The 144,179-nt window shown below is 31.7% G+C and overlaps 1 pseudogene; it reads left to right on the forward strand.

Annotated features, from left to right (window-relative positions):
* The first annotated feature begins 13,203 nt into the window (after nt 1-13,203).
* Nucleotides 13,204-111,512, forward strand: LOC123658675 (annotated as a pseudogene).
* The last annotated feature ends 32,667 nt before the right edge of the window (nt 111,513-144,179 follow it).

A 144,179-nucleotide genomic window follows, 5' to 3' on the forward strand; every position in this document is an offset into this window, starting at 1 on the left:
GACTATGGGCAAAACACATGAGTTCACGTTATTTTTGGCGTAAACTTGTGGGGACTATGTCCAGCAGTGGACTGTATAGGCTGTAATGATGATGAAGGCTTTGAGTTAATTTTGAGCCATATGAATTTGCTTATTCAAAGTTATAAAGTGCCTCTTTAATTATCAGAGGTCCAGCTGTGTCATGGAATCATTGGTTTACTCCCACTGGACAGGCTGTTACAAGTACACAATAGATTATAGTGAGAAAATAACTTTATTTATTCAAAATGTAGACGTTTGAAAAGTCAAATAGTTCTTACCATTTCATTATTTCTTATATTTTAAGAAAAGAATTTGAATTATCACTCATACAAAAATATAATGTATGAAAAGTCCATTAAAATTGATGCATTAGAACGAAGCAACGATATTTTTTTGCTTAAGCAATGTCTGAATATCATTGATAAAAAATATTACAATAGAAGTGTCATACAAAACGTGCTTTCTGTGTCTTTGAGTGTAAATTATAGTAATCTTTGCTAATGCAAGGGCAATCGGAGCGTGGTGTACCGTATTAATAATAGACTGTGTTGTCCGTGATCAACGGTCTTAATGTGTCCACCCAGAAAGACGCAATTATGCAAGTACAACTGAGAACGGAATTCATTGTTCAATATCTATTAGTCCTTCTAATATTATGAATAAAAATCTTAGAACTTTAAGTCCATTTGTATAAGAATTAATTAAAAAAAAAATAAAAATCTATACTCATATTAAAAAGCTGATGAGGCTATATAATATTTTAGTACGTTTTCTCCTCAAGTTGACGCGGTCAAAACCGCGCTGTACAGCTAGTATCGTATCTAACTATTAGGTAAACTTGTTAAACTTTTTGATTATTTATAAACGTATAATTTGTCTAGAAATTGGTGACATATTTGTCAGAAGAAACTTCTGTTTTCGTTTATCAATTCGCTCAGAAACTTCTAGCCTGATTTTTTAAATACATTATAGAAAGCTCAGAAACTTATAGCCTGATTTTTTAAGTACATTTTTTGTGACCCTATAATTATAGGGTCACAAAAAATGTACGATCCGCATTGTGGTACTCGTATGCTTTTACCATCGCTCATCATTGCAAGCGTATTGCTGAAATAACCCCACTGTCAACACACACGACGCATCCCTAGAAGCCCTTCTTATCTTAATTGCTGTAATTTTATAATGTGGACAGCCGCAAAACCATAATACAGGTGAAAGTGTAAGCAACTTCTAGTGATAAACAATGTAATACTATCACCAGTTCACACAATAAAATTCATTTAAAAAAAAATTAAAATATATACCTTGTCTTCTAGGTCAAAAGTTGGACTATTTAATAAATCACAACTAGCATAAATAATGTTGACCATTTACAATAGAATCGAAAGTCAACGCGATACAAAGAAAGCAGACGTCTTGTTTTTTGAACCGTGTAATAGCTTAATTATAAGTTTTAATAATAACAACATAGCGTTTCTTCCAATCGCAACAATGCAAATAAATCAACATATTATTTATCTAACACATTTCTGTCTGACAGTACAACAGTCATTAGCATACAAACTACAATAGATATACGATTAATTGTTGCGATAAGGCTATGGTGAAAGAAGTAGGGAATGTTCTAATTACATGTTGCTTATGTGTGAAAGACTATGCGAATCGTCACTTCCATTAAAAGTGCAACGTCATTCGGTTATTATAAGGCACTGTCTTAGGTATGTGATGCGACGTTTTGCGATGCGATGCGACTCGATGCGATTTAATTTCGTCATTTAGGAAGGACCAAGTGAACGAATGAAAGATCGTGATGTCAGAACACAGGTCAGCATCATGTCTATATATGTAACTATTAGCACCTGATCCCCATATTCAAAAAACGAATCGTTTTTTAATATAGAAACCGAGTTTTAGTAACCGTTCATCAGTAGTGGCCGTAACGGGTCCACAAATATTATGCTGTAAGTTACACAGTGTGATTGTAGTATGAACTAAAACACAGGGTGGTGGATATCGTTAGAACATACGTGATCTATTTTCTCAGTACATCTGATTTACATTGACGAATCAGTCACGTAAAAATCGTTATTTTTGTATCGTGGTTTTATCCATTTCATCCCTTTGGAATATTATTATAACTCTTCTATAAAAGTAAAAGCACCTATGTGCTGCATCACTTAGATTGTAATATATTGTTATCATTATTTACATTATTTATTCTTTTATTAATACTTCTTATGTCTTATTCTTTTATAAATACTTTTATCAGGCGTGCTAACTTTTTCAATAATTTCGAAAGATTCCAGAAGACCAACTTCTTTCAACAAAAAGAACACCTATTGCAAAAGTGTAATTGTAATATAAAATGTTTAAAATACAAATAAATAAAATTAGAGTGTTTGTTTGTAATATTAAAATAACCACTTTTTACTAAATGCCTATGATGTACAAGTATACATGGTACCAAAATAACATTTTTCACAATTTTTGTTTGTGTCTTTCTGTTTGTTCCGGCTAATCTCTGAAACACCTGGACCGATATTGATGGGACTTTTACTGGCAGATAGCTGATAAGGAGTAACTTGGGCTTCTTTTAATTTAGTTTTTTTATTTTTATTTTATAACTGCAAACTGAACAATAACTTTTTTGTTAAATTCCACGCGGACGAAGTCGCGGGCACAGCTAGTTTACAATATTAAAAACGCAATTATTTTCAGTACCGATCATTTAAAAAAAATTCTTCAGCCCATTAATTACTTATTAAGCTTAAAAATTCCATTTTCATAATTATTAAAAGCATAACTTGAATACCTTCTGATTGGTATAAGGTATTTGAAAAATTTAATTTAAAAGTGAAACCATAAAACTTTCGTTCAACAATATGTAATACTTAATTAACGAGCTATTTATATATTTGTTTGGAGACGCTATAAAAACTGTTTGAAAAAATGTAGCTATCTCGTATTTGTATATTTATGAAATTTTCTTACGTAACGTTACGTTTACGTCCTGTTATTTTTAGCATTTGCAAAAAGTTCATCTTTTCAAGTTGTAAGGCCAGCTGGTAAATGATTAATAGCTTCAAGTCCACTATGTAGATAATATATTTTGTATAGTTATTTATACATGCAGTTTATATATCTTTTTTTTTATTATTTTTTTAATTATATTATATTTTTACTAATATTATTCGTTGACTTTTTTTATCACAGTTAATAATATATGGGTTCATGTCAATTAAAAGGGAGTTAGTTCGTGGTGTTTGGACTTATCTTGAGCAGTGAAGTATCTGATGCAGATTTTGTGATTCGATTTCATAAGTATACGGTTCGATTCGAATAAGCCATAAATATCGAAAGATATATTTTCGAAGTAAACTTCTTTATGGACGCTTGACTTGGGGAGTAAGCTGGTGAATGCATGACGAGAGCATTACGAAAAATGTGACAGGGCGAGGCAAACGGAGAAAGAGAGAGGTCCAAGAATACATTTTATTTCTCTCTTTCTCTCATAGCTAGTTACGTTTCGTATGTCTAAGACAATAATAAAAAATATAAATAATGTTCTTTTTCTATTTTATATCATATGAGAAGGTATCTTACTTCCAAAAAGAGGAAATATGGTAACCGAATAAATCTGGTAGTATATTACTTAGTTTCTACTTTACATCCAAATTCAACAGTTTTCATTCATAACATCAATTCTGTAACATGATACTCCTAGTCTATTTTTCTCTATCACGATTCACACTCACTTCTACCTATCATAGTCCACTGCTGGACATAGGCCTCCGCAAACTCGCGGCAAAAATAGTGCGAACTAATATGTTTTGCTCATAGTCGTCACGCTGGACAAGCGGGTATGTGACCGCAGAGCTGGCTTTGTCGCACTGAAGATGCTACTGCTGCTACTGGCTTCAGCCTGTGTATTTGAGAGCCACCGGTTGGGTTGTTATCCCGCCATCGGGTGGTTCTTTCGCCAAATCCGTACAGTAATTTTTTTATTTTTCAGTCATATCGAAACACTTATCACCATTATACTACACTAGTCGCTGAAGATGTTGTTAAGAGTAGAGGTTTACAAAATCTGCATTTGTTATTTTCTTGATGTAACAACGAAGTTGTACATAGCTTAGCTTTCACAGTTGAGAGCCAGCTCATACCTCAAGATACAGATTTTGATATCCTGATACCGTTAAAGGATTATCTCGAGTGATGCGGAACTCAATTAACTGGTGATACGTTTAACGTACAGAACCAATCACCGTCGATCCATATATGTTATCAGCCGTTGTAAGATAAGATTTATGTTTAAATACGTGAATATTACATTTAGAATAATGTTGCTGAATTTTTGGAACGAAAATATGCTGCTTAGTGCTAATCAATCAACTGATAAAATTATTGATAGTTAAACACATTTTAAATATGTAAGTAATACTTTTTGTTATGCTATGATAACATCTATGTAGATTATCGAGGAAGGCTGGACTAGGAATGCGGAAAGCCAGGATGTCTGGCGCGAACTCAAGGACGCATATGTACTGAAGTGATCTGTGATAGGCTGAAGTGAATGAATGAGTATGAGTTACGCTACAGCAGATATAATTTTATATATATGCTTAGAATCTTAAATCATGTGCAATAAATTAATTTACTAGAAGTTGACAAAAATGTGCCGCGTTGGCGCAACGGTCACAGCAATGGATTGTACCTGTTGCACTGGCGGTTTCGGGTTCGATCCCCGCACATGACAAACATTTATATTGACCATACAGATGTTCGCCGTGGTCTGGGTGTTTGTGCATTCCTTGTGGCTCTCCCTACCGTGCCTCGGAGAGCACGTTAAGCCGTCGGTCCCGGTTGTTATCATATACACCTGATGGCGATCGTTGCTCATAGTAGGGAATATATCGCCAACCCATTGGATCAACTTGGTGGATTAGCTCTGATCCTTCTCCTACATGGGAAAGGAGGCCTTTGCCTAGTACTGGGATGTCAGTATGGGATGACTATGGATATTACAGATTGAAGCGACACAAATGTACTAGTGCATGAAAGTTATGATTTTTATCAGACTTCCAAAAAGGAGGCGGTTCCCAATTCGATTGTATTTTTTTATGTATGTTACTTCAAGAACTTTTGACAAGGTGGACCGATTTCAATAAAAAAAAAATTCAATCGAATACGTTGTATTACTTGTCGATATAATTGAAGTCGGTTTTTTATTTTCGTTTCCAAGTAAATACAATTATTATACCAATCAAAATATTTTTTTTTTAAAGTGAGAACAATAGCTTCGCTGATAATATCGATAATCTAGAGAAACAATTATAGATAACATGACTATATAGGCTGTTTGGTTACTGCATTAAGAATATAGCCACCCCTCTCTTCCTGTGGGTGTCGTAAGAGGCGACTAAGGTATAACACAATTCCACTACCACGTTGAAACTTATAAAGCCGACTGATGGCGGGATAACAATCCAACTGCTGGCTTTGAAACACATAGACCCAAACGGGCAACAACATTTTCGGTGCAAAAAAGCCAGCCCTGCGGTCACCGACCCAGCCGGGTTGACTGAGCGTGGTGACTATGGGCAAAACATATGATAACACGCCATTTTTGGTGCAAACTTATGGAGGCCTAAGTCCAGCAGTGGATAAGCTGATGTGTCTGTGTGTGTGACTAAATATGAAAATTGAAGTTTTCAGAAAGAACAAAGTTATACCTAATCTTTAAATCATAGTTCCACGTAAAGCTAGTCTTGGTTATGACACTAAATATCCATCATTACAGCCTATACAGTCCACTGCTGGACATAGGCCTCCACAAGTTTACGCCAAAAATAACGTGAACTCATGTGTTTTGCCCATAGTCACCACGCTGGGCAGGCGGGTTGGTGACCGCAGTACTGGCTTTGTCGCACCGAAGACGCTGCTGCCCGTCTTCGGCCTGTGTATTTCAAAGCCAGCAGCTGGATGGTTATCCCGCCACCGGTCGGCTTTTTAAGTTCCAAGGTGGTAGTGGAACTGTGTTATCCCTTAGTCGCCTCTTACGACACCCACGGGAAGAGAGGGGGTGGCTAAATTCTTTAGTGCCGTAGCCACACACTAAATAATAATTCCCATCATTTATTACAGGCGTACCCCGGTAAAATCTGTTATATTCTTAATTTAGATATAAAGGGATAATATTAAGTAATAAGTTAAGGGTATAAATTCGAAGCTTTGTTGCGGATTAGTCGTCATAAAGTTCTGTTGGTTAAGTTAGCTCGTATGATGGAGATATGAAAGTTATCTTGGAAGTTGTGTATGTTAACAAATTACGCTAAGACGTCGGTCCTTGTCGAAGCAATATGACTGTCGTTAGGCCACTTAGCGATCGACCCTTGTATATTGAAAATTTGCTTAAATCTATGTTTTGAATACTTAATGAGTTTTATTTAATTAATATATAAACTGCTGTTGAGATTATTATTAATTTTTGTTATAAGAAAAAGAAAAGGTGGAAATGGTGTGCCTATTTATGTTTTATTAACCATTAATAATTGTAAGCTTTTATATCAAAAATGTTGTTTAAGACAAAAAAAAACGCAAAATAACATAAATAGCTTATTTACATACATATATTTATATTTTTATTATCAGATTTTTTATTTTTTGAAAAAAACTTTTTTTTTTCTTTGATACGTTTGTGCGTGTTGTAATGTCGTAACGTCAACGTATTTATATTTACTAAGCCTTAAGTTTTAGACGTTTTGCTTGAATTTGCATCCTATATCATGGTATATAAAGCATAAGTAAATTATAATATGATGTCTTAACATTGCGAATTAATATTATATAGAAATTTACTACGTGTTGTGTTCAGCGTTTAATGATAAAATCAGTTTTTAACACCTTATTGTAAATGCGTATGACACAGACTGGTGTTGATATATGATACAATAATATATATGATAACAAAGATACAATATTATAAATAGGTATAATATTGTGTATAAATAAAATAAGATATTATGATAATTTTACTTTAAATCAAACTCGACAAATAATGTAACACGTTAAGCATTTCTTGTCACGTACTAATGTCCAATAAATTTTAGCTTTTAAAAATGTAACCTTCCATCTTTTGCCTAGAAGCTGCCAAGAACACTGGAATGTAACCATTTTTTGCCTTATTTCAGGTTAAGTTTAAATATTGTATTTGTATTTAAGTAAGTAAAAGAAATGATAAATCGGTAAATAAATACAACTTTGAAAGGTCACAGTAAGAATATTAAAATAGACTGAGGACGACATTTTTCACTTTCTTCGTGGCAAGGTCGCTGTCTGTGGTGGAGATAGGATTAGCCCGCAACCATAAATATTGTAAGAAAACCGCTCTACGGGTTTAGTCACAAGGTTTATGTAATTCCTTCACGTCAAGAGTAAGGCATGATTAATATCTTTCCTTAAGACATAACTTTAACACTAATTTATAAACTATATGTGAGGACACCATGTTTCTTTTGTCAGCTGATTATTAATTTTGAGGACGACTTTTATTTTAAGTTAGTGATTTTACTTTAAAGTTATTTTAATACGATCTTCAACGCGTCTCAGTTATTATATTACAGTACATCTTATTATAAAGGTGTGTATATAAAACAATAATAAAATAAATAGTACCTAAATGTTACAAAAAATCTTTATAAAACTATTTCCTACTATTATTACTTATATAATTATATTTTTGGTTATTACCATTTATAAACAATACTTTAGACGATAAGGACACTAGCTGTTAAATTAAAAAAAAATGTATTTAAAACTGGAACATTCCACATACATTTATTTAAAGATAATAAATACATGCCAAGTCTCCAAACTGTTACGTTAACAACTATTTTGGCGAGATGCCTATCTTTAAAACAAACCGGCTAAAAACTTAATGTCCCTCTAGAAGTCTGAATTCTTTGAATATAAGGCCAAAATAAATTGTTTACAATTCTTGATATAACGAGATAATACATGGAAGTTCTTCTAGTGTTTTTAAACATTAAGGTAAGCGTATGCTGATGCCTACGATGCAGTTATGATCGGCTTATGTTTCATAAATTCTTCAGAGGAATGAAGTGAAACAGATAGAGCTTAAATTTAAAATTTAAAAGTTATATATAATTTATAAGTTTATAAATAAGATTAATATCGATTAAACATGGCCTATGGAACTTAGGAATAATAAACAAATTCCTAATACTTTCGTAAATGACCATTAGTATCTAAACTCACAGTCTAACAAACTAAATATTTACGATATTACTAGCTTTTGATACCTCTAAGGATATGTGTACAAAGTTTCATGATGATCGGTTTAGTAATTTTCACGTGAAACCGTCACAAACAAACTTATATTAACATTTATTATATTATAAGTAGGAATTTTAGCCATTCATTGTCAATTTGTTATTACAGTATTTATAAATTGGTTTATTTCGATGATGTCGAAATAGCGTAGATTATTTTGCTAACGTCACGTAGAATGAAGAAAATCTTTACAAAGTACCTTTATTAAGCTGCGTTTCGGCATACGCTCAATGTTACGACGTACCTATATTCGTAGAAAAGTAGAACATTTCAAGGCAAAATCTAACTTGAAAGCAGCACTTTAGCAAAACAACATGAATTTTTACTGCTATAATAATCTCAAACAGTAGCTGTATCTAAATGTTAGTTTGTAGTAGTACATTTTTAAGGAGTAGGTATAAACATTTTATTTCTAACGTTTGTTGCTTTTTAAAAATAAATGTTTTTGAATATGAATGTTCGGAAGTACCTGCTGTATAAAAATAATCAAGATTTAAAGAAATGATTAGATTTACAAAAAAAAATTCCTTGATTTGTTTATTTTGTATAATTATATTTATCGATAATTTATAATTAGCTAAAAATCCTCAATTTAAACGATGAAAAGATCATTAATTTTTTATTTTATTTCTTCGTACCTATCATTTGCGTTGTAACTAATTATGTTTTATATTACTGAAAGTATAATAATTAACAAACAAATAATCCCAAAAATATTATTTCACTGCAATAATACTGTAAACATTTCGCACAATCCGCCGTTTAATTAAAAACAAAACAAACATGTACAATCGAAGCCAAAATTAATGAAAAGTATCAGTATCAAGCACTGAATTGAAATAAATATTGTCAGCTGTGGGTTTTAATATTAGCTTTAATTATAACATAAAGTATTGTAAAAACTCGAAATCTGGAGCAGCCTGACTGGGGGAGTACCTCAAGCTTGCAGAAGATAACAGCTAAATAATACTTCTTGTCGGTAGTTTTGTATTTCTGGGATGATTAAGATACTCAAAGTTCCAGCGGAGCTTTCTTGCGATGCTTCTGGTGTTGTAGGCGTCTACAGACTAAGGTTACTGCTTACCATCAGGTGGATCGTAGCTTGTTTGCCGACGTAGTCTAAAAAAAGATATTTACATTTGCCTAAAATTAAGAAAACAAGATAAAAGTTAATGTATCGTTACAAAATTCGTATACTAATATCCACTTCAGACAATACACAGTACTATACAATTATAATATATAATATATTCACTTACGTTGCAATGTTGAGTCAAGCGTTAATGCAACAGTAATATAATTTGACGCATGATTTTATCGGTTCACTGGTAGCCGTTGAAACGTGTGAAAACGTTTTTGAAATTACGTTCCGTAGGAATTGATTCGATTTAATTATAAACTGGTTAAATCCAGTTTCAACTGGTTTCGAATATGTGTGGTATATAATTAAAAGTATTATTACTACATAACGATTTTAGGATTTCGTTGAATGTGGCAGGTTGGTCGTATTAATTAATTCGATGATTTTTTGTCCTATATCGTGTAACCAATTAAAATAATTAATATTAAAATGACAATTAATTAATTATTTTATAGATACATTTAATATTTTTAATTAAAAGTTTTGATCGCGCCTTAATTTATTTATTCTCATTTGATTAAACAAACAATTCTCATCAGATATTGGAAAAAAAAGTATGTTTGTGTTAAAAGTAGCTATCTCCGACCACAAAATCGATAAATTGGTGTGACTAATATGCATCATTGCTTATAGAACAACGCCTTCAGATACCGTATTGTAATGTAACACCATTTGAAATTCGACGCTAGATGTCACCAAAACTTTGATTACTTGGTAACTGGGTTGTGTGTCAAAATGTTACTGACATATTACCGTTAGGTGTGAAAGTCGTTCGATATCAAATGTTTGGAATTATTGGAACGTTTAATTTGGTACATTTTATCGTGGACTAAACGTTTCTCCTAATATCACCCGTGATGACACCTGTCAGGTTAGTTGAGATTTAAGGTTATTAGTTTTGAAAAGTTATGAGTTTTAAAAATATTATAAGAAGTGTTTAAATTTTTTAAAGTTCCGAGGCACGGCAAAAATCTATGTGGCCGATACAAATGTTTGTCATGTGCGGGGATCGAAACCGTCACCGCCAGCACAACAGCCACAAACCAGTGCTGTGACCGTTGCACAAACGCGTCGTCGTATTCTCTTTTCATACTGAACATATTAAAAATAGTAAATTAAAAATTTATTTTTAAAACGGAATGATAATAAATAATAATATGTAGGAAACCTTATTATTAATTAATACTCACTCTCTCACTCACTTCAGCCTATTGCAGTCCACTACTGAACGTAGGCCTCCACAAGTTCGCGACAAAAATAGCGTGAACTCATATGTTTTGCCATAGTCACCACGCTGGGCAGGCGGGTTGGTGACCGCAGGGCTGGCTTTGTCGCACCGAAAACGCTGCTGCCCGTCTTCGGCCTGTATATTTCAAAGCCAGCAGTAAGATGGTTACCAACATCGGTCGGCTTTTTAAGTTCCAAGGTGGTAGTGGAACTGTGTTATCCCTTAGTCGCCTCTTACGACACCCACGGCACGAGAGAGGGTGGCTATATTCTTTAATGCCGTAGCCACACAGCAATTAATACTATAAACATACAAATTAAACGTAAAATATTCATACAAACCATGATAATAATAAACTTGGCTTAACACATATTGTCATTGATGCCGATACACTTCCCTACCAGTGTTTACATCGAATATTTGTGTAAAACACGAGTCGTACATTCTGACAAGTGTTGTGACTCTGGAATCAGTGTCGCAGCGTGCTTCCGTCAAAGTGTAAACATACACGAGTGTAAGTTTCAAAGGCTTATGTATATTTTGATATTTTATAACGACACTTTAAATCCATAAAAAATTATTTATACAAAAATTAATGTGTAACTTTTGATTCAGTGTGGAATAATGCCTCTTAATTATTATTAATATGACAAAAGGTTTACTCTAAATTACTTATCATAATATGCTTAACATCACACACACGCTATATTCTTCATACATTTTATTAGTATTAAATCTGCTGATTCTTCTATATAAATAAAACTGATTGTTACTAAGCGCATAACTCGAGAATGGCTCGACCAATTCGGCTAATTTTTTTTTGTATGTTCTTTAAGCCCACAGAAGGTTTTTATACAAAAAAAAAAATATTTTTACTATTAACTTTTGACAGAACGAAGTCTGGCCGGGCAGGTAGTAAATTATATTTTATAACTATGTCAATAAAATTACTAAAGCGATGACATGATAAATGTTTGAAATATGTATTTAAACTATTAAAAATTCAAAGTTATATTTTTATGTAGTTAATCATTACAGTACAAATTGCTAAAAACATAGTATAATTTATTTAGCACAAAATAATTATTGTGCTTATTTTTGTATATATTTATATTTATTATTATATTTATTACATATTATGTTTTATATATATTTGTGTTATAAAATAAAATAAAAATAAATAAAATAAAATAGCCTTTATTGCTGCTTCTTTCCTTAACATTAATTCATAAAATAATACATGCCCACTTTCTAAAAACAAATCGATTTAATTAAATTTAACTAGTATTTGAATGATCGGCAACTGGGTGTTTGTGTGGAACAGCTTGTCTGTCGACAAAGGCCTCCTCTAAAGACCTCCACGTATTCCTATCTTTTGCTAAGCGAGTCCATACCGGACCAGCTATTTTCTTGAAGTCATCTTCCCATCTTTTCGCTTGTTTTCCTCTATTTCTTTTACTATCTCTTGGATAATATTCTGTTACTAACTTGGTCCATGTCTCTTTACTTTCTCTTAACATTTGTCCCGTCCAACGCCATTTAAGCTGTCTGTAGACTGTATTTGCATTTTTAAATTTTGTTTTCTTTTTGATTTCTTGTAATTTCACTCTATCTCCTCTTTTTGTGCCTAAAATACTTCTTTCCATTGCATTTTGGCAGACTTTTAATTTACTTTCTTGTAGTTCCGTTAACGCCCATGTCTGACACCCATATAGTAAGCATGGCATAATGCATATTTCATATACTTTCTTTTTTCCTTTCATTGGCATATCTTTATCCTTCATTATTTCCTTTAGAGACCAAAACCGTTTCCAAGCATTAATTATTCTTCGTTCTATTTCACTATTCATGCAATCATCTGTAGATATAAGTTGGCCTAGATATATATATTCATTTACATATTCTATTTTTTCGTTATTTACTGTTATTTGTTCATTGTTTACTGTTTGTTGGGCGTTTGACATAATTTTGGTTTTGGTTAGATTCATTGTCAGGCCAGCTTTAGCACTTTCATCGGATAATTGCTGCAACATTAGACCTAGAGTTTCTGCATCCTCTGAGAACAAAATCAAATCATCAGCGAAGCGTAGATGGTTGAGATTTTCGCCATTTATATGAGCCCCTTTTTTGTCCAGTTCTAAGTTCCTGAAGATCATCTCCAGTACTGCTGAAAATAATTTAGGTGATATAGGATCTCCACGAGTACAACTCTTTTAATAGGAAATTTTTTGCCCTTAGATTCAAGTTTAATTTGTGCGGTGCTCGCTGTGTATACGTTTTTAATTATTCGTATGTACTTTGTTTTTACCCCTTGTCTTTTTAGAGCATCAGCAAAGAGCAGATTTTTGATAACAAACAAATTCTTGCATTTCTCCGACAGTGAAGCTGCTGCCGGATCCACTGATAAGATGTTCAAAGTACGACCAACGACAAATTAGACAAGCTCCAATTTTGTCGAAGTATGGCTCGCCGATATTTGAAGAATGTAGGTATTGAAAGATCCGACGGAAGGCCCCGTAAACCTTCTTCACTAGTGCCAGGTATGAGTCAAGATGGTGTTGGACACTTCCCTCAGAGACTGCCAAGCCAAATACGATGCGTCGTTTGCCATATAAAAGCACGTGGGCAATAAAAAAATATATAAAAACATTGTGCATCGAGAAAGGATATTTCGAAAAGTACCACTCATAAACCCATTGGCCCTATTTGAGGACGGTGTTTTTTTAAATATATAGGATTTTTTTTAAGGTTTTTTGTAATAAAATATTTTGTCAGTCATCAATAAATATATAAATAAAGATTTTCTCAAAATATTGCTAGTACTTTGTATTTGGGTCCAAATGGGTTAATGTTGCTAATCTTTTTGCTTTCCGTTCCTTTCTAAGTTGTTCGCTAATCTTTTTTGCTTATTTCTGCTATCTTTTGGCGATTATTATTCTTATTTTTCCTTGCTTATATTTGTGTTATATTATTATACAAATACGTTTCTTAACTAATACTATAACCAATTTATTACGATTTGGATACAAATTGATATAAACCAACATAAATGGAACTTTTTTCACCTTTATTTAAACATGCGAACCCTTTGAAACAACGCAACGATAACTTAACAATTTGGTTTTACGAAAGAGATAAAACTGCACACGACATCTAGTTCCATCTTCAAAATTAGAAACTCTCGTTGTGTTCGATGTCGTAAATTTAAACTTTACATGGCTTACAAAAGTGTTGGTAAAATCGTATACGACTTGACAGTCCAAATAACTGACGCATTTTCGTTCCGTTACGTTTCCCCGTTTAGCTCCTAATCGGATTATATGACAAGTATGGACCGGCCGATTTACTGATTCAGTTTATCACGGCAAGTATCACCTGTCGGTGCGCATCAGTGTCCAACGTAAAAGTATAAATTTAATAACAACGTTAATCCGATTTATGGAATGTATTTTTAATATAAGACCACGCCGCTTCGATAAGAACGTGATTCGACAAATTTCATTGAAGACAAAAAGCTCTTATGTAACGACTCTAATGGTAATCTTGGGACAATAAAATCTTTGTATCTATATGGTCGTACGTGGGTGGGTATCGAAGAATGTAATGCATAGCTTATTGCTTACATAGTTCATCTAATAATTGGAGCAACTTTAACAACCTTAAAACAAACCTTATTTATAATCTTAGCCTACGGAAGAACTCCCCATCAGCCCAGTTGTGATCAGTCTATTCAGCGTGTAGTTTTTACTTGGACATACTGTTTATGGATAGCTAACAGTGATAAAGGATATTCGTGCTTGGCTGCCTTGTTTCATATCCTAAGCCAATTTAGGTAATGGCAAGGACAATGTATTTTCATAATAATTGTATCAGTAGATTATTTGGGAGATATTTCTGCAATAAGTACTATATTACCTCAACAGAATTTCTCTGTATTTCGAAAATGAGCAAAAGTAAAATTAAATTAGTAATAACATTATTCACTTCACACTTCAACATTATTACTACTGTAAAATACTCTTTATTGCGAAGTTCAGAAATTATTTCTTAAGAAAGAATATAAATCAGAATAAGATTAATGGATAATCGAAATAAAATGTATTTATTTATACATAAAATCGGTTTTTTTTATTAAGAAATACATAATTTCTTAATAAAAAAAAAACCGAATTCGTCTATTTCCCCAATTCAAGTTATTTACAAAGCCATGTTAACAGTGTTATATAAATAACAAATAAAAAACCATTTATTACGCCAACACCTACACCTTCCAGCTCAAATAAGGGGTTAAGTAAACATCCTAAAATAATCTTGACGCAGTGATATATTATTAAAACTTATCAAGTCAGAACGACGTCTCGACGTCCCTTCGTTACGCAAACGTGGCCTATAAAATATTTCCGAAATTACAGGAAATACCCACGTTAAAACAACAAACTATTTTAGACGATTTATTGGTAAGTAGCAAGCTTTTGTTTGATGTATAATACATATAATACATAAAGTAAAAATTTTGTTTTATATTTTTTACAACTACTTGACTACTAAACTATTTTGGTGTATTGGTGCAAAGTGAATTATGGTTTACTATAAATGTATATTTCTGGTATTAGTCTTTTGTGTTCTTGTGAACACACCCCGCTGAGTCTCGGAGAGCACGAAAAACTGTCGAGCTCATTTTCTTATCATAAGCTCCTGATAACGGTGATTTTCCTTATCACATTGTAGCATGGTGGTCGGTTGAGCTCTGAGTCTTCTTCTCTGCTCAGCAGGTTCAATTCAGTATTGTTTTAGATAGGAATCTTAAATCAAAAGGATATTAAAATAATAATAATAATAATAATAAAACCTAAGTAAGCTTCTTAAAGTAAGCAACTTAATGCTTGTGTTATAGGTAACAGCCGACTGGTATAGCTACATTTTTTTTTGATAAACGTACTTATAAATAATACATATATAAATAAATATATACATTATACCCAGACTCAGGGTCGGAATCGAACCCACAACCCCCAGAGCAAAAAGCAGGGTCACTACAAACTGCGCCAACGGGCTAGTCAAATTAAAATGATTTTTAAGGGTATGATGTGAGTTTCGCTCGAGTATATTTAAGCCATTTTAAAATTTGAGCGTATACAACATCGCATTATGTCATATAATCATCGCATAATATGAACTTTAAAATTAATTACGTTAGTTGAAAATCTTTTTTTTTTTAATGCAACTAGGTCGGCAAACATGCGTACGGCCCTAATAGTGTACTGTACCTGACTCCCTACTGTACCTGACTCCCTACTGTACCTGACTCCCTACTGTACCTGATAGTAAGCAAAAACTGTAGCCTATTGACGTCTGCAACACCAGAAGCAACGCAAGCGCGTTGCCGAACCTATCCCCAACTCTCCCTAGGAGCTCTGGTCACCTTACTCACCAACAAGAACACAACACTGTTTGAAAACAATATTATTTAGCTGTGATTTTCTGTAAGGTCGAGGTACTATCTCGGTCGGGCTGCTCCATATTTTAAGCAGGAAATTTCCTGCTGTGCCCGACCTCAGTTAAATCTGAAAATAAACCGGTAATGTTTAGTAAATTGTATTTACATGCATAAAAACTTTATATAACTGTTTTTAAAGTATGAAGTATGGCCATAATAATAATAATAATAATATATTCTTTGTTGCACACCAAAATATGAACAAACAGTAGTAACTAAAAAAAAAAGATGTACAAGGGCGATCTTATCGCTGAAGAGCGATTTCTTCTAGATAACCTTTGAGCACAGAACACGATATAGTAGTGGCGGATAGGAAGTGTACAATATTCTTATGGATGAATAAAAAATAGTGTATGATTAGTGTGTGATGATGTTCTAACCAAATCGAAATTCAATGAATTGACCAATGATGCAAATGACGAATTGATAAATATGAATTCTATATTTATATGATAATAAGTTAAAGAGTATGTCTGTTGATAACATTGTAATTGAAATTATATTACTAACTGTGCGCCGCGGTTTCACCCACGTTAATCTTGGGATAAATAGCCTGTTGCGATTTTCGACAAAACACCAAGAGGATTTTTCATTTCAAACAACTATTTCCTGAGATTAGCGCGTTTAAACAAACGCATAAACAAAATTTTTAGTTTTATAATATTGATGTAGATAAAATAACGCCGTATTACAATATTGACATGTAAAACCATAGTGAGCGTAAACCAAATAATTACTTTCGGAGATGACTTTATAACCCTAAAATCATTTTCTTCTTCGAATGTTATTCAATTAGAATTCGTTGGCTTCGTTAAAATGTTAATGGAAAAATTTATTTTAAATTACACGCCTGTCGGCCGTAATAACTACTGGTATTAGTTTCTATTTGTCTGGATTCTTCTGACAAGATTTCACAGTCTACCGATCAGACTCGACTTAATTAAAGAACCCCCTTAGTAGAAAATAATTAGAATCAAAGAAAACTTTCACATGAACGACCTTCTCTGATTAAAAACACTAACTTTTGTAGAAATTCATCTCGGACTGAATTCGAAAACTATGCGAATATTTTACTCAGATAACGATTTTTTTCTCACATATAATCTTATAATAACATGTTTATTTGTTTTTAATAGTTTTCAAGAAAAAAAAAATATTTTAATAACTAGCTGCCCGGACAGGTCTCGTTTTGTCAAAAGTTAATAGATTTTTATTTATATAGATTTTGTTTTTATATATTTTTCTTTTTTTTTTTGTACTAAAACCTTTCGTGGGCCTTAACAAACATGCAAAAAATAAATTAGCCAAATTGGTCGAGCCAATCTCGAGTTATGCGCTTTGCAACATTAATTTTTATTTATATAGATAAAACAATAAAGTGTCCTTAAATATTAGTTCAACTTTATTAAACTAAAGAGCATTCATAAATTATATATCAAGGATTGAATATAAACAATTAATACAAAAAAAAATAGACACCGGAAATTTACGAAACTAATTTATTTTATTACAAACAAACATTACATTCAAATATTTAAGAAGAACGACTGGTCAGTACAATCGTAACTGTTGGAGAAATATGAAATATGGATTACGCGGGATTCATTTGAAAGATTTTTTTAATTTACTTTATACTTGCTTACCTATTGTATATAAATAAAATAATATCAAGTTTCGTGATATGTACTGATCATGTTACTGATAATAAGATACTTTACTATAATATTACATCCAGTGTTTTCAAAACGATTTATTAGTACTTAATTAAATAACAGCTAGGACAATCGTTTTAGTAATATAAGCTCCCTGGTCGTCTCGTAGGCTCACAGGCTGACCCATTAATTATTGAACCCAGTCGTATGTCTAGCCAAAGAACTTAATAACTAAATTAAGGGCCAAGAAAAGGTTTAATTGCCCGAAATAATGCTTCGGCTTGCTTGATATGTTAGTACAATTAAGTTCTTGTATATATTCTTTAGAGTTGATTTTTTATTTACATAAAATAAAATACAATAGTAGGTATGCCTATGCGTATATTTCTGTAATACCATTAGTTGAATTAAGTGACTTTGTGATTTATATCTTATAGTATATAAAAATAACTATTTATTCGAAATATTAAATACTCGTATTCGTAAAAATTATTTCCATTTTGCAGGCTATATTCATTAAAATACAACAATTCTAATACATACATCAACCCAGTTCTTTCTATTAAGATCTCCGATCTACGAGTCCGGTTAAGAGCAATGTCAGCTCAAAAAAAAAAATATATACAGAAATGTAATTAAGAAATAGTCCAACAAGCATACATCAATCGCATTAACCCAATTACGTGTCGATAATTCGATTTCATTAAACATTTAATTAAGATCGAATCTCGTTTGCACGACGGTCCGTGCAACCGATCCGCGGCTCACGATTTGTTTTATCGAATGCATCGATGCAGTCATTCACTCGTTTAATGTTTATACGGTAATCCTACACTGGTACCGCTAATACGCTTAACTTGCGCCTTAAAGTTGAGTTCCGTTAATGCGATTCAGGGTTTTTATAAGAATGAGTCTTATTATTTGATACACGAGGGTTTATTCGTAGTAAGATTTATTGATACCTTCTACAATTCCTAGCACGATGTGATGTCATAACTTTGCTTACAATTTAGATAGGTTTGAGACCATTCTATTTATGGCGTATTATTGTAAGCCCAGACAGACACACCCAACACAACAAACGCACACACGCGCAAGCACGCACCCATACATATAAGTGACCCAGTAAATACGATTCTAAGACATGTCCAATATTTCACTATTCAATAATAACAATTTTCCTAACATTATATTAATTACATATCGCTACAATGAAACTCAACAAATGATTGTTCACGTATGAGAATCCACTGTAAAACGCTGATAGAAAGATTTCGTGACTATAGAATCACAAAACGGGAGTCGAAGTCGGAAATCAAATCCAATTTACTTCATTTGCTCGCCAGTAAAGTTCACATCTAACTCTTGAATTGAACGGATTATTCTGAAATGAAGTTCCTACTGCGAACGTTTCCGTACGATGCATACATGGTTCTGTGTGTTATTACTTACTTTCTTGATGAAAATTTGATTTTGTGTGTGTGTGTTACTGTTATGTTTGATTAGGTAATTTAATATTACCGCCAACATCTACGGGTCATCGTTGATTTGTCTAAGAAGATGAAGTTAAAGTATTTTCGATTACGCAAATGAGACATTTAAATAAATATTACAAGCGTAACGGATTTGTTACAATTTTATTTAATTACCAATAAATCTATTTATCTAATATTTTACTCGGAAAAAAATATTACATATTTTATATTTAGAATTTATCGTAATGAATACAAAGTTCTTTAAACCGAACATTCCTACATTTAATTAAAACAAAATTAACATTACTTACTCGATATCTAATTAAGGCTCAAATACATTATCACCATAATAAATTTTAATAATTAGCTAACATGAAATATGTTCTAAAAATTATCGTTGTTAATAATAATCTATAGTTGCGAAAAAAAAAAAACTAGAATTACTAGATGTATGTTGGCGCCAATGAAAATAGTTCATCGTAAAATTACTCGCTGACGTAACTTCCTCTATACACATGTTTTAAAACATGTTTTTAGTAACCTATAAATATACATACAGTTTCCAACGCATACAATGCATATTGCCTTAAACTTTAGTATAATATTTTTGCAACATGATTGTAATAATCATCAATGTCATGTCTCAACATGTTGAGTAGACCATGGTGTAGTATTGTGCTAGACTTTTACAACCTGTAATTATCTCTATCTCATTAAAGGGAAAAATGATTGCAGTCTAAGTAATCTGTCACACTATAACGAATGACAGATTGACAAATAATCAAGTTCATTGAAACATTTAGAAAATATGACAATGATTTTCTCGATGTAAATAATCAGCAAAAAAATTCACAGCTTATCGCAGTTCTCTGCTTGTACCAGGTCTCCCTAAGTTCGTGCCAAATATTCCAGTTTTCCGCAATTCTCATCTAGCCACCACCGGAAATCTTACGTAGATCGTCGGCCCAGTGGGTCGGAGGGCTTCCCACACAGATAAATATTGGGTTGTCTGGAAGAAATGGCTAAATAGCCATAAGTCCGCCCATTGTACTTCACAGTCTGTAAATATTTATTTTAAATGTGTTTATTGTTTAAAATGTAGTTGTGGTGTACAATAAAGTATAAATAAATAATAAATAGATAAAATAATAAACACATTAAATTAGATTAAATTATTTAATAGGCCATGTTATAACATTATATCACCTCGAAGTATCTCTGTAAAAATTAGTTAGCTATGTTGTTTTACTGTAGCTTAGCGACTGCTTAGCTTATTAATAGACACAGTCACCCTTCCTGTACGTCAGTGACGGCTATTGCGTTAGCAGCCGACCGCAGACCGCGGGATTTCGCGCTCTAGAAATAACATGTGCTTTTCATAATTATATATATATATATATATATATATATATATATATATATATATTATTGTCCATATTTAGTTTATTGTTTTTAAAGTGTGCTTATCATCGTTGTTAACGAGTGATGACGGGTGTACAAACTACGTATTATTTTATTTTATAGCCAATCTCTCTCTCTCTCTTGATTTCCTGCTTTCACACGGATAACAATTACGTTAACAAAAATCATCTAAATAAGTCAGTAACAAAACAAATAGCACAAAACAATATTTTATTTAAAATGACTAATCAATGGTCCAAATAAAATGACATCAACGACAAAATTTCTGAACCTAAAATTGCGTTCATGCCAAAGGATTTTTTTTTTGTGAGAAATAAAACAGCGATTAAAATAATGATATTTTTTGTATTTTTTTTTCAGTAAAATCTGCAATAATTTGCATTGCCTTATAAGGAATAGCTAAGAGTTTCCATTATATTTTTTTTTAGATTATTATAACAAACCAAAAGGTAACATACGTATCTTACATATAAAATTCTCTTGTCACAATGTTAATGACTATACGCCTCCGAAATGACTGGGCCGATTTTTCTGAAATTTTGTGTGCATATCGGGTAGATCTGAGAATTAGTCAACATCTATTTTTTATACCCCTAAGTTACCAGTGGGAGGGATTAAAGGGGTTAATGATATATAGCAAAATTGCGTTTGCTGGGTCACCTAGTATTTATATAATATTTGTATGCACATAGCTTAACACTTATATCGAAAGAAAACTTTAGTATATATAAATTTGATATCATTTTAAATATATTTGAAGTAAACAGTTTACATTGTGTTAAATTGGCAAGTGCAATTTTAATGCATGTAAGAGACTTCTGTCTTTTATGAAAACAAACGTTCATTACAAATTTTATTTTCACAATAAGTCTTTTCATACCACTTTATTGTTTCACTTTGTACCTATTCAGTTCTTTTCAATATAAATAATAAATCTGCTAACTGTTCATAAAAGCATTGCTACAAAGTACAATTTGAATGAGCAACTACAAAATAAAAATATAAATAAATTTTCCTCAGCAATTCTTTAAAAATAACATCCTGAAAGCTATGAACTAAACGAGTTTTTGTCGTAAGAAGTTAGGGGCGAATGAAATACCAAGCCGTTTTTGCTGAACGCTAACGCCAGTCCTATGGGAGATTCGATATAGCCTTGCTATCCACTGAATTCGTGTATTATTATTATACTTGCAAACATACGTAATGTCGCAACCTTCATTTTAATATTTAATGTTGTAATAATAATTAAATTTCTAAATTATTTTTCGATAGAAAATATTTAAAAAAGCTATGAAGAGCATAAAAATATAACGAATTGAAAACAATAAATAGTTTAAACTGCACTAAACCAGTTATACATCAAACAAATGAAGATTTTCTCTCGTACGTCAAATCCTATATATTATGTACTGGAAGATAGTCCTTAAAGACGCAAAGTAGCGAAGTCTATAATGAAAAACTTTATTTGCACAGTAGACAGCATGGAACGTTCGGTACGTTCTCTTTGATCGCGACAAATGGAAGGATGTCTCCCGGGCATAGTTCTATATTGATTGCCTTTAAAATAAACTTGCAGTGTTCATTATTTAAGAAATCTCTGCGAGATTGGGTGTGAAATTGGTTTCTTTTAAATTATATAGAATCTATTAAATTAGCTATGTGTATCTTCAGTTAGCACATAGTGTATATGTTTGTTAACTTTAAACATAATCAATAATATATTAAATTAAATTCAGTAGACCTGTGTAAGAAGTTTATAATTAGGTATAAAAATTATAAATACATAATACAAGGTATTGTAGCTTTTCGGTCGAACAAAGAGATTTAATTTAATAATGAGAATTAATTAATATTTCTTATTTAACACAATATACTACGTTTTATTATACAAAAAACATATTTAATAAAGCAAACGTTTATACGACACAGTCATGACATAAAACCTCAGACGTGACAAATAATGTCATGGCTCTGACACACGTTAATGCGCGCTCTCGTCTACGATATAATCTTAGCTGGCGAATGGGAATAATTTAATATGCTTCTGACATTTTCCGTCCGTGTTTTGTTTAAATAAAAAGCCAAGCCATATTATGACTATTAAAAAAATATAAAAGTTGAGAATTAATTATATCTGTGATGTTTATTACATAAGTTAGTACTACTATATAATTGCTTTACATGTTTTTTACTTTATAAACAATTTGTGCCCACAAGGCAGAAGCTTTTTTATAGTCACGTTACTCACAAAATGTAAATTATATTGTATTGTCTGAAAGCCTGACTCCATGATAAAAATAAATCTATGAGTATAGTTTCTGTACTTTGTTTATCTTACATAACTCACATGTATAAATAATGGCACAGGTTTTGTTAGAAGTTACTTAACTATGAGGAAACTAAATGTATAATAATAAAAAATTAAAAAAACAATATTCTCTATAATTTAGAACTTGTCTACAATTTCTTTTTATGGTTATATTACACTACTAAATGATTAACCAAATATTTAAATAAAATTAATGAAATAACTTAAGGCATTTATGATATTTTTGTTTAAATAAATCTGATAGGGGTTAAATTAGTTCTACAGACATCATCCTAGAATATAATTTACAGTGTTGTCAGCGTATTATTCATTTCATCAATGGTGACCGTTGAAGTACCCTTTTTATGGTTTGTTTAGCTTTTATCTCAAGGCTCTCTAAATACGGTATAGGTATAATACTTGGTTCTTTCACTTTTTTAAGTTCATAATATTTTTAATATATTTAAGTCAAATGTAATAACTATATGTTTTTTAATATCAACAACACGGACAGCTTGTGGACGCCAGCAACAACAAGAGTATCATAAGCGCATTTCCGATCATCTCCCAGTTGTCAACACAGCGCGTCTTCAAGAGGTCTGGCTACCTTATTCGCCACAGGATGAATGGAACGCTACTTGGGAGTGTGGCGACATCTATCGCGCAACATACTAACTACGTAATTAGAGAAAAACTGACGTATGCTACATCGCGCTATCAGAGCTTTTAAAGTGATTGAATATATACAAGAACCCGACAACAACCGTTCGGGGCGTTAGCCCGCCAGACACAACACCCGTCTGGTTGGAGGATCCTCCCTTTTTGATGGCCAAATTTCCTTCTAAGCTCTAGTTAATCTAATACAAAAGATATACTTCTAATATAAAAATAATTACAATCAGTCACTTTCATTCTTATATTTAAAAATGTGTATAAAAACTACATAATTTTCTTTTTCATTATTTGCGATTCTTTTTATCTTTGAACAGCATAAAAACGAAATGGTCGCACCACAAAACCAAAATTAACTTTATACACTTACATTTTGTGTCTTCTAAATATTGTCGACGCTTTATCTCGGCTATAAATTCCTGTGCACTCATTTTAAGAGACTATAAAGGAAGAAACTACGACAGTAAAACTACAATATTACCGAAGCAAAAACATTAGTGTTGCCCATTGTAACGTTTTGTAAATATGACGAGTGTTTACATTTTATTACCCACTGGAGTATTTTAATTGATGAAAAGTAAAATAAGTTTTAGTTTTATTATTTAAAATTGTTTACTATCTCGACATACAATATAATGTGTCTAAATTTCTAGTCTCATCATCATCATCATCATCATTTCAGCGTATTACGGTCCACTGCTGGATACGGCATCCACAAGTTTGCGCCATAAATGGAGTGAACTCGTGTTTTGCCCATAGTCACCTTACTGGGCAGGCGGGATGATCGCAGGGCTGGCTTTGTCGCACCGAAGACGCTGCTGCCCGTCTTCGACCTGTGTATTTCAAAGCCATCAGTCGGATGATTATCCCACCATCGGTCGGCTTTTTAAGTTCCAAGGTGGTAGTGGAACTGTGTTATCCCTTAGTCATCTCTTACAACACACACAGGCAGAGAGGGAGTAGCTATATTCTTAATGTCGTAACTACACAGCAAATCTGCTTTTGTCTAAATATTTTTTTAAACATTTTTTACTTATTTTGTCTTTAAATGTAAAATATGAAATACAATATATATAGTAAAATTTGTAATCGTTTAACGTATTAGTTATGAAATAAAAATATTTTTAAAATAACCACTTCATTAAATAATTTATACTACCAAATTATAATATGCACAATATCGAACTCAGTAATAACATTTGCTTCATATATAAAAAAAGAGTAAAATATGTATTAAATATGCGTGTTATGCTTTTCTTAAGAAAATCTATGTCGAAAAGTACTAATAAAATTAACAGAACAATCAAATAAAATTATATATGTAAATGTTATCAATGTTAATCTTTAAATCCTTGTGCCTAAGGTCAGTATACCATTTCAATTAAGTATAAAAATTGTTTTTACTAACATAAAGCGACCCATATCAAGCAAGCGATAGAGACGCAAGCTTTCAAATTTATAACCAAAACAAACATACAAATTGTGCTCACATTAAAGAAATCATATTGTGAAGTTCAAAAGGAAATCGTTAAGAGTATTAATAACGAAGGAGACAGATTCGTTTATAAATTTGTTGACACTCGAGTCACGTCTTGAGGATTTTGTGAACGGTTAAAAACACTATTAGCTCGATCGTTAAACTTCGAATGAGTGACATCTTTAAACAACGATTTTTTTAAAGATATTTTGGTACCATTCACGGATTTGGTCTTAACGAAGAGATAATTGTAAAAATTAAAAACAGATTTATTTATTTATGTGTCTATTAATCTAGAATTATTATAATTTTATAAAAATTAAGAATAAATAACATTTAAAGTGTTTTCCCAATCATAAGCAATAATAGCTAAACATATTATTGTTACTTCGCTTGCTTCAGCTTGTAATATCCCACTGCTGGGCATCTCTCTTCCCCAATGTAGTAGAAGGATTAGAACTTAATCCACCACGCTGCTCCAATGCGGGTTGGCGGATATATTCCCTACTCCGGCACGGTGGGGAGCCCACAAACACAAAGACTGAACAAACAGCCAGACCACTACGAATATCTGTATGGTGAATACAAATGTTTGTCATTTGTGACGATCGAACCCGCAACTGCCGGTGCAACAGCCACAAAACAGTGCTGTGACCATTACGCCAACGTCATATTGTTATCATATTGTTACTTATTGACTGTCAAAATAAAGTTTTAAATATTTTCTACTGTATATACATACTCTACTATATACGTATATTACGGAAAACAAGGATATCTGGCGTGAACTTGGGGAGGTCTATGTCCAGCAGTGGACTGCAATAGGCTAAACTGACTGACATATTTAACGACATATCTACACATATGTATAATTGTTTTATTTGGTTATTATTTTAGAAGTACGACTATATTTACATCGAAAACAAATTATATTGCGGACATGTAATTTGTTTTTCTAGCTATCGTGTTTCGGTCTCACCGAAAAGCCAACAAAATTATATTTATTTTTGTTTACGTGTAACGAAATAATATGTTTTTTCTCTATTTAATTTTTGCCTCGTTCCTTATGTAATCCGAAACGAGAACCTAAGTAGTAACTCAAGATACAATATCAAATAATTTAGACACAAACACAGCCGCGGGCCAGCTAATAAATTGAAAAAAGATATCCGTTGCTCTTCTAAGTCCAAACGAAAAAACAAAAAATAAAATTGAATTATACCGCCTAGCGAGGCGTTCATTTCTTTTTTTTTTACTAAGAACTTTTCTACATTGTTTTCGAATGGCTTATTTATTGATATAGCATGTGGAAGATTAAGCCATAAAGTCGGCTCGTACGTTGGACGCGAAGCTGAGCGCTGCGGGTAGCGATGCCGTAAGTATTACACACTTACAACTATCTATTAACGCTATTCAACACCGCCCGCTGGATGCGTATGTACTAATTCATTTATTTATATTTGTATTATTATAAAATTATAACAAAAAAAAATAAGATCATCTTCATCAGAAGCTTCATATCACATCGTAGACAGTGTTTTAAATAAGAAATGAATACCAACACCAATTAAAAATATTAAAAATTATAAGTGTTATTATATACTTGATTGGACAAAAGTTTTATTAGGCTTAAATAAGACCAACAACATTCATGTGTGAGTGTAACAGCCAATGAATAAATATTACGGTGCTAACTCGTCGCCACCTCATCTAAAAAGTATGGTCGTACCGACGAAACTCATTAAGAACTTCTAGTAAGCGAAAAATATATCACACTCAAATAAATTACAATTTACAAATCTTTAAATCATAATTAGTATTCACGGCGACTGGTCGCATACATGCATTAAAATTGCCGTAAGCAATTTACAACTATTAGTTAAGGAATGAACCGAAGCATTAAGACTCATCACGCGAATGAAATTCTTAATACAGACTTTTTAAGTATTGTTAATTTATCTTCGTGAATGTACCTCGAAGCGATGTTTTTATGGTTCTCTTTGATAAGGATGTTATTGCGGTTTTAATATTTAGTTTATGAATGAAGAATTATGTTTTTTAGTATATACAATATGTTTTAATAACTGTATAAAACTTTTATACAGTTATTAAAACATATTGTATATACTAAAAAACCGGCCGACCGGTGGCGGGATAACCATCCAAATGCTGGCTTTGAAATACACAGGCCGAAGACGGGCAGCAGCGTCTTCGGTGCGACAAAGCCAGTACTGCGGTCACCAACCCGCCTGCCCAGCGTGGTGACTATGGGCAAAACACATGAGTTCACGTCATTTTTGGCGTAAACTTGTGGAGGCCTATGTCCAGGAGTGGACTGTATGGGCTGTAATGAATAAAACTTTTAATACAATTACTGAGATATAAGTTGTTCTTTATTAAATTCAATTTTGGATAAAAATTATATATATTTTTTTTAGAAGAAAAAGAAAAAGCCCGAGTCAACAAAGAGACGACTCAGGGCCGAGTTGCCTAGAGCACATAATACGGAAGGCCGACCACAAATTAAATGGGAAAGAGCAAGGCACAGAAGAAGATATTATGATAAAATTTAGTTATATATCAAGCCAACGATAACTTCTTCGCGATCAATACAAAAGAAAGGCACGAAATACACAATAAAAAATCAAGACATACACAACAAAACAAATATTTGTCACTAGCCGGCACTAAATCTGTGACTGCTAACGCATCAGCTAGTTGTTCTAACTACTATGGTGCGTGTGCTAAGTATGTGCCTAAACACCGGCGGTTTTGGGTTCGATTCCCGCTTGGAGTGAGTGTTTGCATTTGTACAAATATTTATTCCGGTTTGGCTGTCTGTCCTTGTGGGTGTCCCCACCGTACCACGGTAAGCTGTCTGTCCTGGTTATTATAATAAACACCTAATAGCGATCACTACTCATAATCTATATAATAATATATATAAAAGCGAAAGGTCACTCACTCATCACGAAATCTCCGAAACTATAACACCTACAAACTTGAAATTTGACAGATAGGCTCCTTATAGGACGTAGACATCCGCTAAGAACGGATTTTACGAAACTCGACCCTTAAGGGGGTAAAACGGGGGTTGCAAGTTTGTATGAAAGTCCTATGTTTTTAAAGTAAGAGACTTGAAATTTAAAATGTATGCTCTATAGATAATGAGAAGGTGTCCAAATAATGTATCTTTAGAAAACAACTCCCTTTTGGGGTTAAAACGGGGGATGTTAGGTTGACTCACTCATCACGAAATCTCTGAAACTATAACACCTACAAACTTGAAATTTGACAGATAGGCTCCTTATAGGGCGTAGAGATCCGTTAAGAACGGATTTCACAAAATTCGACCCCTAAAGGGGTAAAGCGGGGGTTGGAAGTTTGTATGAAAGTCCGATGTTTTTAAAGTAAGAGACTAAAACTTTAAATTGTATGCTCTTTATATGGTGAGAAGGTATTCAAATAATGTATCTTTAGAAATCAAAATGCTTTTGGAGTTAAAACGGGGGGGGGGGGAGTGGTAGGTTAACTCACTCATCACGAAATCTCCGAACTATAACAGCCACAAAGTTGAAATTTGGCAGGTAGATTCCTTATAAGGCGTAGCCATCTGCTAAGAACTGATTTTGTGAAACTCGACCCCTAAGGGGATAAAACGGGGGTTGGAAGTTTGTATGAAAGTCCTATGTTTTTGAAGTAAGAGACTCGAAATTTAAAATGTATGTTCTATAGATGGTGAGGAGGTGTCCAAATAATGCATCGTAATCTATATATATAAAAGAGAAAGGTCACTAACTCACTCATCACGAGAACTCAAAAACCGCTGGATGGTCCATTCATCTAGGATGAACAAAGATGAAATTTGGCAGGGAGGTAGATTATAGTTAATAGACGTCCGCTAAGAACGTATTTTGCAATATTCCACCGCTAAGGGGGTTTAATTGGGGTTGAGAGTTTGTATGAAACATATACAGCAGCTATAAGTTCGCCTGATAGGTTATTTATACTGCAGCCTGAAAATAAAACTAAAAATGTGGTGTATAGAGAGGTTTTATAAAAATGACTATTAAATTATACTAAATAGTGCCTTGCAAAAAGTTACTTAGTGTGATAAGCATTTTAAGTGACTGAAATGAAAAAATAATTTGCGTTAAACATCTTAATAGTAATGCATGTCTTCATAACCAAGCGGAGGTAGTCGCGGGCAACAGTTAGTGTATTATAAAACCAAGTCCCCAAAAGTGTATGTGATCGATTCGCTCAAAATTTACTGAACGGATTTTTATGCGGTTTCACCAATAGGGAGATGGCTTCAAGAGGAAGGTTTACGGATCGGCTAAGCCGATTTCGATGAGAGTTTCACTGGAAGTTTGCCGGGAAAACTTTGTGACACACTGATTTCAACGCGGGCGAAGCCGCGGGCACAGCTAGTAAGAATATATCCGCCAACTCGTAGTAGAGCAGAGTAGAGGATCAAGCTCCAAACCTTCTCAGATATGAAGATAGAGGCCTATGGTCAGCAGTGGAAAGTTACAGACTGAAGCGTATATTATCCATGAACACTACTTTAGAAATAAAATAATTAAGTAGTTTTATGAGTAAAAGAAATTTACTCAGAGGGGAATCCAAAATTATCGACTAATAAAATCTCACAGCGTTTACTTCACGTACATTACGGATTAGGTGGGTAACCACTAAAAATATTCGACATAACTATCCACTATTTACGTCCGTCCATATATTAAAAGTCAAATAATTATTCATTCTAAATTGAACCGTAATGCGTTAACATTGAGCTGATTGTAGCGTGAAATAGAAAAGCAGTACCGCGTTTATAGTGTGGTCAATTGTACTTATTTAAAAAGGAAACCCAGAGAGTTTTAACGACTTTATCTCATAGAATAATGCCTACTTAAGCACACGTCTCGAGCCCTTACATATTTAACGATATTCAATTTATGACGATAAGAAATCGGTCGGTGAGTAAAAATTATAAAGATTACTAAATTTATAGCTTTCTGCCGCACGTAATCCGCTTAGCGTCATACAAATTATTGAGTGTGGGACTAAAGACTGATATATCTTTTCCGTTTATATCGTTTATTTAAATGGGCTCGACATGTGCGCTTGTTGGAAATTGGTTTAGTTTAAGCCTTTTTAAATTAGCTAAGAATATTTTTGCAACCCTCAAAGCCTTTCTGAAGGTTAAATATGAAAGCCTGTAAAGTGTATTCGTCTACTTGTATTTTATTTTTAATTAATTGATTTTATGAAAATTTAAATGTCAATTATTAGTACTAGCGTATAACGCTCATTGTCAGAAGATCCGCTAGAGACTTTTTAATCTTTGTTCTTACTCGAATATGTAAGAAAATGTATTGTTTTCTAATGTTAACGCGTTCTTTCATTATAATGAAACAACTTTTGCGGATTTTATTGCGGTTTATTAAGTTTTTTAGTTGCCCAAAGTTGCTCCTCCCTTCCTGTCTCCTCTTTCCTGTCCTCCCGGGACCATGGTTAGTATCTGAAACATCGGGCATCTAAAAAACTTAATAAACTGCGATACAATCCGAAAAAGTTGTTTCATTATTATGAAAATGTAGTTAGACAAAGACCAGGTGGTACCTAGATTTAGTGTAAGTTTCGGTCTAATCCTTGCCAACTTAATAAAGCTTTAGAATATATTAGTCATCTCATCTCATCTCAAAATGGCAGGTTCTACAAATTCGATTTAATTTTGAGGAAGGCTTATTAAAGATCAAATGCTTGTGAACAAAGTAAAAGTTGCAATTTAGCTAAAGATATGTCTATATTTCAAATTCAACTAACTTACATAGGAATAAGTACTAACAAACCCGATTGACAAATACCTGAACAATTCTTAAATTTGTTTGCAGTACCTCGTATTGGGGCCAGTTATGAATCTAAGCCAGCTAGAAATGAGCTCAAACAAACGCACCAAAACAAACGACCTAGCCGTTTAGTGGGCCTTAAGTGACTTATACACGTACAGAATAATTGTATATATATACGAAGATTGACACGAACGTAATATCAGGGCCCCGAACAAAATATCACATCGGTGTAATAGATTACAAATACCGACTCGACGATATCTGTTAAAAGAATCTTACTTTTCATCATTAGAAGATTAATATCAAGTTTGGATGATCGAATAAACAAATGATATAGTTGAACGCGGCCATTGAACCGGGCTGTCGAAAAAAAAAATCTGTGATTACAACTCAGACATCCGACAAGACAGTCTTAAGACATTGCACTAAAAATTTTACAAATGAGATTCGTTGCTTATAATAGAATTGTATTTTTAATTGTATGGGTAATATACTACTTATATTATTAAAATCTATTCGTGAATGTTAAACCTAAGACTATAACTTAATACATAAAACATTTGTGACGACACATTACACAAAAATAAGTTTATTTTAAAAATTTCTCGTAAAATACCTTCTTAGTTCAGATAGAAATCTTAAAGACTTAAAAAAAATTCAAAAACAAAATTCTCGTAATTTATAATACTAATAGTTAAATATAATAATATTTGCGATTGTCTTGTCTTATATCTACGTTTCAGACATCTTTAGTCTAGTGACCAACAATGGAAACCTATCCAACGAACAATAATTCATTGTCTTTATTTTTATTAAACTAATCACTTTATTGTTTCTCTCTTATAATCAATTATTCGTTTAAGTTTTATATAAATGACGCGACGTTCCTATCAAATTCTTGCCGTCATTCATTAAATCTAATATGTTATACGTACATTTTTTTTTCAATCAACATATCGGCTAGCTCTATCGGATTCTGTATTGTTCCGTCAATCTGTAACTATTAATTTTATTTGTAGTTTTATATTGTACTAATTATAAAATATTATTTGTATTCTAATCACTTTATAAATCATGATAGATAAGCCAGTTTGGTGGGCAACGCAATTTATTTGTAAGCCAACATAAAAAACAGACATACTCAAGACTATACTTTTCCTAAAATACATATAATATTAAGCGGATACTTTCATAAGTATTTATTCACGCAATTGCGTATATATGTATACTCGTATAGCTGTTTTAAAAACACACGGATATTAAAAAATAGTACCAATTGTAATCGACGAATGTTAATGATATTATCAACTACCTTCAAAAAAAATTTTTTTTTCTATAAGAAAATCAATTCTTGGTAAAAAAAAAACTTACTTAGATATGCCATCTAAATTATTAAATTTACCTTCTTATCAATTTATAATCGGTATGGAGTTGGCAGAGGCGTTTTTTTGCGAATCACTTCATTAAAACTCTGACGGGCCGTGACAGAGAGTATTTTGAATTTTTTTAATTGGCGTTAAAGTGACAGAACACGTTCATCTTTGTCCAAACAACCTAAACGTTTCTCATAGGGAGTTAACAGACAGAAAGCGGTAACGCGCATGTCAGTATGCTAAAACTAATGCATCCCAAATTAAATGTGATAAAAAAATTCATAGTGATCGATGGATATAGATTTATGTTATTTTTTAATAAATTGTTTTTTTTTTTTTTTTTTTTTTTTTTTATAGATGGGTTTCTTAATTTAGTTAGAGTTATTTATCGTATAGTTTTGTAATATAATACAACAAAGCATCAAAGGTGGACTATGAGTAGTAATTTAAAATAAACGTGAGAATACGGCCTGTTATCTGATGGCATATATAAGTTAAAATAGGTAGTTTTATAAGAGGTTGTATTTGCGAAAGCTAAGACGAATTGCGGGTATCTACTGTAAAGCATTCAGTGTGAAGAGCTCCTGAGACTACCCACGTTGATATTATCATATTTTTTCCGCTCATTACTCTAGCCTGATTTGATTAACTTATATGCATTTTATAAAAACTATTGTTCACTAATTAAAGTCAGTTTTCCCATTATACAAGCAACAGCCTGTAGTTTTGTTTCAACAACCAATCATATTATAGAATATAGCGGCTTAGGTACAGATCGACAAACAGTTAAACAGAGAAAGATAAATGAAAGTTATTACAGTTTTGGCTTTTGTATCGATTTTAGAATACCCTCTAACGATATTTTGGCCTATTTCTTGCGTACGGAAAAATTCTAAATAAAGCTTTATGATCGAAAAATGCCCAGCATAAATAAAAAAAAATTGACACAAAACCTCTACAGAATAGTTTTAGATACATAAATAAACAAATAAATATGCTTAACAAATACGTTTTATACCTCAAATGCAACCTTTTCTCTTTAGATTTACAAACTCGACATCAAGACAAGTTTCTCATATATTTATAAAAAGAGACACTCACGACAAAATGAGAAATATGTTCATATCTTTTATAATTACCTTAAATGCTATGTGGAAGCTCCGATGGAACGATATCGAGTCTCGCATATATTAATGTTTATTTATGTTTGAACGCAATCAACCTTAAGATAAAATTTCATAAAAATAGCATCGATATTTATGCTAGTGTGTTCATTTATCTCAAGTAAAACTCGTGAGATAAAACTCGTAGAACGGCAATTATGTTCTTTAAATGTCCATTGACCTATGGTGTTACATTACTTCATATGTTGGCAACAAAAAAAAATTAAATTATTTATACATGTATTGTTTGTTCAAGTTTTCTGTTCAAACATAAAAAAAATACGTCACAAGTTCCCACGAGCAACTTTTATGGTATCTCGCAGATGACTGCCTTAATTGTATTTTAAATAACATTAGTTGTACATTGTTACTTTGATTCAAAATAAAATCCATATTCAAAAATATAAAAAAAAAAGTCAATTGAGATACAAAATAAAGTCAAAATTCATAAAATTGTGATTCATTTCAAATATTGCATATTTCTGCGTTTGAATAACTAAATATTTAAAGTTAGTAACACATTGTTATTTTTTACCTGTCGATCTATCGATAGAATAATCAACATAGTCCACAGCAGGTTGGCGACAATTCTCTGTCAATATCTACGATCACTATCAGCTGTTTGAGATAAAACAACTGGGTCTACAGTATGTGTATCCCAAAGCTCTGTACCGTCCTCACTTTTAAACCATATACTAAACGAAAGTCAAACTCACAACCATCAGCTTTAATTAATCCTTAGCACTACTATTCTAAAACGTTTGTCTAAATACATATGTCTAATTGATATAATAAATAATTCATTTATTTACTTCCCCCTAAAAATACAGGTTAGTGTAATAAAAGTAATAAAACAAAAAACTTTTCCGATAGTTACCGAGCCCCTAAAACGCAATTAACGTTTATTTTTAATGAGGTATCCTAAAATCGACAAGCTACTCTCGTAATACGATCACGTGCATAGGTCGGAAGTTAGTTCCGTATAACCGAATCAAGGTCTATTGTCTCAATAATGTATATATAGAACGTTGTTTAAAGATAATTATTTCATTGTCTATAGAATCTATTGTTTCACATTGTTCTTCCTACGTTATATCTATACGAACTGCAAGAGAAAATTTGTTCCTAATTTGTCAAGTATTTGTAAACAATAGAATCGTGTTTTAAAAGCTGCGATCTTTTGATTATGTTTTCTTATAATTACTTTGCAACGAAGTGTGTGTGTGTGTGTGCGCGCGCGCGCGCGCGCGTGTGTTTGTGTGTGTTTGTGTGTGTGTGTGTGTGTGTGTGTGTGTGTGTGTGTGTGTGTGTGTGTTAGAAATAATTTATCCAAAATATTATGATATAAAACGATAACGAAGATTTGTGAAGGATTTTATATTACTTATATTAAAATCTACAATACCTAGTCTTAAAGTTTAATGAGGTCAAGAGTAAATATGTATATTATAAATGCTTATCTTATATAGTAAATTTGAGGAGATAGCCCTATGGATAGAATATAGAAATTTTAATAAACTTTATACTGAATCATTTTATTTTAATTAATTTATATTATACCGTGACTGTACCCACGTCCGCTAATGCATGAGGTAGCTGCTGTGACCTCTACTTCAATATGACACATTATTAATTATAATAATAAAATAAACGCTTCCTGTGTCGGGGGTCCAGATATATAAACTAAAACTTGAAAATCACAGAAAATTCTTAACACCAAGCGACATTTTAGGCACTCACTGACAATTACAAGAGACTCGAGACAGTAAAGCTAACGCAAAAGGAAGTCACAGTGCAAAGAGGTTGTGAAAGGAAATGTAAAATTCTTACGTAATACAGTCTGAAATACATTTACGATTGTGGAATCTGATACAGTGCAGTTTGAGCATTGTTGACATCGCAAGTCTTTGTATGGTGTTTCTTTACATAAAAACTTTACTTACTTTACTTTACAGAGATAACCTATGTTTTGAAGTTGCTTATTTATTTATTTATACACCAATATATAATTGATAAAATAGAGAATTACATTTGTAAGTAACACAGTTGCATTAGTTGCAAGAGACGGCCTTATCGCTAATGCAGCGATTTCTTCCAGGCAACCTTTGGGCAGAGGACTAATTTAGAAAGTGTGGGAAGGGCGAAAATATGTGAAAGGGAAAAAAACAAATAAGTAAAATATATCTACAATATAGTATATATACATACAAACAACATACATACATATATACATAGATATACATACACAAATACCTAAACATCTATATTAAAGGCATTATCCAATTTTGATGATTACTGTTGTATTGGTGCGTGTAGTCACCCAAGCAACGGCGCTTGCAGACTCGATTTACGGTTTGGATAGATGTCGGTCTTTGAATGTTTGTATGTTTTTTGATAACTGTTTCCGGTTGGTCTGAACTATAATTAAAAAAAAATGTACAAGAATCGCTTCAATGTTGGGAATAACATAGATACAAGATAAAAATCAATTACCTAAAATATAACAGGACAGCATTTGGAACGAACAATTTCAAAATAATAAATCCTTTCATTAAATATTTAGAAATACAACCGCAGTCACATGGGCTACTTTTACGCTTTTCGGTTGTTACGATCATAAATTTTTAACAATCACTATACACAATGACAATCACTAGTAGCGACTGTTAAATGAGTCATTTCACACATCAACACATATTTGTCGAAACGGCAATCGAAGTGTGAATTGTTATGTTAAATCACATATATATGGCTTTGTCGGGTGTACAAATGGAAACAAATGACGTTGATGGTATCAATAAATTGTAAATTTTCTAGACTATTCATGTTTACAAAACTGGCTGATATCTGTTTTCGCTCGTGTCACATTTTTTTTCGGAATTTCGCAATTTAAAAAGATTTTTCATTTTTAAAATTTTAATATTCTTTTTTTGACAATATGGAATAATTTTCTTTTAAGTTAAATTCAAATTTATTATTAAAAGGTAATAATATCATAGAAATTATCAACATTAGTGAAAATGAATTCACTCATTCTCAGAGTAGATACATAACATTTATTAAACCTTTACAGTTGGGCCATTGTCCAAATACTTAAAAAAATTAATATTTACTCCTGCCCAGTATTATTTGTCAATTATAATATGCTTACATAGCACAAACATGTAAAGGATAATCACTTATATATTCAAGTCGTATATCACTTTTTAAAAGTCTCTAAATTGGTTCGAGTATTACACATTAGTTCATAGCAAATAACGACCCGCGGCGCCTATGGGCTAAATTTGTACCATTCCGAAATACGCTTGCTCCGACACATTATCCCATTTTATGACCTATAAAAGTCAGCCGGAACGTACTACATTTGTGACAGCCCTTATTTTCAGTACCTAATATAGCGATTTCTTTATTGGTTTTTTGTTCTTATATTTTATTGCTCGGGCAATGCATAGATTTTCAGGCAATTTGTGTACTTTACCGCCAAACAATAAAACGGTGTTTATGTTAGCTTTTTATTGGCAATGGATATTTCGCTTAAACGATCATTTTTATTATAATTCATAAAAAAAAATATGAGTATTCTTTTGTGGCGTGGACGTGACAATCGTTCAGATCTGAGGACTCAGCTGGTTTGAACGATATAAAATTTATAACAGGGAATGGACACGACGTCAAGAATCGAGCCATCTGGTGTTTACGAACTTTAAGTAGCTTTTTGACCTTTGTATTTACTTATTATTGTGTATAAAAGAACCTAAATCGAGTACAAAAATTCGGTATTCAAGATGTCATATTTTTAAGCTTAAACGAAAAAAAAATTACAAATACAGGGTACATATCGTGATTTTGTCTAAATAATACAAAAATACCCCCAAAAAGTAATGTTCGTATTTTATTGCACCTTAGTATCTATTAAATCAGTTGAAATAAAATTATAATATTTTCGTTTCAAATTTCATAAGGACGGATGTAAATTTAATACGAGTAATTTTTTTTGCATCTCTACAATCTCTGCGAAATTCATCACAGTCCACCATCTGTTTGTGTCCGCGAACTGTGTAATTTAATTATAGCTTTTTTGTGCAAAAATTTTACTAAAATATCTTTCTCAGACATTTTTTGTACGAAATTATGTAAAATTTCATGAACCCATATTGTGTATCTCTCATTCCAATGTTATCCGTTAAATCATTTCAGTCACAATTCTAAGGCCAATTGATTAAAGGAATTATACAAAATGCCTCTTCAATTATATTGCTTTGGCTTAATCTGTATTTTTAACGTTAATATTAAATAAGCCTTGCTATTTTCTATGACAAATTATTATAATATTTGTTTTTCTGTTTTTTCGACTGTTAATTGAAATGTTGTACCAAATAAATTGAACATCATTAAAAAAATATATCGTGAATTTTAACACTAAATCTAAAGCACTAATAAACAAAATTATAATATGACCATAAAAATATAATAAACAAATTTCTGCTATCAGATCTCAATGCAAGAAAATTAATATATGGATATCAAGTTACTAATTAATACACATAACGCGACTCTGGTAATGAAAACAAAAATTATGAAAAAATTAAAGCTGCATGTCCCATCACGAAAATCTTAACCCTTCAATGAGTGCGGCCGTGAGAATGAAAAAAATAGCGACGTCTTAAACGACCCTACGCCAGATTCATTCACGAATATCCTGCATGCAATGAAACCGTAAAAGGGCACTACCTGCTAACATGTGTAGTACATTCTTTGTAAATGTTTTGTTATGAGACCCAGAGATACCGTAAGAAACTTGAAGGTTATCCCAATCTATCGAGATGTAAACAATGTGTGAATTTATTAAAGAATGTAGCTTTGGTGAAACAGGTTTCAAGAAACAAAAAAAGCATTAAATTATGATATCACGTATTATCTTGTGACTAACGATTTTTATCACTCGTGCTCTGTCTATGTACTGTCATTCGTTGTCTCTATTTAGTTTTAGTCTATTATTAAAAAAAAGGATTTATTAATTTCCGAACGCCATCTTTAGGGTCCGTCGATAAGCGTGTAGTTGATGGCACAGCGACCTCTATCTCTTTCTTCTTCTATCTTTTTTCCCTTCTCGGTTACGGTTGTCAATAGAATGATCGTATCTCTGATAAATATAACTTACAATAACGGCATCAGTACGTCTTACGAACTTAACTGAAACTAAATAGCCTCGAAATTTATCACTGCTAGCCAATAGCTTAATCTTCGTATATAGGAGTGGAGGAGCCCTATCCACCTGTTTTAAGGTAGAAATGTACAACTCGTAGACTAACAACAACAAACATTCAATATTGACCACAACTATTTGATTCAAGATAATATCTATTTCAAACAAGAACTAACCCGCGACCTTCAGCATCAGTAGAACTTCCTGACCACAATAATATAACAGTTGTATGTGTGTGTTTGTTAAGGTAGTATTAATTACAAGAACAATACACATGAACAGAATTCAATATATTTATTTTTATTGTGTACTGGATTCATTTACTTACTAGCAACCCGCCCGGCTTCGCACGGGTGCAATGCTGATACTAAATATACTACAGAATGTCTTTATTTATAGTATGAAGCTAGCTTATAGCATGGTTATTAACATAATAACAACATTCAAATATGCGTCGTTAGATTACACGTTGTTACAAAATGCGTTGAAGAAATAAAGGTTCACTGCTCGTTCCCCGTAGGTGATGATAGCGCGATAATTCGTAGCCTATATGTTGACCCGGCTTCTTAATAATATTCGTGCCAAATTTGAAGGAAATCCAACAGACAAATAGACAAACAGACAAAAATTCTAAAAACTATATTTTTGGCTTCGGTATCGATTGTAGATCACACCCCAAGTATTCTTTTAAAAAAATATTCAATGTACAGTTTTGACTTTCCTACAATTTTATTATTATTTATTTATTATTTATATTTATATTAACATTGACATATTATGTGATTAAGCAAATCTGGGGGCACGGTAGTGCCCCCGCCAAGACGAGCCGAAAAAAAAAAACGAAATACACAAGCACAACGCCCAGACCACGACAAACATCTATACAGCCGATCTAAATATCTGTCGTGAGCGGGAATCGAACCCGCAACCGCTAGCGCACCAGCCAGTGCTATGACCGCTACACCAACGCGTTGTCAAATCAGATATCATTATTCAGATATCATATTATCTGTAGTAATTATCCACTTCTTTCATAAAATGTTTTGAGACCTAAGTTCAATAATTTGTCTGTGCCCCATCCAATCAAATATAAAACTTGTTTCACATTTCTTATAAAAACTCAAACTCATACTCAAATCTCCTTATAAAAAAAGAAGAACAAATATAATAATATTTGTTCATCACAAAGAAATGGGTACAATTTACACTTTTTTAGGAAAAATAGTACAACAACATGTATCTAAAATAAAAAACGCACCTGTTATCTGAAATGTGAAGAAAAAGTCTATCTCAGAATAACATAATTTCATAGAAATTAATATCGTAGACAAAAAAAAATCTAAAATCACAAAACCGGCCATACGTAAGACATGGCGGCGATCGTATTAATCAAACTGATAAACGAAAAGGTCAAATTCTTCGCGTCTTTGAATAATGACTAGGTAATGTTTGTGACAGGTCACGTAAACTGTACAGCGACGCCTACGTATTAAAATTCATGAATATTTAAAAATATATATGGTTAAGTTTCATAATAAAATGTATCGTATTTGCTGCGTGACGTTTGACTCGTTGGAAAAGATTTTTAGACTTGTCGATACGATATCTAACTTAATTTCATTATTAGTTTATAATTTTTTAAATTCTTTTTTAAGTTTAATGGAAGTTTTATTTAAACATTATACATAGTTACAAATCACAACCAAATATTTACAGTTAGTTTTGGTACAAATCATGTCCGCGTGCAATTGTGCCAAGAACGCTGGCAGCATTTCCCCGTTGAACCGCTATACGATTCTCTGGGCAAAAAATGCACCAGCCCTCTTGTCATCAGTGAAGGCGATATGGCGAAGAGTTATCTCATTTAATTTTCTTTAGCAATGCTACTCCAAGGTTTCGACTGCAAATGGCACAAAGATGTAATTTGGAATTAGTGACGAATATTATAAATTATCTATTAAATATTATGTAGATAAAATTTAAACTAGAAATTATTGAACTTTTCCGATTATTTTCAATGGAATCAATATTCCTAATCTAAGCTTTTATATTAAGACGTTTTTATTCAAGGACGATACGAAAGTAATTTAAAATTCTACTTCAATGGAGTATATACTAATTTTGATTTGATTTTTGACTGAAGATGGCTAAAGAATATAGACGGTCGGTTTTAGTAAAGAATAATTTATATATAAGATAGTCGGTTTTAGTAAAGAATAATTTAGTGTCATTGATACGTAAAAAAAATGTTTTATATAAATCAAATTAGATCGAAACTTTAAATGTTACTTCCCACTATTTTATACAAAGTATTATCAAAAGATATAATTGTGTTTGCAGGCAAACGAAAAAAAAAAAAAAACGACATTAATTATATTGACAAGTAATACAACGTAGGTAGACGAAAAATCAGTCAAGTAAATGCGCATTATCAAAGATTACTCCTAAAGTTGCAATCAGATTTCGATGAAATTTAAATGTGACCACATGATTAAATTAAAAATCATTAAAATCGGTACACCCAGTAAAAAGTTATGCGGATTTTTGAGTATCTCTCGATTTGTCTGGGATCCGATCATCAGATCCTGGTTTCCTTATCACGCTACTACACCAGGGATATCTGCTTTCCAGCAAAAAAGAAAAATTGTTAAAATCGGTTCATAAACGACGAAGCTATCCCCGAACACACATAAAAAAAAAGAAAAAATATATATAGGTCGAATTGAGTAACCTCCTCCTATTTTTGAAGTCGGTTAAAAATAAAGAAGGTAGATTTAGAATGTTACTCAATTGCCGTTCTTTTTATACGTACTTTTGAAGTATGTACTAAAATAATTTTCCGAAAAAAATCGAGCTACATCGATATATCGTGTCGAAAGAAGTAATGGCGTTGTAACAGTTAATTTAAATAGTTTATTATAAACGTCACGTTTGGTTTTTCATAGTTGAACTTTTTTTTTGATGAATTAATATTCTTTTGTTTCCTCTTTTATGCAATTCCATTTTTGATTATTTATTTTTATAAATATTATAAGTCATATTTATTATCATAATACATAATATGTTTAAGAATTATATAACAATAAGTATTTAGTGTAGAATCCAGAAATATATTTATATTTCTGGATTCTACACTAAATAATATAGTAATATAAAAATATGTAATAAAATGATCTGATGTAAGCATGTAACGCACTAGCTCAGAAGTGAAAATTAATGAAAAAAATAAATTATACGAACACAATAAATTTCTTACATAAACTTTTAATAAAGTAAAATATGTTTATGATACTTATATATAAAAAATAAAACAAAAAAGTAAACGCAATTATGCTAATAATAATTGTGAAGTGATATCTTCTAATTAGCTGAATCTAACAAACATAATTGTGTTTGCTCGCAAACGAAAAAAAAACCGACTTCAATTACATCGACGAGTAATACAACGTAGATCGACGAAAAAATAGTCAAGTAACTACGCGTTATCAAAGATTACTCAAAAAGTAGTTATCAGATCTCAATAAAATTTATATGTGACCACATGATAAGCATCAGCTTTCGATTAAATCAAAAATTATCAAAATCGGTATACCCTGTAAAAAGTTATTGCGGATTTTCGAGAGTTTCTCTCGATTTCTCTGGGATCCCATCATTAGATCCTGGTTTCCTTATCATGGTACTAAACTAGGGATATCCTCTTTCTAACAAAAAAAGAAATATCAAAATCGGTACATCTAGTAGAAAGTTATGCGGTATAATACAACGGAGGTCAACGAAAAAAGCGTCAAGTAAAAACGCATTATTAGATATAACTCAAAAAGTAGTTGTTAGATCTCAAATAAATTTAAATGGGACCAATTGGCACACACCACCTTTCGATTAAAACAAAATTTGTCGAAATCGGTCCACCCGGTCAAAAGTTCTGATGTAACATACATAAAAAAAAAAAAAAAATACAGTCAAATTGAGAACCTCCTCCTTTTTTGGAAGTCGGTTAAAAACGAACTTAATATATTTAGGTCTCAGTATAGTAAATGTTTTAAAAAAAATGCTGTGTTGCTGACTTATTGTTGCGAAAATTAAAAACTTCACATTGTAGTTACTTGTAGTATACCAAGAAATATTAAGATTCAAACCGAAACTATCGAAGGTCCGAAATAAAAATCTATCCGACGTCGACCTTGACGTAAAAAAGTAAATGGTCACAGAGGAAATTAAAATATACATGTTGTGCTAATTTTAATATTTTCCTGGTTAATTAATTAAGCCTTGATAATTAATTTTACTACAAATTGAAGGATAAGTCAAATCATTCTCTCTTTGTGCATGTCTCCGACTGCATGTTATGTACGACGTTGCATAAAGTTTCGAAGGACTACCGTATTAATATATTTTAAATGTACAGCACAAAATGTTTGATATTGTTTCTATTTATTTCGCTGACTTTGTGTGCATATTGAATTTTTATCTTGTTCCAGCTTTTTCAGTTGATTTTCTATTAGTTGTTCTTCACGCAGGCGGGTTTTTTTTTTTTAATTATTATTTTTAATTATTATTTTATTAAATTTGTCTTTAATCGGTAATACAGATAATTTCATATAACGTGTATTGTATTTTACGGTTACTATGCATTTTACGCATTAACGATCTACTTATGTTGAAACAAAAAAAGTTAGTTTAATCAATCCAGTCCGGATCCGGTCGGATTATAAACGATACCGGATTGCAATCCCTAAAGGTAACGTAATAAAGGCGCAGTCTGACGACGATTAATTGTCGCTTTCCTTTATATACGCCGCTAACAGCTGTCACAACATTGGAGAGAGCGAAATAAACATACGACCGGTCATACGCTATAAAAAATGTTATGTCTTTGCAAATTACTTTTAATACCTTTAAGGTTGGTAAATAGAATATTCTGTAGTAATTATTTACTAGTGTTTCAACTTAATAAAATTAGTAACTTAAGAAACGGATTTTGTAGAATTTGTTTGTGTACTACATAAGTACATGTTTAGATTTTTATCTTGTTAGGATTTTTACAAATTTAATAAAACGATTGTATTAAAATAATTTATTCAATTCCCGTTTAACCTAGTAGTCTCCCTAAATGTGCAAAATTATTATGAGGCTAAAATTGTTACTTAAAACGTATTTATTATAATTATCTACTTACAGAATAGTTTTTTTTTTTTTAATTTTAATTAAGTTAAAGAATATAATTTAATTAGAATAAAGAATAAGAATAAGTTTTAATCAAAAATACAAACGATTGTAAAGCTTATATTGCAACTTAAATATAAATGCAAGTAAAAATAAATCTAATTAAATAACTAACAATAAGATGAAATTTATGTAACATGTAAAATTGTGTCCGATTAAAAATTGTATTCTGAGAGTGAGATCCCGAGAACTTTTTGTTCGAAGTAAGTGCCTACACGCTCGAATAGGCGCCGCCCTTAAAGGGTTTAAACACACACATTTAAATTAATTTAGAATAACTGGAAGTCATTAAAGTAATTGAATTTTAGTATGAAATTCTAAGAATAACTAGAAAATAAATTTGGTATAAATTATCATTAATTATTATAACTTACAGTTTACTTACGTGTATAAAATTATTTTTGAAACTATGTATTTGCAAATGTATTATAGTATTGTAATTAAGATGTGAAATTATTATTCCAGATTGCTTTAAAGCGACTCCTTTCGTTTTGGTACGAAACTTATCGGAAAGTCGTGCCCCCGGCTGCAATTATGTCGCGCACCACCTGTCAAATGCACCCGACAACGCTCGCGCAAACTAATTTAACAGATTAAAATGTAGACATATTTATGAATTTTATTTTATTACAATAAATTGATTGAGAAAATGGTTAAAAATACATCCATTTTATATTTATACTTGACGTATTAATAACAAAAAAAATGTTTTTATGAGTATGTAACTAATATTAGTCACATGTGTCATATTTCTTTATTATGTGTGTTATTTTATATAATAACGGATTTTATAATTTATCTTAATAGTAAGACTATATTTAACTTTCACAGACAAGAAAATTACTAGTTATTTATGATGTCAACTTGCCTACCGTGAGACAAAAATGTTGTTTTTTTTCCTCAACAGCATCATTGTAGATTTTAACGGAACTGCAATTATAATATCAATTAAATTGAACATGTCTATTAATATAAAAGATACGATCGTCCGATCAAGACAAATAGTAGCACTTATAGATTTAATTTAAAGCGAAGTATCAAGTAAGTAGCATTCGTTGTATTTAATTTGCGAGTTGAAAGAGAAAAATCGGAGGATCCCGGCTTAAACAAGGTTTAATTTGTTCACATTAATAAAGATGATGTGGACACATTGCCCTCTGGGGCTATTAAATTCGGTCTCGCATACTAATGTGCTTCCTTTTTGCGAATCGTATACGACGCCTGGTTATTCATGAAGTGTGGATGTTAATGATTTTAGGTAAGCTCGTGATTGTTTTATTAAATTGCTTATTTATCAGCGATCCCTTAGCGATCCCTTGGCGATTTGTCTCTTGCAAGACAGTTTCATAATTAGAAAACCAAATGCATGAAGATAACTACTTAGATAATGATCTTAATTTTTTACTGTATTCAGTAGCATGAGGTTTAATGTTAAGTTAAAAACAATTTTTTTGTTACTGTAAAAGTGGGTTTAGCAAGTCGCGTGCATGAATAATAGGGTAATATTTATTAAAATTAAAAATTGTTCATTTCATTGATAGTAGTACTAGTATCGGACACAATTAATCTTTTCATAATTTATTTCATATTCAGACACGGCTTGTTTACGATTCTATTTTCATAATACTGTTACGTATTCGTTTATGTTGATTAAAAATAAAATATTACGTTCAACCTCGTTTTAAATTTTAGAGTTAAAACAAACAACAGAACCATTAAATATTTTATGCCTGTGCCGTACTAATTCTATTGACTGCTTATCTACGAAGGCCATAATAAACTTTAAGCGTACCGCAGTGTTCCATTCCTCTGGAAATTGATAGACGTGGAGTTATCATTTGACAGTGTGCGTGTTGTATATTTTTGTCACGCAAGACCCAAACTAAATTACCATAGACTAAAAACTTTTCACCTGTGAATAAACATGTTAGTGAATTAATTCATTATAACTTTAAATTATAATGTAGATTATATACTTTTTGAGATTTGTTTTTTAGTTTTTTTTTGATATGACATAGCAGGAACTTTCCTGCTTAAAATATGGAGCAGCACAACTGATGTAACACACATCACATATAAATAATACTGCTTTCAAACAGTGTTGTGTTCCTGTTGATGAGTAAGGTTACCAGAACTCATAAGGGGAATTGGGGATAGGGTCAACAACACGCTTGCGATGCTTCAGGTGTAGCAGACGTCTATAAGCTACGGTAATCGCTTACCATCAGGTGAACCGTACGCTTGTTTGCCGATCTAGTTGTGTAAAAAAAAAGATTTTCGAAAAAAAAATATATCATAAGTTTTGATATTTTGACATATGAATAATTTTAAGTTCTCAAGTTTAGTATATCTTTTTTTTATAAACACTATATTGTAAAGGTTGTAAGGTGGTTGTGAGTCACATTTTGAATGCAATAAAAAATACATAAAGCCGGATAAACTCCTAATCTTTGACACAATATTGTTGCATTTTACGTCCTATACGTCAACCGTCGTATGTAATAAAATTCGTTGAATTCGTCAAAGAGGGCAAGGACCCTTGTTTTTATGTTTTTTTCACTTGCAACCCTTTTTGGTGTAGAAAAACTCGTATATGAGATATAGAATTCCACTAAGAGCTTTTTAGAGCTGGTATTTACGATCTTATTATCATTTGTGAGGCTGAAATGTTTCTTTTATGTTTTAGTGGACGTAAAATGTACCAATGAAGGCTTTGTTACGACTCAAACTAAAGAAACCAGAGTTGTGAATTGCTTGACGTATAGCTACTGAATTACTTATACACTATAGCGCTGTAATAAAATCTTAACATTTTAACAAGTAAGTGACGATTTTATGATTGAAAAAATATGTTTTAATTGTATAACTGGTTTGATATAAATATGATATTCTTATTAGCTAGATAATAGTAGGTATACTAAATTCTTTTCTTCTTAGAATCTTGGTATATTTTAGTATTAAATTCAACCCAAAAACATTGTACATATAAAATTTAGCAAAGACGAGATAGTATGGATTGTAATATTAAAAAATTATCAGATTTTATAGAAAACAAAGCTCCTAGCTCTACCAGCTCTAGCGTCATGAACTCAACATTTTAGTCAAAATATATGGCTTGGCCGTTTGTTACAATCATTTATGCGGACGAAAATTTGTACCCTGTTTATATTTGTCTGTTATACTTACAATAGTTCTTGTAGTAATGAACTATGTCCTTGACTGGTATCTGCAATGAAATAAATTAATAAACAATATTATTATGATGAATATGTATGTATGTACGGTTTTGCCAGAATTTAAAAACAATTATTTTCGTATTGGTTGTAACCATTTTTATGTCAAAGAATTTCTTTAGGTATTTTGTGCAAGTTTACATATGGAGGGGGCTACATATATAAATTCCCGCGATAGTTATTTCTAAACTTCCGAAATTTTAACAATATTCGAAATTTGTTTTAAAGCTGTCAGTATATAGAAAACATCACAGCCTTTCTATATATTGAGGGGATAAGGCCTCTCTAAGTAATTTGTATTAAATATTCAGCCAAACTGGTTCTATGGTAAGAAGAGTAAATGTATAAAATCTTACCGAAATAGTACAACAAGCTATCCCCAGTGTACTTTCAATATACCATGTAGCGGAACAAATAGCGAACGAATATCAAGAGCCAAGCGCGAACTCATATGAAATTCGCTATTGGGACATTTCGTGTCCTTTTTAACGCATTCTAAAAGACTGTCGAAAATAAAAAAGCCATAACCCCTTTTCCAACTCGGCCGTTGTTTCTATTAACATTGCTTTTTCGAGGGGTCCGATTTTTTCGAGCAAAAACAACTCAGCTCCGGATATGGAAGCCGTTTCCCATCTGTTTTATTAAAACTGTGATATTGATCTCAATCACCGTTTGTTCGGTGCCTCGCCTTCGTAAGGATTAGAGGCTTATGTAAGGGAATGTCAACTAGAATGTAGATTTTTAATGAATAAAAAATTAATCCACCATTTGAGGTTTTAATCGCTTTAAATTGTGTCCAAAATATGAATTAAAACACGCTTACATCTTTATTTTAATTTATAGGTACCCTCGTATTTTAGACTCTTTATATCATCACTCATCATCACTACAGCCTATTGCAGTCCACTGCTGGACATAGGCCTCCACAAGTTCACGCCAAAAATGGCGTGAACTTATGTGTGTTGCTCATAGTCACTACGCTGGGCAGGCGGCTTGGTGACCGCAGGGCTGGCTTTGTCGCACCGAAGACGCTGCTACCCGTCTTCGGCCTTTGTATTTCAAAGCCAGCAGTTGGATGGATATCCCGCCATCGGTCAGATTTATAAGTTCCAAGGTGGTAGTGGAACTGTGTTATCCCTTAGTCGCCTCTTAGGACACCCTATGGAAGAGAGGGGGTGGCTATATTCTTTAATGCCGTAGCCACACAGCATAGACTCTTTATATACGACTATTTAATTATATAACTAAAACTACAAAGAGTATCTCTTTTACTTTATAACTATTTTTATCGTAAAAATAGTAAAAGTAACAAAGTTAAGAAGTCTAACCGTAAAATAAGTGTCAGTTAACGATAAAAAATTTCCTTTAAATCAAATAAATCAGGCGTTAAATCGATATTCCGTGCAATTAAACGACTAACTGGATAAATCAATACAACGAATATTTATTATGTTGATTTTGTTTGGATTTATCGTCGTCATAACTCATACGTCAAGATCACGCCTTCTTGCATTCGATGATTGCCCCGCTTATCGATACATCGTCCGCGCTTCTTGTACCATTCGATAAGAATCGATTCCTGATGATCCGAAATAAAAATTCCACACACGATGTAACTCCTAACGAGCGGTAACATTTTTAATCTCAGTTAATTTATTTGTTTTGCGATTTATATCTATTTCTTAATGCTCAAAACTCAACTCAGTTTTTTTTTGTTTTAGTTCAAGAAATACGTAACGTTATAAATACAAAGTTAAAAAAAAAAACACAATACTTATAAAAACAAAATAGCAAGTACCTGTCCATTGTATACGAACGATCCAGCCAACCTGTCATTTTCGAAACTAAGAAAAAGTTAAGGACAAAAAATATCGGGCTATTTATGATGAATTCAATCAATTACGACGATGGAAACTGGAACTCAGAAATATATGGGTACTTGGGATGGCCTGCAAAAAATACATCTCGTCATATCGAGTAAAAACTCCTTGGAGAGTCGATGTTTCAAGGCAAAAAGTAAAGATACTCGTCAGAGTGAATGCACAAGAAAAAACGATGGCCCCTTTATGGTTTCGGCACTCCGCAAATACAGTGACATCGCAAAATTAGGAAATTCCTGATTGACAGTAAAAACTGATTCCAAAGCGACGACATTCTATATTTACGCGGCTTTGATTTTGTACAATAAATCTTGGTTGCTTATGCAATCGGATTATACATTTACACAAAAGGATAGCGAACATTTACAACAGCTATTAAAATTTAACAACAACCATCGCTATTTGTGCTATGTTTTTAAAGTTGTTTTAGTAGAATTGTTTAACAACACATCATACGCATTTCTAATCTAACAAATACATAAATCAAGTACACTTATTTATACTTGCTTTTGAATAAAAATAAAAACTGTTGTGTAATATATAAGTAGATAGCGACCCGCTATATAGGCTTCGCGCAGTTGCAAAAACTATCAGTGTTTCTCTACTATATTATGCATGTATTATACTTATATACCTTCCTCTGGAATCACTCTATGTGTATTGGGTCATTTTAAAGATCTAAGCACACAGACAGTGGGAAGTGATTTTGATTTATACTATATAATGATATCGTATTTTAAGGTCTTCATAATAAATCTATACCAGTTAGATTTTTTTTAGAATTGCATTTTTTTGTTCAATAAGCAAATTAAAGTATATAGTTTCCTGGGTATTACCTAGGATACTTTACGTGACTTTAAATATAAGATTATTAAGTATATTTAAGTTACGTTTATTATGTCTTACTTAAAACATTTTATTTACGCTTTTTTTGTACAATTCTATTTAGAATATTCTTAGGTAGGACCTAAGAAGGCTCTTGTAGAATAACATGACATAGATGACATTCATAGCAGAGCCAAGGTTACTGACTCGATCACGGTAGTGTATGTGGACAGTTCATCATCGCCGTAGTAATGGTAGACTTTAATACAATAAACCACGCACCTGTAAACGTAGAATAGGGTGACCATTTAATATAATAGACTTACAACACAAAAAGGGTGGCAGAATGTGATCGAAAAATTCTGAACTAATGGAATAAAAGAAGGGACCGCCAAATAATTAGATGTATGTCCATCAATGGACATCTGGTTAGAATTATGATAACGACAATAATTTAGAACATGATGAGTTACTAGCGTATATACTTTACTAGCTATTAACTACAATAAATAAATGTAGGTATGCTAGAAACAAAAGTGTCGAAAGAATCACTCCCTACATTTATATACCAGTTGAATTATATTTAATTTAACCATAGCGATTTAAATGTTTTTAAAAAATATGTAAACTGTTTAAAATTATTCTTCTATAACTTATTTTGCTTAAATAAATTATATAAGAATGTCAATTAGATCTATTTCATAATAATATTCGTTTTCGCAAACCTACAGTAAAGCAGCGTTATGTAGTAATTTCCAGCCCAGGATTTTACCTATGAAGGCAAAGCTTACAGTACAATAAAGAACGAAACCAATCTAAAAATTAGGTTAGTTTTTTTTTCATTAACTTTCAGCTAAAAAAGAACGGTTAATATAAAAGATATTCACATCGGTAAGTTTAAGTAGATACGTCAATACCATTTTAGTCATAATTACCTCAGTCATTTTAATTCAATTTCATAAAATTCAGCCCATACAATGTTGCATTGAGTTACTCTGATTGGTCAAACAGTTTGTTGTCAAGTAATTGAGCGTGACTTTTCTTTTGTAACATTACCGCAAAATGCCGTACAAAGTCGTACAAAGAATTTTCAATCTTAAGTAAATTACATTACGGAATATTTTCATGTCAGATTTTTAGTAGATTCTTTTCACGTGGCTGAACGTACATGCAATTTTCTTGTTATTGTCCGACTATTTATGAAGCTTTTAAAACCATGGTCTCTTTGTTTTGTCCATTTTCCTTTTACATTTAACCGGTACTTAATTGAAAATTTTACTGTTATTTGAACGATTGATATTTTCTGCCTATATCACTTAAGAGTATTATTGGCCAAATAAAATGTAGATAGTATTCATGATGGATTTAATACTATTAGGTGTCTCGAGGAGTTGTACCTGCTTTTGTTTTAATTGCTTCTAAAGGTCATAGAAAAGGGTAATATTATTATTTAGAGGTTAATATATTTGAACAGCCGTCAAACAACTTCTAAGAAACAAAAAAAAACAACTTTAAATAATGAGGTTGGTTAGCAAACAAACACTTATAAGACACAATAGCAGCTATAAAACACCTTTTTTTAACACTAATAAGTTTCCCAATCCTTGTGACGATACTCACAATAGTATCAACATAAAGTAGCTTCACAAGAAACAGCCGTAATCTATCAACAAAAGACATTCTAAAACAAAAGTCAGTCACATCCGGACATACATCAGTTCCTGGTGGGCGGTAAATAGCCCGTAGTGGTAAATCGTGCGTCGAAACGCAATATCAATGGACTTGCAGCGTCATTAGTACGGTCCATTGCGTACACGCTCCTTTCAACGGATGCTGGTGTTGGAAGATAAAATGATATAGGTGTTTAGCTGAAAACGTTTGTTTTTTGTGATTTATTTTAATTCTTTATAACTCTTTCACTATTTAATAAAGTTTTAAAATACATTTCGGTCGTTTAGTATAAACATCGTAGTAAAAATGTTACGTAAGTAAAAAAAAATAGAAGTCATTAAGGTTTGATTGAATCTCATTAAAAACATTTATTTAAATTTCAATGTATGTAAGCATGTAAGTGTGTACAACATAATTATGTCTTTGATTAATTGCGCTGAAATGTTGTATATTCGCTTAGTTTAGATGACAATGCATGTTTAGCTATATGACGTCATTCTAAATCCAACATGGCGTCCACAACCAAGGTGGCGGAGAAGTTTTTTTTAATACATTTCTTCAATATGGGTATCAAATGAAAGGACATGATCGGAGTAGCTCTAAATACAAAGTGAGGTCACTCTAAATCCAATATGGCGGACTAGTTTTTTTTTATGACCTACTCAATATAAGCTTTAAATGAAATTTGAGTACGTAGATAAATAATTGAATTAAATAACTTGACCTAATTGATTTTCATATTAATAATTAAAAGAATATATTTTTTAAAAGAAGAAGTAAGCTAAATTCTTCAAACTAAGTGTGAGTGAGTACTTGGATCTCGCGACAAACTTTTAAATCATATCAATTGTGTAATTACTCCATATGTTGATAATTAAAGTTTTTAAAGAGTCATTTTACTCTTGTTAGCGCATTTAAATAAAAGCTTGTTTTTACGTGGACACTGACGAAGGGACTGGTCCACAAGTTTAAAGTCGCTCAACGTGCAATGGAATGGGCTACGCTTGGGGTCTCTCTCAAAGATAGGATTAGAAATGAGACCATCCGCAAGAGAACGAAAGTAACCGACATAGCCCACAGAATCAGCAAGTTGAAGTGGCAGTGGGCTGGCCATCTTTGTCGCAGGACCGATGGTCGCTGGAGAAGACGGGTCCTGGAGTGGAGACCGCGTCTTAGCAAACGCAGTGTGGGTCGTCCTCTGGCCCGTTGGACCAACGATCTACGTAAGATTGCCGTTGTAGGCTGGATGAGAATTGCGAAAAACCGGGATGTTTGGCGCAAACTTGGGGAGGCATATGTCCAGCAGTGGACTGCAATAGGCTGAGCTGACTGACTGCTGACTTGTTTTAAAATGTTTGTTTTTTTTTACTTTAAATTTATTTTTTGGTATAATGTAATATTATGATTGGTCGGGACTTATTTAATAGCGACTTAAACGAAAATAAAATAAACATCAAATCTCGTAAAATATTTACAAATTCAGTAACAAAAGTAATAAAGAGATTACGTAAATGAAAAGGTCGCAACAGTCCGGGCTAATAAAGAATTATCAATAAAACCCACCCTCGGTTCGCACCCCTCTTGTGTGATAAGTATCATCGTATATTATATCGCCACCAATTTCCTTCACACATTTGTTTCGATATATAACCATTGAGTATTTATATCGTTTTAATATCTAAAATTCTCGTTCGATTAAACACGAAATGGAAATGTTACAAATATTTTATTTATCGACTTCTAGAAAAGAACGTTCTAAAATCAATACACGCAGATATATGAAAGTATATCTAGGACACATACATTATACCTAGGTACATGTAAATGCATGACCGCGAAGTCACGTTTGTTAACTTGTCAAAAGACACTTCTATTAGTAATCGTGTTTGCTCGCAAACGAAAAAAAACCGACTTCAATTACATCAATAAGTAATACAACGTAAGTAGATAAAAAAATAGTCAAGTAAATACCAAATATCAAAGATTACTCAAAAAGTAGTCATCAAATCTAAATGAAATTTAAATGAGTCTACATGACAATTTTTAGCTATCAATTTAAGTAAGAATAATAAAAATCGATAAACCCAGTTAAAAGTTCTGTGGTTTAATACAACGTAGGTTGGCGAAGAAATAGTCAAGTAAATACGCATTATTAGATATAACTCGAAAAGTAGTTGTTATTTCTCAAATAAATTCAAAGGGGACCAAATGACATACACCACCTCTCGATAAAAAAAAATCATAATCTATAAACAAATACTTTCCTGACAAATAAATAAATAATAATTAATACAATATGCGAGTATTATATTACAACTTGTTAATAAATATTCTAAATGTTAGAGAGGTGATATTAATATTTCTTACAAAATTTGAATAATTTGATTTATAAATATGATAATACTTACTTGTAATATATTACTTTGTAATTCTAGAAATTACATAATTAGTATGATTAATTTAAGAATAGTCTAATTATATCAAGATGAGATATATGCTTAAGTTCGAGTTTATGAACCTAATGCTAAATTAAAGGCTATAAACAATCAGAGCAAAGCTATATTTCTTTCGTTTTTATAACTGAACTTTTAAAGTTCCTTGACAATCTAATAAAACTCCCTTACAATCTCGCTCTGAACTTGTAGATTACGAGATTAGTGTTTTATTTTTATTAATTAAATTAACCTGTAGCATCCCAATGCTGGACATAGACCTCTTTATGCATATATGGAAAGTTTTTTTCTTCAACACTTAAGCTGTTAGAGTATTCTTTATTAAACAGTGTATAATAAAAATTTTTATTTATGAAGACAACTAATTCCTTGGATAAGCCAAAAGAAATCAACTCAACAGGTTTCTAATAATCCCTCGAATATTCTTTCAAAGTTATCGAAGAAATCCTCTTATTTCATTTCTATTATAAGTCGACAGAGAACCGCAATTTCTTATCCAGTGGCTTTGTTCATCTGATGGCCATGTTAGGTCTGACCCAGTTAGTGTCGGTCTGTAGATGTCCCGCATTTTAGTGGGACGCTCGCTAAAACAAACATGTTCCAGTTCTGTTGCAATTTGTCCGCCGTATTTTCTTTGTTGCTTTTTATTACTTGCGGCTAGCTTACTTGTCTCAAATAACACTTCGTTTGATGTTATACTAGATAATTAAATTGTGATACAAATTTTACTCAAAAATTTAACTATCGTGAGTTCTTTTTTTCGAATTCGTAGTTTGAATTCCAAATTATTATTATTATTTACTGTATTATTAATTATTACCTATCAAATTTTCCATATTTCAAAGCTATAACGCAAATCTAATTTTGGTTTTATGATTACGAAATAGATTAAGCTCCAATGCTTCTCCTACACGGAGAAAGAAACCTATGCCCAACAGTGGTGTGAACCGTGATCGCGATGAAGAAATGTTGTTTTCTTTTTTGTTCTCTTAAAAGCGGATTTTATTAAACTGTATTTATTTCTAATTGTAAATTAATTTGCATTCATTTTTAAAACGTAACATATGTAGAAAACTATTAGAGGCCTGAACTTTTTTGTTTGTACCAAATGCCTGTATTTCTCTTCATTTTTATTGTTTAAAACCTTTAATCACTGCACCATTCCAATAGGCCGAGTGAAAGTGAAAAATCTTAATATTAGTGCTTTAGACCAAATAGACAGACTCTTAAGTTAATTATATTAATGATGTTAGACTATGTCAAACCTCCTTAAACATTTTATTAATGCGCTTGGTTCTAGGATTCCAGACGTGTTTAGGTCTACATAAAATCCGTTATCAAAATAAGATACGCTAAATCAAATACTTGAATATTTTTGTCGAACTTTTGTCTTCTTTCTTTTTCATATTCGCCTTTGACTATACAAATATTTAAATCATTTTGAATTATAAATTTAGTTTCTTTATTAGAATTAATGTTTTATTTCGACGTATATAATTTTAACCGAATGTTATTTATAACGTTTTGTTAATCAAGGTAATATATGTAAATAATTGTAATCCGTATTGATGAGACACGAAAATTATACATCCGTTGTTACAAAGTTTCGTATAATATGTTTTATATGTGTTATGATTGTAAATTATTTATCATTATTACAAAAGTAATCAGAAGCACCATTTTTCGCCAAACAAACCGTGTGTTGACAGAAATATTACCCACGCTCATGACAGACATAACAGCTTAATCAAGACGCGGTAAGTCGTTAAAATTCAAATTTATTATACAAAATTGTATAGTTTATTGTTGTAAGTCTGTTTTGTTCTCGCGTCCCACGGCGGGGCGAGCGGTGTAACATTAAATTAATATTCTGTCAGCACAAACGTTTTTCGGCTGCGAATTTTATGATATCAATGCGATTTGATCGAAGCTTGGATATCGTTAACAGAAACCATTTATCTGTCGGTTGTATTTCTGAATTGTGTTTGTCTTGTACGACGATAAATCAACGAATTATATGGTATGTGTTCTTCGGTAAATGTGAGTATTCGTTGCGGTATTTTTATGCAAGTATGTTTTTATTTTTCCTCACATTACATAAAACATTATACACGGTTTATTTGCGACACTTTATTAAGTATGTTATAATTACAGTTTTTATAGTCGACATAACAAAATATTATATGCATATTTATAAATCTATACGCTACACCTGCACATTTTAGCAATTTTTTTTTATCAGGTAATTTGAAATAACAGTTATTTTAAAGACCTTTGTTCGATTATCACTTTAATTAATCTACACTTAACGTTTTTATTTTATTTTTTTATGACAAAAAAAAACGAAAATAACTCTACAGAATTTAAATTCGAATTTTAAGTTTATTAAATTCAAACCAGGTGCTAGTGCGGTTTACTATCAATGTGTAACTTTTCCCAAGATTTAAATTTAGACAGTGATTCGAAAGTCTGTAACAGTCTCGAAGCATTGAAACAACGACAGAGGGTTATACGTAGTTCTTTCATGGAAATCCGATAACAAGCTGAAACTTTGTCTTGGTGCAGTACTTTTGTCTCATTTACGTTCTTATCTCGTTTACTCGATCGACAAACATGGTTTATTATGAGACGTAGTCTTAATATTAAATTCGGAAAGTAAAGTTGAAAGAATATTTTAACTTAATGGAAATTCGACGTTATATAGAACATGTTTAACGGTTACCGATAAAGTCGTCTGAAGTATGTTGATATTCAACTGATAAGAGCTTATATGTTTCTTTTTCACTATTTAACTCGACTTAACTTACCATATATTTCTATCCAAAAAGAGTAAATTTAAATATTAATAGGAGTGAATTTACCTGTCTGACAAAACTTATGACTAACTTATTTACAAGATAAACTTTATCGGTAACTGGTGAAATAAGCCCTTAATTTTATTTAAGGGTTAAATAATAATTGACACCCAAGACTTTAATATATATAATAAAAAATATTTAGCCTTTATGTCTAACCTGCTACGTGACATTGACACCCTTGTTATCTCATAAGAACTTCTAATACGGTTACGACAAATAAAGAGTAAGGTCTTATAAGATATTCGTTGTTGTGTTAAAAATATTTGTAACTGACACCAAAAGAAAGAAGGAGGCTCCCAATACGATATTTTTTACCTTAGAAATTTTAATTTGATTAACTGATTTCGATGATTCTGTTTTTAATCGAAAGGTGGTGCTCGATATGTTAATTGCTACCGTTTAAATTTTATTTACATAGATCTGACAAGTACTCTTCGAGTTACATCTGATAATGCGTATTTAATTGATTATTTATTTACTTTCATTATGTCTATTTATACTTATCGACGTCGATTGAAGTCGGTTGTTTTCGTTTTAAAGGAAACATAATTATTATACAAAAATTCACTCACTCTTCTTATCATTTAAATCATTGATTAGAAATGGGAAATATTAATATACAATGTAAACCAAGGAATTATTAAAACTTTAATAAAAACAAATTCCATATATTATGATTATCATAGTTAAAAAAAACTATATTATCATAAGTAAAAGTGCTGTCGTATCTGATAACAAACCATTATTTTATAGTTTATTTGTTATTATTATTTTATTTAAAACCTTAAATATGTAAAATGTAATATAAACTAACATTTAAAAATAAAAAAAGTAACTAACATAACAACTTAGCGATAAAATTAACGCGATTCTGTTAGAATTCGTATGGAATCTGTGCTACCTCCAGCCATTATACGTCAAGATAACCTCATAAGATAAGGTTTTAGACCTAGTGCCTTCCTTCTCAGAATGCATGCAGTAAAAATTAATTCAAATTTTATAGACAAGGACGACAGACGTGAGAAAATGTTAATATATTTTTAAAACAAATATGTATTTAAAATATTAAACATAATACAGAAAAAGGTCTAATAAAACATTTTTTTTTTTTCGAAGTGAAATTTCTTTAAAATAGTTGTAGAAACAGTTATTGTAGAAACGAAAATGCGTCACAATGAAGAAACAACTCATAAATTTATAGGAGAGAAGAAGATATACATTATACAGTTTTATATATATATATTGATTGTCAGAAGCTTCACGTCTGGCGTGTGTGAATGCTGTTCCAATGCGGGTTGGTGGATATATTCCCTTCGCGTAACGATGGCTATCAGGTGTGCGTGAAAGAAGCAGCCGGGACCGACGGCTTATCGTGCTCTCCGAGGCACCGTGGGGAGACCCGAAAAGACTACACAAACACCCAGACCATCTGTATGGCCGGTACAAATGTTTTTCATGTGCGGGGATCGAACCCGCAACCGCCAGCGCAACAGCCACAAACAAACCGGTGCTGTGACCATTACGCTAACACCTCAATATTTATTGGTTGAATTTGTCATCATTTATTTATTTAAAGATAAATCAGTTATTTATACAGAAGTTTTTTAATTTTTTAATTTTTTATGGTTACGATGATTTACCTTTCCTTGCGAACATAAAATAAAAAAGAAATAAAACTTATATGAAATGAAAAGTACATTGTTTTATGTTCCAATCTATTTTGAAACCTAACTAAATATTTACTGTAATAGTAATATTTAGCTATGATTTTTTTGTGAGATGGAGGTGCTTCTCCAGCCGGGGGTACTTCAGATTTTGGGCAGGAAATTTCCTGCTGTGCCCTACATAAATTACTGTATACTCGGCTTTCATTATTATACACATAATTATGACTATATCGTTTTATGATTCTATTACATTATTCTTAGTAGTAAAAAATACTTTAGACTTTTAGTAAATATTTTGACATAAAATTAAGTAATGCAATGTAGTTAATCATCATCATCATCATCATCATCATCATTTCAGCCTATTGCAGTCCACTGCTGGACATAGGCCTCCACAAATTCCCGTCAAAACTGTCATGAACTCATGCGTGTTGCCCATAGCCATGCATCCCCAAGTGCTGAAGCTGACATACGGTCTAGGAATACCTACCCGGGCATCCTGGATATCACCCGTAAATGGGTTAGACTGCGATATCAAAAAAAAAGTTTTGCCCATAGTCACCACGCTGGGCAGGCGGGTTGGTGACCGAATGTAGTTAATTATGTTTACCAATTGTTTTATATATTAAAGTTTAACTGCATTAATAATTTAAATAAACATATAATAACTGACATATAAATGATACTTTTATGAGTACAAGCTCCAAAAATAAAATAACTCATAACTGGATACTATCATTAACTAATTACGTAAATATTAAATAGGAATAATTTGCTTACAAATCAATTTATTAAAATATTCATGTATTCATATGTAACACATTATATTTATCTCTGCTACGAGTCTTTAACAATTAATTTTCAATATTACACACATTAAGCATTATTAGAGTCGTATCTAACAGGAAGTGGGCGTAGAAAGTTAGGACCGTAATTAAAACATGAAAATGAATGTTCTTTGTGAACTTAAAAGAATCTTTGTCTGTTGCATTGAGAAATTGTTTGAATATCTCTGTGACCTGTTGTATTAAAAACATCATATTATTCTATTGAAATGTAGCTTTGCTGTCTACTGATTGTAGGTCGTATATAGGCAAATGAAAGTAACTAATGTGGTCAATAAAAATAAAGAAAAAATTAGACAAGAGAAATATATATCAACACACACAATTAATCTTAACTATGTCTTATGTCTCATCGCGAAACAGTAATATATGCCAAACAACCCTAATGTAGAGGATATTATTATCAGTAAATACTAGTTTGGGTCTATTTATAATGGGTATATAATTATATACCAATAGACTGTAAAACTAGACTCTGGAAACCATCGTGAAGTATCAATTAAAACCAGAAAGGCAGTAAGTGAAAGAATTATTAAGTAATATAAATCTCTTTTTATTCTGATTTGCAACTAACATATACTTTCATTATGATCAGCCTGTATATGTCTATGTTATAGGATAAAGGGCTTTTATTTGATATGAATAAAGATTAAATTAGGGTTAGTACTTAATGCATTTTGTACTCATTACATTTTGTATTAACCCTTATTTAATGAAAGAACTTTTTCGGATTATATCACGGTTTATTAAGTTTTTTAGATGCCCGACGTTTCGTATACTTTACAGCAACCATGGTTACGTGAGAACTGAGTGAAATTTGCGTGAACATTAGAAAACAATATGTAACCCTTATTTAATTTGAAATTTAATTCAATAAATATAATTATATTTCGACCATTGAGTATGAGGCCTTTATTATTAATTATTTTTCCGTGCAAAAATTTTCATACTTAAATTATTTATTACATGTGCTTTAGATTTTTATGTTAAATGTTCACAATTTTTGGTAATAATAATAATAAATACTCTTTATTGTACACCACAAAGAAACATTACAACAAAAGTACTGGTACTGTAACCGTTAGTATTTATTTAAAAAGAAAACATGTCGAGTTTTTTGATAGTTCGTCTAAATAGAAATTACATAATGATGATGAGTTTAAACTATTACCGAAAGATGATACATATATACTTATTGACATTCACAACTTAAAAACTAAATATTTACAGATATTTACGGTACAAATCCCGGGACAGCATTTCCCCGTTGAACCGCTATGCCGATTATCTGCGTAAAAAATGTACTAGCCTTCTTGTCACCAGTGAAGGTAATAAGGCAAGGAATTATTTTATTTAATTTTTTTTTAGCACTACTACTCCATTGAGAAGTAATTGTTGATTTAACCATTTAAATGTTGTTTGAAAGCACGCAATTAAAGTACATTAAGAGGCAGATTTTATTACAGAAATGTAAGCAATGTAGTTGTCATTAAGTCGTCCATTTTAGTACATATCGCGTGTTTAAAGCCATGTTTACCATCTAAATTGTAGATATCTTATCAGCTTAGTAGAACAAACGACATCTGACCTTAGTCTATCGACGGCTATTAGTTATTTAACAAACGTATAGTCATTATATCGATAAAGAAAATGGTTTGAATGTATTGTTGCTTTTAAAACAAATGGTATTTCTGAATCGAGACAATCAATAGATTAATGGAATGTTTGTCACGTAAATAACGAAAGTTCAAACTATTACTGAGATTTTGCTTTTACTGAACAAATTAAAAAACTGTAGATGCTCAAAATGATAACAGAATCAGTTCGTCTATTGACGAATAACACATAGAAGATAAATATTAAATTAGAGAATGTAAGCGTACAGACGCATTTTTTTTTTGATTAAATTTCGTTATTTAAAATATTAAGGCCTATTAGTATAACGAATTGAAAGTCACAGTTAAAGAATTAATGATACCCTATTTTATACTTATTAGTGAGTACTTAGTGGTGTAACTGGCTCCTTTTTTAGCATAACTTCGTCATGTTTGAGCTATAAGATATTCTGAGTGATTTTTCAAAAGGTAGATTAATATTCCATTTTAAATGATATAATTCCGTCGTAATTGAGGCTGAAGAGATTATTGGCAACATAATATTTAATGCATTATACAATGTTACATTACTTACCCAGTACGTGCATTTAAAACACGATCTTTGAGCCCGTCGAATATCGTCGTTTCAACGCACGCTTTGATCTTTTTGCACGACGATTTGGTTAGCTATCGGCGATAAACAAGCACCTATCAACTACTTGCGATATTGAAGATAGCCGAGAAAAGGCGATCGTAATTGGACCGCGCTGTTTCAACGCAAACATATATATAACTTACAAAATAATTTCACCAATAGAATGAGTTTAACTTAGAATTGTCATCTACGAATTTGTGTGAAATAAAGACAAAACAATTTATTTAGACTACACTATATCTTCTAGGAACATAGTAAGAAACATAATAAAAAGTGTTTTTTTTTTTAATAAATTTTGCTATAATCTTTTTTTTTTATGTCAAATAGGCAGGCATTTGACCACAATCTCACCTGATATTAAGTGACGATGCGGTCGAAGGTGGAGCATGCCTGCCTAATAACAGTCTATTCACTCTGGCCTTGAAGGCACCCAGATTGTATCGTTCGGGAAACACAGATGCGAGCAACGAGTTCCATTCCTTAGCTGTGCGCATCAGGAAAGTAGTGCCAAAGCGTTTTGTGCGCGTAGGTGGCATATTAATGACATAAGGATGGAACGATCAACCGCGCCTAGTGTCCCGATGGCGGAAGGTTGTTGGGGGAATTAGATCGTGTAATTCCTTCGCACACTCACCGAAATATATTTTGTAGAACACCAACAGACGAGCTACCCTACGCCGATGATCGAGACTCTGCAACTTGGTGTTTGTCAGAGTAGGATCACCTATGAGTCTCTTAGCTCGTTTTTCCACCGAGTCCAAAGTTGCCAGTTGGTATTTGGCGGATCCATCCCAAAGATGGCAGCAATACTCCATACAAGACCGAACTTGTGCTTGATATAGTTGAAGCAGCTGTTCTGGAGTGAAGTATCGCCTGACCTCATCAGAAACAATAAAATAAATAAATAAGTAGAAAAAAACTCTCTTTATCATTGTTTATTTATTAACAACTCTACAAGATACTGATAAAATTGATTGAAATTAGCTTGAAATGTACAACGTGTGGTGTGATTTTTTCACCTCACATGTATGTATCAATGCAGTATAAAGGTGTTCTATCATTTATAATTTTCACATAAACAAATATGAATCCAAGTAAATTGTAGCGTATTAATACGTAACAACATATATCGTCTCAAATTAAGCCTCTATGAAATGGGATCAACACAGGATATATTTTTGTTATATTAAGCACAATGAGTTTGGTACAATACATCTGGGTCTCCAAATCTTTGTAACAGTTATCATTTTCTTACATTTTTTTTTTTTGGTGTTCAAGCAAACTAGGAATTAAAATCTAACACATACAGTTTCCTCTATACTTCTGCGATACCATAAGAAATGCAAGCGCGTTGCCGACCCTAGCTCCAACCCTGGATCTCTGGCTCCCAGACTGACCACAGGAATACCACAATACTTAAGAACATCATTTAGCTGTATTCTTATTTAAGATTAAGAGAGCTACCAAGTCAGAATGCTCTAAATTTTGAGCCAGATTTTGAGCTTCTGTGCCCTACTGCAATAATTTGAATCTTAATATACCTGATAATATTCATGTGTATTATCCACTCAGCCATCTTTGTTCCGTTATTATCGATATTTGTCAATTTGAATTCGTTGACAGCTGAGTTTAGAATACATTTGAATGTTTAAAAGTAAAATGAAAATACACAAAAAAAAAACGTCAAAGATGCCGCGATTCGAAGGGACGAGACATCTCCTTTTTTACCCTTATATAATGGAGGTTAACCTAATTTGCTATTAAATGGGTCATTATATTCTTATTTAGTGCGAGGGTTTTGCTTTTATCTGATGAATTTTAACTTGTCATTGAAACGCATTAAATATTAAACAGGATACGTAACCGTTTCTCAAGAAACGGATTAGTATAGAATTTTGTATCTGCTGAGAAAATATTTTGAATTCAAAAATAGATTAGATTTCTTTTATTGAACTGATAAAAAGATGTTAGATATCATTGTCAGATTTACTTTGAACATAGAAATAAATATAAATAAGTTCTAACATACACTGAGAGCTTAAGTTTACTAGAGTAGGCAACCTATAATACATATTATTATATCATATATATTTTAATAAATATATATAAACATATTATACCTTGTGACAGGGTTCGATCCCTCGATTGAAGCATAAAGTAGGATTATTGCTTACAACGCCCAACTGAGGTAGAGCACAGCAGGAAATTTTCTGCTCAAAATATGGAGCAGCCCGACTGGAGTAGTACCTCGACTTTACAGAAGATCACACGTAAATAATACTACTTTCAAGCAGTGTTGTGATTCTATTGGTGAGTAAGGTGAACAGAGCTCCTGGGGGGAATTGGGGATTAGGTCGGCAACGCGCTTACGATGCTTCTGATGTTGCAGACGTCTAAGGCTGCGGTAATCGTTTATCATCAGGTGAGCCGTACGCTTGTTTTGCCGACCTACTTATATAAAAAAAAAGTTATCTGAAATATTTGAGATAATGACAAAACTAAGACTTATTATTATAAAAAAAATATAAGTATATATTTTTAAATCTATGTCTATATGAAACGATAATATAAGAAGTGAGCATTTGTGACCAAGCTATTTATTTTAACCATACCTATTTATTTTTTTGTAATTATAATGACCATAGTAAAATAATGTCAAAATATCTAAATATCTGTAGATTATGGTAAGTAAAGTAGTAAGGTAGCCCCATGTAGACGGCAGCGTCTTAGTAATGGGAATTACGTTGCCACACTTTGAGTACGAAACTCAAATATAACTCCGTGTTTGAATTCTTCAACCAGGTGGAACATTTTGTTATAATTTAAATTTAGAAGCTTTTCTCTCTAAAAAGTTCACTTTGAAACGACTCATTAAAATTAAATTCCTAATTGTTAATACGCTTAAAAATCTAGACACATATTATGTAGACATGATATTAGAAGCATAAAATTAGAAGAATTAATCATTACAGTCAATACCTATCGATAAGGTTACCACTTGTACATAAGACTCAATCATGCTTTTGTTTTACATTTATTAATTTTTTTCTTCGTGTATAAAAAAACCCGCCAACCCGCAGTGGAGCAGAGTGGTGAATTAAGCTGCGATTCTTCTCCTACATAAAGAAAAAGGACTTTGCCTAGGCCTATGTTACAGACTGAATCGTCGCCGTCGTCTCATAAAGAATACTTACAAAGTATATGTCAGTCAGCAGTCAGTCAGTCAGCTCAGCTATTGCAGTCCACTGCTGGACATAGGCCTCCCCAAGTTCGCGCCAGACATCCCGGTTTTCCGCAATCCTCATTCAGCCTACACCGGCAATCTTACGTAGATCATCGGTCCAAGGGGCCGGAGGACGTCCCACACTGCGTTTGCCAAGACGCGGTCTCCACTCCAGGACCCGTCTGCTCCAACGGCCATCGGTCCTGCGACACAGATGACCAGCCCACTGCCACTTCAACTTGCTAATTCTGTGGGCTATGTCGGTTACTTTCGTTCTCTCGTGAATAGTCTCATTTTTAATCCTATCTTTGAGAGAAACCCCAAGCATAGCAAAGTATATGTAATAAATACGTATTTATATACCTACAATAGTCCAAGGATATGTTTTCTATTTAGTTCTTTAAACGCTAGTCGTTATCGCAACGCATCACGAAGATTAAGGCTTTGGGGCGAATGCACTGTCATGCCTCATTGTGTTCCAAGTTACGTTAGTGGGTGGCTTAATAATATTATTATGTAATTACTATTTTCCATAAGTTAAATGGTTTGTCTGCCTATTATGTTTAATAGAAGAAGATATTATATAGTATACAGATACGTTACAAAAAAATAGGTGACCTGGTGTGAGGCTGATGCTTTAGCAGTTCCGAGTTTGTTCACCGCACTTGAAAAATATCGTATTAGCCATAATTATGTACATATCTTGAGATTTTTTTCGTGGTCAACCGCGTTTGTGTTTGTGCTTCGTCTCTTTTTCTTCATTATAAATAAGAAAAAAGCTAAACATATTTATCTCGGAAGTGGATTTAATGTCTAAGACAGACAGCTTTTGTGTTTTTTTTAATTGTTTTAAAAAGTAAATGAAATTTTACTAAAATAGTAAATAAACTATTCTACGAAACCAAATGGAACTATGATAAATATTGTTTACTAATATATTTTTGTTATATATCTTTTTCGCACCTTAATATATGAAACGGTACTAAATTAATATTAATCTTGGACCACACACAGTAAATACTCCAACCCTTGGGAATGAACAAAATAAAAATGAGCAGCCTTCTTGTTGGCTTATCGGAATAGATTACTTTTTTCAAAACATCTTCCAGGGGAGCAGACCACGGGCTCGCTTTTAATCCTTAAATCTTGAACCGCTTCGTAAACATTTTGATTTAAGTTGCAAGTTCTTTCGAGGGGAAAATTCTCCAGTAATGAGAAACGGTTCCAAGCTTCCTTTTCGTAATCAAAACGACTTCTCACGTGACATTTTTCTTGTGCAACAAATTGTTTTTCGTTCTATTTTTGTCCGTTTTTTTTTTCTTTTCTGTCCGAGCACGTACGACATTGTGTGTGGGCGCGGCATAATCCTTACTAATAATAATTCATAGCTGGCATTCCATCTGTATGTTACCTATTAAATTAGCGTTATGAGTTTAAAGAATACTTGAATATTACAAAATACACTTGGATGCTAATAGAAGATGATATTAAAATCATCTCTTTAGGCTTTATCTATTATTAGTAGATTTAAATCTAAGGATAATAATAATTATAAATATCTTGATCGTCTGTTCTTAAAGTAAGCAACCTAATGTTTGGGTTATAGATAATAGTCGTCTGATATAGCTAAATATTTTTTATTTTATTTTAATATACATAGAAATTACATATATAGGTATATAAATAAAATAAATATTACATCCAGACTCAGGTGGGAATCGAACCCATAACCCCTGGAGCAGAAAGCAGGATCATATAAAGGGTATTTTTTATATGTTCTATAATTAGCCCAAGTTTATGTTTGAGAGTTATAAATTATAATACAATTGCAAATTTAAAATTAAAAAAGTTAAAAACAGACTCATAACTTTATTGTTTTTCATGTACAGATGTTCATTTATTGTTTTCTGAAATGATTGTACTTTTTAAAGTAAACACAATGACGAAATAAAGCCTTAAGTATTGCCTACCACAGAGAAGGGTTACGACTTGAAGTATCAACTCAAGCCGAGCTTATTTTTAATACCAATCATGTTTAGGCAGTCATTGTTTACTTAAGCACGTTGTTATTGTTACTTGTTTGCATTTGTACGTATTGTTTTAACGGCGTAACTTGGTGCCCCGGCTCTGTAAACATCTCTATTGTACTCTACTGTAATATTGTTCAAAATGATGATGTCGTAATATTTAAGTTAAAGTAAGCAAGAAAAGTCATTATTGGTAAGATTATTTTTTGATACTAATATATTAGATAAAAACTTTGAATAAAGTACAATGTTTTTTGTTACTTTCAATTTTATTTTGTACACAAAATCGATTTGGAATTCAACCTGCATAGAATGCCAAATGTTACCAACATCAACGAGGCCATGACTTATTTGATAATTAACAAAAGAAATATTGCGTTATGACGATAATTATGTGTTATGTGATATTATCATTCTAAATAAATACATTATACATGAATAAGCAAAAATCTATTCAACGTGAATAGAATTAAAATTTTAATAATAATAAAAAAAACATATTAAACACATTTCACAAGCAAAAATACAACAATAAAGAACCCACCGCAGAACATATTTAAACGATTTCGTACGAGAGAGGATTTTTTTGCTCACCACATGTTATGATAGCTTCATTTATTACAAAGCTATATTTCATCTCATTATAGTTCGCGATGGGGCGCCATATTCGGATTTGTCTAGCACAAGCTAACAAAGGGCTAGTAAATTGTTTTAATGGATGCGGAATGGAAGAGTCATTTGTGCTTTGTCAGTCATCCCCTCACCTGGTGATCGATTCTTATCGAGTGTTATAATTAAAAGTGCCCAAAACATTCGTCTCTCCTGATCGAGGATGTGTATCAACGAACGTTAATATAATCAATACAATTTGTTAAGCCGTAAAATTAGATATCATACTCGTATACGGGCTGCGTACAATTTATGAACGGATATGAAAACGTTATAAAAGAAACATTTCTCAATACATTTTTAATACTTATAATAATGCAAATTGTTTTAAATTCTATGTAACAGTTTTTTTGTTATTGCTTAATTAGGTAAACATTTAGTCCAGCGAGGTCAAAACTATACTTGAATAGTTACCCTTTACCCAGTTAACTAACTAGTGTTGTTTAAGTATTTAGTTCATATTTATCAACTTACATGGGAACAAAATAAGAATTTTCACCTGTAACATATGCCCTTATATTGTGTTAGACAATCCGTTAACTTTAGGATTTACAATATAAATAACAATTACCAATTTTAACCACCAATTCTTACTAATTATTATATACACTAATGTTGTGTTACTAAGTAAAGAGTTCATATATTATCAAAAGGCTTACTAAAAAAATAGAAATGCTTTAAACAAAATGATTTATTTTAGAGACTAACATTTGTTCAAGGTTTACAGTTATACTCGTACAAATGTAGTTCAAGGACTGATTACGTCAGGTTGATTAATCTCATAAATTATTAAAAATAACATTGAACCACTTAACAAGTAACATTGTAATATTTTGATTTTAATGTTATTTAGGTAGGTAGGTACCAACTGTAACTTTGTAATTTTAATTTCTCGTGATTGATAAAAATAATTTTACTAGTAGATACTAGAGATAAAATACAAACTGCTTTTTAGAAATGGTTAATTATAAATATATGACAAAAAAATTAAATCTTTTCACATATTAAGGTGAAAAATTAACCTTAATTGTCAATTAATTCAGTTTTGGTTAGTAACATTTAATTATTTTTTTATTCGGGTCAAAAGAGATTTCTTTATTTGAAAAATCAATAGTGTACGATTAAAATATTGACAACGGTTTGACACAGTGGTGACAACAACTGGCTGTTATACTAGTAGTCACAGAATCGATCCCGTTCATGGTAAAAGTTTATATCAACAATATAATACATATGTTTATCGTGGCCTAAGTGCTCTGATATGCTGTGAGCTAGAACATAGTGTTTTTACGAGGGTTTTATTCTAATAACCGCTTTTAATTGTTCAGAGCAGCATGAGGTAACCCCTAAAATGTATAGTAACGTATCTCACCGAAATCATAATATTCTATTTTTTTAGTCATAACCCAAAAATTAAAGATAATTTTAAAACGACATTTTTACGGCCTTCAAAATATAGGCAATGAAATTGCTTTAGCCTCACCTCAGTAAAGGCGTTTAATAACACATTATGGGTCAAATGATACCGACGCGATTAAGGACAGCGGTTAGTTCTTATAGCGATGGCCACTAAATAATAATTTTATAATTTTCGTGAAAGTTGCCGCTAAGGGATTATCTTCTAAACTAATTACAAAATTGTTGTTGAGATTGTATTTCTCACAAAATAATTTAAGCATCACCTTTAAATACAAACACTAACAATTCCAACGTTCAAAAAATTAGTTAAAAAGCATTATCTTAATATTGAGGGCGATTCCAATTAAATTTATTTATTTATTTATTTTATAGGCAATCCGACAGCGTTATGTTACAATAGTATATGTTACAATATAATGTACAAATATGGCCAAAATAAATAAATATGGAATTACCAAGTCTAAATATGGAATTATCAAGTCTAGATTATTTATTTATTATTTTTTTATTTATTATGGCGAAATTGATTGTGTTATGAGATACTGTTGTTATATTTATTAGTTTATTATATTATTATTCAAATGTAAATATGCATTGCTTGTAAGTAATAATGTGTAGATATTTGTATGTAAGTTTATTATAATATAAACTGCACCACCTACCCGATCTGCAAATAAATAATACTCATTCCTATTTCGGGTTGTCTGGAAGAAATGGCTAACTATCCATAAGAGACCGCGTCTTGTACTACACATTCTTAAGGTGTCTGTATTATTATTATTTTGTATTTGCATATTGTGGTGTACAATAAAGAGTAAATAAATAAATAAATAAATAAAAATTTCCTCTATCTCACGAGTAGAAACTATGTTTAATTTATAAAAAAAGTACTCATTAATAAGTAGAAAATAAAAAATTGCTTATTTGTGCAATTTATAAGTGATTTTTCGCTAAAAAAACCTATTTTTAATTATAGTAAACTACATAATTATCTATCATACAATTATTTAGTAAATAAAGTTTAAACAATTATAATATGAAATAAATTAATTAAATTTTTGTTTTATTAAGAGCCATTTCACAATTTTACGCTCTGCAAGTTTAGGTAAATTTGGTCGCATCGCGCGAGTCGTACGAGCCGCGCGATCTTTGTGCTAGTACGTATAGTGTGACAACCAAAAGACCATCGTGATCATTTTCTGATGTATAATAAAAATTATAACTATGGTATAAAATGTTTTTTACATAATTAATTTGTTAAAAATTTCAAGTATGTTATATAACAACAGTCAATAAATTTAAAATAAAATTAAAAAAATCAATTTTATGAAACAATTTTTTTAAATTGATTTAGTTTTTTCAGTTTACGAATGAATCTAATATTTACGATATGAATAAAAAAGCATTTAATGACATCGACACCGACAAACATATTAATTAACAAATAACAAGACAAACAGATTGAAATGCCTATTTGTATTGATAGTGTGAGAAAAGAAAATTAAATTATACATTTGTTTACAGAAATTATCATTATATTATTTTACAGTCATTTTCGTAATATGTTTATTTTATTTATATTTTATTATGAAAGTATCAAATGCGTTTTATCCGCTATAACAACAGGCGCTTGGCGCGTGTGAGCGAAAGAGACGGCTGCGCAGAATTTGGCGTGGACCTTACCTCTAAGAGCGCTAGCGCTCGACTGATTTACCGGGCTTGATGCGTGGCAATATATACTATCTTTTTATTATTTAATATAAAATGTATTAAAAATAATTACATCTTTTAATTATTTTTTTTGTATTCCTTAATGATGTAAGTTTACTTTGATGAAGATAGTTCGTTAAAATTTCTTAGTTTTCTAAGAGAAATATCGCTTTTAAAATTGTACTTATTTGGAAAATATTCGTAACTTTAAATTTTTTTTATCGTTTAATAGAGATACCAATGGAATAAAAATCTATGATAGTGGACAACAAAATTATATTCCACATATTATGATATTTTTTTAAAATGGTTTCAACGTAGAGGTTATTGAAAAGTAGGACTTCAAAGTATACATTGCGACCGTTTACCTAGGGAGGAGGCTGATGAAAAGGTTAATAATTTTATACACATAATATAAATCAAAATTCTGATCTGACTATGGACTACAACAAAGGTTGCTCTATTATATTTCAAGAATATAAATTACATTATTGCATCCAACACTGAGATTAACGACGTCAAAATATTACAATTTCGCGGATTGTTACCGATTTTTGTGAAATGGCTCTTAAATACATAGTTTTCAAACACTCGTTTTTTTTACAGAGATTTAAAATACAGTTTTGAATTAAAATAAAATTTGTTGTTAAATAAAATACACAAAGTTTTTACTTTTGAAGGCACTGATGCAACGTCAAAATCTTATGCTTTATAGAATAAAACAATTTCAATTCGAATAGTTGTTGGAAACGATAGTTTCTCAGATGTTATACCAGCTAACGTTATTACGTGAGGATGTACAAAGACTTTCATAAGCTTTACATCCTTTGCCTGAAACCAGTGGACGGCGAAATTGCCTCAAGTCAAGTAAGCCGCTTACTTTGATAGAGACTTTGTAATAGTCGACGAAAGAAATGTGGATTTTAAAGGTGTGTTTCCACAAAAACGTTACCAATTTTTGTGCTTTCAGTAGTTTTTTTTTTCTGAAACAATTACAAATACGTACGCGTATATACGTACCTATTGCGGACTTATTATAATAATTTTAAAATCATGACTATGGCATCTGATCACAGATGTATAAGTAAAAGGTTTTAATTGTCAAAAGAAAAAAGTGTGTGTGTGTGTGTGTGCAATTCTAACAAGGCAAAAGTGAAACTTCTGAAAAGTCTATGAGATTTTTTTCACAGAGAGTATAAAATACTGTGTAATGTCTTCTATCTCATTCTCTCCTACATTTATATGTTTGTTTGTCCATGTTACTGATTTTCGTTTCACCGAGTTTCAAAATCAAACATTCTAAAAACGTTTCACTTCAAGAAATATTTTTTTTAATTATTTAGTTTACTGTTATATAACTATATAGGTACTGAACTATTTTCTTCTCGTAATCAGCTATGTATCAAGACCACATTTACGCAGAAAATCAGCGTAAAGTAAGTAGTAGTAAAGTAGTCCGTAAAGTAAGTGCGAAAGCCGCAAACCTTTCGCCAACCTTGGTTCTTTTTACACCTTTTAATCCTTTAAGCCACTAAAACATTTATGGGTTTTCTAGTGCTACACGTTTACTCGTATGTGGTCTCGTGACCACTTAATAACAGAGGACTTGAACATGTTTGTTTTTTATTTTTAAAAAAACGAATGTGCTTTAAAACTTTCTTGCACCTCGCAGGATCACACTTTTCGTAACGATCTCGTCACGCGTTCACCAACTTACTCCCCAAGTCAAGCGTCAAGAAGTTTTACTTCAAAAAATATCCTTCACCTGACAATAACGATGTGTTTTTTAATAATTCGTTCGTTAACAAAAAATAATAATCAAAGTTATATATATGCGTGTACATACATATCGACTATTCATTTTCGTTTATGTAAAATATCATCCAGAAGTTAACTGTCAAAGTAAAATGACCGTTATTGTGAATTAGAACAAATTTTGTTGACAAAATCTCTCATATTTTTTATCAATAAAATTTTAATCGCTTTAGTCTGTAATATCCCACTGCTGGGCACAGGCCTCTTTTTCCATGTAGGAAAATTATGATAAGAAATCTAAGTTTTTTTTGTTTAATGGAGTCACAGCTTAATAATAAAATCATAAGAACTTTTGTCATATCAAGAACAATACGGGAAAATAAAATTCGTGCTATCGTCAATGTTACGCATACATAGATTTTCACTTAGTAAAATAAATATAATACCTCATCGTTTGTTTGTAGATAGGCGTAGTTTCAGCACGTAATATCGCATGAAAATATTAACAATCAAATAACACATAACATATAGTTCACTTAAAAATTGTTCTTTGTTTATAAAATATTTGAATAATTTTTTTAATGGAAAATTAAATTTTTTCACTGCGTACATTCCTACAACGAACTTGACTAGGTTATTTAATCTGACACAATTATGGTTAGCGTTTTCATTCACATATTTGTCTTGATGATAAATTTTACAGCCTTTCAGCATATTTTTTCTAAACCATAACATATCAATATATTTAATCATATTCTAGGATATAAAATATTATAAGATACGTAAGAAAAAGCTTATGATATATAAAATACTAAACACAATTTTTATCAGAAAATATATTATATTTACCAATAAAGATAGGGATAGCTTATTAGGAAACTTTATATTTTGACTATCTTAAATTTTGACCGAATTAAATAATTAAAGTGCTGTGTGGCTACGGCACTAAAGAATTTAGCCACCCCCTCTCTTCCCGTGGGTGTCGTAAGAGGCGACTAAGGGATAACAAGGTTCCACAACCACCGTGGAACTTAAGAAGCCGACCGATGGCGGGATAACCATCCAACTGCTGGCTTTGAAATACACAGGCCGAAGACGGGCAGCAGCGTCTTCGGTGCGACAAAGCCAGTACTGCGGTCACCAACCCGTCTGCCCAGCGTGGTGACTAGGGGCAAAACACATGAGTTCACGTTATTTTTGGCGTAAACTTGTGGAGGCCTATGTCCAGCAGTGGACTGTATAGGCTGTAATGTAATGTAAATAATTAAAAAATATTAAGGATTTTTTATTTCAAATTGGCATTATTTAATTGTCTGTTTTAGTTAAAGTAAAAAATATAACGACTTATTTATAGTGATATAAATACTACAACTACGATAATTTAAAATGAAGCTAAACAGAACTAAATTAATTGTGAACCTCCCACTGTTAGACAAAGGTGAAAATTTTTATCCTATATGAAATAGGGATATATATCAAATACCATTACCGCACATCATTCATATTTATAGTTAAGACAAATCTAAAAAAACATCTCGTATTAAAAATCGATCAATCTCTCTAAGCTCCAAGGCCAAATAAATACTTACTTATACATACAAATATACATATCATAAAAACTCACTCAGCAAATAAAAAGCTCTTCTTACGGACTAGACGAGTAAGAATAAACATATAACGTTTTTATTTGGATTACTTGTCTATTTGAGTAAGAGAAAATGTGAACTGTCTAAAAGAAAATTACGAAAATTTCTAAGACAATTTCCCAACTCATTCGAGAATGTGAAAAACTTGAACACCATTCGAAGCAGTTGAGTAAATTACATTTTCAAAACGAAAAATGTACTTTACGAAATTCAAGAATAAAACAACATCTAAGACATTCTTCCGAAATAAGAGACATACTTTATTAGGAGTGTCAACAACAAATCTTACCGGACACACCCATGTCTACCATGTGTCGAACACTCACGTGTTATGCAGTCAAATATACAATTATGTGCTTTCTTGACTTTAACAAGTCATAAGCTTAAACGGACACTACTGATATTCTATTAAAAATATTTTAATGTAAAATTTACATTGATACAGTTTAATCTCAATGATACGGCATTTACCTTAATCACAACTACATATAGTTTACAGCAATTTGTTTATACATTTCAATCATGTTGTTTTGCTGGTTTTAATTATTTTCTAATAAATTTTACCATTTCCTTCATGTCTATATCTACTGTATAAATTAAATATGTGACAAGTAATGTCTAATTATACCAACAAAATTCGGTCTGCTGTATATGATTAAAATACTTTCAAATAGTAACTTACTTAAAATATCTCTTAATAGATAAGTAGCACGCCTATATTTTGTACCACACACGCAGATCGCTATGACGATGTCCACCTATAAATAGGTCCAATCGATGAGACAATACAATCCAATCCCCGGAGAACAACCAATGTACACAACAGTAAGAATATTCGATCTAGTTGTGAACATGTTAAGGATATCTTGAGTAGCTTTGTAGGACGTTGTGTAACTATTAATAGATATGGATAAGACCTTTTCTATAAGAAGGATTTTGTTAGAAAATACGTCAATGTACATTAATAAAAATTCATTTGTTATAAGCCGTTGAAATACACACTGTCAATTGGATTTGAAGACTATTAATACTAACTTAGGTAGGGGACAGTTGGTAATTTCGTGCTCAAAAGATGGAGCAGCCCGACTGGGGTGGTAAGTCGACCTTAAAGAAAATGACAGGTAAATAACACTGTTTCCAAGCAAAATTGTGTTCCTATTGGTAAGGTGAACAGAGCTGCTGGGAGGCATTGGAGATAGGGTCGGCCGTAGGGTTGCTTCTGATGTTGCAGACATCTATAAGCTACGGTAATCGCTTACCATCTGAGGTGAGCTGTACGCTACGTACGCTAGTTTTTTGACCTAGTTATATAGAAAAATAATTAATAAAAATTATTTTTACTCATTATCAACAATGCACATTTTTTACATGAAAAAAATAAAAAGTTTTTTGTTTTTTTTTATATATTAAAATACTTTAAAGCAGTGTTAATGATATTTGTGTATAGAATGCTATGGAATAAATAAATATAAAAACGCTACCTTATACCTAATGGCCTCCATTAGAATGATTTTTTTTTATCAGAGTTCAGAAAGACACGCAACATAAGTATATAATTACGAGATACATCTGAATTAAAAACAAACATTTGTTATCAGCGAAGATTGAATCCCGACCAAACGCTCAGCAGCCTCTTACCTGTACCATCAGACAAATCTTTAGCTATGTAAGTTTTTTATACTAAAAATTTAAAAATAAAGTTAAAATAAGATTATTATATTACATATCTATAACTTTATTAGTAATTACTAATACATATTTACTGATATTAGGCATACCCGATACAGAATATATCAACAAATATCACCGCAAAGCCTTGTAGCTTAGCGTAAATGCATTAACTACTGTCATCGTGGAAATGTGATAACATCCGTGATAGATTATCTGATACTCTCCTGATAATAGCGTGCAATAAATAGACTCGAGTACAATTAATATACGAGATGGTCCAGTGGATATAATGTAGGTGTGAACCAAGAGGTCATGGAGAGTCATCGAGCGAGTTCTAAATTTTAAAGTGCTGTTATTCAAAAATTCATTCCGTATTCGACGATAAAGAAAAAGAAATGTCATGTTTGAAAATGCATCTCAGCATATAACATTACACATATATATTTACACATCTGAATCACACTGAAAAAGTATATTTAGAAATAAAAAATGTTCTCTTAATTACGATTTTGCTTAATTAAAAAAAAAAAACCTGTTTTTTCTTGTATTCAAGTGAAGATTTATTGCATGTACATAAGACAATAATAATTAAAAATCCTCTTGGTTAGAGTGAATTAAAAATTCATAATCATACCATTTCAAGTGAAAATCTCATTCAAGTATGAACCACACAAAAAGAAACCATGAAACCCCACATGTTTGTTCTCTAAGTAATTAAACGCTACCGAGCAATGCCGATGACTCTATTTTGTTAATTAATGTATCTACGTACTTTATTTCGTTATAGCACTCAAAATGCTTGCATCATAGATTATCTTCATTATTTCCTATTAGAACTCAAATCTGAGAATGATGTAACGACGTTTTATAGCTTAAAATATCCATTACCATACATAATGCTCATAAATAATTGAAGATTGATAAAACATAAGTTTATATATGAATTTTGAATTGAAAAAGCGTAATGCGTTCCGTGTGTAAGACTGGGTCTCACTGCTGGCCAAATACTTCTTGTATAGACAAAATTGTGGAGCTTAATCCGAGGCGTTGCTTAACTACAGGATGGCATTTTTTTTTTTCGAAAGTAATCGTAGTGATCTTTGTCGATTCTATATTACGAGAAAATGTGACGTCGATCATTTTACGCGTTCAGCGAAACAATGTTACAATCTATATAAATAAATAAAATTGGAGTGTTTGTTTGTATAAAATAACCGCTTTTTACTAAATGCACATAGATTTATACATGGTACATATATATACCAATGTAATTTTTTTTACAATTTTTGTCTTTCCGTCTGCCTGTCTGTCTGTCTGCTTATTCCGGCTAATCTCTGAAACGGCTGGACCAATTTTGACGGGACTTTCGCTGACAGATAGCTAATGTAATGAGGAGTAACTAAGGCTACTTTAATTTTAAAAATTTATTTATTTTATAACTCTGCGACTGAAAAATAACTATTTTGTTAACTTTTTAGTTTTAAATAAAATGATAATGTTTTCTGATAATGATATACACATATTAAGAACTAGCTGCTGCCCGCGACGTCGTCTACGTGAACGCTATACAGTACCAAAAAAACCTACGATTATACCTTTTAAAATAACATTCATTTACCCCTTTCTTCTTTACATTTCATATCTACAGAAAAATCTCATATATGGCGCTGCTTTAAAATTGTCTTGTCTACTTATATTCATTTAATTATATTTATCAGCTTAGTTACTTACATTGCGTGATTTTTATAGTTTGAAGCTAGTTTATATAATATGGTTATTAAGATAATAACAACAACATTCAAATATGCGTCGTTAGATTACATGTTGTTACAGAATGCGTTGAGGAAATAAAGGTTCACTGCTCGTTCCCGGTAGGTGATAGCATGATAATATGTAGCCTATATATTTACCCGACTTGTTAATAATATTCATGCCAAATTTGAAGTAAATCCCTGCGGTACTTTTTGAGTTTATCCCGGACATACATACAGACAAACAGACAAAAATTCTAAAAACTATATTTTTGGCTTCGGTATCGATTGCAGATTACGCCCCAAGTATTCTTTTAAAAAAATATTCAATGTACAGTTTTGACTTTCCTACCATTTTATTATATGTATAGATACCGAATTTTCTCGGAAATAGGTAAACTACCCTCTATTTATTCTACTTTCATTATTTCTAGAGAGTAATGACGAAAAATTAATTAGATAGACTGACCATAAGAGATGTGATTCGTGAAATGATACCTAATACACTCTTCAACTTCAGCTGGATTTCTTTAATGAGAAATAATCCATCTTTTCACTTTCTAAAGTTTTTATATACTGTATTTTTTTTTCATATAATTTTAAAGTGTTCAAGAAATTATTAAATAAATAAATCAGACTTCGGTTTCATAACTTTTGTGTACTTTTGTTTTTTAACGGTAAACGTAACAATGATTAGCAATGGTATGAGTTATTTAAGACGTTTTTTTACTCTTACGTAACTCCAACGTTTTTCTCAGCATCTGTTATTTATTTAAAATATAAAAAGATATTAACAGTCTTTTGATAAACAAGAAAAACTTATTTTATTTTCTTATACGAATTGAATAAAAAGTTGGTATAAAACAAGAAGCCACATAGTAGATACTTATATAATACTAGTTGTGCTCGAGACTTAATAGTTACTAAAAATAAAAAATAAATAATATAAAATAATAATAATAAATAATAAATGTTTATTTCATCAATAACCAACACATTACAATAATAACACAAAGGTTGACTTCTTCTTTTGAGTGCAATAAGCTCCCGTGCCAGAAGGAGTCACTCTTCCTTAACACACTCATACTTAATAGAAAGTTATAAGACGAAGCAAACTAAGCTTTACAAATAATACAAATAAATAAAAGAAAAAAGAAAATTGTTAGTAATAACCTGTGTGTGTGTGTGTGTGTGTGTGTGTGTGTGTGTGTGTGTGTGGTGTGTGTGTGTGTGTGTGTGTGTGTGTGTGGGTGTGGGTGTATGTGTGTGTGTGTGTGTGTGTGTGTGTGTGTGTGTGTGTGTTTGTGTGGTTTGTTTTTTTGTATAAAGACTAAGTATTTAGATATCCAAACCTATTTACATAATATGCTCAAATAAAACTTCTGTATCTTCATAACTTAGAGTTTTAAGCCACGCAGTTACTTTTTGCTTACATTCGCGCAGATTTAAAGGGTATATTTGTAGGATATTGTTACATTTATTATACAAGTGGGATGCAAGATATTGAAATTGGGATTGAGCAAATCTTGTGTGTGTCTGGATTTTCCTAACAACACTAGTGTTTGTTCGCTTATTTATATTATTAGGGTTGAAGTCTGATTCAGTGTGTTTTTTTTATTATTATATGTAATAAAAAAAGTCTTCGAATGGAAAGTGTATCAGTTACGGTGTAAAGGTTCTGTGTTGAGAATCTACGTTTTTTGAAATAACATACCTTTAGTAGGGCCCTCTGTGCTCTTTCTACCTTAATTAATGTGCTCTTGGCTGAACCTCCCCATACTGTGATACAATAAATGGAAATAGATTGAGCCAAGGCAGTATAAATTTTATTTATTAATGTTTTGGTTGAAACATGTCGCAGGATTTTAAAAAAAAGATTAATTTTCGTAATCTAGAGGCAACCAGCTCAATATGATCATGCCAAGAAAGCCTATAGTCCAAGATGACACCCAAATACTTCACATTGTCAACCTTTTTTATAGAAGGACAGTGACATCCTAAGGCTCACTAAAATAAAAGTAGCCTGACGAAAGATCTGACGTTTTATCTGCAAATCGGTCAAGCCGTTTCAGAGATTAGCCGGAACAAACAGACAGACAGATAAAAATTATAAAAAATGTTCTTGTGATATATGTTCCGTGTATACACACATATGAATTTAGTAAAAAGAATTTCAATATTACAAACAGGTACTAAAATTTTATTTATTTGTATAGATAACTTTGAAGGAATTAATAATAATAAGCTATTATTAACTAATACACGCTTCACACTCAACGGATCCCCCAGTAAGATTTTTCTCCTGTGTTGGGGCTCCGGGAATACACACAATACACAAACACAACGCCCAGACCTCGACTAACATCTTTATGGTCGATACAAATGACTGTCGTGAGAGGGAATCGAACCCGCGACCGCCAGCGAAACAGCCAGTGCTATTATCGCTGCACCAACACGTCGTCAATTATATTAGTCCTATGTACATATTTTTAAAATTTATTTATTTTATTGTTGCATAAGTTATGTAACAAAGAATAAGAGCATACACAGAATAGAAAACATTGCGATACAACAAAAATTTTGAAGAAAATCACTGCCTTCTGCAAATTATATGTTATTAGCGTAAGAAACTGGATCACACATGCATACTTCCCTACACACTAATTACCGATCGACAATCTTGTATAACGACTTCCAATGAGTAGCTTCGCGTGACATACATTCGAACAAAAAGGTTACCCGATGAATAATTGAAGAGGAAATTATGAAGCCTTACTATTGGAAATATTCGCACTTTTTATTCAGAATCAAAGTGCAATTGACTTTATTTAAAAAATATAATGATGTAGTTTGAAAAAGTATTCGTTTTTCATATTCTTCTTCAAATCACACAAGTAAAAACAATAGTAAAGTAAATTAAAAAATATATTTGTAATTTGGTTTTATGATAGAATTCTAAAAGCATTTTAATGTTCAATTCCTTGACTATTTATGTAAAAGAAATGTCTTCGTCGACTATAAATTTATTTAGCTCTAATGATATCAAAAAGAATATCAAAAATACTTCATAAAATTTCACAAATTAAATTTTTATTCGTTTTAATAATTTTGTTGTAGTTAAAGAGAAGCTTCCATCGATTCAGAATGTACCTATAGATTCTGCAAAGAGTTAGCCAGTAACTCCATCGTTATATATTTAGTCACATAATCAAAAATATAAAATGAATCGTTCTAAAATCTTTAATTTAATTTATGTCATAAAAGTTAATTTTAAGACAAAATAATTATTGTCTACCACAATTAAATGGGGGTTTTTTCTTGGCTACTCATATTCGGCACCTAATTTTAGGACCATAAATAAATGTGTATTCGATTAAAAGTGCAAAGTCCGTTTTTGTTTACGTGCATAAAAATGTTTAGTTTGTATAATGTACTCGGCCTAATAGTGACATAAATGAAGAAGTATTCAGATGGATTCGGAGGCAATTGCACGAGAAGTAGGAGGAATAATTTGTGCATTGTGCTTGAAGATCGGCTGATGTATTCATAGACGATCTTAAGTTGATATTTTTTATTTGTAATTGTTTTTATCATTTTATTTATAGAATACGATTAGATTGAGAAAATATTTAAAGGAATTTCCGAAAATTGTTCCTAATTGATTAATATTTCACATATCATATATATATATATATATATATATATATATATATATATATATATATATATATATATATATATATATATATATATAATGAAATTTAGTAACACTGTTATTTTGAAACACAGCATAGCGTAGGAAATGTGTCTATAACGTATTTCAGCCGAATGAGCCTATTTATAAGACCTAATGTAAGATATTTTTTTTTTACTTATATATGCGTTTTGTTTTTATTTTCTGTAATTTTTTCTGTAAATATTTTCAACTGTATTATTATTTTTTAAATTACACTTTAAATAGATCAACAATATTTATTATTTTAATTGTACAAAAAAGTATGAATTTTGCCTCATTTCAAATTTATTTCTCAACACTTAACAATCTGTAATTTTTTTAATAAAATCACAACATAGCATTATGTATTTACATAGAGTTCATACTAGCAAAATACTCGTATCATCAACTTGTAAGATCAAAACATTGTTGTGACAATACAAAGAGGCTCGTCCACGTTTGTAAGCGTATGCATATTATACATTCCTTGAGGTTTCCTTGCAGTATTATGTCAAGTCATCTCTCGTCTCAAGACAGGTTACATAATTCAAATGCACGCGTTTCTACGACGGAAAAAGGTAAAAATAACGTAACACCCTTATGTGTATTGTTATAAGGATGAGTTTTGCATATCTTTAGTTTTGAAATAATACTACGCATAAACAAAGCTAGGTCAGGTTGAAACAAATATAAGAAATATTTTTTATATTGGCAACGCATTGGAGCAGTGGTCACAGCAATTAGATGATGAGATAAGGATCGCAGAATCAATTTTGCATATGGAGTGTTTATAAAAGCCATATAAGTGTTTTTCGTGGTCTGGATGTTTGTGTGCGCTGTTTTCGTCTTTCAACACAGAATTTCGATTCCGTTCAGTGTCAGGCGTTTATTTATTTTCATATTAATGGCATACGATATTATTAAAAAAATAAAATACGTAAAAATAACACTCTAGTGCATTAGTAAAACCAATTGCTAAAAATCAAAATTAACTATTCAGCTATAATATAAATATTTAGAAAGAAAACTTGGATATTGGATAACATGTCTTTTCGAAACTCTGCTACTCCAAATCAAGTGCTCCGTGAGATTTGATAGCGTTTTCATAAACTACACCTTTTAAACAAATATTTAGACAAATTTAATCAATAAATATTAATAAGATGTCAATATTGACCCAAATTAGCAAGTAATCATATAGCAGGTGTAAAAAAATCTCAGTTGCATTTACATATAATCGTGAAATTTATACATTATTAGTTTTGTACTGTTTATGTGTTTCAAAATGTGTGTATTTCGTATTCATCACGCAATGTCTTATAGATGTAATATGATATTGAATAGTATTTGAGGAAATAAAAAATAAATCAGAAGTTATAAATTCAAAATGAAATAAAAACTTTAACTCAACATAAAATTCATTCATTTATTATTATTAATTCAAAGGTTATCTAAGATGCTTTACAAAATATTTCTATAAAACTCAAGAATCCGATCGTAGCATCTCGAGAAAGTCAAACGAAATTCCAACGCAAACATTAAATAGATAAGGCTTTCGTAAAGTATTTTACAATATTCATATATAACGTAAATTAAGATTCTCTTTTTTTTTTGGATATTTATATTATATTATATTATATTTAATGTAATATAAACTATGGCTAAGCTATATTTAACAGATAAATTACATTTAAAAAAAACCGTATTAATTAATTAAGATTTGAATATTGATTAATATTATTATATATAATAACTCATTTATATAAATAAAGAAAGCGAAGGAAGTTTTCATCACTTTTCAACTAACTTGACGTGGTATACATAGCACAGTAGATGCCCAAATTATTTTTATTTTATTTTATAATTTTGTCAAAGAGAAATTTGTAACATAATACTTTATTAATTATTACTGTATTAACTTTGAAACATTTGTTGGGTTCGCTTAGCGTTTAAAAACTGTCCTACAAAAACAACAGTGCTGCAAAGATGACATTAATCTCAAGTCTAAGTTAAGAATGCATAAAAGGTCGGTGCAACCATCAAGTCACTATAATGACACCACTCGTGGTAATTTACAAAACTAAAAGTCAATTGAGTAATTAAACAGAATAAATACTTTAAAACTATTACCAAAATGAATTGTATTGCCATATATAAAAAATCACGGTAAAACTTTTTGGTCATAAAATTGTGTATTGTTTTTATTTTAAATCAATATACAAAGTGTCCGTTAATTCGATAAACCGGTGACGTTTTGCATGACCGCAGAATTCTAATCGAGAGATTTGCTGCGACCACAAGCTAAACGACGGTTATAGTTTGCATACATTGGCATCAATGAAGCTATCGCTTAAAATACATGGTACATATTTTAATATATAATTTTAAATATTTTTTTATTACTTTGTGTTTTTAATAGCGCTAAATCATGTTACATTAAATGTAAATGTCTCAGAAATAGGAAGCTTGAAGTTGGATACTGCGCGATTGTATTCCGTGTATACTCTTTTATACATACATATATATATGTATCCAGCCAACTATGGTTTCATGAAGACACGCATATGTCTCAGTAAAAGGACTTTGAAAATTGGTTTGTTCCAGAGTAGTAAAATTTAAAAGTCATAAATGTAAATATTATTTTGTCTTAATTTCAATCATTCTATTTTATATTTTATACGGCAGCAATTACAAGTAATAAAAAGTTACTGGATGAAAAATTGTGTTTTAATAGAAATTTAAAAATTCGTACGAACATCTAAACATTGCGAGAACTAAGTGAACAAAGTTGAATTCATGCCATCGTTGAAGTTTCACAAAAATATTTAAGCGCAAAATTAAAAAAAAAATTAAACAAAGCCTATCTATAAAATATCCTGCTGGAAAAATTGACCGGTACTATTTTACTAATTGTACTTTTATAGAACTTTTTATTCATTCTAAAAATCCATTTCCATGGTTCACAGTACGAGGCAATTTCTAGTTATGTCAATTCGAATAAAACTGAATTCTATTCTGCCTACAATTTATCTAAAATGGAATGCAATCACAATTGTTGGAACAATAAAAAATAGATTTAGAGTTAAACGTTGATTACTTGAAATAAAATGTCACACATTGAAAGTCAAAGACAACTAGCACGGAACTCGGATTCACTCGTGACAACTATTTCACAAATTTTGCTGTGTGGTTACGGCAGTAAAGAAAATAGCCACCCCTTCTCTTCCTGTGGGTGTCGTAAGAGACGACTAAGGGGTACCACATTTCCACTACCACCTTGGAACTTAAAAGCCGACCGATGGCGGGATAACCCTCCAACTGCTTACTTTGAAATACACAGGGCGAAGATGGGCAGCAGCGTCTCCGATGTAAAATTTTAGCAATGTAAAATTAATTAAAATTACATCAAATTATTATTTAAATTATAAAGTTACGATATAACTTACTAAACATGCCATATACTTACAGCATATCACAACAAATTTCTTGTAAGTTTTATGAAAAACTTAAATATTTTTGTAAAATTGACGAATTTCGATCGCAATGAATAACTTAAACGTATTACGATATCACTTTACTTAAGACATAAAAACAGGCCGTAACTGTCACAGAAGCTTCCAACCAAAAAGCTATAGAAATGAAATGTGCACAAACAAAAGGGATAATGCGTGCATTCTAAAATGTGGTATAGATGTGACCATTAAATATAACACGAGAAACGATCAGATAAACATTTGACAATGGAGCCATAACATAAAGACATCATATCATTCCATGACAATAAATTTTTAAAAGGGCGGTCTATACACAAATACAAAGGGCTAGAAACCACTAAGTTTTTTGAAGATTTCGTGTTACTTAGAGAACTCCTTTGTACAATCCCAATGTTCCCAAGAGGGAGTGATCAAAACACAAGTTAGTTAAGAACTTTTATAATTTATGATTTATTAAAAAAAATGTTTGAAACGTTACCAAGTTAATTCAAGTCGAAAATAGACTTGTTTTTATTACGAACGAGATCATTTTGATTTATGTTGCCGCAATTTTGTATGATGCTTCGTGGTGGTAAGTTTTGTTGACTTCTGAGAAGAGATATTATCCTCTTAGGGTTTATGTTGTTTCTAGTTATGATTACTTCGTCTTAATGATAGATTGCAACAATGTGCGAAATATTCATTTAGCGCTTTACTTAAAGGAAAATTAAATCATAATATGGTATTTTTCACAATTTTAGTTCGTAACTTATAACCTAATGAAACATTTTTATTCATACGCAGCATATAGCAAAACATGTCTAAGCTGTTCTGTATCTGAATATATTTTAAAATTTAATTAAATTTCCAATAAAGTCTATATATATATAAATGTAGCTAACTATATAACAGATGAGACGAGTTACGTAAAAGCCAACTGAAGTAGCCTATGAAATTTATTTTTAAATAGTACTATTATTTTGTTTCTGGGTCGCTATAATTCAATAGTTATTTATTATTGGCCTAAAATCTGTTGTTGCAAAAAGTGACAATTTTAGACAGAATAGCCCTCCAAAATATTGTGACGGCGTCCCGCTGTGGTTTGTTTGGCGAATGCGGGTGTCTTATCAAGATGTGATCTCCAGTCCGCAGCTGACTTCATCATTGACAATAAAATAGCTATTTTTCTTTCAATTTACATCTACGACAGTTGGTTTAATAATACTTTGATTTTATCACAGCTAAGATACATCGGATAAGTCAATTTCGAAGTAGAAAGAGAAATTGTTTCATCTGAACATAATAAACTTAGGTATTTAATATTTCTTAAATTTAATTTAAACCAAAGTTAGATTTATGTGTGAATGATAATTATTCATTTATCTGAAGCGAAAACATATAAAAACTACTATAGTAAATATCCCACTACTTATAAATTATAGCGACTACGAAAGCATAAAAAGTAAAAACTTGGACTGAGTTTTACTCATTTTTTTTTTGAGAGGTTAACCTACTACAATGTTGCCAAAATTTAACCCTCAACTTATTGGTTGAGATTAAAGATATAACCAATAAACCAAATAAAAAACTAGTGTGCTTTATACCACACTGAAGTAAAACTTTTTTAACAATAGCCCTGCACTGTGTCTTAGATATACGAAACGTAACTATGAGAGGAAGAGAGAACGAAAATGTGTGCTCGTCGCACCTATTTCTTTTGGTCCGTACACCTCGCCCGGTCACATTTTCGTAACGCTCTCGTCACGCATTCGCCAGCTTAGTCCCCAAGTCAAGTATGCGTAAAGAATTTATACTTCAAAATACAAAACTAAAATAAGCTCTCTAGACCAAAGTCAGATAACATACGTACATTATAACTAGTATATCAAGTCCAGTATAATTCACAATTAAATTAAATAAAAGGAATTGTCTCTTGATTCAACTCTACCTTCACGTAATAATTAAAATTTATTTCGTACGTGAGACAAACTAAAACTAATAAAGTGTTGAGTTTCAGCGAAAGGACGTGAAAGAATTTCTGCCTTCCTTCGATGTAAAGATAAAACATTATTTATAAAAGCGGGTTCCATCACACGCGATCTAGACAAATTAAAGGCGTAACATGATCGGTCAAGTGAGATTTTTAAAACTTTAAACCTTCTTAGAATGTGTGTTTTCTAAAGTTTTTAATTAATAGGATTCTGGTTTACAGTTCTGTTTCATCTAAAAAGGTCTTTGTGAATTATTGAAATGAGAAAAAAGTTTTATAAACGATATAACATTTTCATTAATTATATGAATTAATTTGAATTATAAAATGTTCTTGTGACATTTTATCTTTCGATGTTTTTTAAATAATCTTATAATTAACTAGCTGTGCCCGCGACTTCGTCGGCGGGGAATTTAACAAAAAGGTTATTATTCAGTTCGCAGAGTGAAATAAATAAATTTCTAAAATAAAAGTAGCTTTTGTTAGTCCTTACTACATCAGCTATCTGCCAGTGAAAGCCCCGTCAAAATTGGTCCAGCCGTTTCAGAGATTAGCCGGAACAAACAGACAGACGGACACACAGACAGACAAAGATTATAAAAAATGTTATTTTGGGGTATGTATTATAGTATATACATCTATATGCATTTAGTAAAAACCGGTTATTTTAATATTACAAACAGACATTCCTATTTATTTTATTTGTATATATTACATGTCTTTGACAATATTAAATTAAATGATCACAAATTCAATAAAAGTAGAAATTTAGGGTAAATCGAATTATGACCAAATATGTTATTTCGTAAAAAGTTCTGTTATTTATTTTAACTATCTAAATATAATAAAAAAATCTCAAAAAAAAAAACCAGAAACCGAACCATTTAACGTTAAAGACATACGCTTACCAACCTCTTCAACCCTCTTACCGCGAGCGCCGCAAAAACTAAATACACGGGTTTATGAGAAAAAAGTACCAGGTGCCTACCGAAAGCCCTCATTGTTCCAGTGAAAGATTAATAAATCTCTGAACAACATGTATATCTGCGACCGATCTCGCGGGATGCGAGCTTCGGGCCAGGACGTTATTGCATGCCCATTCAGATGCCACAGTCGAACCAAACAGCCCTTTGTTAGTACAAAGGTGTCGCGCAAAGAAAAAGGGGCCCTATCGTCGATCTACCTTATCAGATCCAGTTCCCTTCCGAGGTCTCAATAGTACGGTGTTTTGAATACGGGAGATCTAATTCCCTCGGCCACAATAACGGAGACTCCGATTTATTTGAACATCAATGAATTGCGATAAAAGATTTCTTCTTAAGATTCGTTATGAAACGACTCGTGGACGTCTATTTTGCAGAATCTTTCTGTCAAAATATTAAATTTAACATCTGTCTTTTAATTGTAAGCAATTTTATACTGGGCACTTTGACTGATAATTAGAGTAACCATATTATATAACTACATTAAATGTAGACGTCGAATAGAGTAGTTGAGTTTTGAATAGAACAATAAAATAATTGGTTGAATAATTTGGTCCTAAAATTATAGTTCTTGAATACTTATTTTACTTATATTCTTTTAGATACATACAATCAAGCTAAATATATAGTTTTAGGCATTGGTGCTACTATTGAAAATATTAAAGACGTTATTTTTTCAAATTTAATCTGGAAGAAGTCATCATCATCATCATCATCATTACAGCCTATACAGACCACTGCTGGACATAGACCTCCACAAGTTTACGCCAAAAATAACGTGAACTCATGTGTTTTGCCCATAGTCATCTGAAAGAAGTGTGTTTATAAAAATAATACAATTATTTATTACTTTATATTCTAAGCTCTATTATTTAATAAACGCGATTTATCAATCATTACATCCCACACTACTTACCGCTAAAATCAATTGCACGGTGTCAATCTTTGTACAAAGACCCACTAATGCATCATTCACACATGTGCTTACATTAACCGTAAACGATACTACATTATTGATCGATGCTTGTCCTCCAAAACAACATTCCCCAACTACTTTTTTCGCTTTCTAAACGACACTAAACACAATACTAACAATTGGTCCGATCAAACGGAATATTAAGTTCGGTTGTCATTTTTAACGATCTGCGTTTGCTCTATCACTAATACTGCCTCTTTGTCAAACTAATTTAGCGTTTATGGTTTTTGGAATAAAGTTCAATATAGTAGTTTAGTAATTTAGTCTAGGAAGTCACGTAAAAGAAAGAGGTTATTGTCAGATGCGTTTTATGGGTTATGATTTATGATCAATGACTCCCAACGGGTTCTGTGATAATCTTATTCAGACGCCTCTTGTGAGGTGCACAATGCTACCTAAATTAGCTACGGCCATACTGTGAGTACGAAGGCTACACTAACGTGTTTACAGAACAATAGTCCTTATGTAGAATAAAATAAGACAACCTTTCTAAGGATATAGACTGTGTGTGGTACGAACAAGAAGTTCATCTAGTTTGGACATTCTATACTCAATGTACGTACAATAACAATAAGTTCTAGAATTAATGACAGTTTAATAAACTAAAGTACGACTGTGGTTTTAAGCCTCTGACTTAATACTAACTTAAATTTTAACTGAACTAAATTAAATTACAAAATATTTTTTTAACAATACGAATATAAATTATAGAAACAATAAAAATATAATCCACGCAAACGAAATAAATCTTAAAAACACAAGAGATAATAGAACGTCCGTGTCGTAACACCTTTTTTTTCATTTTGGTCATAGCATCGATCTGTCACACGAGTCAGTCCCTGGAGGGTTCAAGTAATAAAATACTAAAAAAACTTAGCCATTATCCGACCCCACTATTGTATAAGTCCCAACACCCAGACTACAGATTACTTCTCGTTGAAGGGATAACATCTTAACGACGTGCCACGTAGGGGTAGGTAGAAACATTCTTCATATCGAGATTTTTATGCGATAAGGTCAGGAGTCATCTATAAGAGCATACTTGGAGACGGAAAGTACAATCAATCTGGTTTTGAGTTTGGTAATTCTTTTAACAAATTACTTTTAAGTTTTATTAACTACTGCTCTTATTGTTAGTTACAAGTTATTTTTAGCACTATTACAAAATAAAAATCATTAACTTATCTTTTGTTATAGTAATCAAGCTGTTATTAAACCGAACGGTATTTTAAATATAAATAATTTGAATTCTCATCTCGCCCAGATATTTTCAAAGGCAGTTATGACCATTTAGGACAGTCTCCTGTACATTTAATTACGTTTGGATAGTTTGTAATAAGTTGCTTTTTCACATCATGTGTATAGAGTACTAGATACACTCTATGGTGCACATAAGTACTTTCATCTTAGGGCTAAGGTAGTTCTATCAATATGTCTAATTTTCCGTTAAAATATACATTTCTTACTAATACTATTTACTATAATATACATGAAACTCCTAATACATAAAATACACATTTTGTAATCATATTGTTTTCTAGTGTGAGAAGGTTGTGTGTTTGTGTGTGCGTGTGTGTGTGAGAGAGCAACGCGCGTTTGTTTATATGCGTGTAGTCTAGTCAAATTAAAATAAAATAAAGTAACTTAGTTCTGTTGATTTTCTAAATATTTATGCTTTCTTCATACTACATGAAATTAAGTACATTAAAATATAGGTATCAGGTGAATAATTCTATGTTTCTGAACGCTGTTAGGTATGACGTTAGATCGACTGCCAAGGAAACTTTCGTTGCTCGAGGCAGGACGAAAGATGGTCAGGTGTATCACTTATTATGGACGTTATTCATTCTAATAAGTTTTCTCATTGTAAAAATTTTAAAGCTCAGTTTGTCTATCATATAATAATAACCTTTTTTTAACTTTACTTGCAGTAAAGTGACAGAAAAACAGAGCAACTGCCTCAGTCGTTTCCCCTCGTAATTATTAACTCTGTAAACGGATGTTTTCATTTACCATAAAAACTTTTTTATTTATTTTTTTCGTTTGTCGGGACTCCTCGCTTAATTAGTAAGACGCTTAAGGCGTGGACGAAACACTTTATCTCGCGTCTAACGTTCCGCGTTTTTGCTTAAAACGACACTAATACTGTCACCATCAGGCCATAATAAAATCACTATGAATCAACAGTGTTTACATCCGGAAATACTACATCTAATTTCATCGAGTAAATCATGAGCTTTTCAATAGTTTACCACCAACTTCTAAAACACAAAGTTTTATATTGTCGATAATAAATTGTCATAAGATCTTTGGATTTTTTTTTAATTTTCCTTGGAATGCTTTTTTTATTCAACTAGGCAGGCAAACAAGCGTACGGCTGACCTAATAGTAAGCGATCACCAGCGGCTTATAGACATCTGCAACACAGAAGCAAACAGAAGCATCGCAAGCGGGTTGCCGACTCTACTCCTAACCCCCCCTTCCCAGAAGTTCTGGTCACCTTAATCACCACAGGAACACAACACTGCTTGAAAGCAGTATTATATTAGCTGTGATCTTCGGTAAGGTAGACTTACTACCCCAGTCGTTCTGCTCCAGATTTTGAGCAGGAAATATCTTGTTGTGCCCTACCTTAGTTAAGAACCTTAATTTAGTGACTTATTTGCTGTAAAATACCTCAAAACCCCACCTAGAGTCGTTCCTTAATACAACGCATGGGCGCAACGTCCCCCGCATATACTCATGTCTGTTGCGCTGGCGGTCTCGGGTTCGATGTGTACGGGCTCACTAGACAAACGTTTGTAAAGGCCATGCAAATATTTAATGAAATCTGGGTGTTTGTAAGCACGCTATATTGAATATATATATAATTATATACTGTACTGTGTGTGTTTTTGTATTATGTTTTAAAAGTAAGTTTTTTTAACACAAAAAAATATCATCGTAACGTTGTTTTTTTCTGACACAAACTTATTGTGGCCGTTGAGTGTGAGGAATTATTTATTTCAAAGCATAAATATAAAGGAACGTGTGACTTCAATGGTTAATCTTGATTGGAATCCACAGTTATCAACTGCAGAATCAATTATCACAACAAAACATCAAATACACCTGCGCAATCAACTGCAGCAAAACTACCTTACCGCTGAATCACCTGTAAAACCTCTATCTACCACTTGTGATTAACTGATTTGATAATATTTCAGAAATATAAATTATATATAATAATTATACGTAACGTTTATATATATACATTACGTATAATTTACAATATCTATTTCACCAAGTAGCTTTATATTTTTAAAAGTATTTTTAGGGTTCCGTACCTCAAAAGGAAAAACGGAACCCTTATAGGATCACTTTATTGTCCGTCTGTCTGTTAAGAACATTTTTCTCAGAAACTCGTAGAGATATCAAGCTGAAATTCATATCAAATACTAAGGTATACTGTCCCTTGGAGCTGTGAAAAAATCAAACTTCTAAGCCAACTCAATCAAAAGATACAGCCGTTTACGCTGCAAATTTTTGACATTCGCAAGGGAACCTACTAATGTACTTCCCGTGAACTCAATCTTGAAATTTGGTACGAAGCAACGTCTTTAGCACAGACAAAGAAAAAATTATGAAAAGCATGAATTTTTAGTTCATCATTCCAGCCTATTGCAGTCCACTGCTGGACATAGGCCTCCACAAGTTCGCGCCAAAAATGCGTGAACTCATGTGTGTTCCCCATAGTCACCACACTGGACAGGCGGGTTGGTGACCGCAGGGCTGGCTTTGTCGCAACTAAAACGCTGCTACCCGTCTTCGGCCAGTGTATTTCATCATGTAATAAAAAAAAATTAAATAATTTTTGTACGAACCCTGGGTGCGCGATTCTGACTCGCACTTGGCCGGTTTTTTTTAAATATTTGTCTGACATTAAATCTAATAATAGGGACAAATTAATAGTCAATATCATTACGAATAAGTTTCTTGTGTTTTTGAAGTTTTTTTTTTTTTTATTATTTATTATTTCGTGTTAATAAGTAAAACTAAAAAGCTCTTTGTAACAAATACCGATATATCAATGCAAGTACACGTAGAAAGATCATTAGTTGCCGACTACTTATCTCGCTGGCTACCGGTTTCGACTACACTTCTCTACTTTGGATGCATCATTTTTATTTTTATCAATGAGATATTGTTGCTTATCACGTAATTAATAGCCTATATGAAGTGTACAGTCACATGAGAAACAATTTTAATTAACTCATTATACTATCACCTATAATATTATATATCCTTTTAATATTTCAAAAAAAAAAACACTTATTTAAATAAGAGAATCGGACTCGTTGCAGATTTTATAAAAATATTTTCTAACCAATAACATCGGAGAAAATACAAGTACGTAGTAAAGAAGAGTAAAATGTTCACTTCCATTCCTTGTACATATTTAATAGGCACTTTCGTTACAAACTGTACCGGGCCAACATATAACTCTATCTCAGGTTTCCACCGAGTAGACTGCGATACCATCTGGATATTTACTTTTTATTTATTGACATTTTATAATGTACGTTCGCAACCATTCATCATGATCGAGTCAGATACATAGAGTACAGATAGCACCTTATTGTTTGCATTTTCATAATGGATTATTGATAAGGTACGTGGGCGTCCTTACTTACTTAATCTCTTCGTGTTAAATCTTCTGCGACGTGTCGTCAAATGAAATTTATATTTCGTTAATGATTTCACAGGGTTATAAATATTTACAAATATAATTTTGAAATAGTTTTTACTTTTTTTTCATTGTCAATATGCAAGATCAAACAGTTTGAAAACTAAGAAATGTTTGAGTGTTAAATGTGCACCTTATATTTAATTTTTTATTTTAAAATTAAATTTATTTATAATACAATACAAGTATAACAAAATAGCTGTTCTTTATATAAAAGATTAGCTTTATGGTATCACTAAAATTATATTTCTATATTTTAATATTCTTCAGGTTATATATAAATAGAATGATAGCTAAAGTTTACTAAAAAATTCTTACAACCTAACGTGACAACCCTATTAAAGAAAGATTGGAGTCAGATATTAAGTGGACACAATTTATCGTTTCTTCGTCTTAATGTGGAAAGTTCCGATAGTGTGCCTACTCATTTGAATGGTGTAACAGTAATGTCAGAATCATAAAAATGTATGGACACATTAGTCAGTGTAATGGATGCTGAATCTGTTGATAAGATCTCTTCGATTATTTTGTCCTATATAATTAAAAAAAGCACATTCGAATCGTCATTTTACAAATAATAATTGTGTTAATTTAAAAAAAAAAATACGTAATGTGAAACTACCATCGTATTCTCCTATTCTCGTACCATTCGTTAAGTAATAAGCTAGAAACTATCCAGTTACTATTTCAAGAAAAACTATCAAATTAAATGAAGTCATCTCTCGCACAAAATACAGCCACCACTAAAACCATAAATCTTTATTACTAATATAATCTTAAGCCGAATAATATGGTGTAGCTATTAAATGCATTTTAATATAAATTTACTTTATTTCCTTCAAAAAAGTTCGAAGATTAAAGGCATGTGATAAAATATTCAACTATTGTTTTATTTGGAACATCAAAATATTTAAATTCAGAGCTAAAATGATTAACTGTATGAAAATTAACATTGATAGAGATAATAAATTGTGACACTGACGTCAAAACTGGGCCAATATCGACAGCAGCTTCAAATACAGAATATTTAACACCGCAGATTTCCCTAGAGTAATTATTGAAACAATGAACTTAAAATTGGTGCAGCGACTAACGGTTGGTCACCATCGTCAGTTCCAGACAATTAAGAGCCTTCCCGCTAACTATGATTTCCACCTTAGAGCAAATACTAGAAATACCTTATAATATAATTTTAAAAACTTTATCTGGACAAAATCAAAACCCACAATATCTTTATTTAAACCTTTGAATCGTAATTTTAATTTTTTTTTAATATTCTTTACTTCACTAATTACAGATAACGTAAAACCGCCAACAATTTGGAAAGTAGATTCACTATATATCAATTTAATTACACGATACAATTTGTGTTCCCAGTGTATTGCTGTTATGAAAATGTCAGAAAATTTCCTTTTAATTTTAAATAACAAATTTCTTTAATGAGGTAGGTTAAAGTCTTTGAAACATCTTACAACTGTCAACTACTCTCATAGAAACGGAGTAGTGACCTAAATTAACAAAGTTTAACATTCTGTATAGAGATGTACTTCCTACTTTAAGCGAAATAATCATTAAAATGATTTATAAAAAACGACGTATTTAATTACCAAGTTTGTTGCTTGCTTATTTTGAGTTTTCGATATTATTAAGAGTGCTATGGTCACGTGTTCATACATAATTTATCCACGGTGTATGATTACCAACAACAAACATGGCAAATATCCATCTTGTACACCAACATTATGTTTTTTAAGTAATAAATTATAGTAATATAAAATTATAACAATTATAATTTTTGATTACATAAGCCATATTTCAAGGAAATTAAAAATTCATAAGAATTGCATTTTTCCAGCGCTAAATGGTTACACTTCTATTCGACTCTTAATTCTGTCATCGACCTACTTTCAACAATCCCACTTCATTAAACACTATTCAACTTATCATAATGTCGCTATTAGTGCTTCAGGTTTTTTAATTAATAGCGAGCAATTGGCAAAAGGACGAAGAAAAAAAAATGAGTCTTATGTGAGAATGTAAAATAGGCTTTTCCTTGAACTGCTCCTTTGAAGTCTTCCTTTATTGCGCGAATTGCGAGCTGTTTGTGTTTCATTTAATAGAAATTTATGTGTGCGTCAAGACGGAGCTACGTAAATAAATGTCAAAGTTAAGAGTCACGAGTAACACACGCTTGACCGATCACTCTGCATTGATGAAAGAGAAATACCGATGTAGGGAATTAATCATACTTATATTATGAAAGGGTTTATGATCTAAAATATCAACAGTTGTATGTTGGTTTTTCTTTACAGCAAAGTTACTCATATATTATTTGAAATGATGCATTAATAAAACTGTGTCAACATGTAGTATATTTTGGCCTTTATATAAACTAGCTGTGCTTGTGGTTTTACCCGCGTTAATTTGAGAAAAAACCGTATTAAAATATTATATAAACTAATAGTCAATCCAACGCAAAAATACTTTTTCAATTCGGACGCGTTCAAACAAATAAATAAATTTTTCAGATTTATAATATTAGGATAAATAGTATCGATTTATCTTAAAACTTTTTAACTCATAAAATAAAACATTAAAAAAAGAAGTAAAATAAGAAGATAATGAAATTTTCAATCTCACGCTATAAAATAACGTTCTAATTTTAAACCGTTCCAGATGTTCATGAGCGAATAACTTACGCCGTCTAAAGTGAACCCTAAATCTTCTCCGCCTGGATGGTTCCGGCGCCAAGAATTGAATTCGCTTTGCATTCCCTTACGTCGCGAGATGTGTTCCGACTTGAGTTTCGCGCAATTTACAATAGAATGAAGAAGGTTTTTAAACATTATATACCTGTAATTCTTTTAATACAAAGCCATTGTAAATGTAGACTTAATTTTTCATAGTGTCCATCTTCTATATTTCTTTTTATAAAAGTAAAGCAAGTTAATTTTACAATTAAAAGTAAAGCAAAATAAATATTTAGTTCAATCAAAAAAACATTTTTAAAGAAAGCTTTTTACTTAACTTATTCCGTACAGAATGTAAATAATTTACTGCTAGTATACAGACTGATCAACCAGTTTTCACAAATGATTATATTATATAAAGTAGCTACTAAAGTCACATTCTGTATAGTAAGAGAGGTGAAATCCGATATCACGGGTCCTTCTACACGCTTAAGTTTTATCTCACCGAGGGATGGCTCATTATTTTGGACGGCAAAGTATTTTAAAATCCTCTAATTACCAAAGGTAACCCTAAACAAGTTTTCAGCGAATTCTAGTAAAAGGTTTTAATTTAAGGATAACTAGAGTACATGTTTAGTATAAAGGTATAATTATAAATGTTATCATAGTTTGAAATTAAAACGTGTAGCAGTAATATGTAGGGAAAAAATTAAAAATTGGTTTTATTTCACCCTTTTAAAAATTGTACCAGTATTTTCTTTAATTGAGATAATGCTTAATTATTGCTAAAACTGCAACAACTTTAAATTCTTTTGACTTAAAATGTTCAATTTTTCTATTTAAAATCGATTTTAATTTACCACCTCGCATAACTATTATTGTTATTTTATATCAAGACATGCTAATAAATAAAATAATTTAATTCGAGTTCACAAAATAGGAATTTAAAGAAGTAATTAAATTCAATAGGTGTTAGATTTATCAGTTATTTATATACATATGCACATGAATTAAATAAGATATATTTAACTAAAATTTTGCATAGATCTTATTACGTATTAACTAGAGAAAACTGACGAAAATATTAACTGCGCCTCGCAATTTCACCCAGATTGTTTTTGATCCCCAGCGAACTTCGGGATTAAAAGTAGCCTATATGTTATTCTGGATTTCAATCTATATATAGTTCCATATATAACTTTACTGAGGTATTGAACAACAGGAAATATCTTGTTTAAAATCTGGAACAGCGCGACTGGGGAAGTACCTCAACCTTACAGAAGATCACAACTAAACAATACTGATTTCAAGCAGAGTCTGTGGTTAGTAAGGTGACCAGAGCATCTGGGGGGATTTAGGTTAGGGTCGCTTGCAATGCTTCTGGTGTTGCAGGCGTATGTAAGCTATGGTAATCACTCACCATTTTTTTTTGTTATCGCAGGGGAACCCATTTATGGGTAATATCCAGGATGCCCGGGTAGGCATTCCTAAACCGTATGTCGGCTTCAGCACTTGTGGGTGCACTACCGACCAAAACCCCTGCGGGAGCCTTCAGCCATTTTAATTGGAGGGTCCCGGATCTGCAGGCAACAGGACCCCTCCAGCGACAGGCTGGCCTCGGCGAAAAGGCCAGACTTCTCCTCCATGGGGGACTGTTCGGCTCACCTCTGAACAATCCCGACGACGTCGTGTCTAGCAGGACCTGGTTCCCATCCCAGCCCGATATGGCCACAGGGGCGTTACTGGAAGCGCATTAAGTAGCGTCTCCTACGCACCCCCGTTCGTCGCCTGCACGGTAATCACTTACCATCAGGTGAGCTGTACGTACGAGCGAGCCGAACTTAAGCTTGTTTACCAAACTATTAGTATAAAAAAAACGATACCAAATTACAATCAGTTCAGTAATTTTACCTAAAAGAGATCAATCAAACATCCATCCATCCTCACAAAATCTATTGCGTACTTTGCATGATATCAACAATTCAAGTTGATCTTGTACAACTATAACATACAAACATAACAATAGTGTTATAATTCGATGAATCAACATAGATTATAAAACATCGATATCGACAAAAATCTGTCACAAATCTGCACTATTTTCGTTACCAGTTTCCGACTCCATTACGTACACGGCTCCTATCTCGCAACTCGAATTAACTATCTGCCTATTCACTAGAGAGGATGTTAATTAAGCCTCTGAAAGCATTAGTAAAAAGCTCCGGCCTTTGAATGAGCTCTTGCAATAGCGTAGTATTAGTGTGTTTAAAATTGATGAAGCGCGTTTGAAAAAGGATCGACTGTAACTAATACTGTGAAGTTTTTTTCTTGTGTGATATTTTATTGAGTCAGGGTTTTTGTTTATTTGTTTGTTTACAACATCCGCTTTTTGACCTGATTTTATTTATATTTATACTAGCTGACCCAGCCACGCGTTGCTGTGGCTCCTTAATTATATTTTTTTTAAATATATGTAAATTCTATACTCAAACACGCCTTTTATAATCTAGAAACAGAAATACAGCGCCATCTACCGGATATCAGTGCAACTTAGACGCCAAACCGCCATAAAAATATTTATACTAATAGTCGTTATATATATATATATATATATATATATATATATACTATAACGACTATTAGTATAAATATTTTTTCATCTTATGGTACATAAGAGAAATTTTTGAATTATATAAATTAAAAAAAAATCTTCGAAATACACTTAATATATATTCCCATCACGAGAACATTAAAATAATGTGATATTTTTTAAATTATAGACAGAAATACCTATCTTAAAAAATTTAATACTAATACATTAACGATGATTGTCGATATAAAAATACTTACAAGTATTTATTTATTTATTTATTTATTTATTCAGAAAACCAAAAGCTTCTTATATACTATTTCTTCATTAAAAAATATTACAGTAAATAATAACTCATACCTAAATTAAAATTTAATATCTATAAATATTTTAACAAAACAAAATAACTCACAACAGATTGCTATAATTTTATAAAAGAATAGAAATGAAATGGTCGTTAAACTTATATTGAGGTTTTCTGTTATTTACAAAATGTATACCAGGTGGCAGGTACACAGCCATCCAGTTAACTACCCCAGGAAAAGACGGTCGTGTATTAAATATATTCATTTATTCAATACCAAGATCAACTTTATTAATATTACAAGTATCACATTTATATTATATATTTTAAAGACAAAATTAGTAACACTTAATTAGGAACAGATGTTTAATTATATAATAAGTTTCAATCGTCACTCAAGTGTGGAAGAATCTTTGTAGATATATTCGACTTCATCGTGCGAAATATTGTCGCCGGCGCGAAGTCTGATCGCGCGAGTCTGGCGTCGCAGGCGTCTGAATCTGAAAATGCCAATAAAAATGCCATGTTTTAAAAATGTATGTACGTAAGCGACGGTACAGTTAATTATTATCTTAAAATATAATTTCATCCAATATCCAGATAAATTGGTTTCACTTGTCCCGAACGTAACTTGTTCATTAGCGTTTAAATAAATTCATTAATAAAGCTCGCGAGACAAGCAGTCAACGGACGAATCTATAAATCAAATAGTAAGGGAGTGTCAGAGACAAAAGGACTATGGCGCGAGGCTACGCTTCAGACATACGACGGTAAAGATTAAAAAACTAAGACGTAAATAGTTTCGTAACGAAATGTTTTTAACTTGATACTTTAGGTGATTTAAAGAATATACAACACAAATATATACGCTTAAACTAAATAGAATTTAAGCAGTTGACCATTGCGTTGGGTTATTGACGTGACAACGTCTAATAAATCGATGAACGCTGGCTGAATTCACGAAAAAAGATGAGTCATAGTCCCATTACCCTCATTGTCCTGTAACGCTCACTGTCCCGTTATGCTCATTGTACGCTTGCGCCGCATGTATCTCTCTTCCACTCGACTGGCCTGTGCGTCCGAGGAGATGTTTTGTTATGACGTTGTCACGTTAAACTATCGTCCGTAAACCAACTTTACACCAAACCACTTTTATGGATACATACGCGATTCTCTACTGTACTATAAGTTCAAAATCATTGGATACTTTTAACTAATTATATCTTGCAACAGGAAAATAATTACAATATTCCGAATATTTGCAATTTTTTGTCGACGATTTCTCGCAACGGACGCAGCACTGGTTTGTGGCTGGTGCGCTGGCAACAAACATTTGTATTGGCCATACAGATGTTTGGCGTGGTATGGGTGTTTGTGCAGTCGTTATAGGTCTCCCCATCATGCCTCGGAGAGCACGTTAAGCCGTCGGTTCTGGTTGTTATCATAAATTGTATAAAAAGTTAGGGGCTGCCTGTCAGTTTCCCCTCTTAATCTCCTAAAGATCAGCGATTTAACAATCAAACCATTATTACTATTTGTCCTATCATTTCCGTTTTTCCTGTATCGCTGAATGTAGTATTCATTGAAAAAATAATACTGATCCTAAGAGTCAGACTAACTTATAATTCTACTGGACTTCATGCTCCTGTGACTAAGTTGAATAGTCATAATGCAACAATACAAATTTTCATTGTGTGGTTCATTCTCAAACATAACTACTATTCGGATTAAAAATTGCTCTTCTTAATCTGTGATATGGCCATTGGAGTAGACGGGTCCTGGAGTGGAGACCGCGTCTGGTCATACGCAGTGCAGGACGTCCTCCGGCCCGTTGGACCAACGATCTACGTAAGATTGCCGGTGTAGGCTAGATGAGGATTGCGGAAAACCGGGATGTCTGGCGCGAACTTGGGGAGGCCTATATCCAGCAGTTGACTGCAATAGGCTGAGCTGATAATGATGAATCTGTGATATTTTAAAAGTAAATTTACACAACATAAAACATAAAACATCCTAACTGATAAGGAGAATCAGTACCTGATAGTAATAAAAACGAAAAACATTTTGTTCAACGCAACAGCTGTGTGTATCAGAATTTATTCTGTTACCAAAGTGGTTCCCACAATGATCTCTCTTCACATTCGATGTGGCACGCACATTTATCTGTAGATGCCTATTGTATTACCCTGTTAACGAAATTCAAAATATCTTTTGTCTAGAAACCGACTAATTCTTAAAATAAATCTTACGTAATATTTTATGAAACCGCCTTTGTGTGACATCTTATTTTTAGATATTTATATAAAGTATCTTTACGAATGTGTTGTCTTTATGAACGATAGTGTAAAAAAAAATTAGCCGTCATATCCGTCATATTTACTGTGTGGCTACGGTACTAAAGACTATAGTCACCCCCTCTCTTTCCGTGGGTGTCGTAAGAGGCGACTAAGGGATAACACAGTTCCGCTACCACCTTGGAACTTAAAAAGCCGACCGGTGGCGGGATAACCATCTAACTGCTGGCTTTGAAATACACAGGTCGAAGACGGGCAGCAGCGTCATCGGTGCGACAAAGCCAGTACTGCGGTCACCAACCCGCCTGCCCAGCGTGGTGACTATGGGCAAAACACATGAGTTCACGTTGTTTTTGGCGTAAACTTGTGGAGGCATATGTCCAGCAGTAGACTGTATAGGCTGTAATGATGATCCGTCATATTTGCAATCGTCATACCCGTCACCGAGGGTCACTCATATCCGTTTTACAATTAGACCTTCTTTGTAATTTAAAGATATTATATCGGTGACGTCATCACTATGTTGAAAAATGATACCAATGCTGAAAAAAAAATTCCGTATTCTAGAATTTCGATAACAACATGCAAATAATACCAAAATAATATACTATCTGTTTATTATATCAGTAAACGCAAACAAGCTGTTCCACAACTCAGCACGTGAGGGATTTGATAAAAGTAGACAAAGGTATCTATTATTCACTACATCTACTAGATAACCTAAGAAAGACCCATTTAAAGTGATACTATCACTTTCACCATATACATACTTTATTTAAACCATTTTTTGTACCTGTATATGTTTATTATCATAGAAACTCAAAAACTACTGAACCGATTTTGAAAAACTTTCCACTGTAGAATACCGTGTTATCCCTGAGAGTCATAGCCCATATTTTAACGGAAGGAAATGGAACAGCTAAAATCGGTCAATCCTTGCAGGCAAAGACGCGGGTGATAATCTAGTTATAAACAACGTTATTCAGCGTAAAAAATATATCGAAAATATTTATCACGAAATCTGCAAAAAATATCTTAACGCGTCTCGGTTATGTAAATGTCGAATCAACACAATGTCGACGCGTTAAAAAATTTCCTCAAAAAGCCTTACAAATTTCACACGCACACAAAATCATCTTTAACCCTAAATCGATTTTGATCCAAGGGTCGTTAAGGAAGGCAATGTACCGACGACTCTTCCGACCGATTTATCTATGTTAGCGCCTCACCATCCATCGTGTTAAAAATGACATCGCATTTTTCCGGGCACATTCAATATCGGGCGCGTTTACATATTTTTCAATCTACCGTCAGGATCAAACGAGTTCGCGTATAAATAATGCTTTGTTGAGATTTGTTTAGAGACAACTCACTCTGCTCCGCTAAAATTGATAGTGAAAAATGGGTCGGAATTTGTGTAGCGCTCGTTCATAATAAGGGATATGTTAAATTTATACTTTGCATGACATAATTGTAATTCGTTTTAATTATGAATCCACACGAAATGGCCTAATTAAAGTGAACATAAATCATAACATAATTAACTACTACCCATTTATGTGGTGACAAAAGATAGTTTTGTTTGTTTTTCTTTATGTATAAAATTAATGGTAATAATTTATTTCTAATAACTTTGTAAGGGATTTTTAAATATAAATGTGCAAACAAAATTATATATTTACTTTACACACGTTTTCTTTTCGGTACAAATATAATAACGACTCAATATCTAATAAGAATTTCAAGCCACTGATACCAGTGACATTAGAGTTTAATTAGAAATTAAATTAACGTAAAAGTAGGAAAACATATATGTTATGTTTATTGAGCTATCACGCCTCTTATAAAGATGTAAATACGTTAGTGTAAGTAATATGGTAGATATTTGTATATTTTTTGACTTCTAATTAGATTTTCGTTTCTAACTCGAGCAAAAAACCATTATAAAAATTTTATTAAGGCTTTAAAACTTTATTTAATTGAATCCACGAGACTTGGCTAGTAATAATAAAAACTGAATTTTACGTAAATTGCCCGTTTATTTTCTCTTTTCTTGTCGCCGAACAATTCAACCCGTTTGGTCTAAAGGGTCTTTAAGAAAATGTTTACACCTAAAAGAGTGCAAAGTGGAGATCCACTTGAGAGTGTTTTCATTCGTAGAAAGACTGAGCTAGGCACTGGGGATTAACACAAATGATTCTTCCATAGCTCGGTGTTTTTGAAAAGAGCTTCTTGAGCGTACGGAATAGCTTTGTGCTAATGATAGAAAGGATTACAGCAAATATTTCTTGCATTGTCTTGTAATGAAATTCTGTATTAATGAAAAATGTCAAAGTTTATCTAAAGCATTAGCTTTAGATATTTCATTTTCCTGTAAATTTAATTTGCATACAAAGATAGTTATTCTCTCACGCATTCTATTTTAACTAACCGACTTACAAAAAAGGAGGAGGTTCTCAATTCGATTGCATTTTTTTAGATGTATTTTACATCAAAAGTTTTGACTGGGTCGACCGATTTCGATGAATTTTATTTTAATTGAAAGTTGTTGCGTGTCATTTAGTCCCATTTACATTTAATTGAGATCTGATAAGTATTTTTGAATATCATATCAAAAATTGACCGCTGATAAGTACTTTCTGATAAGTACTTTTAGCGTTATATCTAATAATGCGTATTTACTTGACTATTTCTTCGTCGACCTACGTTGTATTAAGCCGCATAACTTTTCACAGGTTTATCGATTTTTATGATTCTTACTTAAATTGATAGCTAAAGATTGTCATATTGTTGTTGTTTCATAAAATTTCATTTAGATTTGATGACTACTTTTTGACTAATCTTTGATAGCGCGTATTTACTTGACTATTTTTTTGTCTATTTACGTTGTATTACTTGTCGATATAATTGAAGTCAGTCTTTTTTTTCGTTTGCGAGCAAACACAATTATACTGCTAATACTTCTCTTTATATATTAAAATTATACATAAGTTGTAGTTCTTCGAAAAATATATTACTTTAGTTAATAATTCTATTATTTCTAACCACTCAAACATAAGCTCTATTCAGAAAGTTCGTGCTTCTTTGTACTTAAAGAAAGCCAAGGTGACTTTATAGTTGTTCCGAATAAAAGATCTAATAAGAGTTTTGACAAAGGCTTATAAGCGAAATAGACAATCTGCTTAGTAATTATACCTAGCTAAAACATAAAAGACTTCATACAAACATTCTTGCCATTGATTAATTTTTCGAGATCAATCGTATTTATTTCTTTGTAGTCAATAATAAATATTGTATCCGCGTCAACTGAACCTTGTTTGTGAGTTTATCTCGCGTCATCTGGTCACGATTCAAACAAGACATTTCTACAAAACAGTAACACCTCTATAATGGTTAGTGACTCGACATTTCGTTTTGATATTGGTTATGATACGTTTACCTTTCTTCCTGACTGACCTCAACTAAATCGACGTTTTATTCAGAAACGTGATGATGAAAGTAAATTCCGCTGGTATCTTTGTACGGTCATCTGAATTTATTTTACACAAAGAAACTAATTTTGAACGATATTTTCGAAAGTGGAAAACGAAAGTCTGCTTTGGTCAGCTATGAGCATCGAATTGAAATTGTGAATGATTCTGTCGTGTTAGCACGTGCGCAGCGAAAGTTTGATGTTTTTTTTTTTTGTATTTACAAGATAGTGCTTCGATTTCATTTCACGCGATGTTTTAATTAACTCGTTATAGTTTTAAATTTTCAATTTGTTTTTGCACATTTATATCATTGGGTGATTCGGAAACTGAATAAAAAATCACGAATGCTTGTAGTACAAAGGAATAAAGACAATGACATCAACGATAATATCAATAATATTTCAACACATTTTTGAGGAATTATTGCTCTCTTGAATTATGGTTTTTAAAAATGAACAATGCTGATACGATATAATAGAGTGTTGATATATTTATAGACACAAATATAATATTTCAAATATTATTAGTGTTATGGAATGTAAGATATTATATATTTGGAGTAAATGTCTTCTTTACACTCGCGTAAGATTATATATTCACTACCATCTCAATTCTATACTCACATAAAATATAAAGAATGACATCTCCTTTGACATTCCACTCGTGAATCCTATAAACACCAGCACCTAGCGCCTGTGAACCGAACCGTCAGCATGAGATACAGGTTAGTATTTTTTTCACGATTTATGTCGACGGTGTATGCAAAGATATTGGATGGTCCTCTCGCCTCAGTAATTTATAATGTGAACTCAAAAGAGGTCCCGCCATTCCGTTTAATATCTTTGATTTACGATAGAAACTACGCGCATAAGTGCCAGTTCCACCGATGATATGTTGCACGGTTACAATTCACTTCTCTTTTTTTGTTGTTTCGAAAATAATGACATAGTGTGGCCGTTTTAATGATTGTCCGAGCTACGAATAGCTACGTTTAATATACGATGAGAGTTAACTCAAAAAGCAATTTTATATCTTATCACAATGGGTTAGAGTAGATTTTTGCTTGAATACATCTGGCGGTAGTTGCTTAGACGAGTATGTTTAACGTCTGTCCTGGCCTAAGGCACGGATTTTACATCGATTTATGAATAATGAATTATTTTTGATATATTTTGTGTTAATTTTGTAATTTCGTCTAACACTTTTCGTTTTTAATAATTATGATTTATATATAAACTAACCTTTATTTTTATACAATCTAATTTACTACTGTTAATATACAATTTGAAATTGAGCACGTAACACACAGCCAGAAAAAGAAAAAAAAATTGTACGTCCGACAGTTTTATTAAATAGTTTAATCTTAAAAGGTAATAATAAACAATAAATAAATATCTTATAACATTCACATTTATATATTAGTCTTAAAATGTTAAGGTAAGGTACTGCGAGGTTTCTTGCTAATTTTACTGCGCAAAACCTAGGTATGTTGCAAATATAATTTCATTGTCTAGAATGACGATTTGAAAGTGCTTTTAAAGCATACATAAATAGAGTATTTTTGGTTATTTTTATAATTGTGTCTTATGCCTGTCAATATAAAACCCAATTGAAAAGAAAAAGTAATCACGACAATACACAATATTATGTACATTCAGACTTGTTTTCACTAGTATTATAAAGATTAACATTTTCGCTTTCTTGGTGTATTTGATATCGATTGACTCCGAAACAATTGAAATCATTTCTCTGAATTTCTTCACCAAAAGAACGCTATATTACCTAGAAATAACATATGCTCTCGCTCTTTAGCGATAAGACCGCCTTTGTACATCTTCCTCTAATTATACTACTTTTGTTTGTATCTTTTAATGGTGTGCAATAAAGAATATTATTATTATTATTATGCTATAAAAAATACGCTACAACACCTTGTAACAAAATAAAAGCGATAAATATAAGCGCATGTGACGCGAGCGACTAACAACTTCACAAACTCCATGTATGAAGAACTTTCTTACAACATATTTCATAACGTAAAAAACTTGCACAGTCACTACGGCATTTACAAGACAAACAACACTAGAGTCCGTACAAACACTCGATTATAAATGTGCACGCTCTGTTTGAGATACTCTCCAAAGACAAACATAAGAAAAACATTGTTATTATGTAATATTATTGATGTTTTAAGGGAAATTATACCTTAGGCCAATCATTATCAAGATTATTTTACTAATAGTAGAGTATGTGAAGGATTTCAATATGAAAATTACATTATTTAACTGTTTTATATTTGTTTCAAATTGAATATTTTATTATGTGCATTGTGATTTGTTTTAAATTATTATAAAGAACAATATAATGTACACTTTTTTGTCATGACAATTTGTGTACTGTAATTAAAACCCGCTAATATCATTAATGCGGAAGTCGGTGGGTGGATGGATGTTGATGTAATGAAACTAATACTTGAAAACTAATTGTAATACATAGCTTAACTTTTAAAATAAAAGATAAGTTACTTTTATTCCAACAGTTACAGAGGATCGGACGCAAGTAAAACGAGGGGCAGCTAGTGTTGTAACAATATATAAATGTTTCCGTTCTTTAGCTACATATATTTTTGTGTCAACATCTAATACGTAGATGAGTTTATTGATATCGAAGTATTAATCTTATAGCAAATGTCAGTAATAATTATCGTTCTACGGTTCCTTGTCGCAACCTTAATATTACACTAAAAATAATACATGTCTGTAAATTATTACACTCGCGTTTCTTACGGTACGGTACGGTAAGTGAGAAACCGGAAGCCAACACCATTCCTTCCCTATCCGGCTATCCCCAGCTTCCTTTTGCTCTCTTTAATCCAATAACGCTTTTATGATGCTCTGGCACTGCAAACGTTAATGTGCGGCGGTAATCACTTAACATCACATTCAATCTGTTCGTGCTGAATGTTTTTATATACAAAATATTGTACATGTATTTTTCCTATTATATACTAGATCAACTGACAGACAGATTGTCGATTCCCTAAGAAAGTACTATTATACCTACCAAAAAATATTGGCTAGAATATATTCAGCCATACTCAAATTTTGCGCCAACCAATGTATTCAGCGATCGAAAATTATATAAATACATATGTACATACATATGTAATAACTTTTTTTTGTTGTTTTCGGTTATTTTGTCTGCGAAATAAAAAATTAAATCACATTATAATCATTTATATATATTTATTTCATAATTTTGTATTTCTCGTTAACCACGAAGGTAAACCTTAAACATATTATCAACATAATGTTATTTTAAGAGATCACAACACGTCCAATTGAAGTTGTTACACACAATACAATAAAGAATGGAATCAATGAAATGTTTATACAAGTCAACTATGCCCAAAATCCTTCAATATAATGGTTTAGGAATCGAATTTACAGAGGTTCTGTATATTTAATTTACATTTCTATATTAATTACTAAAATCATGCAGAATTTTTTTAAATTAATTTAATTTAATTAAAAAAAAACATAAATAAGAACAATTTTTACAAATGTTTGTCATGTGCGGGGATCAAACCCGCAACCGTCAGCACCACAGCCACAAACTAGTGCTGTGACCGTTGCGCCAACGCGTCGTCATATGTATAATAAACCCATCTATTCAAGAATAAACACACTTAAAAATACTATCTTTATATAACCCTAAAAAAAGTGCGTTACACTCTTTATAGAACCCTAAAAATAATTATAAATACTGTCGCTAACTTGAATGCCACACCTAAAAAAAACATTCGTTTACGTTTACTAATGAATTTTATTTATCCACTTCCCTGTAACTTTCTATTTAAAGATCAAAATCGAATGACCCTTTCGATTTTGTGACAAATACAAAGTTGTTTCTCTACATGTACCTACCTGCCTAATCCTTCTTTTCGCATAGAAAAGCATGTCAAAGTTGCCAATTGTTTACAGTTCTTCTCCGAACAAAGCGACCGTAAATGACATTCCTTTGTGCGTTCCTTTGAGCAAAATAAATATAGCAAATTTTCGTTTCACATACTATTGTTTAGATTAATGCCACACAAATTGACAGATTTGTCAAAAGGCAAAAAAATAAAAGGTTTAATTCGTATTCAAAATACTTTGAGTAGAAAACCTACACGTGTTTGACGGTTATGACATCTTAAACAATTGCCTATGATTTTAAAATCCTTGTACGCGTTATACCTATGTATACTGAATAAAATAAAAAATTGTCGCTTAAAATATTATTCCTTAATAGAAGGACGAAGATATTTCAGAACATGATCATAAACATTCATATAAATATTATGGTTCGTATACGTGTATGCGTGTATGTATAAGTATCATATTATTTGTATCTACGTGTGTATGCATTTCATGTATGTATGCATTTATATATTGTATACTTATGTATTTTTTATATATATTATATTTTCATTTTTAATATGTTGAGATTGTACTCGCTAATTTTGCGCCTATTTTACAATTTTCCTGTGGCAGGACTACTGGAAGAGATTCCATCATGGGATAAGTAGTGCCTTTGTACCAGCATCGTTTATAAGAGCTATTTCCTATTGGTATCCTCACGTCAGCCTTTTGCAGTCCACTACTGGACATAGGCCTCCACAAACTCGAGCCAAAAATGGCGTGAACTCATGCGTTTTGCCAATAGTCACCACGCTGGGCAGGCGGATTGGTCACCGCAGGGCTGTCTTTGTCGCACCGAAGGCGCTGCTGCCCGTCCTATGTATTTCAAAGCCAGCAGTTGGATGGTTATCCCGCCATCGGTCGGTTTTTAAGTTCCAAGATGGTTGTGGAACTGTGTTATCCTTTAGTCGCTTCTTACGACACCCACGGGAAGAGAGGGGGTGGCTATATTATTTAATGCTGTAACCACATCTTGCTATCCTAGTAAAAAAAAAATACCATGTAAGCTCCAGTTTTACTGTGTTGTTAAACTTATTATATTCGAAACTATAAATGCTATATTCATTTGTTGTTGTTGTAGTTTTTTTTTCTTAAATCGAAAGAATTCCCGTAAATTTTTTTTGCAAAATACCTAATTATACACTCATACGAAGCGGTAGCAAATAAATATTTCGATGGCTGATGGTTAACATATTATACCATGGTTAACATATTATATTATAATTATGATTGCTAAATTTGACAAAAATGTAATAGAAGTCAATCAAATTATTGTATACTATCTGCTCAATCAGACTTCGTTCTGTTAAAAGTTATTAGTAACTTTTTTTTTTGTTTTAAAGCCCTCCGTAGTCCTTAAAGGACATATAAAAAAGTAAACTAGCCGAATTGGTCGAGCCATTCTCGGTTTATGCGCTTAGCAACATTCATTTTTATTTATAAAGAGTAAATAAGATTAATACATAGACATTATTATTTTGTTTCATTCAAAGTCTCAAACTACGGCAGTCATATAGAAAAAAATATATATAGTATCCAAAACCTACAAATACCCTTTCACACACTGCGTAATATTTTAATATAATATAAAAATCCGACCCAGAAAATGTGTAATAAAAGTTGGCGAATTTGCGGAAAATTTACTTCTCCGCAAGTTTTTGGAATATCGTATCGCAAACAATCAAAGGGTAAAACCTCAATACTCAAATACTCTTTTATACGCCTTAGCCAATATAAAAGTAGGACATGGGTGATTTATAAATAAAAATCTTTTTAGGTCGGTATAATGCATGAAAGCCACGCGAAAAATCTTAAACGAAGTTGAATTCATCATATATTGTTGAATATTTCAGTGTTTATAAATATATATAATATACTTAAAATATTAAACTTATTTTATTTTAAATGTTTATAAATATAGGGCTTTATAACAGTGCACAGTAAATGATAAAAAAATATATATATATTATGTTTTATTCAGATTCTGCAGAGATGTCATATCAACTGGCGATATATCGAGGTACTGAAGTCTATGTACGACGCGGCCACGATGACCGTTCATGTCAATGACCAAAGAACAAGACCTATTTCCCTCCAGCGTGGGGTAAGACAGGGGGATGTAATATCAACGAAACTGTTTACTACTGCGCTGGAGGATGTTTTCAAGACCTTGGATTGGGGTGAACGAGGCATCAACGTCAACATTCATCTCTCACATTCGTTTCGCCGACGATATTGTCATCTTTGCGGAGACGTTGGATGAGTTAGGCCAAATGCTGGCCGGCCTAAACGAGTCCTCCCGACGTGTCGGTCTCTATATGAATTTGGATAAGATGAAAGTAATGTTTAACAACCAAGTCATACCGATACCGGTATCGGTTGATGGTACCGTTCTCGAAGTTGTTCAGGATTATATTTACCTAGGCCATACTATCCAACTAGGCCGCAACAACTTTGAGAGGGAGGCCGATAGGAGGATTCGATTGGGCTGGGCTGCGTTTTGCAGACTCCGTCAAGTCTTCACTTCGAAGATTCCGCAATGCTTGAAGATAAAAGTCCTGCCTGTGTTAACATACGAAGCCAGTGGACACTGACGAGAGAACTGGTCTACAAGTTTAAAGTCGCTCAACGTGCAATGGAACGGCTATGCTTGGGGTCTCTCTCAAAGATAGGATTAGAAATGAGACTATCCGCGAGAGAACGAAAGTAACCGACATAGCCCACAGAATTAGCAAGTTGAAGTGGCAGTGGAATGGCCATCTGTACCGCAGGACTGATGGTCGTTGGAGTAGACGGGTCCTGGAGTGGAAACCACATCTTGGTAAAAGCAGTGTGGGACGTCCTCCGACCCGTTGGACCGACGATCTACGTAAGATTGCCGGTGTAGGCTGGATAAGGATTGCGGAAAACCGGGATGTTTGGTGCGAACTTGGGAGGCCTATGTCCAGCAGTGTACTGCAATAGGCTGAGCTGAATATTATGCTTTATAGGCGTAATTAAGTCACTACTCTATATTATGAATATAAAACCGAAACAAAGAGAACATACGCTACAATTTTTAAATCATAATAAACACGTCTCATAAAAACACAATTAGAGACCAACATAAATAAACAGGTAAGAAAAAACGTACGTACATTCTGTCTCAACCCTCAGGCATTCTAGACGGTAGGAATGACTAATGACTGTAATCTGCTTGTGGCGAAGCTTAAACGAAGGGTTGGCTCCTATATGCTATAACTTTCATATTTATTACGATCAACTTTATAATTCGTATGACAAATATTATAGTTAATCTTCAATATTTTTATGTTGCAAGTAATCGATTTTCATATAAGGCTCCCGGTATGAAAAAAAAATATGAGGAGTTAAATCTACTGATCCAATGACCTCGGTCCTTTTTTGTGCGTCATCTGTCTGGGTTCCGATAGCGTTAAGACGTTTTCTAATAACGCCATCTATCGAAATGATGAGAGATGGCGTTATATTGACTCGTTTATTTACCATTTTTATATGATATTATACTTTTTCTTACACTAGTAAGCCTCTTTTGTGCCTATTTAGACAGTCGATCTAAAGGAGTAAACTCCAGTCATGCGTCGGAGCTGACACACACACACTTGTGTTGAAAATTTCGTTTACACCGACAATCGCAGATTCATTTTCCGCGGAGTTTTGATTTCAAGCGGATATTTGAGGCTTATATTAAGTTTCTGACTGTAGTGCGAATAAATTTAAAGATGATTACCACTAATAGAAAATTTTCAATTAACATGCAGTTGGGCAGTCTGGTAATTTAAGCTCAACGCTTCTTCTAAGCCTTTGCCACAGAGGAATATTTATAGGCTGTTTCAATTTAGATCAGTTCTAATTTAACTCGCTCTTATTAAATATGTAAGTGCTTAATAATAGTAACGTTATATCTTCAGTATCCGTTCATAAGGAATTATTATCCTGTCGAAAACGAGGATTTTTATTTGTACGCATGATAATGTAAATAACCTTTTTATCCATCAGTCCCAATCCCAATCCAAAAAAAAAAACCAAAAATCTTGTAATTTTTCTTCAGTAAGCGTAAATGTATTTTCTATTTATATTTAACTAACAGGATGAGGTGAAAAATAAAGTCAGCAAAACTATTTTCGTAACCTCAATCAAGAAATTCTACTGACGTGAGCACAAATATCCCCACCAATTGCAACATCAAACGACGTTCCCGGTTAGCGAAACATTAGATGATAATTTGTTAGAAAAGGCATTGATTAATATCATCTCTCGTTATTCCGATCGAGTTAATTTTACTCGGAACGAAAACGATGTATAAGACCCTCGTGACATTTCTCATTTTAACGATTTCGATCTGATTTAGTAGTTCTATTTGAATGTATGAATTTACTTTTATATTACACACACACACACACACACACACACACACACACACACACCCACACACACATATATATATATATATATATTTGTGTGTGCGTGTGTGGGTATATGTTTGTGTGTGTGTGTGTGTGTGTGTGTGTGTGCGCGCATATATGTATATATTTATTTCAATGATTTAATTTTTTCTTATTGTATGTACATCTACCTACTTTAATTTCCGTTTGGAGCCGTTCCTTTTTGGGTGTGCTGGAAGAAATCTCTCTCTCCATTATACGTGAGTCTCCATGACAAATATATTATGTATATAATTTTTACCTATAAAAAATGTTAAATAAATAAATAAACTTTGTTTTAATTTGAGTGTTACAGATTTTGATATTTTTTTTTATTCGAAAGCTATCGTTTGCCGTGTTATACTTAATAATGGTATTGTTATGTATTTACAATATTATCCTTGTCGTTGTGTGTTGTGTGTTGAATGTTTATATGACTTTAATGATAGGATACACACAGACTCGTTATCAAATTTCTCAATAGAAAACAAAGAGCTATTGACTTCCAGTTCTCTAATAAACTTCACGATAAAGTTTTAGCCTTTTTACTGCGATATAATACTCCTTGGACAGCCTTAGATATTTTCAAGTTACTCAATTAGACAATAACTCATTTTAACACGTAGAAAACAATAAAACTTAAACGTTACAATACGTAATTGATTAGGTGTTCTGAATTCACACAGGTACCCAAGTAAAACATTCCTGGGACTCCGGCAATGGCGAGAGGAGTGGGCACAGATGGTGGTTTTGGTGGACTATCTCCTCACTCTGGCCACCCCCCCCCCCCCCGGGCGGCGGGGCTAATGCGTAAATAGCATTTTCCCTTCTTAAAAAATAAATAAATAAAAAGGTACCTAAGTCTAACCTCCTACATATACCTTCTAGTTACTAAAATTGATAATAATATCTGTAAAAAATATGTAGAATTAGAAGTAAGGTAGTGCTTTTTGATTAAGGTTATATAACATATTATTATAAATAAAACTGTTATAATACAATTTTATCAACAAACCTATTATTCATATTTAACCCTTTTGCTATAAATCTTTTTTTTTATGAATAAATTAGATTTCTAACTTTTATAACAGCCCAGTGAAATATCGCTAGACAATTTAAAACATTTCAGTTTTAGTTATAAATAAAGCCAATACAATAAGCCAAGTTTCCTTAAACCAAAATCGATGACACCAATAAATTCTCGTACTAATTATTTTAAACCGGTACCCGATCTATAAAATAACAAGCCTAGGGGTGTTCAGAAATTGAGATATTTTAAATCAATTAAATTCTAAATTAACTTCTTCGAATCGAGATAAACATTTCGTAGTAGTCATTTCTCTTTGTTTAAATTATCAATAAAAAATAATGATTTGATTATTTTGATTGATTGCTTTGATTTATTTTTTATTTCAATGAATACATACTTGATTTTTGGATATTTATTAAAAAGTAATAATTTTCTGTTTACGAGATCGTGTGCTACAGAATTAAGAAATTCTATTTTTTTATTTTATTTTAGGTTGTGGATGGTGGTGACTTGTTCCTCGAAATACAACACAAGCTATCAAGCCCGTGAACTACTAAACTTACTATTACTATAAAATAAATAAATATATAAGCTTGAGAATTTGTAGAAAATCAGATGGCAATCATCAGTGGATTGTAAAATTCAGATGGATAACAAACTTTTAAAAACTTAACTTACTTATAGATTCACGCCGAGGTGAGGTAGTGAACGTAGAAGTGACATAATATCTCTCTCAACACAATACATCGGGACTAGTCAATAAAATAAAAAATAAACTTTAATTCAAAAAGCAAAACAAAAATTGTAGATGTTACTGCTAATGTAAAGAAATATTTATGTAAAAACATTTCCAGACCTTTGAAAGTATAATTTGTTCATCGTTTTCCTTGAAGAGGAAATTAATTGTCGTTTGCTTATTTTTTAATTAAAATTAGATTTCCTGAAATAACCGTCTCTGTAATCCCTAATATTTCATAAAAGATGGTAATTTTAGTGGCACCATATTGTGAGGAAAGGCGTTCATTTCGGCTATATTTTGCATCCCTAAGTGAATATATTTTAGGAACAATTTGACCCACTTTTTTGTACTTTTTACGGCTACCGTTTCAATTTCGAACACCTTGAGCCTTAATTATAAAAAGAACCTTTAAGTGAGTAAGTAATGTTTTCATCTTCATAATCCGTCTTTTCGTATCGAAACTCATTTACCGATGGGAGAATTTTATTTGCCCCAAACTGCGAATATTTCAATCGGCGGCGGATTTCGGTAAATATTTCGCTTTACTTAGCTTTCTCTCCATCCAGCAATTTGTAAACATTGGTAATATTTAGGCGGCTGGACGAGTTCGAATTCAAAACACGCCAACGCATCAGGAACCCAATCACTTAGTAGGTCATATCGGCTCTCTCGTAGCGAGAGAATTAACATATTTTCCCTTATCGAGGAATATGGCCCGACCCGGGTTTATCAAGGATGTTTTAACCGAAAATATACAACAAGGGCGAACACTGCTCGGTTTTACGTTTTGAACAAATGCGGCTCCGCCTACGGGAAACAAGATTACGGCGTGTTTGTACATAAATCTTAGGAGACAATAACGTATCTTCATTTTGGGGCTAGCAACAAACAAATGTACCGTGCCGTGCCCCTCAAATGTCTTTAGCTAACAATCTCGAATATTCTCCGAGTGAGTGCTATAATTTATTCTTAGCGTCTACATAATAAATCAGTACATAATACACTGTGCTTGTAAGGGTAGACTGTATTTAATCCAATTTTATTTAGAAAGACTTAATTATTTCACGAAGTTCAAAACAGTTTTTTACAACACACGGTGAACAAAACGCCTACAATGATTGTTTGAAGAATATATCAAATATTAAATAATCAAGCAAGTGTTAGTATTTTTATCTAATCTAAATAAAGTTAACCCTCCTCACAGCTTCTTGATTTATAAGTACAATGTCACTGCTAGATAGTAATATGTTTATCTTTGGACAGTATGGTTACTGATTTATAACACTTAACTGTTTACACTTTTGTGAGTAACATCGATAAAAACTTTTAAACACGTTTTGTTTAAAGTTAAAAAACGCACAGGTACATTATATTTATATGTGTAAAATTATAAAATAAAGTTGTATTAATTTTCAGAACCATTTAAATTAACACTTAATTCAATGTTATTTTAATTTAATAAATGAGCTGTTCTATTATCACCGATAACCGCGGGTCCGAAAGCAGATATTTGTATGATTGTGTGATTATTTGTGTTTGAAAAAGTTTTTCTGTTACCCTCTGCTGACATCCTGTTCTTTAATTATTATTATTTTTGTAGTATTAATAATGATATTAATCAGATCCTATATCAAATAGGACGAATGACTTTCTCTACTCAACATGGTATGATCGCAACCCCTAAGGTTAAATATATATTTGTACAAATGCAAATAGCAGCATCGAGTACATATTAAACATGTGATCGCTTTAACTCGTCAAATTTGACGAGTTAAAGCCGATCACATGTTGTCACAATGACGTGACGACGTCGTAAATTGTCGTCACCATTTCACCAGTTGACATACAATTTGTAACAAACATTAGTATATAAGTTTCGTGTTCTAGAGCTGCTCTTATATATCTTTCCGGACCCTCGTCTTAAGGTCGCGTATCAACCCTATTAAGTGGAAGACACCCAAATGATTTATCCTAATTTTATGAAAGTAATATTTGAAACTAGCTGTGCCCATGACTTCGTCTGCGGCGAAGAGTCATTTTCGACAGCATTTTTTAGATATATCTTTTTATTTTATTTTGGATTATAAACATCGTTCTTTGGTATTTACATGCTTAACGTGATTTTTTAAATTGGCATTACTTTTTTATTTATTTACCGATTAATATGAAACAAACACTAAATGTTAAATAAAGTTAATTAAAATATATTAATGAAAACCACATCTAAGTCGTATAGGCCGTTTCTGAGATAAGCGTGCACAAACACACAGACAAACAGACAAAAATTCTAACAATTATTTTTTGGGAGCTATTTGCTTTGATAAAGGTCCCAATAATATTTTTTTCATATACATATCTATTCTGTAGTAAGAGTTTGAAAGTTTATAAGTACAGTTGTTATTCTGTTACAATCATACTTTTAATCAAACTTAAATCAAAAAGAATAAAAAAAATATCCTTAAAAAGGTTTAATCTATCTTTAAATTAATTTCATTATAATCATACCCCAACAACCATTAAACAAGATTCGATGCAACGCCAACAACACTTGAGCTCATTAGGGCCGATTCAGAAATCCACGGTAGCAATTTCTGGTAAAAATATGACCTAGATACTTACTCGTGTTTCCCGTTTCGATAGCTTTAGATTGATAGAGTACCCATTGACTTCTCTGTATAGTAATTATGTAACGAAACGATTTCATTTTTATATTTTAAAATGGCTTTAAGGTCGATATTTGTACGGCGTGATTTTCTTTTAACCGGGATTGATGTTGACATTTTTCTTAATATACACTACTCGAATATAAGATAATTATGTTTGCTGGCAAACAAAAAAAAACGGACTGCAATTAAATCGACAAGTAATACAACGCAGGTAGACGAAAAAATAGTCAAATAAATACGCATTATCAAAGATTACTCCAAAATTTGTAATCAGACCTCGATGAAATTTAAATGTGACCATTTGATAATCATCGGCTTTCGATTAAATTAAAAATCATCGAAATCGGTACACCCAGTAAAAAGTTATGCGGATTTCCGAGAGTTTCCCTCGATTTCTCTAGGATTCCATCATCAGATCCTGATTTCTTTCTCACGGTACCACACCAGGGATATTTACTTTCCAACAAAAAAAGAATTATCAAAATCGGTTCATAAACGACGAATTTATCCCCGAACATACATATAATATATATACGGTCGAATTGAGTAACCTCCTCCTTTTTTCTGAAGAAAATGGTATTAATTTTTAGGAATTTATAAGAATTATATATAATGAAATTAAAGTATAATGCGAATGACGGTATTAGCTATCATTTGTGCGCTATTGGAGTTGACATTAAAATTTAATTGTAAGATTTCGAAATAAATAAAAATTTATTATGCCTTTCGCCCCTCAATCTTACACCAGTACTTCCAGGGCTACCTAACATATATAACAACAATAACATTTTATAATTCATCTATAGTTTCAATTTACATCCTTTTCCAGTGTTAATCCTGATTGGACTGAATGTTATTATTTATTTATTACAGACGCCTTTACCCGCAGGTCCAAAATGAAATTATCATTGAATAGCAACTATTATTATAATTCAGTTGCGACAATGCAATTATACCGTTTCACTCACCCCCGAAATCTCGTTGTCGATGATTGCACCAATTGTCTAGAATGCGGGCGACGACAGCTTGTTGATCCGAAATAAATTACGTTACATTATGAAAATATTATAAGCACTTATGTAACAAATAACAGTGGTTGATGTTTCAATTTATAATTACAACCGCTCTGGTGTAGTTCTGGCAGTAGTAGTAGTAAACACCGGCAGCTTGTGCGTTCGATTTCCACCCGGAATGATATTTGAATTTGTACAAATATTTCTTTCCGGTGTGGATGTCTGTTCTTGGAGGTCTCTCCACCGTGCCTCGAAGAGCACGTTAAGCAGTGAGTCCAGGTTGCCATCCCATACACCTGATAGCGATTGTTATCCATAATGGAAAATATATCCGCTAATCTATTAGCGGTATCCATTTTACATTTAAATATCATAAATAATTCAGTTTAGTTTTTATAAATAACATATAAGGATAAAACACGTATAATTTATATAAATACAACAATTTGGAAACAATAAAACATTTAATATGATGATAATTTACGTAACTCTATGAACTTTGAATATTGCAGTTAATGTACTTAGCATAATAATTTATGTTACATTTAGTTAACTAACTAACAACTGTTGAAAGAACAGATGTCTAGTTACATTAAGTAAAAAGGGATCGTTGGATAAGTAATTCGTAATTTTCAATGAGGGATATCCATAAGGGAATGCAAATGTAGCCAGGAAATTGGTATTTGTAACATGACCAAATTCGTTAACTTATGTTAATATGATTTTCTGTTCATTTTGCTCAGGTGGGGTTTTAGTTAACGAAGAAAAAATATTGTTAATGTTTTGAAGAAAATGTTATAATTTACAGTCTATTTAAGATTTCTTAAAAGCGAATTTACAATTTACTGCAATGCAAGGATATATAAAAATAAAAGAAAGGTAGCACGTAACCAATTTGTTTGTTTCTAGTCAAACAAATAACTTAGCCCATTTAAAATAACACAGTGCAGGGTACATTAAAAAATTCTTCGTATCCTAATGGCTTAAGCAAAAAAATAAATCATCGGCTTATCAAATGACGGGTTTCGTCTTTCAAATGAAATGTTCTATCCTAATGCTTAGCTTCGGAATATTGCCATCTCGCTTTTTATAGAAAATTCGTTTGAAAGAAAGAGATAGAAAACAATTTGAAGAAAAACATAATGCTGGGTTAGAGGCGACTGAATTCGTGTCACCTCGCAGGTAGATCAATAAAATATGCCGTTTCATTAACTTCATGTCAGACAGCACTTATAAAGACATTAAAAAGTCCAATTTATGATCACGTAAATTCGAAGAGGTCAACAATTTTAGGACACTTTGAAAGAGCCCGATTTATTTATATTGAATTGAGTGGCTTGTTTTTGAACATATATTATTGATGTTATAATTTTTATTTTAAGTAAATAGTTATATTCCGTAACCTTCAATATGTACCCATGTTAATAAAAATTACTTTATAGTTATTTTTGCTTTTGTTTTTAGTTACCTACTTATTTTTGAAGGTTTTTTTAAGTACATTTATCTTCGGTAGTGAAAATTAATTATTGAGCTAAAATGAATGTTGATGACTACTCAAATGGAAACATAGTATTTTTAATTAAATATATTATATATCGACGTTGAACTTAAAAGCAGCTATCAAACTTATCGACAGATTTATACCAAGATTAAAGATATCATAGAATCCTATTCAATACGCGGGCGTTACAAAACGTTATCAGTTACTTACGATACGGGGTAGATACCATGAACATAGTGCTCTGGATGCGTCCTCCCTAATGAGATGCTACGAATAAAGCTGCTTAAGTAATGGGAGCCGGAGCGAAGTACGATAAATATGATCAAACAAAACGTGCAATGGAGGAAGCACTACATTGCATAGATAAACGACCGCTTCGCTCTCATAAACATGGGGAAGCCAGAGTTCTCAAGACACGAAATTGACTCGAACGTTGGCGTGCTTAAACAACGTTAGCTTGATAATTGACAAGCCGTTGTATCACCGACTACACGCTGTCACTGAGCCTTGAACCGGGCGGTGTCTTTGTTTTGAGACAATAAACATGCTTTGTTATTGGAGAGGCCTTTGCTAGTCGAGAGTCGGGGATGCTCGGTATGGAGCAGACATCGAGTGCCTGCGTCTCTTAATAAAGTGTATTTTCTTCGAGATGATCCACGACTGATGTCAGAATTATGTCATATCAATCACTTATAACCTAACTTCACAATTGTCTAAATCCTTGGTCACGATTTTATTTTACAATTAGGTGCGTCAAAATTGCCTCGTTCCGGTAACAACTGACATTTTTGTTTTATATTTTCGAACTTTGCGTGACCTTGATAATTGATACAACCGACTTGAAATAATTTAACTGACAATTTGCATAATAATTTTACTTCATTCGCACTTAACAACCGAATAGTTTTGCTCATTATAAAAATGATCTATCTACGAAAAAAAATTACAAGACCGATAGCAATCTAGTTTATGATACGAAGTTTTTAAGTATAGCGTGATACGGAATAGTAAAGGCAAGTTTGTAATTATTTATTGCGAGAGGGAAACTTGAGATCGTACGTAAATGTCTCTGTAATATGCGCGTAATAAAATAGTTTAGGAAACCTTTATAAACTAAGAGCAAGTTAATATCGCTACAGGCGTGTTACGGTGGCCATTATCTAACTAACATTTAGTGCCCGAGGTCGGATTGGAAACTTAAGCCGGATTATACGTTGGCTGTGAAAGTTTATCTAGAGCGAAAAAATAATTTAACGCTCGTTTTTTAATAAAAATTTACACTGAAATTAAACGTTTTTTAATTTTATACTAGTAAGTAAAATACTGATGGAATTTATTTAAAAATCAACTGCTTTGCCCATTTTGTTCAAAGTTTTAATCTCTTACAACGACAAATCTAAGACGTACTCTGTCAACTATATAGGTAAACATATGTAAAACTGAAAGTAGTTCAAATGTCCGTTTACTGTGTCAGGATTTTTTAAGGAAATTTACATTCGTAACAATATATATTATCATGCAAAAATTTTTGTTTGTAGTTTGTTTTAGGGCACACTATTATTTTTAATGAAATTATTACGACTCAATTAAATTACTACTTCTTATAGAAAAAACGGTAACAATAGACGAGTGTAGAACTGCATTGTTCTTCTAGTCTCGTAAATTTGCATGAGAAAGGTCTTAAGGTCAAATATAAACACTGTTTATTTGTCTCCTGCAGTTGAATTAGTTGACAAAGACAAGTAAAGAGACACAAAGCGCTGGTTGACATTTTCAAGTCTACCACTTAAGCGTGTTTCATACGGAACTTAAGGCTGATATTGCAAGCCATTGTTTTCGCTTAATGCTCGTCTGACGAACCTTACACAGGTTGTAAGTCACAAACATGTACCTTCTACGTTCAAGTTGTGTTGCCTCTTTGTTTCAGTCGCAATTATATGACATTGTGGAATGCTATTCGAAGCAGTACCTACTACGCTAATGCGCTGCTTAAAAAAGATTTATTTTATTTTAAAGAGAATAATGTTAAACTATATATCTAAAAATTAAGTAGTAACAGTTAATTCGTATTAAAAATAGATCAAAAACCATTGTAAACAAAGTAATACAATCAACTTAATTATCAAGTAAGTCCTAAAATAAAAAATCGAAGTGATTCTGTTGATAAATACATGGATTATAATCGCAAGAAAATGAGTTTAAATCAAGACTAGCAACGTTTAATGTTTAAATAATAAATTTATTTAAGAAAATTACACAAAAACGTCTGGTGATTTGCCATGTGACAACAGAAAATCAATGTTCAAAATAAAATATTGAGTTTTGATATTTAACTATCCGGTTGGCACAGTTTGTAGTGGCCCTGCTTTCTGTTCCAAGGGTTGCGGGTTCGATTCCCACCTGAGTCGGGATGTAATATGTGTATTTATATATTATTTCTATGCATATTCACCAAAAAATAAATTTAGTTATAACAGTCGACTGTTCCTTATAAGACAAGCTAATGCTTGTTAGCTTGTCTTAAACTTAATAGTTGCTTATCATAGGATCAGACAACGAGATGTATGTTATAGAGATTTATTTATTTATTATTAATGTTTTTCATAAAAGAGTAAAAAGCTTTTATCAGTAATTTTATTTTATTTCCCAGTAATTATATCAATATCAATAAAACTTTAAATTAATTGTAATTTAATAATCCTCTTAAAAGACAAAAAGCTCGCGCTAGATATAATTTATCTAAATTATAACCACTTGCGCTTGTACAATGCATTCGATATGATACGGGCGTAGTATTTAATGCACAAATCTTTAAGGATAATCTGCATGCCTTAATAAGGCGCTGCCTGCAGTCCTCTATCGCGTGCGGTGTGTTCATAGGAGCGCCCTAAAGCAGCGCCACCCACATTTCATTACAGGTCGGACCCCACAGAGTAATACACGTTATTTGTTCAAAGGAATGTAAATAGAAAATATTATGTATTTCTATTTTTTGAAATAAATTAAATAGACGTACAAAATAGAGTTAAATGGTTTTTCTAAAATAGAATAAATTTAATTTTAAAACTTAATCTATTAAAGCTACATAAATAAATAACTATTAAACCAATCAATTTGAGCTTTTTAATCTATATTTAAAAAAAAAAACATAACAACTGAACAATAATTTTCTTTTCTGAAGTAAATTTGATTAAGCACGAGTGTCACAACGTTTAATTAAAATGTTGTCGTACCATTTTGTAATAAAGCGTGTAATAGTACAAGAAAATCTGTAACGTGATACGATTTGGAAATCATCATCGATCATTTTCCCTATGAGCATTTTAGTTTCATCTATCACGCTGCTCCGCTGCGTATTGTTAGATGTATACTTTCTTTGTTTCCAAAAATTGCAAGTTTTTCATATTGCTTTCACAGTTGAACGAAGATTTAGTACACGACCTTAGTGGTGTCAGCACAGATTTGAACTAAACATCGTCTGGTATCTGTTAGTATATTTCGGATAGTAATATTATGACAGAATTACAAAAAACCCATACCGTTGAATTCGCATTCTGATTTAAGTTTAATAAATCAAGTACGATACCGTGTAATGGACACCACATGTCCCAGAAGAGACATAAATTCTTGTTTTTTTATTGCCATTTAAATAAATCATTCGCCGTGAAAACTGAGATTAACTTCTAGGTATCAATAACTTGAATCGTCTTTTATATTCGGATATAATTTAATAAATAAATATAGTATTATAGGCGGATTTATGTTAGTTTTGTGTATTATAAATATATATTTTAGCAAACTCCCGAAAACAAGGAGCTATCCGATATATTTTCATTTTTTCTACTCGTTTTATTTTTATGCGAGATTTGTGGTAGTAATATTTGTAATCGATTTTTTTTGTAGGATGTGGTCCAATGCTTAAACAAAATCATAAAGTCAATTTTTTTTTACAACGGATGACAGCAACGAAAACGAAGCGGTTATTACAAAAAAAAAACGGCGATTGCGTACAAACAAAATTATTAAAAATATTCTTATTATATGATGTAACTAAAATTTTATGCTTTGCGTTGGCTTAGAAGTTTGATTTTTTCACAGATTTAAGGGACAGTAGATTTGTGTATTTGATAGGATTTTTAGCGATATATAGCATACCTTCATGTGTCCCTAAGAAAAAGGGCGTTGACAGACAGACGGAAAACAAAGTGATATTTTAAGGGTTCCGTTTTTTCCTTTTGAGGTACGGAAGAATAAAGAGGATAAAAAATTTAATAATAAAATTGTGCTACTAAGAAAGAATGTCTGAAATTGTCGGATATCCAAAATTGATTCCCCAAATTAAACTCACACCAGATGGTAAATGACGGAAGTTACTTGCGTTAGTGCGATTCGTATAATTGACTTAACACCTAATTTCGATATAATGATAGCATTACCGTCAAGCTTACTAAACCGCAAACTAATAGGCCATATGTTTTACGCCTCAATGTCATCTACTAATTCGTCTTTGATAAATAGGTTGCGATACTACACACGACCTGATCTTTTTGCCTCTAACAACTGTTTCAAACTCATACACGCTTGATTTTTTTTATTTATTATTACTTGTAATCAAATATAATTTATAATATTTCTTTTGTGTATCTTAATTATATAATTAAATCAATAAAATATAAAAAACAAAATGAACATCTTTACGTACGAAAATAAAATACTTATATTCTAATTTGTTCCCTTGGTGTTACATTAAAGTAAGTTTGGTTTACTTATTCCTTGGTGTAACAACAAGAATGAACCAAGATTATTTTATTTATCCGTTATAACATACTGTATATAGAGCTGTCGAACTTATTCGTTAACTATAAACGAAATTATTTAAGAATGAATGCCCGGTAGTAGTTTATATATAAGCTTTTGCTGTATAAAGTTTCGTAATAATAATTACAGACATGTAATAAGTATGAAATGACAGTGTACCTAGTAATAAGTCTAGCATTGATACAAATGAACCATCATTGTACAAGACTAAATGTTTAATAAAAATGATAAAGCCATTTTTACTTGCTGAAATCAATAAATAAAAAACTTCGAACTTACTCGTACGTCAATAGATAAAAAATTGAAATAATTGTTTTTAGTAAAATTAGATTACTGACTCCTTTTTATTATTTTCGGTGATTACGAGTTAGAGAACCGTAGTAGTGGTCTACGATGTAGTTATTCACGCCCGCTGCATATGTTTAATGTTTGAGGGATCTTCAAATGATTGACTTGATGTCTGGTTTCTTAGTCTCAAGTAACACACAGACAGATGTTTGTTTATTATCCTATATGTAATTCATTATAGCTAATAAATGTCGTAACAGCTTTGAAAATGTAAGTGATCTCTTCTATAGGCGATAGCGTAAGTTTTATGAGATACCATAAAAAATACGTGTATACAAATTAAAGTTTTAAGTATTATCATTGAATAATTTGTATGGCTGATATTGAGTCGTTTTACGTTGTGTATAAATAATTACTTACTTTTCAGTTCTAAATATAGGTATCTAATTTACCGACGGTAATTAAGTTCCTTCAATATGTACCTACGTTTACAAATTACTTTTAATTCGGTGCTTATTAGTCAAACATGATTTTTTTACTTATAAAAGAAACCTTTTAAATATGTATAAGTATTATTAGTTCTGACTTTTATAAGTAATAGAACACTTTTTTATTGTATCTATAAATTACTTAATATATGGTTTCTGCAATACATATAATATTATGTAATCTGTATTTTTTTTTATTTTATCAACTCCTGAATACTAAGGAAATATTTCTTAACTATATAGCTCTATAATATGTTGGTTGTTTTTAAATTCCGAAAAAATATATTTGTGGCATATTTACAATTTGCTATGGACCTACTCACACTAATATTTCTGACAGGACCTTGTAAAAATGTGTTCAATAAAATATTCCAATGACGTGATATAAGACATTGATATCTTGTTTCCTGAGTTCATTCATTGTTTTTGTATTACACAATACTCATTGAACATATGAACATAATGGGTGGTCAATTGGTCATACCTTCCACAAAGAACATTTAATATTTGATAAGCTAAGTTATTGAACAACAACAATAATATCTATTGTTATTATATTATATGTATACTATTATTATATTGTATGTTATTATAGGCTTTAAAGCTTTCACGATTACTATAAACACTTTGGTTTATACGGAACTAGTCGCGATTATAATTATAAAAATTTCGATATTTCGGTGATCTTCAAACGCCTTTGTCTGGTTACAGACCACTCAATTAGTAAACATTGTTGTGTTATAATGTAACAAGGACCAGGAGGATTTCTCCCGTGACCATGGTTACTGTTAAATATCCGAAACGTCGGGCATCTAAAAAGCTTAATAAACCGCGATAAAATCCCCAAAAAGTTGTTACATTATAATGAGTGAAATTCGCGTAAACATTAGGAAACATTGTTACATTGTAAAAAAATTGTTAATTCTAGAACGACGTTTTTTTATTCATAAAAAACAGAAAGTTTTTTAATTACCCATTGACATTTAATTAATTACATAAATCGAAAACATATATTTTAACACGGCATCAAGTGAGTATTATAAGTCATGAAATAATTTCAAGTTGCCATTACTATATACATACATTGTCTTATATTTCAAATGTTAGTTGTGTTTCAGAATTATTATTTTTTCTATTAAATCCTTATAGTACGACTGACGCAGAAACTATATAAATATTAATATTTGGTATTACCTCCTTTTGTACTTTTCTTATCTTTGTAATAACTATATATAATAATAAACTTAAATCTAAACCAGTCACAGAATGATCCATTGCTACAATCTTTAAACAAATTACTGAATAGCAGAAATAAAATTTTTAAAATGCAGCGGCATAATTTACGACATGATTTCCATAATGATTATTTAATCAAAGTGTAGCTTAACACTAAATAATTGATAGGTAATTAAAATAATTATAAATAACGGTTATTTTGCTTACACCATTATTTATAGCCATGAAACGGATAAAGACCTCATTAAAACGTTATAATCCACAACAAAAACGTTGTATTCTACCCAATAAATTCGTAAACGACCGATAAAATTTAATTCTATTATATTTAGTATTTGCTTACATAAAAAAAAATATAAACAGAATTGAAATCTTTTAAGCATTTTGAAGTTTAAATGGCTGTAGTATTGTAAAATCTACTCGTTGAAAACATACACACACGCACACACGAACGCACACTCGCACGCACGCACGCATTCACGATCTCACGCACACGCACGCACGCACGTACGCACACACGCACATACAAAAACAAACAACAACGTTACGAATTTTAAACGTAATACAAAGAAACGTAAATAACGGAGAAAGTTCTGTTTAGTTATTGTTATGTTTAGGGAAATAAAAGTGTTCTGTGTTGAGCTCTTTTGAGTTTTTTGTTTTTGCCCAAAATTAGTATCACCCTGATTGGTTCCCGTTAGCACCTTTTCGGTATAGAGTGCCAGACATTATATTGTTCAAAAAACAATATTCGCTATAATGACAAATCTGTTGCTATTGTTTCGTAAGCAGCTTGTAAATACCCTATTACTAGACCAAGAAATCTACTGTCATTAAAGAGTAGAAATAAAACAGAATTGGTCACGCTACAGTTGAAATAAATACTAGGATGTAACTTAAAATTTATTTAAAGAATAATTTCAACTTGTTCTATAAACTAGGCCGTTTCGACTCTATCTTTTTAGCGTTGATGTAACGCTTTCTGTATATAGTATATACTAGCGACCCGCCCTGGCTTCGCACGGATGCAATTCTTATACTAAATATAAAAAAATAAATAAATATTTGCAATGGTCAGCGCAAAAAATGTGTTTATTTACGACATCACATTAGAAACCTTTAAAAATATAAGTGTTTCTCTACTATATTATGCATTTATTATACATATAAACCTTCCTTTGGAATTACTCTATTTACTAAAGAAAATCGCATCGGAATCCAGTGCGTAGATTTAAAGATATAAGCATACAGACAGCGGGAAGTGACATTGTTTTATACTATGTAATGATATATAAAACATTTACCTTAATTTTTATATTTGGTTTAAATATTAAACATGACGTAGATAATATTACTAGCTCATTAAGATAATGTTGTTAAAATACTGCTGTCCATTCAAATTAAGTGAGCAAAAATGTAACACGAAGAATTTTTATCCGAATAAATTCCAATATTATATGTAAATGTAACAATAACGGTAGCGCAAAATGACGTCAGCATCTTAAGACGTTTCAACACTGGTAGCAGAAAAGGAAGTACAAAATTGTTTTTTGTCTACACCGGACTTAAGTCATCAAAACTATGTTATATTGATGTGCAGATATTCCACATGGTTATTGATGATTTCAACCATAACTTGAGACGGTATATAGTTTTTATCATACGACGCCGCAACGATTTCGACCATAAAATATTCAAAGGGCGTCTTAAATTTTGTTAGACAGCCGAATGCATTATGCTAATGCCACGATTTCCTGTTAACTAAACTCTGGCCAACGAATACTTCGCGTGACGATTGACGATTGTTTTAACATTTTTAGAAAACATTCTCCGAATACGTATCTCAGATAAAAATGTAGCGCAAAATTTGCATGAAAAATTTATTGAACATTTCCGAACGGCATCTATTTCATTGTCACGTCAAAATATAATTTAGATCGGTCCTTATTTTACGGTGACTAGAATCATTTAATAGCTTCCAAGAATATTACTGTGGAATCGAATACATGATTTACGTTCGTTAAAAAATCAAAAATAAGGACGCAGTACAATTTACGTTTGGGTAATCTTAGAAAACTCATTAATATGATTCTTGTTGCCGATCTTTGTTCCGTTGAATATTTCTTCGAAAACGAGTTCCTGTAATTTATTTGCTATTAATATTAGAAATTGGTATTTATTGGTCCTAACTAATATTCCACCGACAGATACATAATATTAAAAATCCATTTATTTTTTTTTATTTTTTTATTGACTTTATTGTTATTTAAATTTTTATTGATACATATGACATAAGATGTTAACATAATAAAAGTGTTAATGACTATTTTATTGTAATTCTAATTTTATTTTATATACAGTTCAAGAAATCCGGTTTATATAAAAACTAGCATAAACCGTTTAATTTCGAGCACAAATATTTAAATTTCTTTTTTTAAGATAAAAATTAATTATGTATATCGATCGATATAAGATGTTTTTCGATTAATTATATCTAAATATTGCCGACAGCGTAATCGCGGTCCAGTGATCTTGTCAGGAACGCAAACGTTCTTCGTTTATATCACGCATTTCCTCCGCAAACCTGTTTTGAATCTCCTATCTTTCTCAGATTATTTAATTCACGTTTCGCACCGGTGCCGGCTAACCTCTACCTATCAGTTTGATATTATTTATTACATTTAAGTTCACCACCTTTACTGCTACGCATTAATATGACTTAATGTATTACGTGTTCTAAAGGAACACTTGTAATAAATTTGACATTCCTAGCGTTTAACATTTGATTCAAAATGCCGAAGTTGAAACCTAATTATGAAAGTGTCGCCCTTAACAAAAGAATATTTACGAACGTATTTATGTCTTATTTTATTATTTGTCTCTCGCGTTATGAAATCGTTATTTATAACAAACATTTTTTTTTACAAATTTTGATTATAGGAATTTAAAAGAAAGTAGGTTTAATAATAATCTTAATGCTTTAGATTAGCCATGCTACAATTCTTAGACTTCATCATCATCATCATGATTCTTAGACTTACCTAAACATTACACGCAAAAAAATAATGTATTTAAAAAAATTGAATTAAAATTAGTAAAATATTTTGAAATTTGAATGAAATAGAATTTTGTTTTCGAAACGGTAAGACTTTTTTTGTACTAAACCGTTTTCTTTAGTATGTAACCGAATTTAAAAAAAAAAAATTATCCCATGATGGCATTAACAATAACAAAGGATGTTTGAAGTTACATTTTAAGGTTAATTTGAGTACCATGGAAGAAAAATCGCGTTAAAGCGTCACGCGGCGCACGCCACGCATCCTATTCATTGAACTTTTTCGGGAACGTTACAAAAGCTGTGACGCTAAACACTGACATTATGACGTTTATAGTAGACAAAGCCACTTTGTTCGAGACAATAGACCAAAATAAAAGGTTGTCGTCATTAATTTTATCGCTTTTGACATTTGTAACTGTGCATCCTTTGTTGGAAGTGAACGCTTTCAGTTTTAGAAGGCGAAAAATTATCGCACAGCGTGTTAACTGTCGGCACGACTACGTCAAAAACCTGGAGATTTCTTGTGCAAAACTTAGACTGGATTTAATTTATTGCGTGTGATTTTTCGTAAGGTTGATCTTTTTATTCAGAATATTTATTACTGAATAATATATTAGTATTGTTATATTTAATTTAACAACGCTAGATATAATAAGGAGCGAAACATTTTAAGTAGGAATATTTAAAACTATCTTTTTAATTTTTTATTTATCAATAATAAAAAAGAAAACGTTGTCAAGAACATATGTCCCATATAAACTTTTTTTTTTAATAAACTTCTTAGAGAATAAAGAAGAAATACGAGATAAAATTTATATATTTTTACATTATCGCTTTCGATATAAGCGAATCAAATCAACTTTTGTACCGATTGTCAGTTTTGTAAAACGTTTTACATCTGTAGATCCCGATCTATTCCCAAATTAGTAACGCCGAGGTGTCACCTGAGCCGAAAGGGACCTCACAGGGAACAAAGGTACATATTTTGGTTCCCAATAGTGACCATTCCCTAAGCATAATGAATTATCATTCGACCCCACAGTACGCTCGGGTACAGTATTTTAATGCGCAATATCCATTCCTCGTTTATAATTGGAATATATGATGTTTATAAAATTATTTACGACGCGTATCTGATATTATATTTATGTGAAATACGTTTATTTATATAAAAGATAAAAAGTATATTTTAATATAACTAACGAGTAAGATTTATCTTTGTGTATCGTTGCAATCATATTAATATAAGACAGTGAACAGTTTTTTATAAAAAAATAAAAATATTATCGTTAGCCAAGCAAAACAAACAAACAAGATTTTATTTAAACTTTTTAGCTAATGTGAATTTTTTTTTAAATATATAGCTAGTTCGGCAAACAAGCGTATGGCTCACCTAATGATAAGCATCGCAAGCCCGTCGGCAGACCCTATTCCCAATTCTCCCCCAGGAGCTCTGGTCACCTTATTCACCAACAAGAATACAACACTGTAAAGTCGATGTTACTAAAGCTGCAAAATGTGGTTCCTACGAGTCGCAACCCACGCTTTCAGTTACATCAAAATAAACAATAAACTAATATATATATATTTTTTTGTTAAAATATACATTAATAGACTAAGTTATTGTACAATATAAAATAAGGAGGCATACAAATAAAACTATATATTTATTTTGTATTTATTACTGATATATACATTTTAACAACATTTTTACACGAGTTGTAATTATTTGTACATTATTATTACAGCTTCTATTTTTTCCAGTAAAAAAAAATAGTACTTTCTTTTGTTATTTCAATTACTAACTGTACCCGAGACTTCGTTCACGTGGAATTTAATAAAAAAGTTATTGTTCAGTTCACAGATTTCTAAAATAAATGAATTTCGAAAATAAAAGTATAGGGTACCCTCTAGTTACTCTTTATTACATCAGCTATCAGTGAAAGTCGCGTCAAAATCGGTTCAGCCGTTTCAGAGATTAGCCAGAACAAACAGACAGACAGACAGCCAAAATTGTAAAAAATGTTATATTGGTATTTATGAACCGTATATTGCATTTAGTAACAAGCGCTTATTTTAATATTACAAACAGACACTCTAATTTTATTTATTTGTAAGACTAAAATGTACAGGAAATATAAGGAAAATTGTCTTTTAACGTGCGCTAAGCAGCATCGTGTATGTGTTTTTAGTCTGCTGGAACAAATGCTGCATAATTTAGCTCCTGATGGTCTCTCGGATTACGCTGGAGGTTAAAGAGGAGGTAAAGTCAGTCAGGAACCCTTTGAACTGCCAAACGTAGTTCTCTTGGTAATGGGTCATTATAAACTCGTCATGTCAATACTGGATGAACTCAATCTCGGGAAATATCATCAGTTTTGTTTCAGTTATTTCTTACGTTTGATTTCGAAAGCTGAAGAACGGGGTGTGTTGGAAAACTGATTTTTTTCTTCTGCCGAAATACCCTTTCCAACTAAATATTTTCGAATTATAAGCGTCTGGTAAAACGATAACTTATAGGTTGTTTTGGCTAGCTTCTTTGATATGAAGATGAAGAATGTTTCTTACATTATACTTTTTCGTATCAATTTATGTCTGCCAAAAATTGAAATGGGAACCTTGAAATGGTAAGCATGTGTTTTTCTACGATGCTAAATGGTTAGCTATTATATACAAATAGAAATGTATCCAAATTGTTTTCGAAATGTCATTGGAAAATGTGAAGTTATGTCTAATAGACAGTATATATGTATAATACTGAGGATACGTACCACAGACACAAGGTAATTAACATGGTCTTGTTGATGTGACGTCTATAAGAATCCAACATTTATTCCTGTACCTACGTCTCGAAAACCCCGATACCTCGTAACACCAAAAGTCAGCATGGTACGGTCTTCCAGCAGCTAGAAGCGGAAACCGTTTTAGGAAGGTACACGATACAACGTTTTGTAACAGTGATGGTTGGTTGGGCCAGAGGTGTCTGACAGACTAAACACCTCAGTTGCAAGGGTTAACGTTAAAATAAAATCCAATAACACTGACGAAATGACTACGTATGTATTTTTTTTAAATTGCTAATAATAAAAAAAAATGGTTCCGATTTTAACTACGCGCATTATTTACTTCAGGTCTTAATCAAAATCTAGACGTCCAGGTATTAACACTAATAACTTTAAATCCATCCATGTAACAGAACCTATCAAATATTCCAAGCGGAAAAGTTTACAAATTCGAAGTAAACTTCTTGAATAGAATATTGCATTACAAAACTACATTTACATTTCGGTTGAACACGAAACTTCATCAAGATAGTTTGACAAAGAGCAAACAACAGTTTAAGAGATATCTAAGAATAATGGAGCAAGCTATGTTCCTGAGGTCCCTTACATTTTCTTCCTGTTAAGTAAACTATTATTATACTAAATTTAAAAATCACTTTGTAATCTTCTGTAACGAGAATACGTTACGTTTGACTGTTAAATTAAAGAACAATTCAGTTCTGTTCTTAAGTATGATGATTATACTTATCTATTCATTTGAATATTAATGTACCGAAATGTATAGAAAAATATTTATAAAAACTATTTATTATTTTCATTCCAGTAAAAAGCACAGGTTACCGAATGCAACTATTTTATTTTATAAAAATCAGAATATTTATTCCATTTTATTTCGTAAACAAATTTGACGAATTGACTTCTATAGTATCGTTTAACATTTATCTAAAAATATCACTCGAATTTATTACTTCGAATTTTCGATCACCACGCGTTGTTAAAACACGTTAAAACAAATATGAACAATCATAAAATATCTGTTATTAATATTAACCTAATCTTAGATCATGAATAAACTTTCATAGGGTCTAGAACCCAAAACATTGGTGGAATCGAGAATTCGCAAGCTCGCATTGGACTTGTTTAGAATTATTCAGTTGCAAGTGTGGAATTATTTGTATTTAGTACATACGGTTCTCGACGTGGGCGGCAAGACCGTGGCGTGTGAAAGTATTACTAACTTAATTGGTAACATTTTACAAAGAAAGCTGGTTAAGTAAGCTAAACTATTTAAACAAAATAAATTTTAAGTTTTTTTTGAGGTATTATTAGTTCATATTTAGGTCACCTAATCAAGGTGACTTAAATATGGTGAGTGGTTATGTGGTCAAATTTACATTTAACGTGAATTTTTTGATACCGACTAAATGAGTACTAATGGTCTAAGTGGGTACTTAAGTTTAGTTTTATCTAGAGAGATTTTTGATCTTATTTTTTTTTTTTGACAGCTCAATGTAGAACATAATGAACTTCAAATGAACGTAAAAAAGTTGAAATAATCACAAATCGTTTCTGATTCATTTTTACATCCCGCTGGGTGTCGTTGACGAGGTTCCGTCGCGTACAAAACACACACCGAAACAGTATAAAGCGTAGGAAATACTTAACACACACATTTTGAAGATCAAAGAGCGCGCAATCTGTGTGAAAAAAAATAACGTTTTGGTCCCAAAAGGGCGGACCCGCTTACGCGACCCAATTCACGCGAATGGTTTGGTTGAAGAAATTGAATTGAAGTCAGACCGAACAACAAATTCAAACGCGTATCGAATTGTTTTACGTTTGACGAATTCGCTTTTCGAAATTTTTAAATTCGCTACAATAGGCTTTAATGATGCAGGTCAGTTTCTTTGTCCGTATCAAAATGATGTAGGACGCAGAGAATTCGACGCATGGACTTTAGCAGACGGATTAAAAAATTTGCGATCGTGTGGCGATAACGCAAGCTAAATGGATCGCATTATTTTTTGTAATTTTAAAATCTGCTTTGCTAAATAACTAACATACCGACGAGAACATATCTGTTTGAAATTCAAATTTACCGAACGGAATGGCATAATTTAAATTACTTTCTTATTCATTAAAGGAATTTTTGTCCGCTTCGTTGGTGAATTCGTTTACGAAATTGTCATGTGAACTTAATACAAATTTTCCCAGGCACATTTGATACAGAAATAATCATTAAAAAATTATTCTTAAAACATACATTGCGCATAATAAAAGTAACAGTGTACCGTTCCAATAAATTACTTCCTATCAGATAGGCGTGCAGTTTATGAAGTGCACATTAATCTGTTTGATAAAATGGAAAATTACCTTCTGCGATCAGCGGCGATTTTCTTAAGATAGAACCGGCTGGATTCCATTTGTTAGTGTCTCGTTTAGAAAATCACATCTGCTAAACTTTATTAGCCTTTTGACAAAGCCAGCTTGATGGAGGCGCGTATCAAATCGTACGATTCAGCGCGCTTCTTAGCACAGCTGGTTGCAGCGCGTCTAATCACACCATTTATTGTATGGATATAATATACGTATATGTATGTAGGCACGTTATTTATGAAATTTTAAAGTTATCTCTGTCGTTATTATTATTTTTCTCATACGTTGTCCCGAAAATTAGTAACGCTTTTAGTTGCAGTACTTGAAAATGATTTTGAATTTTAATATTGATTGATTTCCTTGCAGGCGTGTATATTTGATCTGACTATGCTATTCATTTTTCAGTATAGTATGATAATGAATGAGTAAAAATTGGAGGGTAATTAAACAAACGACGTGCTTTTCACGTAAAGTCATCCATACGAAATAACAAATTGTAGTCAGTATCACAAACATTTTTGAGCTTTAAAATCGAATTGTAGACAAATTTCCCAATATTGTGGAACGATCAAATTCAACTCCCGCGTTACACGGCCTCATCCGCCAGACCGTGGTTTTTTGCCCGGTAGCTCCGACTATTTCATTGCCTCGATTTTTTCTCCTTTTCAAATAAACCAAAGTAATTGTTTGTTTTAACTTTGTAGATTGCGTCTACCGTGCTGATTCGTTACAGATGTTTTATATACTAGAAAATAAAGACTTCAAAACGGTTGACTGGTTATAGGTCTTTGAAAGTCGACTTTAGATTCATTTTTTGTTGTTATATAGATTACCAAATAAATCGTAATGAAGTCTCATATTTAATTTTGTTTAGAAATAATCTGTTAATGGGTATTTCATTTAATATGTTTACGATTTTAACCATAGAAGAACGTTTAAATACTATTTATCGACAGCATTTCCTGGAAGTTAGCAGTAACTTAATAAATATTTATTTTACTAATACATACAAGAATTAAATAAGAATAGAGAGGTCAGGTCTGCATTCTACTAATAGATGACACGACACTTAAGAAATACAAAAAAGCTACACGCATTAGGGAACGCTATCTATCAAAAATGTGAAATTAATTCTAATTCGTTGAGTGGCTTTTTGCTTTAAAGCAGGTAACAGGAAACGGGTTGTGTGAGTTAATCCCACACTGCGGGTGTGTGGGGATTGTGTAATCACATATTAGAGTGCATGTGGCGTTGGACTTTAACTTTTTATGAAATCGAGTTATAGAAAATCCCTAGCTATAATTTCTAACTTTTAATTGTATCTCTGTCTTTGGAATACGGGATGAAAGGGACGGCATGTCTATAAGGTATCAATTGCGACGTTATCCTACGCTTGTTTCCTTTTCTATCAAATTGAAGTGATGCTAAGAATCTTTATGATTTAGTTGCCTGCGGGAACGCAACTCATGATTTTCTCAGGCAGCTAACAACTGGTTTTCTTCCTGTACAACTAAATAAGGTATTCATATTTGCACCCCATATTTTCTATCAGTAAATCTGTATTAGGTATAGACACTTAGATTTTAATAATAAAGTATTTATCTATTATGGCACTACGAGTTACATACTTTTTTTTTACATTATAGCAACGAGTAAGGATTATCCGTTACTCGATATTGCGAATATAATATACCGTTAAACACTATAAGGCTAAAGATTTTTATTACAGAACATTTAATTCCAGAAAAAATCAAGCTAAAACATATTCCCTTCTACAATTAGTATTCCTGCATTTCGTTAGATACATATGACAAAAAAAAAGAAATAATACTACGTAAACTATCTTCGTATTACTTTTGAAACAATTAAAGAACCAATATCGATCCTTATTAATCAAAATATTTCAAACTCAAATTTAGGTCAGTACGACTTAACTTTTAATTAGGGCTCAATAATTTATCGGTTGTCTTTAAAGCAAAATAGCTCGAGGTGCACGTTTTGGGCAAAAATTTGTGCTTCATTATTTTATCATTCGGCACGGGATATACGAATTTCTTTTAATTCTCATATATCTTAGTCCACTAAACTAAACTACCACCTCCACTAGGATATACTCCTATGTCGGGAGTTCAGAAACACACAAAATACACAAGTGCATTCACCCAGACCACGGCAAACATCTGTATGGCCAATAAAGATGTGGTATACATGTGCGAGGATCGAACACGCGACCACCAGTGCAACAGCCGTAATTCAGTACTGTGACCATTGCGCTATCGCGTCGTCAAAACAATTACTACACTAGATAGTTAAATGGTAATTTTTTTATGGAAACCTTGACGGAAATTTTATTGCTGGTCGTCGTTGTAATAACAAAAGCCCTGTATGATCACCGCCTAAATCAATTATTCATTTACTTTTTAAAGAAATCTCAAATCTTAGACCTCGTTATTTATGATGCAGAGATTATATCGACGCTTGAAAGGCAATAATTACCAAGCGACATTTTGGGCGATATTGACACTATTTCTTAAAATATTGAGAAAATTAATAATCCTTAAATATCAGCTTACAAAACTTACAAACTGCATTTAAAATCCGTTAGAATCGAATAACAATGACTAATAGGCGATTTTTGATGATTTTTTTTTTCAAAAAAAAAAAAAAAACTTTAAATGCTCTAGTGTAAAGTTGCCAACATGTCGCTTAGTAATTATTGCCTTTCAAGCATCGATATGAAAGTTGTACAATTCACAAATGTGAAAATTATACTATATAACCCTTGAGCAAGGAAATTATTGGTATCCACATTGTTCTTGACAACTATTAGTAATTATAGCTAATGAAATTAAGCAGAGGATGTTATTAAATGGGTCTTTTAGACGGAAATCGGTTTGAGTTCCGAAAGGTTAGAGACGCACAGGTAATAAGCAAGATATTTAGAAACATATAAAAATATAGAACCGATACACGGTTCTAAGTTCTAAATTGGTGCCGAAAGTGTGTTTACTCTGTAATTATGATAATGACCCGAATGGAATAATTCTTACCTGATCCTGCGTTATTTGCTAATGACTCTACCTAACCTATATTTAACTTTTTTTATTAAATAAACACAATTCAAGATAACCTTGCTTTTGTTGTTCTAACAATTAAAAGGAGATTAGTGTTTTCTAGAGAAATATGCAGATAAGGGGTCGTTGTGTAAGTTACATTTGAATTAATTTCGCTTATTGTTATGTTAAATTTCGTTTCAAATACATCCTCGCCTTAAAGTTTTGATACGTTCGTTTTATTGTGCCTTCATGTGAACGGTGAACTTATTGTCATATAAATTTTATTTAAGGTTTATGATTTTTACCACAATTGAATAGTACAATGTTTTATTATGAAATGCACCCTTAAGCTGTAATAGTTCAACGCGTCTTTAGTTATTGTAAATAAAATTAATAATAAACCGGTAAGTGTGAGTTGAAATTGAATACGGGTTCTGTACTACAAAAACAACTTTTTCTATTATATTTTTTTATTGCTTGTGGATACAGCAATTTCAGTCATATGGCTTCTGTGATGATTTATAATCTCCTGTATACTACAATAAAATTTAAGAAATTATTTAAGCCTTAATGTTAGCTTGTTACACATAATAATGTACAACACTTGAATGTTACAAAATTCATTTATAACCAAAACCTTCTGATAGGTTATCCGGTATTTTCAAAGTTTTTTAGTTTTATTATCTTTTATTTTACATTCCATACTTTCAAAAACAGGTACCGATTTTTTTTTCTTGAATAACTATACGACAATTTACAAAAGTAAAAAAAAAAAAAAACAATGGATACTTACCAAACTAACGGTTTCATTTTTTATGACTGACTGTACCTTTGCGTTTTTTTTTTTTTTTGACGACCAATTTTATTGTCTTATTCACGTATCTATCTAACATTCGTCTACGGGATTTTATATTATGTGTACTAAATGTTTACTGATATGGTTTAGTTTAGTCAAATTCCGAGTTAATCAACACTCCAAAAAAGAAAAGACAGACAAACGGGCTTTTAAAAACATTTATTAAATTTAGTGTGGAGCCCTAATAATAAAAGAGAAACACAATTCCAATTCCTTACAAAATTCTCTTTATTTATTAATTTTATTGTGGGACCCTAACTAAAATAATTTCTAAGGATTAATAAAAACATGAATAACGTATCCGGTGTGATCGGATTTGTCGTCGAATGTGTAATATTAATTTTTTGCTTCTATTGATTTGAAAGATGTTCTTTAATAGAAATAAGTTATGCTATATCACCTTTTGACTCTACACTTGAGTTTGAAAATACACACACAGAAGCTCGTACATGACGTTTTTGGTGTACCTATTCTTTGTGGTGTACTTTTAAACATTATGAAGCTTTCTAATGACTCATAAATTAAAATGAAACATATATTGTACATTTTTTTTTCAATATTCGCCAATCCGCAGTGCAGCAGCTTAGTGGATTAAGCTCTGATCCTTCTCCTACATGGAGAAAGAGGGAAGAGGCCTATTCCCAGCAGTGGGATATTACAGACTGAGTCGTCGTACCTTTTTATAATATTACTCGTAATAAAAGACTTTTAATTGAAAATAAAATAAATTATCAAAAATATGCTTACTAATGCATGTAAAATTGTTATATTTATTCATACGAAGATTATTTGTGTTTTTCGTACAAAAAATATATATATAATGTAGTCGTAATGAAACAAATTAACTAAACATTATAAATTAAAGCAATTAAGTATTGGCGATAAGGGTTCATTATTGTTTCAAACCAGCCATTATCTAATTTAAATGCCCAAATCATAAACTAATTCCTTTAAAATCCATACCAATAAAAAAACTTAAGTTTGACATCCCTGACACTAATCTCAAGAATTTCGATAAATTCTCGGCGGGTCCTTCCAAAACTTAGAGTAACAACATAATGACGAAATCGTCTCCGATCTCGAATAGTCTTGTATTAATGTCTATTTAATTAAACCTCTATAATTTTGATCCGACGTCGAAAGGTAGAGCAGGGATGAGGTAGAGCTAGACGTGTCGTTCCTTGTATTTTTTTTTTTTTTTTTTGTTTAGAAAGATGGAGTTTTATTTTTGGCATTGAAATTTCTTAGTTAATTTTTGAATAAAAAAATATTATTAAAGACAAAAAAAAAACATCTTTTTGTTTCACATTTATTTCACATTGTTTTGTGTCACATTTCCATCTCGTAATTATTCTATAACATTTTTTTTCTGTATTTTTATATATATTGAAACAAACAGAAAAAGTATGCGATAAATATAAAAAAATAACCTTTAATAATAAAATATGATTTATACTACTCTATTCATTATATTGATAACATAATACATTCATATTTTGACATGCAGAAATAGCGTGGGTATTAAAGAAAGGTTCAATTGTAGGTGGCGCTCGATCAAATTACAACCTGAACTTTTTGCCGGATAAATCTTTTTATATTTCATCCCACTTTTTTCAATTTTTTTAAACATAAATGACCACGAACTCGATCGATAAAAAATTATTTTCAAAACTTTAACATCCGTAGTCAGACTTTTATAACTTTAAAAGGGTACCATTTTTATGCTTTTTCTTGCGGTGTTAATTTCATTCTAATGCTACATAATACATATGTTTAGTGATTTTGTTACGTAGATTTATGTTTCTTTTTTTTTTGTTACTTAAACTTTTAAAAATTTTATCAAATGTGTGTGTCAATCAAACTTGTGTAAATTAACAGTCAAACAGAACATATTTCGCTTAACTGTTACGTAAGCAAATCAGCAACTATAACAAAAACGGTTCACACTACAGCTGCTTGATAAGATCGAAAAATTATAAATTTGTTATCAAAACAAACACAAAAACCTTTTTTTCACAAAAAATGTTTTATTTCCTTATGTTTAAGTACATAAGGCTTAAAATCTCTCGTTTTTATATCCATAATACGCACATTGTCAAGTTGTTTTAATGTTGACTAACGTTTCATCTCATTTCCCGTGAAGAATTAATATTATGTGTGCATAGGTTTTACACTTGTATGCTCAACAAATATTTCGGTACAACGCGTTGAGACGTCTAGTAAAATAACACTTATTGCTCAAGCTACCTTAGAACTTATATATAAGGCATTATAGGTGTGAATCGTATGATATAATATTAGAGGAATTAATTAGTCCGTCGATTGGGTACAATGCGGTAACGCACAGAACACACATTCTGCATTTCGTGGATGCGTCGAACATACTAAAGCAGTATTCACATACGTTTTTGTAATTAAACTTTTACAGCTTTAGATACACATTTAAAAAGGAAAAAATGTTTTAATTTTAACGTTACGAAAGAATATTTTTTGTTACTTAAGTAAACGTACTAGCACTATTCTAACTAACTTGAATTATTTTATCAAAAAAATATGAAATACAATTTATATCATCTATTTATACATCATCTATTTATAGGTCCTTTAATAAAAATGTCGTATTGTTGTTAAAACTTTTCAATGGGAAAAGTTCTTTTGTATAATACTTGAGATAGATTAAAAATGTCACATTCAATTTTTTTTCTCTATTTATAAATATACTTTTAGAAAGTGCTTCAACAAACCAAATATATTTTAGTGTAGATTTTATTAATTTAATTGAAAAAAATTCTAGTCCTTTTAGTGACCACGTACCTAGATATATATAGAAATTAGATAGAAATTTTGTTGAAGATATTTATTATTATTTCTGTATATTTAAATTGATTTCTACAATTTAGCTGTCAAAATTTAATTTAGCATTATATTAGCACGTTAACGCAACGGTCACAGTGCTGGTTAGTGGCTGTTGCGCTGACAGTTGCGGGTTCGATCACCGCACATGACAAACATTTGCATTGGCCATACAGATGTTTTCTGTGGTCTAGGTGTTTTTGCAGTCCTTGTGGGTCTCTTTACCGTACCTCGGAGAGCACGTTAAGCCGTCGGTCCCGGTTGTTATCATTTACACCTGATAGCGATCGTTACTCATAGTAGGAAATATATCCGCTAACCAGCATTGAAGCAGCATGATGGATTAAGCGCTGAAGCGATTATATTAGTTACCAAAAATGTGTTATTGGAATATTTTTTAAATGTTAAAAATTTTCATTAATGTTTCGGCTTACTTTTTTAAAATAATAGAGAAATCTGTTAAAATTGATAAAAAATGGAATAAATTTCAGTATTAAGTAGATAAATTAGACCAAGCGTATAATTGTAAAACCAATATTAAGTTCAACACTTTTAAAACTGTTATTGTAGACGCTGTGGTGTCTGGCGTCTAATGAAATGGCGCTTGATGCAATTGCTTATAATTGAGTGTTATTTACATATGAAGACTAACATCTGCTGGTTCTATTTATAAATATGACATACGATACTATCTAAAAAGGCCGATTGTTAGCAACATTCTTTAAATGATAACTGAAGCATGTGAGAGAGTTGTTTTATAAATATTTTTGACGTCAGCGTCTAAAGAAATTTTAATTTAAATATCGCTCTAGCTGCCTTAAAAAACCATAACTAGGTAACTAGGTAACTAAATCTGATAGTATTATCGTGAGACATAAAGCACAGTCAACCAGTGTCTCCGTGAGCGATTTTTTGTATCTATGATATTGCAAATATGTCCATATATATATATATATATAGATATTTAATTGAATGGCATACTAAAGTCACAAAAAAATCACGATGAAGGTGTAGTACCTAAAATTATTACATATTGATGTTTTGAATTAGTTACATGTCAAATCCCTCGTCTCTTTTGTTATTCATAAATTTCGAATACTACTAAAAAATAAGCTATCTATTAAAGATAATTTTATTTATAGTTCCCTCTAAATAGATTTACATAAAGGTATGCCAGCATCGTGAGAAAAGGAGTACTCGTCTAATGTATTCAAAACAAATGACGAAAACCATCAAGTTTCATTATGTCCTATCTGACAGCCCACATGATACGGTATTAATTAAACACGCCGATAGACTCATGAATTATTATGAGGTTAATAGTCACCAATGAGCTCCGAGTAATTATGTAGATGAACTTCTCTGCGCGCGCGCAAGTGGTGGGGAGCTCGGTCGCTTCTGCAAGGTCATTTACAGCCATACTAAAATACAGATATGTTAGTAGGTATGAAAAGTAATTTAGAAAATTTTATTCCATATTTTTCTAGAACTGTAAATTCTCGAACACTAGTTAAAATAGACTCGTAAATAACTCTCTGAAATTGTGCCAAAATAGTGTACTAGAACTGAGACTGCTCGCCTCATTCATCTTCTTTAATAAAACATTTTAATAATCATTATTTTAAAAGATATCGCTAAGAACTCCTACATGAAACACAAATTTCAGAATATCACAATAGCTCGAAATGGTTGTAATTAAATATCGTGCCTCGTCTTCAACATAATCTTTGACATGCCGCAAAGAAGGCGGGTTAGACAGCGGTACGTAGCGCTCGTGCCTCGCGCACGCCACCCAAGCTACTAACATTGATTACGACTCTTCAGTTTTTATTCTTCCACTCTGTAAAAAGTTCCGCATTCGATGGAAAACGTTCAGTGCTTAAAAGAAGCGTGTTTGTGAGAACTTTTATAATTATGATACCAATCTCACAAGAAAAGAGTATTTTAAAACCATGTTACGTGTTAAAAAATACTATAGCAATTTGCTTTGTTGTAAATACATTTCAGTTTTGAATTTCTATTCATATTATTTTTCCAGCGTAAATAACAAAATTTATTATTGTATAATATTAATATAATAGAATTATCATTTTATTATTATAAATAGAACAATTTGACAAAATACTCAAGTGACAATACAGAAAATCACAAGAAATAAAATTTACTTCAATTAGTTTGA

This window comes from Melitaea cinxia, chromosome 12, assembly GCF_905220565.1.
Source record: "Melitaea cinxia chromosome 12, ilMelCinx1.1, whole genome shotgun sequence".
NCBI classification, from domain to species: Eukaryota; Metazoa; Arthropoda; class Insecta; order Lepidoptera; family Nymphalidae; genus Melitaea; species Melitaea cinxia.